Source organism: Dipodomys spectabilis, unplaced genomic scaffold, assembly GCF_019054845.1.
Source record: "Dipodomys spectabilis isolate Male_0828 unplaced genomic scaffold, ASM1905484v1 ptg000317l, whole genome shotgun sequence".
In the NCBI taxonomy this organism is placed as follows: Eukaryota; Metazoa; Chordata; class Mammalia; order Rodentia; family Heteromyidae; genus Dipodomys; species Dipodomys spectabilis.
In genome coordinates, this window is record NW_024870994.1 from 1,726,562 (window position 1) to 1,865,126 (window position 138,565).

The 138,565-nt window shown below is 52.4% G+C and overlaps 4 protein-coding genes across 6 annotated transcripts; 3 read left to right on the top strand and 1 right to left on the bottom strand.

Moving 5' to 3' along the window:
* The first annotated feature begins 22,237 nt into the window (after positions 1–22,237).
* Slc9a8 (solute carrier family 9 member A8) lies at positions 22,238–78,294 on the top strand. 2 transcript variants are annotated; one of them, XR_006151323.1, is made up of 17 exons: positions 22,238–22,324; positions 24,439–24,617; positions 31,458–31,538; positions 37,065–37,123; positions 44,830–44,913; positions 51,168–51,269; positions 52,469–52,503; positions 59,025–59,168; positions 62,909–63,047; positions 64,520–64,625; positions 67,633–67,749; positions 69,842–69,924; positions 72,109–72,220; positions 73,672–73,892; positions 75,522–75,668; positions 76,238–76,437; positions 76,575–78,294. XR_006151323.1 is itself a non-coding variant. In XM_042702193.1 (16 exons), the coding sequence occupies exons 1-16, from the start codon at positions 22,311–22,313 to the stop codon at positions 76,343–76,345; spliced, it is 1,731 nt and encodes a 576-aa protein (XP_042558127.1). In that variant the 5' UTR covers positions 22,238–22,310; the 3' UTR covers positions 76,346–78,294. The 2 variants fall into 2 exon arrangements, 1 of the variants encoding a protein (XP_042558127.1); XM_042702193.1 differs by having other exon boundaries at positions 76,238–78,294.
* Positions 78,295–82,883: 4,589 nt separating this feature from the next.
* On the bottom strand, positions 82,884–90,549 carry Spata2 (spermatogenesis associated 2). Of its 2 annotated transcripts, XM_042702196.1 has the most exons (3): positions 90,491–90,549; positions 85,730–86,158; positions 82,884–84,682 (listed from the first exon to the last, which is right to left on the bottom strand). In XM_042702196.1, the coding sequence occupies exons 2-3, from the start codon at positions 86,045–86,047 to the stop codon at positions 83,474–83,476; spliced, it is 1,527 nt and encodes a 508-aa protein (XP_042558130.1). In that variant the 5' UTR covers positions 86,048–86,158; positions 90,491–90,549; the 3' UTR covers positions 82,884–83,473. The 2 variants fall into 2 exon arrangements, with proteins under 2 accessions (XP_042558130.1, XP_042558129.1); XM_042702195.1 differs by lacking the exon at positions 90,491–90,549 and having other exon boundaries at positions 85,730–86,189.
* Positions 90,550–102,653: 12,104 nt separating this feature from the next.
* Positions 102,654–114,403, top strand: Rnf114 (ring finger protein 114). The gene is made up of 6 exons (XM_042702194.1): positions 102,654–102,824; positions 105,634–105,784; positions 109,327–109,433; positions 109,582–109,696; positions 112,614–112,721; positions 113,771–114,403. Exons 1-6 carry the CDS (start codon positions 102,685–102,687, stop codon positions 113,834–113,836), a joined length of 687 nt encoding a protein of 228 aa, XP_042558128.1. The 5' UTR covers positions 102,654–102,684; the 3' UTR covers positions 113,837–114,403.
* Positions 114,404–129,067: 14,664 nt separating this feature from the next.
* Positions 129,068–133,149, top strand: Snai1 (snail family transcriptional repressor 1). The gene is made up of 3 exons (XM_042702191.1): positions 129,068–129,192; positions 129,630–130,166; positions 132,407–133,149. Exons 1-3 carry the CDS (start codon positions 129,111–129,113, stop codon positions 132,589–132,591), a joined length of 804 nt encoding a protein of 267 aa, XP_042558125.1. The 5' UTR covers positions 129,068–129,110; the 3' UTR covers positions 132,592–133,149.
* Positions 133,150–138,565: the final 5,416 nt, after the last annotated feature.

Sequence of the window (138,565 nt, forward strand, 5' to 3'; positions counted from 1 at the left end):
ATACTGACCACTCACAGTGACCAGACTGATGCACACCATTCCAGGGCAGCCACCAGCACCTGGCTCTGGGAGTGGAGAAACCAATCCAGTCTCATCTACAGGGTTCCCCTACCCTTTCCTCCATGATTGGTTCAGGCATGGGCATGTGACTTGACCCTAACCAATGAGAACCTACCTGGGAGTTTAGCTAAAGCAAAGAGCAGTGGAAAGATGGCTTCTGCTTTTCAATTGCTCCAGCAGAGATTCCATGAACATCTCTTCCAGAATTTTGCAAGATCTCTAGGTAACAGGTGAACTCCCTACTCCAAGCTGGGCCACCACAAGTCTATTTTCACATGGAGAAAAATTCTTCCTAGAACTCCAGTAGCTCCCCTGACACTTCAGGGTCTCAGCCAAGGTCCTGGCTTACATCAATCAAAATATTTCCAGGAGCCAGGCACTGGCCTGTAATCCTAGCTACTCAGGAAACCGAGAGCTCAGGATCCTGGTTCGAAGCCAGCCCAGGCAAGAAAGTATGTGAGACTCATCTCCAGTAGTCATCAGAAAGCCAGAAATGGAACTGTGGCTTAACTGGTAGAGCATCAACCTTGAAAAGTTAAGGGACAACACCCAGGCCTTGAGTTCAAGCCCCAGTATCAATTTAAAAAAAAAAAGAGCCAGGCACCGGTGGCTCAAGCCTGTAATCCTAGCTACTCAAGAGGCTGAGATCTGAGGATCATGGTTCAAAGCCAGCCCAAGCAGGAACATCTGTGAGATCTTATCTCCAATAAACCACTAGAAAACCAGAAGTGGTGCTGTGGCTCAAGTGGTAGGGCGCTGGCCTTGAGCTGAAGAGCACAGGGACAGCGCCCAGGCCCAGAGTTCAAGCCCCACGACCGACCAAAAAAAAAAGAATTTGTTTCTTGGCATGATGCTTGTTGAAAGAGAGAGGGGAGGGGGAGGGGAAGGAAGGAAGGAAAGAAGGAAGGAAGGAAGGGAAAGACAGAGACAGAGGCTCAAGCAGAGAGGATTCCTCTTCAGGACTCCATCCTGCATTTTGGCACCATTTATTGAGAAACAGAAACAGAGAGACAGAGCCTCAAGCCCCGAGGACATTCCTCATGAGAACTCTGTCAAGAGTTTACTGGATCACAGGCTGAAAGGAAAAAAACAGGCAGCTTTAAACTCAAACAGCAAAGAAGGTTATCAGATTTGCGTGCTAACAAATGAATTTAAAGGTTATTACATTAAAAAGACTATACTTTTTTTGAGTTCAAAGGCTTTATAAGGGTTATTTCAAAATACAAATTTTAAAAATCAGTATGAAAAGGGAGTGAAAGGAAAAGGGATGTTTTGAGTTTTATAAGACAGAGCTTATAAAATGATAAAATTGGTATGCAATTGACTGTGATGTAAAAAACTGATCTAAAGTTTTTTCCTACCTGGGTGCTGGTGACTCACACCTGTAATCTACTTAGGAGGCTGAGAACTGAGGATCGTGGTTCAAAGCCAACCTGGGCAGGAAAGTCCATGAAACTCTTTTATTATTTTTTTATTTTTTTTTTTGGTCTGGTCGTGGGGCCTGAACTCTGGGCCTGGGCACTGTCCCTCAGCTCAAGGCTAGCACTCTATCACTTGAGCCACAGCGCCACTTCCAGCTTTTTCTTTTTGCTTATGTGGTGCTGAGAAATCGAACCCAGGGCCTCAGGCATGCAAAGCAAGCACTCTACCACTGAGCCACCTTCCCAGCCCCTGAAACTCTTATCTCCAATAAACCACTCAGAAAACCGGAAGTGGTGCTTTGGCTCAAGCGGTAGAGTGCCTGCCTTGAGCTGAAGAGCTGAGGGACACTGCTTGGGCCCAGAGGGCAAGCCTCCCGACCGACTAAAAACAAAGAAACAAAAAAATTATTTCTATTGATCTCCTTGTTGCTTAAATTGGAAATAAAAGGTTTTATTGGCAGAGACTCTTGACCTGTCAGTCACCCCCCTCCAATGTGGAATTCAACCAGTACACCTCATCCTAGCAATAAGCAAAAATGCCAACTGGCAGGCTGGGAATGTGGCTTAGTGGTAGAGTGCTTACCTAGCATGCATGAAGCCCTTGGTTCGATTCCTCAATATCACATAAACAGAAAAAACTGGAAGTGGCACTGTGGCTCAAGTGGAAGAGTACTAGCTTTGAGCAAAAGAAACTCAGGGACAGTGCCCAGGTCCTGAGTTTAAGCCCCACAACTGGCACACACATACAAGCGCACACACACACACACATACCTTCCTACTGGGAAATTATCCCAGCAAGGATCTACCAGAGCTACTGGGACAAAATTCATCTCATCCAGGTGACATGGGACCACCCAGAGGCAGTTGGAAAGAGGGCATGGGGTCAGATCCTGCATGGAGTCACTTGTACTTGCCCTTTCAAAAGTAACTAAAGCTAGGAGGTCAAGAGAAAATAGCTCATAAGCATGCCTTTCTAATGCCCATACCTGTCTACCTTGTAACTGGACAGGAACTTACACCCTTGCCTGTCACCTGCTATTTCTATTTACAGTGGGTCTAAAGAAGTGATAGGGCTGTCTAATGGAGGCTCAATCTTCTTGCAGCAGCCCACGGAGGCATATTTGTGCCTCTGCTGTTTCTTTAGCCTTAAAAATAAAACTCCACATTTCAAGGAGATGTGTTTGTACATCCTGTGGCTACTACATTCAACCTCCAGACAGCTTTGTACTTTCCTGAGTTGAGATGGCTCCCTGGCAAGCTGGTATTTTCATGCAAAAGTTAAAAAAAAATTCTGAAAGGCTTTTCCTAACATCTCTTTATCTCCTAACCCCTCCCCCCAGGGACTACCCAACTGCCCAACCAGGTAGAGATTCCTGAAGCACTCAGCCAAAGCCAGCCAGAAATCAATCAGGATCCTGGGAATCAGATCCAGTGGGTGGGTGGTGTGTTTGTGTGTGTGTGCAGGTCTTGCTAAGCCAGGTGGCATCTTAGAAACACACCTCCCTGACAGTGAAACAAGGCAAGATTTTCCGGAGAAGCCTCCTCTCTGCTCGTCCAGTTCATGCTGCCCCTCCACCATTTCTCCTCTCACCCCTGTAACTTCACAGCCTTCCCCCAGAAAAAAAAAAAAAGAACAAATTTGCTTGAAAAAAATATAATAAAAACAAAATATCAATCAACATGGGGATGGCTGGGAATAGCTATCCCCACCTGACTGTTACCCATACTCACCTCTATGGTCAGCCTCCTACTAATTCTATCATTTCTTCCACGTTTTGCTGATCTCCTTCAGAGATTGCTGGCTAATGGAATGCCTGCCATTTCTCATATGACATCCCAAGACCGGGTTAAGACAAATGTTCCTTCTACAGTCTTAGAGGAGAAGGGGCCTCTCACTGCCACTGGAAGTGACAAAGTTGTGCCCTCATCTTAGCAATATCTCCAAGTGGACATTTGGTGGAGCGAGAGCAGGAATCTGGAACATTCCCCTCCCACTGGCAACCTGAGAACCACCAAACCTCCTTCCCTTTTCTTTCTTCCCCCACCCCATAATGACTTCTGCAGAAAGTAGACAGAAAAGAACAGGATGCCCCTGAACCTTTTATATTCCTCCAGGGTCTCAAATGATGAGAATCTGCATTGTTCTCATATCCCAGTGTTGTGTTCATGGCCACTTGATACCCCCCCACCCCCATGGCCCACTCCCTGCCATGGAGTAATTCCTGGAATCCTCACCTGTCTAAAAGTTTTGCCTCAATTGCTTGCTTTGACTTCCTTATTTGACTGTACTTAAAACCTGGACTCCCACTTTCCACACTCTTTGTATCTCTGGTGGTCATGGGAGAGGGGAGAGGGCTCTCTAGTGATGATTAGATCTGGATCTGATCTGTGAGATCTCCTTTCCCTTTCTTCCCTTTTGTTCACTGGTCTTTCCTAACAATGTTCCTCACCCCAACAAAGTGAGTAGGGAAAAAGAGCTCCCAGGAAATTATTTCAGGGTGTCCTGAATGGGCACTTTGAGTTTTTCTTTTGTGATCTGGACCCAAGAGCAACTTAGGCTCTTAGGGGTGCCAGAAACCCAGTGCCTCCCCTGTGGGGAGACTTAAGATTTAGACCAGCCTCCCTGCAGTTCAGGTGGAGCTAGCCCTGGCCCTTGGCTGCCATCTGACCATCACCCTCCTGGGGGACAGTGTTTGCTTCATAGACCATGCCTGACTCATTCACCCCATCCCACCCCCGGGCTCAGATGGCCAGGGAGCTCTTGGGACTTGACCCTCTTTCCCAGTAAGGCCTGGCAGGGCGCAGCCTTGAACTTGAACTACAATGGCAGCCTGGCAGGTGGAGACTGTCAGCCATGGGAAGAGACGGACTGTGTGGGAAACCTACGGAACAGCCAGGGCTGGAGCCAGTCTTGCTCAGGGAAGGCAGTCAACCAGTGCCTCTTTGAATAAACAAATTTCCAGCCCTGTTTCCTATCATTTGCAAATAAAAGAATCCTTTCAACTTTGGAATGGCATTTGCAGGGCAAATTCTCAAGCCAGGTGTGAACCCCAGAGATCCTGGTACTCAAGAGGTGGAGGCAGGAGGTCCCCAGTTCCAAGCCAGCCAGGACTACCCAGGGAACACTTAAAGAGAAGAGGAGCTGGGCACTGGTGGTTCACATCTGTAAGTCTAGCTACTCGGGAGGCTAAGATCTGAGGATCCAGGTTTGAAGCTAGCCTGAGCAGAAAGTCCTTGAAACTCTCTTCTCCAACCAGAAAACTAGAAGTGGAGCTGTGGCTCAAAGTGGTAGAGTGCTAGCCTTGAACACAAAGGTTCAAGGACAGCCGGGTGCCGGTTGCTCACACCTGTAATCCTAGCTACTCAGGAGGCTGAGATCTGAGGATCGCAGTTCAAAACCAGCCTAGGCCAGAAAGTCTGTGAGACTTATCTCCAATTAACCACCAGAAAACTGGAAATGATACTTTGGCTTAAGTGGTAGAGCGCTCCCTTGAGCTGAAGAGTGCAGGGACAGCGCCCAGGCCCAGAGTTCAAGCTCCACGATGGACCAAAAAAAAAAAAAAAAAAAGTTCAAGGACAGCACCCAAGCTCTAAGTTCAAGCCCCACAACTGAGTGTGGGGGGCGGGGTGGGGAGTGGAGAGTAGAGGGGGAAACCTAAGAGAAGGAGGCAGAAGAGGAGAGGGAGGAGGGACAAATTCTGGTCCTCATCCCTTAAGTTTGTACCCCGATGTGGGCCTACCTAAGAGTCCTAGAAGCTCTCTGCCTTGGGCCTGGGGGAAGGTCGTATTTTAATTCTGCAAGGAGTAGAGGTAAGGGGTGTGAGAGAAACAGACCTTTTCTATCCTAAGCCTCTGGGGGCCCAGTAGAGGGAAATACTTCACATTCTTTCCTCATGACCAGGGATTGAGTAAGTTTGGGGCAGGTGATTTCTCCATCAGGCTACATTGGCCACTACACTTTCCAGAACTCTTTTGGCTGCTCAGGATTGCTAACGCAACTGGAAATAAGACAAGAACTGCTTCCCAACCAAACTCAAACCCTGTGGCTTGGGGGTGGGAGACCTGGGGGAACAGTCCCAGTTGTGGGGAGCCGGAGAGCTTGGGTCCCCACCTCAGAAAGGAAGGCGCACATTACTTATGCAGTGATGACACCCAAGGGCCTAGTGTATCTCGTGAGAGCTTGACCATCCTCTAATGTGGCTGCACCCTCAGGGACCTGGGGGTCCCCCCAAACCAACAGCAGGGAACCATCTTCTTCCTCAATTGTGCTAGGGGAAATCTCAGAAGAACTGTCATTAGCCAGCCAGGATGGTATAGCTGCACCTGCACCTTGGCTGGTGGGAGAAAGCTGGGGGATGGAGGGAGAAGCTGACTCTGGTGATGGATGAATTCTGGCTCTGGCCTGGTCAATGGTCCTGGGTGGGCTTCTGTCCCATTTGGGCCATAGAGACTGAGAATGGGCAACGTGACAGCCAGAGCCAATCCTTGGCTTGAGGTCCCTAGAAGCAGGCCCTGAAACAAGGACCTATTTGGGAGATAAACCCAAAAGGCAGGGCTGGGAGCCCATTAGGTAGCAAGACTCATCCTTTGTGACAAAGTCTCCAGACATTTCCACGTGTGCTCTGAATAACCCCATTGCCCTGGGACCACAAAGAAAGAACTGATTCTCTCTCTATTCTAGAACGTGTGGTAAGAAGCCGTTCTGGAAAACACAGTGGCTGCTGCTGGCCATCTGTGTGATACCTCAAGCTCCCTGGCCAAGTGTCCCGTGAAAAAGAAGGCCCTGCAGTCCTGCCAGCCAGCTGGCTTCTCCAAGTGTGTCCCAGAGAGACTGGCAGCATGCTCCCATCCCTCTGTCCCTGTGCCCACAACCAGGCGACCTCCTGCCTTCCAGGAGCAGGAGAGCGTAGCTCTATCCACCCCCCCCCCCCAACTCCCCTCCCCAGCCGGAGCAAAGCCTTTATGATCCAGGCAACTGTGTGCCAAGTCGGTAGAGAACGCTCCCTGGCCTTGGCAGGAGCTGAGCACAGGCAACTGACTTCTATAACCTAGGATCTGCCAAACCTGGCACTGCAAGCTCTGGAGCCATAAAACCCTTTGAAGCGGAGGCTGCCTTGCACACTTAGAGGTTAAGCAATACAGGGACTTCCACCCACTGGATGCCAGCAGCAACATCCCCTTGTGAAAGCCAGTGTCTCCAGGAGTTGCCAAATGTCCCCTAGGAGCAAACCAACCCCTCCCCCTAGCTACCATTCAGCTGATTTATCATTCATCTCCAAAGGCAGCCATCTTTTTTCTTCTTTTCTGGCTTTTTTTTTTTTTTTTTTTTGGTCCGGTTGTGGGGCCTGAACTCTGGGCCTGGGCACTGTCTCTCAGCTCTTCAGCTCAAGGCTAGCACTCTACCACTTGAGCCACAGCGCCACTTCCGGCTTTTTTCTTATGTGGTGCTGAGGAATCGAACCCAGGGCCTCTGGCATGCAAGGCAAGCGCTCTACCACTGAGCCACCTTCCCAGCCCCCTCTGGCTTTGTTTTTTAAAGTAGTTTATTGGAGTCTCACAGGCTTTTCTGCCTGGGCTGTCTTTGAACTATGATCCTGATACTTCATCCTCCTGAGCAGGTGTAAGCCACTGGTACCCGGCTTCAAAGCTAGCCATCTTAACCCCATTTTACCCAGAGAGAAACTGAGGCTTGGCTAGGCAGGTGGCTCAGTGGTAGAGTGCTGGCCTTGCATGCATAAGGCCCTGGGTTTGATTCCTCAGCACCACATAAGCAGAAAAAGCTGGAAGTGGTGCTGTGGCTCAAGTGGTAGAACCTTAAGCTGAAGAGCTGAAGAACAGTCCCCAGACCCAGAGTTCAAGCCCCACAGCCAACCAAAAAAAAAAAAGAGCAGGACAGTTCTTCCCTGGTAGTTCCCCAGCACCATGGGTGGGCCCCCAGTGGACTTCACAATAGGACACCCCAGCAAGTTCACTGGCAGGATTAGATCCTGAACCCATGCTTGGGGCCAGCAGCCTCTTCCCACCACCTGCTACAATTGAGGCTGGTGGCCTGCTTAGGGGCTGTTTCCCTGGGCACGCCTGGCCACACAGAGCCCCAGTCCTCAGGCAACCGCCACTGGAGTCCACTGAACATGGTCCCCAGAGCAGCAGGAGGGACATGGTCACTAGGGACTCTGCCCATGAGGAGCTGTGTGAGTCACCGTGCAAGGTTTGTGGGGAAAGGACTTCCAGATAAATGGCCCATCCCAGAGAGGAATAAAAGCTTGGCCCAAGGCCCAGGCTTTCAGGGAAACCAGCTGGCCTCCTGGAGGGAGGGGGTAACTTCAGCAAAGTCTCTCTGTACCAAACTGTTTTCTTATTCAGCCATTCATTCATCAACTATTTATAGGCATGACATTTACCCATTCACCTAACAAATATTTATTAGGGGACCAAGGTAACCCTCACTTTTAACTGCAGTTTTCTTCCTCATTTGAGGGTTTACTCTCTGTAGTTATAGTTGCCTGTGGTTAAATGTGGCCCCAAAATATTAAATAGAAAATTCCAGAAGTAAAGGATTTATAGGTTGCTGGTATCTTTTGTGGTGGTTGTTTGTTTGTTTTGTGTCCATGCTGGGGCTTAAATACAGGTTTCCTGATCTTGCTTGGCTTTCCTGCCAAGCTGGTGTTCTTGAGCCCCACCTCCAATCTAGCTTTTTTCTGGTTAATTGGAGATGGAATCTTACAAACTTTTCAGCTGTGATCCTCAGGATCTCAGTCTCTTGAGAAATCATAAAATAAGCCCACAGCTTCGAGCACAGCTGAATCCAGGACTCCATTAATGTCAAAAACAAAATCTCTCCATCTCATTTCTCCCTCTCCAAGTTTCAACTCAGTTTTCTTTTGTTTTGGATTTACTTTCAGACAAGCTTTTTTCCAATGATGAACATGGCCAAGCAGGAACTCAAGGCTGGCAACTTCAACTGAAAGAGAGTTCACCTTCCTCAACATTCCTGCAAAAGTGCCAGGAAAGTCAGCCCATAGGTCCAGCTGGGGTCCCACCCCCAGCCAGGAACCAATCATCAAGGCCAGGAAATAGACTCTTCTGAATGGCTCATACCTGAACTCCAAAGGAAGATTGAAATCCTATTCTTCATCCCCAAGGGCGTAAAGCCTCTTGGAAGAACTGACCTTTAAGTTGAAAGCTCAGAGGTGAGCTGAGCCCTGCCAGATGACAGAGGAAAAGGTCCACAAAGCATGCCTCTCACCCTGGGCTTGTCTTGTTCTGGAAAGCGGGAGAAGGATGGGGGGATCAGACTCCACCAGCCTCCCCCGCCCACAGCGGTACCCAAGACTCATTCATCGGGTCTCCACATTCTCCTGCTTTAAGCTAGGCACTGATTCTGGATGCCAGCCAACGTAGCCTACGTTTATCCACAGATTACATCACCCTTGGATCCACACTGTGGTCCCAAAGATTGATCCAGAATCCCCCAGATTTTCCCAAGGTGGAGGGCTCCTAACTTGAAAACCAAGGACCATTAATGACAGCCATCTGGCCAGGATTTTTTCATTTGTGTGGGGATGGGAATGGGGGTACGTGTGCATTTGTGGGTGCGCCAATACTGGGCTTGAACTCAGGGTCTCATGCTCTTGTTTGGCTTTGGTGCTCAAGGTTGGCACTCTACTACTTGAACCACAGCTCTATTTCTGGCTTTTTTGGCAGTTAATTGGAGATAAGAGTCTCAAGGAGTTTTGTGCCCAGGCCAACTTCAAACCATAATCTTCAGATCTTAGCTTCCTGAGTGGCTGGGATTACAGGTGTGAGCTATCAGTGTGTAGCTTGGCCAGGTGTTTAGTGCAAGAAGAGCCATGTTTTAATTGGTTCAACAGCCACCATCCAACCAAGTTCATTCTGTTTCTTTCAGCTGAGATTCATAAAGGGATGGGGGGAGGGGGAGCGGGTAATAGAGAATGGTCCCCTGGGACTCCCTGAGGCCAGGGCTGCCCACAGCGCCTGTGTTGTTCCAGCACAGGCCCCTCCAGCTCCTTTTTTCTTTTTGTGGTCGTGGGGCTTGAACTCCTGGGCCTGGGCTCTGACCCTCAGCTCTTCAGCTATAGCACCACTTCTGGTTTTCTGGTGGTTCATTGCAGATAAGAGTCTCATGGACTTTCCTGCCTGGGCTGGCTTTGAACCATGATCCTCAGATCTCAGCCTCCTGAGTAGCTAGGATGACAGACGTGAGCCACCAGTGCCCGGCTTCAAGATCCTTCTTTTAGTCAAGGTATCCCCATAGAAAGCCTAGCTGGAGCCGGGTGCTGGTGGCTCACGCCTGTAATCCTAGCTACTCAGGAGGCTGAGATCTGAGGATCGTGGTTCAAAGCCAGCCCGGGCAGGAGAGACCGTGAGACTCCTATCTCCAATAAACCACCAGAAAATCGGAAGTGGCGCTGTAGCTCAAGTGGTAGAGCGCTCGCCTTGAGCTGAAGAGCTGAGGGACAGTGCCCAGGCCCAAAGTTCAAGCCCCACGACCGACAAAAAAAAAAAAAAAGAAAGCCTAGCTGGGCCGAGGAAGCCCTGCTGGCTTGTGGGTAGTGACATTCATAGGTTTTAGAAAAGGCATACAAAACCATCCACACGGGATGGAAATGTAAGAATGTGTGTATTGCAAAGAAACATGATTGCGTTAAGTTTTCAGACACTTGGAAAGGAGAGGCGCTCCCTTCTGAGGTCACTTTCCACAATGTACCAGAAGTGAATGCTGAAACTCCCACCCCACCCTCCCCACGCCCCTGAACACTCAGTAACTCCCAGCTGCTCCGTGAGGGTCACTCACCTTTATGCTGTCTTGAGGTTCAATAAACAACTTCTAAGTATCGGTTATAGGGCGATTCCAATCTAAACCCAGTTTTGCTTCCCAGTAACCATTGGTACCCACACCCAAAGGCCACAGCCAAACGTTTTGTCTTGTTTTGTTCTTTAAACAATGGAGAAGGCTTCTTGAAATCTCCCCTCCTTCAAGTCCAAGATCCTGCCCAGCTGAGTTTTGTATCTGAGGGGAGGCCAAGTGTTAACACCCTGGGAATCTCCTGGTCTCCAGTCTCCACCTCCTCACACAAGGCACAGAATGACAGAAGTAAAAAAAAATCCTTTCAGGCCCTGCTCTGGTGGCACACGCCTAAAACCCTAGCTACTCAAAGTCCAAGAGACTCTTATCTCCAGTTAACCATCGAAACGCCAGAAGTAGAGCTGTGGGTCAAGTGGTAGAGAGCCAGCCTTGAGCACAAAAGCTCCAAGAAGCACCCAGGCCCTGAGTTTAAGCTTTAGGATTGGTGTACACGAGTGCACATGCACACATGTAAACACACACACAAGTAAAGAAATCCAGGCACTGGTGTGGCTCACACCTATAATCCTATTCAGAAAGCTGAGATCTGAAGATCATGGTTCAGTAGCCTGGGCAGGAAAGTCCCTGAAACTCTTATTCCCAATTAACCACTAGAAAACTGGAAGTGGAGCTGTGGCTCAAAGTGGTAGAGTGCTAGCCTCGAGCAAAGAGCTTAGGGACAGTACCCAGGCCCAGAGTTCAAGCCCCACTGGCAAACAAAAAAGAAGAAAAAGAGGGCTGGGAAGGTGGCTCAGTGGTAGAGTGCTTGCCTTGCATGCATGAGGCCCTGGGTTCAATTCCTCAGCACCACATAAGCAGAAAAAAAACGGAAGTTGAGCTGTGGCTCAAATGGTAGAGTGCTAGCCTTGAACTGAAGAGCTGAGGGGCAACACCTAGGCCTAGAGTTCAGGGCCCACGACCAACACACACACACACACACACACACACACACACACACACACACACACACACACACAAAGTAAAGATAAGAAGAAGCCTCTCTTCCTTTCTCCAGCTGTTCTCGGGTTCCTTACTCTACCTACTTCCCTTCGGTGACCACAACTACCAGTGAGTTCGGGTTATGAAACCATTTTGATTTTTAGAAATGTTGCAAGAATGAGTCAGAGAATTCTAGAGTACCCTTTCCCCAGAGGCCACTCATTTTGTATATTTTGTGTATTTCTTTTATTAGCCTCCCTTCCTTCCTTTTTCTCTGTGTGTGTGTGTGGTGTGTAAGCTGGTCCTCGGGTGTGAACTCAGGGCTAGGTGCTGGGCTTCTTTTGTTCAAGGCTAGTGCTAAACCACTTGAGCCATAGCTGCACTTCCAGCTTTCTTGGAAGTTTATTAAGCTGGCTTAAAAACATGGTCCTCAGATCTCAGTCTCCTGAAAAGCTAGGATGATAGGTGTGAGCCTCTGGCGCAAAGCTTTATGTGTAATCAATACTATTTGCAAAAATCACACCCAGTTATCCTTCTATTTCAGCACCATTTCCTTAGGACAGGATATTATTTTCTGTGAGCACAGCACCGTCACCAAATTTGGGAAAGTTATCTCCACAACACATGATCTCCCATGTCGCATGAGACTTCGGAATTAGGTTGTAACCCTGAGATATGTGTGCTAGATGGTTCCACACTCATAGTCTGTCCGGGGTGTGTGGCACACATACTTCAACCCACTCTCTGCCTTCTACTGCTGTGTGTGTGTCACGAGACCATCAGTTTTTCCATTTGGCACAGAATCCAGCTCAGGACCACACTTTGGGCTTCATTTTCGTGTCCCCTTTTCTAGTAGGATTCCTTGGCTTTTCTCTTTTGTTGCATTTGGGGAGTGATGGGTTTAAATGTCGCCAAGGCTGGCCTCAAACTCAGAATCTTCCTGCTTCTACCTTTCTCATGCTGGGATTACAAGCATGCACCACTGCACCTTGTCTACTTGGACTGTTATGACATTGGAATTTCTCAAGAATTCAGAGCAGTTATTTCATAGAATATTCCTCTTTGGGGACTGGCGTAACAAACGACACCAGATTCCAGTGGGGCAGTAATGCAAGAAGGGCTTGGTGTGGAAGCATTGTCTCTGTTCTGAGCTATCTGGGTAGCAGAGCTCAAAGGCAGGGGCCAGATTCACCTCAAGGCTCATGGCCCATGTATGTGGCAGCCCAAGCTAGCTGCTTGGGACTGAGCCAGGCATGGCCTGGAGTGAGCATGGGCCAAGGCCCTAGGTTCAATGCAGTGCATCTCTCCCTCTCTGTCTGTCTGTCTGTCTCTCACACACACACATATACACAGCCAGGTACGCATATGTGCCTGGTAAGTGTGGCCTAAGTAAGTGATTAAGAACAGAACTGTGCCAGCCATTTTGTGATTTCTGTCAGAGACTGGTCTGAGATTACTGCTCAAGGTCAATAACGGCTCAAGGTCACTTCTGTAATCCCCCTGAGCAAGCCCCTCCCATACTCCTGGACTGCCTCAGCCTGGACCCAGATGTGGCCCTCAGGCCACGTCACTGGAGTCATAGTGGGTGTGTGTGTGTGTGTGTGTGTGTGTGTGTGTGTGTGTGTGTGTGTGTGTGGCATGGTCACATGCAGAGCCTCAGGAGGGGCTGCTGAAGCCTGTGCTGAACGGGCACAGACACAGTGGCGTTTGGGGAAGTAGCATGCTCCACCCGTGCCCCTCGGCCTTGACCACTGCCAGCTTCTGACAGACCACAGACACTCAGGAAGGAAACTCTTATTGAAGTGCAATAACGTTAGTAAAGGTGCACACCGAAGCGCCGGATCCATGCACTTCCACAAAGGCAGTGTGAAGCCGCTGAGACCCCTCCCCAAGCTTCCTGCCCGTCTCTGCGCTCCTCCGGCCACAGCACCAGCATTTAGCCTGTTTTGGGCTTATCTAATAGCATCACAGAGTACTATTCTGTGCCAACTCTCGGCTACCAGCTTGCTGTTCTTGAAATAGCAGCCTCTGTCCCTGTCTCTTCCTTCATGAGGCTCAGGAGGGGAAGGAGCTGAATAACAACCCACCTTGTTCAACTCGGTCCAGCACATCAGTCATTGCTTCAAGTCCCCATGCCCAGTGGACTAAGCACAGAAAGGTTAAATTATCCACCCAGCCAGGAGGTGGAAAGGCTTGAACCCAGGTCTGATCTCCAAGTTCACCGTGTGTGTGTGTGTGTGTGTGTGTGTGTGTGTGTGTGTGTGTGTCCCTGTTAACTGTAATTTTTTATTTTAGTTCCAGTCCTGGGGCTTGAACTCAGTGGCTAGATACTGTCTCTGAGCTTTCGTGATCAAGGATGGCGCTCTACCATTGGAGTCACAGCTCCACTTCTGGCTTTTTTGCTAGTTAATTGGAGATGAGTCTTGCTTGCTTGCCCAGACTGTCTGTGACCCATGATCCTCAGATCTCAGCCTCCAGAGTAGCTAGGATTACAGGCGTGAGCCACCAGTCTCCTGGCTTCGCTGTATTTTTCCAACCTTCATTTCAGAGAAAGCAGGGCCTGTGCTGGGAAGGGTAACTCTGGGGCTCAGGGGACAGGGAGGCAGCTGGAAATCCGCCGGGACAGCCTGGCATTGCCCAGCCAGGCAGCTTCCTCTCTCTCACCAGCCGAGCCCTTCCCCTTTCTAGACTGTTCCTCGTGAAGCTCAAGGCTGGCCTCCCTCCACTCTTTCATCTGCCTCCTTTGGTCCGGCAGTGATAAGGAGACTCTGTGTCATTTTCCTGTCCCTGACCTTTACGAGAACCCATCCGCCCAGGCCTGTGATGCAGATTCAGACTGAAATGTGGCTTTTAGTGGATAAAAGCACTGGGGACAGAAAGGCTCCAAACAGGCCACCATTCATTCACTCACTCATTCATTCATTCCCCATCTGCCCTATCCTGTCCATCCCATGGGAAATCTGGGGACTCTGTTTAAGATGACCTAGACGTGTTAGCCAGCTCCTCACAGCCTCCTCTCCTGCACAGATGGGTCTCATCTGCACAATGGGGTTAATAAGACTGACTTCTGAGCCCAAGGCACTCAGTAGATGCCAACCCACAGCTGATGACCTCTACCAAGCACTGTCGGGGGGCCCCGTGTCTCCACAGCCTAATGGGAAAGACAGACTACGAAAGTTTTAAAAAGAAACAGTTTGTTATTCTAAGTGAAAGAAGCCAGATACAGCATGCTGTATTTTTAAAAATTCTATTTATGTGGAATTTCTAAATAAGTGAAATCCATGACATAGAAAATAGATGGATGGGGCCGGTGTGGAAATGTAGCAATGAAATCCTCTGCATAACTAATATAATAATTGCTCTTGTTTTGGCTCTACTAATAACCTTTCCTGGTTTGCGCCTGTGAACTTCACTACCCAGGAGGCTGAGATCCGAGGATCTTGGTTTGAAGCCGGCCTGGGCAGGAAAGTCTATGAGACTCATCTTCAATGAGCAAGCAAAAAGCCAGCAGTAGAGCTATGACTCAAATGATAAAGTGCTAGCCTTGAGCAAAAGAGCTCAAGGACAGCACCCAGGCCCTAAATTCAAACCCCAGGACCTACCCAAAACATTTTTTTTTTGCCAGTCGTAGGGCCTGAACTCTGGGCCTGGGCGCTGTCCCTCAACAATTCAGCTCAAGGCTAGCGCCCTATCACGTGAGCCACAGCACCACTTCCAGTTTTTGGTTGTTTTTTTTTTGCTTATGTGGTGCTGAGGAATCGAACCCAGGACCTCATGCATGCAAGGCAAACACTCTACCACTGAGCCACCTGCCCAGCCCCACATACACACACAAAAATTAAACATTAAAAAAATTAAAAACAAAACACTTTTCTGGCCTCTACTTTGACATGTCCTCTATTTGTTTTTGTTTGTTTTTTTTTGGTCCAGTCATGGGGCCTGAACTCTGGGCCTGGGCGCTGTCCCTCAGCTCTTCAGCTCAAGGCGAGCGCTCTACCACTTGAGCCACAGCGCCACTTTAGGCTTTTTTCTTTTTGCTTATGTGGTGCTGAGGAATCGAACCCAGGGCCTCAGGCATGCAAGGCAAGTGCTCTACCACTGAGCCACCTTCCCAGCCCCTGACACGTCCTCTATTAATAAACCTTCCTGGCCTATACATCCATGTATGCTTACTTTGTGAGAACATCATGACCTCAGAACCCAAGGCCTGGGCGCGCGCATGTGTACACACACACACACACACACACACACACACACACACGCACACACACACTCTCTCAGGGGTTCTCACAGAGTTGACCTTGTCCCCTGCCAGTCTCCTTGGTCACCTAGCAAGACGCAGCTGTCCTGTTTACTCAAGCATGGGCTGTCTTATTTGTTATACACCCCGCTCCCTGCCCCATGAGTCACTAAGCTTCCTCCTTCCTCCCCATGGGTCACTTTTATGTCCTTGGCAGCAGGATACACTGCCTCCCAGGCTGCCCTCCGCTCATCTCTCCTCCTCCCATTTAAAAATGCTTTTTCCTGCCTGGTACCAGTGGCTCATACCTGTAATCCTAGGTACTCAGGAGGCTGAGATCTGAGGATAGCACTTCAAAGCTAGTCTGGACAGGAAAGTCCGTGAGACTTTGATCTCCAAAGAACCACCAAAATGCTGGACGTGGAGCTGTGGCTCAAGTGGTAGAGTGCCTGCCTTGAGTGAAAAAGCCCAGGAACAGCGAGCGCCCAGGCCCTGAGTTCAAGCCCCAGGGCTGGCACAAAGAAACAAAACAAAAAGAACTGCTGGTCACTCATTACGTGACTCCTTCCCCTCAGAACTCCCCACACTCCTCCTTGAATTTTATTTTCAGAATATCTGGTGCCCAAACCCCGAGGCCTGGGGGGTGGTCCTCAGCAGTCAGGACAGCCTTGTTTTCCCAGGTTCTGCAAGTGTTGCCTTATTAACTCCACCTGCTTTCAATTCTCCAAAATGATCTCAGCAGATACCTTGAAAAACTCTGGTGCTTAGAGGCACAGGCAGCAAAGAAGCTTATGTGTGTCTTTCCCCAAAAATCTCACTGTCTATAGTCTTTCTCCATCATTGACATCCCTGTCTTCTTCAAAGGGAAAAATGAGACTCCTCTTTCATCCCCTGCTAACCAGGGGGTTGACCGTGGACAATAAGGCCAGCGAGAGGGCTGGCCACTGGGTAAACTTGAGATTTGTGAACATGATCAATCAAGATCTGGTGTGTTCCCAAGTGTGAATGCCCTGAGCAATCCTGGAGGGGAGCATGCGGGCTGGCACTGCCCCAAAGAATGCAGGAGCGGAGAGCTAAGACTGGCAGGGGAAGAGGTCAGCATGTGCACAGCCACTGGTCCCGGTGTCTAGAGTAGGGGTTCTTCACCCTCCAGCTTCTGCCCTGTTTTTTGAACTTTTTTTTTTTTTTTTGTCAGTCATGGGGCTTGAACTCTGGGCCTGGACGCTGTCCCTGAGCTCTTCAGCTCAAGGTGAGCACTCTACCACTTGAGCCACAGTGCCACTTCTGGTTTTCTGGTGGTTTATTGGAGATAAGAGTCTCACAGATTTTCCTGCCCGGGCTGGCTTTGAACCATGATCCTCAGATCTCAGCCTTAGGATGACAGGTGTGAGTCACTAGCGCCTGGTTTGGACTTTTTTTTTTTGGGGTCCGGTCATGGGGCCTGAACTCTGGGCCTGGGCGCTGTCCCTCAGCTCTTCAGCTCAAGGCTAGTGCTCTACCACTTGAGCCACAATGTCACTTTTTTCTTTTTTGCTTATGTGGTGCTGAGGAATCGAACCCAAGGCCTCAGGCATGCAAGGCAAGCGTTCTACCACTGAGCCACCTTCCCAGCCCCTGGACTTTTTAAAATTTAAGTAGTTGTACAAAGGGTTTTCAGTTCAACAAGTTGGATGATGAGCCCAGGGCGTTGATCCAGGGGGTCCCTCTGCCCTCCGTGTTGAGCTGGCTGTGCCACATTGGAAGAAAGCTTTCTTCTCAGCCCATTTCTGCATCTAGCACACCATGCCTGAGACTGGGCCTTTCATAAAGAAAGGCCACCCATTTCTCACTGTTCTGGAGGCTGGGAAGTCTGACACTTGAGCAGTTGTTTTGTCCCAAGACAGAAGGACAGAGGAGCCAATGAGAAAAATAGGCCAAACCTCTTTGTAACAACTACTTGTCTGGTGGCAACAGAGCCACTCCCAATAACGATGGATGAGGGCCTTAACCACCTAGTCCCACCATAGGGCTGGGATTAAGTTTTCGTATCCAAACTCTAGGAACTGAGTGGGGTGTGGCTCAGAGGTGCAATGCTTGCCTGGCCTGGTGTGCGAGGACCTGGGTTGCAGTCCCAGGACTGCAAAAGACTCAAAATAATTCTAGCGAGCTGGGCACTGGTGGCTCACGCCTGTAATCCCAGCTACTCAGGAGGCTAAGACCTGGGGATCCCAGTTCAAAGCCAGCCCAGGCAGGAAAGTCTGTGAGACTCATCTCCAATGACTACCAGAAAACCAGAAGTGGCACTGTGGCTCAAGTGGTAGAGCATTCGCCTTAAACTGAAGAGCTGAGAGACAGTGCCCAGGCCCCGAATTCAAATGACCAAAAAATAAAAAAATAAAACTTCTAGCTGGCCCTCTGTAGTGTCGCAGGTGCTTGTAAAGGGGCTGCACTAAGCAGTCAGCTCTGGGAGCCCTGTCGGGGGTTAATTCAGATCCCCAGGCCTGCAGTGAGCTCCAGCCGGGGCTGGGGACAGTGGAATCAATGCTAGTGTGGAAGGCCCATGATATTGGGGCTTCAACTCAGGGACTGGATACTGTCTCTGAGCTCTTTCACTCAAGGATGGTGCTCTAATCCTTGAGCCACACCTCCACTTCTGGCTTTCTGAGGGTTAATAGGAGATAAAAGTCTCATGAACTTTTCTACCCAGGCTGGCTTTGAACAGCCATCCTCAGATACCAGTCTCCTGAGTAGTTAGGATTACAGGCAGGAAGGAGCCACTACTCCCAGGTTTGTTTTTACTTTATTAAATGGTTAAAAAATCCAAAGGAAGAATAGCATTTCATGGCATATAAAAACAATATGAGGGGCTGGGAAGGTGGCTCAGTGGTAGAGTGCTTGCCTTGCATGCATGAGGCCCTGGGTTCAATTCCTCAGCACCACATAAGCAGAAAAAGCCAGAATTGGTGCTGTGGCTCAAGTGGTAGAGCACTAGCCTTGAGCTTAAGATGAGGGACAATGCCCAGGCCCAGAGTTCAGGCCCATGACTGACAAGAAAAAAAAAAATATATAATATATATGATGCTCAAACCTCAATATCCTTCAAATTGAGTCAATGCCACCTGGGCCTGCAAAGCTCATTACTCTTTTTTTTTTTTTATTGTGAAAATACTGTACAGAGGGGTTACAATTACATGGGCAAAATAATGAGTTCATTTCTTTTTTTTTTTTGTCAGTCGTGGGGCTTGAACTCTGGGCTTGGGCCCTGTCCCTGTGCTCTTCAGCTCAAGGCGAGCGCTCTACCACTTGAGCTACAGTGCCACTTCCGGTTTTCTAGTGGTTTATTGGAGATAAGAGTCTCACGGACTTTCCTGCCCAGGCTGGCTTCAAACCTGGATCCTCAGGTCTCAGCCTCCTGAGTAGCTAGGATTACAGACATGAGCCACTGGTGCCCGGCCTAATGAGTACATTTCTTTCTTTCTTTTTTTTTTTTTTGGGGGGGGTCCGGTCGTGGGGCCTGAACTCTGGGCCTGGGCGCTGTCCCTCAGCTCTTCAGCTCAAGGCTAGCACTCTACCACTTGAGCCACAGCGCCACTTCCGGCTTTTTTCTTTTTGCTTATGTAGTGCTGAGGAATTGAACCTAGGGCCTCAGGCATGCAAGGCAAGCGCTCTACCACTGAGCCACCTTCCCAGCCCTAATGAGTACATTTCTTATCAAGCATTGTAGCCTCCTCCTTTCTTTCCCCTTCCCATCCCCTCTCATCCTCCCCCTGCCCTCCCACCACAACCTCCTCCCTCTCTTCGCCCCCCCACCAAAGTTGTAAAGTTCGTTTTCGATGTAATGACTTGTACATCTCATTGTTACCATGGGTCCACCTGTATCCCTATTTAAACGATTTGTTTTTTCCCTTCCCCTCCACAAATTATAAGCTCATTACTCTTAACTCTTTTTTGTTGTTGTTGTTGGTCATGGGTATTGAACACTGTGCCTGGGCGCTGTCCCTCAGCAATTCAGCTCAAGGCTAGCGCTGTACCACTTGAGCCACAGCACTACTTCTGGCTTTTTCTGCTTATGTGGTGTTGAGGAATCAAACCCAGGGCCTCATGCATGCAAGGCAAGCGCTCTACCACTGAACCACCTTCCCAGCCCTAATTTTTTTTTTTTTTTTTTTTTTGTCGGTGGTGGGGCTTGAACTCGGCGTGGGCGCTGTCCCTCAGCTCTTCAGCTCAAGGCTAGCTCTCTACTGCTTGAGCCAGAGCACCACTTCCGGTTTTCTAGTGGGTTTTTATTGGAGAAAAGAGTCTCATGGACTTTCCTGCCCAGGCTGGCTTTGAACCATGATCCCTCAGATCTCAGCCTCCTGAGTAGCTAGAATGACGGGCGTGAGCCACCGGTGCCCAGCCCAGTCCTCTTATTTCATTTTTATGTTAAGATAACAAGAAGCTATATGTGGAGACTGGACCTAGAGTGGAGGAGCTGCCAGGTGGACTCTCTTAATTCCCTCACAGCCTTCTGAGGAGGGGTGCTGCCAGAGGACCCCGAAGGTTTAAGGTGACAGTGGCCTCCCTGGCTAGAGAGCAGGACCGCCTGGCGCCCTGCTTGCTGCACCTTGTGCTGGCGACTTCTCTGCCTGGCACGGCACAGGTGCCCAGGAACTGTGAACGGAATGGCTTTGTCTTCCCAGGGCAATGACCTGGATTGCTGATTTATTCCCAGGAGTTGGTGAGAAAGGCCTGGAACCGGCCCAGAGGCCTGAGGGCAGGTGCTCTGCAGGCGGAGTGGTGGCAGCAGGCCCAGAGGAGGCCCAGTCTGGGAGCCCAGGGCTATCACAACGCTGGCCTGGGCTTGACGGATGGTTCTATGGTGAGGGTTGGGAGTGAGCAGAGAGGGACAGCCTTGGGCCAATTCCAGCCTTAAGCCATCAGCTGACAGGTATGGCCACAGGGAGCCCAAATCTCCAACATAGCTGTCAGGTTCATTCTTACTAGGTTTGGGCAAAGGAGGGAGTAGCTGTTAGTTCTAGTCTAGGGCCCCAGAAACTAGTCTTGCTGAGCAACAGGGCTACTGGTTCAAGCCTTCTCTGTACCTGAGTCCCAGCCTCAACATTGGCTAGCTATGTGACTGCAGACAGATGGCTTGACTTCTCTGTGCTTCAGTTTATGATATTATCTATTGCAAAGATATGTAAGGAATCAAGCAAGCAGTGACCTCGTAACACACCTAGTAGCAAGGGTCCCATAAACACCAGCAGGTCCTAACCGCATTCTCTGTTAGGGTTTGGCTTGGTTTTGAAACAGGGTCTTTATGTGGAGGCCAGTTTAGCCTTGAATACGAGGTCCATTTAAACCTCCTGAGTGCTGGGGTTACAGGCATGTACTACTACCCCAAGCCCTGTTAAGTCCATCTAACCCCAACTGAAAATTCCAACAAGGAGAAAAGCTGTAGTAACTTCAAGCTGATCTGCCAGGGAGAGTAGAACAGGAGTGAAGATGGTAACATCATAGAGGAGGGGGTGGGGGAGGGCGGAACGGGAGGGTCAGAGTAGGACCACCAGCCTTCTGCACTCTGCTGTCAGGTGGGCAGCTTTCTCTTAGCTGTTTTTTGTGCTGGTCCTGGGGTTTGAACTCAGTACCTGGGCACTGAGTTCCCTGAGCTTTTTTGCTCCAGGCTGGGGCTCTACCACTGGAGCCACAGATCCACTTCTAGCTTTTTGGTGATTAATTGGGGAATAACAGTCTCACAGACTCTGCTGCCTAGTCTGGTGTCAAACCTCCAGCCTCAAAATCTCAGCCCTTTGAGTAGTTAGGTGTTCAGGCATAAGCCACTGACGTCTGGCTTATCTCTTAGTTTTGACCACAGTTCCAAGGGCAGAGATCACAGGGTCTCAGTCAGCTAGATCTCTTCCCAGCCTGGCCTCTCAGCAAAATATCCTGACTTCTTCCCTGATTCCTGCCTGCCTCCCTCCGTGAACAAACCCAGCTTTCCACCCGCAGCGTGCATGGGCTCTCTTCTAGATTCCCGCAAAAAGCTTCCTGGTGGTGTTGGTGGGAGGGGGAACCTTCAGGCTCTCCACCCGCCAGCTCTCCAGAACCGCAAAGGCCCTGTTGTTCTTCTGCTAACTACAGGAAGCCTTCAGCGGAGCACCTGTACCGACAATGATCTTAAGTGCGTGTCTACTGCGTGCGGGGCAGTGTGTCACTGCAGCTAAAAGAAAGGTCCAATTTCACCAAGGGAGAGAAATACCAGGAAAAATGATGGTTCAGACCTGTGGAACATGATTTGGGCAAGGTGTGATTTGGGCCTTAGGTGTTAAACAGGGTGGCAAGGGAGGCCCAGCATACAGGTAAAGGTGAAGCAAAAGCTTCAAAATGAGAAAAGTGGCCCCCGATTACCTAGGCCTCAGCAGGTGCAAAGGCCGAACTGCCCGAGGTGTTTCCAGCACTTAGCGCTGCTGACAGAGTGGAAACCCTGTGTGTGTGTGTATGTAGGGGGGTGAGTCGCTGTGACCTCCAAATCTTCTCTGTCCAGGGGACTGAAAAACCAAGCCCGAAACACCGGATCCCCCGCGGGAGGAAGCCACGCGCTCCAGCCTGACAGACAGGCCCCGGGACAGTCCTCCCACACGCTCCTCCCGCCCTCAGGCCACCGAGACGAGAGGCTAGAGAGTCGCCGCGCGACCAAAGCCCCACCCCTACCTGGCGGCCCGCCCAGTTGCGCCTCCGGCGGAAGCCGGAAGCAACGCGGGTCCCGCTAGCCTTACGGCTCCGAACTCGGTGGTCTTGGAGGCTCCGCCGGAAGGGGGACAAGATGGCGGAGGAGGAGTGAGTGGGCTTTTGCCGGGCGGCGGAGGCGGCAGGGCCGGGCCCCGGCGGGTGACAGCGAGCGGCGGCCCCGGAGGCGGAGCTCCCGGTGCCAGTGGGCAGGGCCGAGGGAGGGAGGGGCCCGGGCCCGCGGTCGAGCCTCCAGCCGGAGCCGGCGCGGCCGGAGGGCAGGGCCGGCAAACCGCCGCCCCGAGGTCCCTTTCCGGCCCTGGGCCCGCGAGGGGCTCGCCGCGGGCCCACACCTCCGGGGAGGAAGCGCCTGCCGCCCGCCCGCGTCCCCTCCACGCGGCGCCTCCGCCGGAGCCCGCGGCCGGCGTCCAGCCGGGCCGCCCGCCCTCGCCTCGGGGCCTCCCGTCCAGCGCCGAGCTCCTCGCGCTGCCGGAAGCGTGGCGCGGGGTGGGGCCCGCACGGGCCTGGGACCCTGAGCTGAAACTTGAATGAACAGAGGAGGGGCGGGAGGGCGACCTCCAGTGCCTGAGGCTGCCCTCGGTAGCGGCGTGGCCTCCCCGGACCCGAAGGGAAGGCTGCGGCTGGGTGTCGGGGGCACGGGCCCCACGGGGTCTCGCCCAGCCCGTCTCCCGTAGGCAGGGCGCCATCTACTTACTGCGAGTCCTAGGGGCCCTGTCTGTGTGGACCGAGCAGGTGAAGACAGGGGCCCCTGGGTCTGTCCTGGTAACACTTAAGATGTCTCTTGACCAAGTGGATGCCAAGTCATCTGCACACCGTATTTATTGGGCATCTCATCCGTTCCACAAAGCCACACAAGTGCCTGAAGCTTGGTTCTGCCATAGACAAACATTGGCCAAGCTATGGAACCTTGACTAGATGATGTGTTAACCTGTTTCTTGGAATGAAGCATTCTCCATAAATATGAACTCTAGAAACCAGTGGCACATGCCTGTAATCCTAGCTTCTCAGGAGGCTGAAATCTCAGGATCACAGTTCGAAGTCAGCCTGGGCAGGAAAGTCTATGAGGCTCTTTTATCTCCAACAATCTACCAAACAAACAAAAAAAAAAAACAGGTGGAAGTGGAACCAGGCACCGGTAGCTCACACCTGTAATCCAAGCTAATCGGAGGCTGAGATCTGAGGATGGTGGTTTGAATCCAGCCCAGCAGAAGAGTCTTAGCTCTGTGATCAACTACTTGAAAACTCTGGAAGTGGAGCTCAGTGGTAGAGCACTAACCTTGAGCAAAAAGAACCTCAGGGACAGTGCCCAGGTCCTTAATTCAAGCCCCAGGACTAGCACCCAAAAATTAAAAAAAAGTTTAAAAATGTGTGTATGATCACAGTTACAATTATTATTGTAACTTAAAATTACCACAGTGTAACAGCTATATACATACATACATATATGTGAATATCTATGAACAATTATTGTAATCAAAGGTACATTTTTTTTTTGTACCATTGCTAGGACTTGAATTCAGGGCCTGAACTCTGTCCCTTAGCTTTTTCACTTAAGTCTAGTGTTCTGCTACTGGAGCCACACAGCTTTTTGCTGGTCATTTAGGGATTAGAATCTCATGGACTTCACTGTCTTCCAACAGTGATCCTCAGATCTCAGCCTCTTGAGTAGCTGGGACTACAGGTGTGAGCCACCAGTTACTGGCTTAAGTTAACAATAATTATGAGTGATGTCAATATTGCACTAGTTCACAACCCACAACAACACACTGTAAGAAAAGAGACTGTAGTCATATCAGCTGTGGGGTGGGGTATTATAGAGTAGGCACCCCAAGCCTTTGGGAATCAGGATTTTGTACAGTAGGGCATTCTGATGGGATCAACTGGGAGATTCAGGTGGCAGAAATAATACAAAGAAAAGAAGGAACCAGAAACTAAAGGTGTTAAATAAATAGTGTGGTACCTGGGGGTATGATGAGACAAGTTTGTGCCTGTCCAGCTGTATTTCCTTTCTGCAGCAGCCCTGACTCTGGTCCTCTAGGTGGTTGTATTTCAAAGCACCAAAGCCACTCATCCCTGTGTTACCAACATCTCAGCCTGGCCTGGTTTTTGCTGGTGGTGAATCACATAAAGCTGTGCTAGGTGTGTGTACCAATATTTAGAGCCCCTTTCCTTTACCTAATTCTGCTTTTTATGTCCTCCAACAGGTTCTCCAATGCCACTCATGAGGGCTTCAATGTCACCCTCCACACCACCTTGGGTGTCACAACAAAACTGGTGCTGCCAACCCCTGCCAAGCCCATTCTTCCAGTGCAGACTGGGGAGCAGGCTCAGCAGGAGGAGCAGTCAAGTGGCATGACCATCTTCTTCAGCCTCCTTGTCCTGGGTGAGTCCAGGCCAGAATGTCCCCATGGTTAACCTAGACTGTTGCTGACTTTGTCAAGTCTTCTCCCATGTTAGCAGGACATTCCTGAGCTTTATGCAGCCATAGATCCTTTGGGGCCAAAGCTCAGCCTTTGAAAAAGAGAAAGAATTTTTTTGTCTAAGAAAGCTCTAGTATATCTGATTTAATGGGTCTTAAATTCTTCTAGGATTGGGTTGGGGTAGGGATTGACGGGACAGAAGGTAAGGAAATCAAACAGGAATGCTTTCAAACTCCAGACCCTGGCTTCAATTGGAGCAGAATTTTGTCTATTCTGTTTATTAGTCCGTTTTCCATTTAGTTTAGAGAAAAAAAAGACCTTCTGCTAAGTGCAAGATCAAAAGCCTTGTATTGCCCAGCATTCATCTCTGTCATACCCATTACCCCTTCATCCTATATCTATACTGCCTATACCCTTATTTTCTTTTCTTTTTTTTTTTTTTTGAGTCCGGTCATGGGGCCTGAACTCTGGGCTGGGTGCTGTCCCTCAGCTCTTCAGCTCAAGGCTAGCGCTCTACCACTTGAGCCACAGCGCCACTTCCGGCTTTTTTCTTTTGCTTATGTGGTGCTGAGGAATCGAACCCAGGGCCTCAGGCATGCAAGGCAAGCGTTCTACCACTGAGCCACCTTCCCAGCCCCTATACCCTTATTTTCATATGCAATATTTTTGTTTAAATGGAGTCACTGTCTCAGAGTTGGAACCTCATGTTGTCTGCCCTCTTCCTCGAATGAATGAAGAAATTTAGGGCCAGAGAAGTCAAGTGGCTGGCATGGCTGTTTTGTGGGAGACAAGAGGCTAACATTAGTTAAGGGCTTTAGATAAGAGGCAAAATCCTCTGCCTTTGCAGATAGAAGACAGGCAGGACACAACTGTTTTGAACAGAAGGAATAAAGTTGAAACTACATAACTGCTTTGGATTATCTGACCTAGAAAGTTAACAGTTTGACTGAAGTTCCAACTCTTGCTGGAAATGTTTTCTATTTTCAGTGCTTTTCTTTGTTTTTGTTGGCTGTAGGGCTTGAGTTCAGGGCCTGGGCATTGTCTCTGAGGCTCTATGCTCCAAGCTAGTGCTCTAGCACTTGAGCTATAGTACCACGTCTGGTTTTTGAGTTGTTAATTGGAGATAGGAGTCTCATGGGGACTTTTCTGCCTGGGCTGGCTTTGAACTACGATCTGTAGATCTCAACCTCCTGAGTAGCTAGAGTTACAGACATGAACCATTGGTGGCTGGTACAGTGCTTTTTTTGGTGATACCAAAATTATGTCTTTTCAGAAGAGTGAAAGATAGACTGGGTTTTGAGTATTTCTTTGTTGTCTATTAGGGCTGATTTTTAAGAAAAAGTTAAACTTCTTTCACATTTATATTTAGGCTGGTATTAAATGGTCAAAGAATTTTAATAATATTGTCATTTTATTGGAAATCTTTGTCTCATATAGTTTTTATTTTCTTTTCCTCATAGAATTCTCAAGAGTTAATTTTTAGTTAGTTAGTTGGTCATGGGGCTTGAACTCAGGGTCTAGGCACTGTCCCTGAGCTTTTTTTTTTTTTTGCGCAAGGACAGTGCTCTACCACTTTGAGCCACAGCACCACTTCCAGTTTTCTGGTGCTTAATTGGTGTCTCATAGACATTCCTGCCTGGACTGGCTTCAAACTGCGATCCTCAAATCTTAGCCTCCTGAATAGCTAAGATTACAGGTGTGAACCACCAACTCCCAGCAAGAGTGTATTTATTACTATTGTGTCAGTCTTGGGGCTTGAACTCAGGGCCTGTGCTCTGTCCCTTGGCTTCTTTTTGCTCAAGACTAGCACTCTACCATGTTAGACACAGCTATACTTTCAGCTTTTTTTTTTTCTTAATGTATAGTGGAGATAAGAGTCTCACAGACAGGGCTGGGAAGGTGGCTCAGTGGTAAGAATGCTTGCCTTGCATGCATGAGGCCCTGGGTTCAATTCCTCAGCACCACATAAACAGAAAAAGCCGGAAGTGGCACTGTGTCTCAAGTGGTAGAACGCTAACCTTGAGCTGAAGAGCTCAGGGATGGCACCCAGACCCAGAGTTCAGGCCCCACGACTGACAAAAACAAAACAAAACAAAAAAGAGTCTCACAGACTTTGCTGCCAGGGCTGGCTTCAAACCGTGGTCCTTAGATCAGAGCCTTCTGAGAAAAGATGACAAGTGTGAGCCACTGGTGCCTAGCAGAAGTTTATATTGTTTTATTGTGCCAGTTTTGGGTCTTGGACTTGAGACCTAGGCTCTGTCTCCAGTGGTGCTCTACCACTTGAGCCACAGTTCTCCTTCCAGCTTTTTTGGTGGTTAGTTGGAGATAAGAGTCTCATGGACTTTTCTGGCTAGTTTCAAACCATGAGATCTCAGCCTCCTGAGTGCTAGGATTACAGGCTATTTTTTTTTTTTGAGACAAGGTCTTGCTGTGCAGTTCAAACTCTCATTCCTTCTACTTGAGCTTCCAGATCTGAGGATTACAGATGTGTGTCACCATACCCAGCCTGTGTTTTTGAAACTGTTAAATTGAATACTGAGAAAATATACAAACCAGAAGTATACAATGTCCCAAGTATATTTAATAGATTGTGATGATTTTTTTCATGTAAATGTGGTTGGATTGTATTTCTAGTTAGATTATTTCAGCAGTCAAGGTCTGCTTTGTGTTTTGTTTTCTGCTTTCAAATACAAAGAAAGGCAATTCTTACCTTAGTTAAGAAATCTTCAGAACCTATAGTCCTCTTGCAAGATTGGGTATTTAATCTGTTTACACTGTAGTCAGCTTGTTAGGGGACTATAAAGGCATACCTGGAAGCTTTTGTAGTAACCCTGATTAGTAAGGGAGGGTGAAAAGAGTAAGACTTTCAGGGGATAGAGCCTAGAGAGTTGATATCATAATGTGCTTTTCCACTCTGGCAGAGACCTGCCAGTGGCAGTGCTTCACGTAGGCCAGGAAGGGATAAACAGAATTTAGCAGTGCTCTGTACCTCTCTTGGGTTGTCTTGTCTTCAGAGGGAGCATACACCTAGCCCAGAGTCACGATAACTTTAGATGGGGATTTTTTTGTGCATGTGTGCTGATACTAGGGCTTGAACTTGGCCTTCTGTTCTTGGTTGGCTTTTTTTGTTCAATCACTCTACCATTTGAGCTGTAGCTCCACTTCTGGCTTTTTGGTGGTTAATTGGAGGTAAGAGTCATATAGACTTCCCTGCCCAGGCTGTTTTATTTATTTACTTTTTTATTTTATTTTTGTTGGTTGTGGGGCTTGAACTCTGGGTCTGGCTGCTGTCCCTGAGCTCTTCAGCTCAAGGTAAGCGCTCTACCACTTGAGCCACAGGGGTAAAAGTAGAAGTAGGAAAAGAGAGAGAAACAGTTCTTCTTTCCCAAGCAGGAAACAGGACCTAAAGCCGCCAACCCCAGGAACTCCTGACCAGGAACACATTGGCCATCTTAGTTTTGTTAACTCAGCTGAGCTTGTCCTTTGTCAGGTCACAGAGAAGGCTCTCTACTCACTGTGGACTTTGAGGAGCTTGCAGTCTGCCAATTTGCATTTTACTCTTGATGATCTTTGACTCCACAAGAAACAGCTTTGAGTCATGGTTGCGGATTTCAATTGGAGTTAACAATTAACATCATTTTGGCATGTACAGTTCATGAGTCATTGAACTTAATGGAGTTATTAAAGTTGACATGTCTATGTTTGCAGTTGCAGGCAGAATAATTAAAGTTCATTATCTCACAGCATCTTTGCCCTCCCTTATCTCACAGGTGTGCTCATCTTTTTTTGTTCTATTTCTTCTCTGAAATACTTGTTAAGTAAATGTGGTTTGGAGCTTAACAAATGTGTCCTGTAAACTTGCTTTTTCATCTTTTTTTCTTTTTCTTTTGGTTGGTCATGGGACTTGAACTCTCTGTCCCAAGCTTTTTCAGCTCAAAGCTAGTGCTCTACCACTTTGAGCCACAGTGCCGCTTCCAGTTTTCTGGTGGTTAATTGGAGATAAGAGCCTTATGGGCTGGCTTTGAACCATGATCCTCAGATCCCAGCCTCCTGAGTAGCTAAGATTACAGGTGTGAGTCACTGGTGCCAGGCAAATTAATTATTTTTAGTCCAGTTGATACAAAGAGCAGAATGGGCCTCCTTCCTTAAGTCTGGTCTGCCTGTGTTGAGTGCTCATGTGTGCATGTGTGTGCATGCTTCTTTGCTGCTGCTGCAGCTGCCTTCATTCTCCCCACACAGTGGGTATGTGCGTTAGTCATGAGCTCTGGGTTTTCCAATGTTCTGGGACTTCATTCAGGCTCCTAGTGTTTAATGTGGGATTTTCTATCTAGGTTAAATATTTTTATCTATCCATCTATCTATCTATCTATCTATCTATCTATCTATCTATCTATCTATCTATCTATCTAGTCAGCCGTGGGGCTTGAACTCTGGGCCTGAGCGCTGTCCCTTAACTCTTCAGCTCAAAGCTAGCACTTTACCACTTGAGCTACAGCGCCACTTCCAGTTTTCTGGTGGTTTATTGGAGATAAGAGTTTCACGGACTTTCTTGTCCGGGCTGGCTTTGAACCGCGATCCTCAGATTTCAGCCTCCTGAGTAGCTAGGATTATAAGCATGAGCCACCGGCACCCAGCTAGGTTAAATATTTATTTTTTTAAAAAGTGTTTATATTAGAAGAACATGACAGATAAGTGATTTATAGCACATAACAAAATGGGACAAGTGTGGTTCCGCCACACCTGGTGCTGTCTGGTAGGACTGGAGAAAGCCAGTTAGTTGGTCAGTGTGGGCTCTGAAGGTGGCCCATTGACAGCTGTGCCGAGTGTTTACATGGTTCCTTAAAAACAGAACTATCTCCAGTACCCTTAAAGTAGTAGTACGATTAATGAGGTGTAATCAAGACACCCCCTCCCCCAGTGCCCAAGGAGAGAAGGAGGATTAAATATAATAACTTAGTGCCACAAGACTACCCTTGCAACTATTTAGGTGAAAGTACACTTTTGGTCCAGAAATACTTCTTTCTTTCAAATGCTTCTGTTTTTTTTTTTTTTTTTTTGGTCGGCCGTGGGGCTCAAATGCTTCTGTGATTGAACTCCTGGGTCTTATGGAGAGTCAGACATCATTCCTGCCTGGAAGCTGAGGAGATCAACCCCCACCAGGTGGGGATGTGCCCTGTGGGGGTTCAGTACTAGTGCAGGGCAGGGCACAGCTGACCTCTGCAGCTTCATCCTTAAGCCTTGCTGTTTTCGAGTCAAAGCCAAGAAGAGAATTCAGTGAGAGCCAAGGATGGCAGCAATGAGAAGGAGGGCATTCGGTGTTAGCTGTAGGCAGCCCAGAGACAGGAGTGGCGCATCTATAAATCTCTTCGGTATTCTTGTCAGCAATGTATTTACTTCTTCCAGTTTGTGAAACACTCTCACTTCCTTCTATGTTAAAAGAGAGTCAATCACCTGGTGGCAAAGTTATGTCTACATAATCTGTTGTAGTCATATTTATGTAAGTGATTTCACTTACTTCCTCTTCATTACTAGGCTTTCCATCCCATAATTACTGCTAAAAGGTAGGACCATATCTCAAGAGTAGGAAAACGTGAATAATTTTACATGATTGTACAAGGTTTTTCAGCTTCATAAAAACTTAATTATGGGGCTGGGAAGGTGGCTCAGTGGTAGAGCGCTTGCCTTGCATGCCTGAGGCCCTGGGTTCGATTCCTCAGCACCACATAAGCAAAAAGAAAAAAGCCAGAAGTGGCGCTGTGGCTCAAGTGGTAGAGTGCTAGCCTTGAGCTGAAGAACTGAGGGACAGAGCCCAGGCCCAGAGTTCAGGCCCCACGACTGGACCCCCCAAAAGACAACAACAACATAAAAACTTAATTACTGAAAAACAAAGTAGATGGGGTACATAGAAATATAGAGAAAGGGGCTGGGAAGGTGGCTCAGTGGTAGAGCGCTTGCCTTGCATGCCTGAGGCCCTGGGTTGGATTCCTCAGCACCACATAAGCAAAAAGAAAAAAGCCAGAAGTGCTGTGGCTCAAGTGGTAGAGCGCTAGCCTTGAGCTGAAGAGCTGAGGGACAGCACCCAGGCCCTGAGTTCCAGCCCCACGACCGGACCTCCCCCCCCAAAAAAAAAAAAAGAAAAAGAAATATAGAGAAAACGTAATAAACCCATTTTTGTTTAATTTCTTTGTTGTTGTTGTTGGTCATGGGGCTTGAACTCTGGGCCTGAGGCTCCCTCCGCTCTTCAGCTCAAGGTGAGTGCTCTATCACATGAGCCACAGCGCTACTTCCAGTTTTCTGGTGGAGATAAGAGTTTTACAGCTTTTCCTGCCCGAGCTGGCTTTGAACCATGATCCTCAGATCTCAGCTTCCTGAGTAGCTAGGATTACAGGCATGAGCCACTGGCGCCTGGCTGTTTTAAAATTCATTTGCCAGTCCTGGGGCTTCAACTTAGGGCATGGGCATGTCCCTGAACTTCTCTTTGTTCAAGGCTAGCACTCTAACACTTGAGCCACAGCGTCTCTTTTGTTTTTTTCTGTGTATGTGGTAACAGAGTAATTGAACCCAGGACTTCATACATGCTAGGCAAGCATTCTACCACTAAGCCACATTCCCAGGCCCATAAACCTATTTTTGCAGCTAGGTATGCATGTCTCCAGGTCAAGAAGTGAGACAGTAGAGAAAAGCTGACCTTCATTGTGTTGCTGGCACTGACCTCATCCCGATGACCTAGCTGCACAACACCACTGCCTCACTAGTTGTTGTTCAGAATCAGCATTGAAGCTGCATCTTATGTTTCCCCACAGCCATCTGCATCACCTTGGTGCACTTGCTGATCCGGTACAGGCTGCACTTCTTGCCTGAGAGCGTCGCTGTTGTTTCTCTGGGTAAGTGCTGTGCCAGCCCGTGGGTGAGTGCTGCTTTGACACAGGAACCACACACATATGGTACATATGGTCACCCTGATGCCATTCATCCCAGCTGCAGCTTACTGTGTGCAGATGCCGCCATGTGCAGAAGTTAGGACCCTGAGGTTTGGAGAAGGGCTCTGCTAGCTCTTGAGCCATGCCTCCAGCCTTTTTTTTTTTTGAAACAGGGCCTCACTCTGTATCCCAGGCTGGCCTGGAGCTGGAGATCCTCCTACTTCAGCCTCCTGAGGTGGGATTACAGCTGTGAGCCACTATTTAACTGAAAAAAAAAAGATTGATACTTTTTGGAGGGAGAAATTGGTGGTGGTAATGCTGAATATGGAACCCTGGGCATAGCACATGCTAGGCAAGTACTCTACCACTGAACTACATCCCTAGTACTCTACCACTGAACCTCATCCCTAGTTCAAAGCGGGGACTTTTTTTTTTTGTCACGGGCTTGAACTCAGGGCCTGAGCTCTGTCCGAGTTTTTCCCCCCAAGGCTAGCACTCTACCACTTTAAGCCATAGTGTCATTTCTGGTTTTCTGGTGGTTAATTGGAGATGTCTAATGGACTTTCCTGCCCAGGCTAGCTTCAAACCATAATCCTCAGATCCCAGCCTCCTGAGTAACTGGGATTACAGGTGTGAGCCACCAGTACCTAGCTAAAGCAGGGACTTTAAGGTATATTAAACTTAAAGTTAAAATGTAACACTGTTACTAAGGTCTTCCAAGGCTTCTGTCAATTTCTCATATCTTAGTTACTTGTACTAGATTCCACTGGCATTTAATTTTCAACACTGGCATTTAATTTTCAACACTGATGCTTTATCAGTTAGTTTGCTTCCCCTCATAGTCTTGGTTTATGGAGGAATTCTTTCAGAGTACAGCTGTGCTTTAGGTGGGTCTTGGAAGTGAACATTCATAATCTATTGACCAGGGCTGGGAAGATGGCTCACTGGTAGAGCGCTTGCCTTGCATGCATGAGGCCCTGGGTTTGATTCCCCAGCACCACATAAGAAAAAAAGCCGGAAGTGGCGCTATAGCTCAAGTGGTAGAGCACTAGCCTTGAGCTGAAGAGCTGAGGGACAGCGCCCAGGCCCAGAGTTCAGGCCCCACGACCGGACCCAAAAAAAAAAAAAAACTGCTTTAGGGGATTTACAGTTTTTATGGTCAGATTGTGTGTGTGTGTGTGTGTGTGTGTGTGTGTGTGTGTGTGTGTGTGTGTGTGTGTGTGTGTGTGTTGCTAGGGTTTAAACACATTCTCCCACTTGAGGCACACCTCTAGTCCTTTTGGCTTTAGTTATTTTTTTGAAGTAGGATTTTTATGCCCAGGCTGGCTTGAATCCTCCTATGTAAACTTCCTGCAAACTGAAATGACACATGCACCACCACACCCAGCTCTTTATTGGTGGAGATGGGGCCTCACAAACCATGAACCTCCTGATCTCTGCTTTGAGCAGCTCGGATTACAAGAATTAGCCACCACCCCTAGTACAGTTATAGCTGGTGTTTATTTAGCTATAGTGCACATGGAAATTAAAATGATAACACTTATAATCTGGTTAGGAATGTCCTACTCTGTCTGGAATGTTTAGGTATCTGTGACTCATGACACCACTGCTCATTTATACTGGGGCTGGCAGTAGATAACATTGGCTGCCAGAGTCATGGCCCCTTCTTCCTGGAGGTAGAGCCCCAGCTGGTCAAGTGTCGTAGCACAGAGCATCACAGAAGGGCCCCACTCAGCCAACTCTTGTCCCTGCCATTGGGGGAATTTCACTCCTTTTCTCGTGATTGATTTAGAGGGGTAGAGGCAGAAGAAAAAGCCATTTTAACTAGGGACACCAAGGGCAGGTGTCTCCTGGTGATGGGGAGCTGATAGAAACAAGAGGAAAATTCTCCTTCCTTCTATTGATGCTAGCCATTTGAGAATCTGGAGTACCAATAACCACCTTCGAATCAGTATGGCTCAAGGATGCATGCCAGATACTGCCATGGGCAAAGTTGGAGCCCAGATTCTTCTTTTTTTTTTTTTTTTTGTCGATGGTGAGGCCTGGACTCGGCCTGGGCACTGTCCTTCAGCTCTTCAGAAGTCTAGTGCTCTACCACTTGAGTCACAGCACCACTTCAGACTTTTCCTGCTTATATGTTGCTGAGGAATTGAACCCAGGACCTCATGCATGCAAGGCAAGCGTTTTACCAGTGAGCCACCTTCCCAGCCCCAGCTCAGATTCTTTTTTTTTTTTTTTTTTGTCGGTCATGAGGCTTGAACTCTGGGCCTAGGCGCTGTCCCTCAGCTCTTCAGCTCAAGGCGAGCGCTCTACCACTTGAGCTACAGCGCCACTTCCGGTTTTCTGGTGGTTTATTGGAGATAAGAGTCTCACCGTCTTTCCTGCTGGGCTGGCTTTGAACCGAGATCCTCAGATCTCAGCCCCCTGAGTAACTAGGATTACAGGCATGAGCCACCAGCGCCTGGCCCAGCTCAGATTCTTGATGTCATTGTTGAGCTTTAGGTTTACTTGAGCCAATAGGTATGCAGTACCATACCCACCTATTTGAGTCCATTAAAATTGTGTCTTGCTGAGCGCCAGTGGCTCACACCTGTAATCCTAGCTACTCAGGAGGCTGAGATCTGAGGATCATGGTTCAAAGCCAGCTGGGCAGGAAAGTCCATGAGAGTCCATTCCAATGAACCACCAGAAAAGTGGAAGTCGTGATGTGGCTCAAAGTGGTAGAGTGCTAGCCTTGAGCAGAAAAACTTAGAGACAGTACCCAGACCCTGAGTTCAAGCCCCAAGACTGACAAAAATAAATAAATTAATTAAATTTAAAAAAATATTGAGTCTTGTCCTTGGAATGGCAGCAGTTGTGTATTACAATGCTTTTTGGTGTGGGTAAAAGTAGCTGAAGAAAAAAAGAATAATGAAGTGGTGTAGCAGCAGGTGTTCCTAACAGCCTCATACCAGGCAGCATGGACCTGGTCAGCCAGCAAGGGAGGGAGAGACTGAGTGCTTAGACAGTGCTTTGGCTAAACTCAGTGGACGAGTGAGGTGTACATAATCAGGCAGTCCCGACAGAGTGTGGCCTGGTTGATCTCTAGCTCAGTTCTGGTTTTGCTGATGTTACGATCAGCTCTGTCATTCCTGGTGTCCAGGAACTGCAGAAGAGAGTGGCACAGAGGAAGGACACAGGTACAAGGCAGAGCTAGCAGTGTCAGGGTTTTCTCTTGCTTTTAGTTAACTTGTGGGCCAGTGAGAAATCAGAGCTTTTATTTGACTGGTCCCAAACTGCCAGGAGTTCTGATCTTGTGAGTTGGTCACAGGGTCCCAGAAACCAAGGGAAAGCATTACCTGGAGAATAATTGACAGTGGCCATATGTGACTGGCCCTGGCCTGACCCCCCAACATCTGGCCTCAGCTGCTGAGGCCAGTGAGTTCTTCTTCCCTGGTCTAGAGGGACCTGTGCTATTGTAGAGCTGCCTTGTGACCCACAGATCTATAGTAAGCAATGAATTTAAAGTAACAATAATTGAACAAAGACAAGCCCAGGACCAGATGGAGTCACTGTGAAATTCTATTAACCCTTTAAAGAAGAGATAACACAGATACTCCTCCAGCTCTTCCATGAAATAGAAATAGAAGGAACACTCCTAAACTCACTGTATAAAGCAAGTATTACATTTATCCCCAAACTAGAGATACAATAAAAAGAAAATTATAACCAGTCTCTTTGATGAACACAGGTACCAGCTTCAAGTGAAGAAGTCAAGCAAGGTTGTGAGATCCAGTTCAAACCCCAATGTTAGCACACACAAAACAAAAAAATCATATGCTATGATCAGATTGGTTTCATCCCAAAGATGTAAGGAGGGTTCAACCTACATAAACTAATAAATATAATGCACTACATAAACAGGACCAAGAACAGATATCACATGGTCATTACAATTGATATAGAAAAGCTTTTGACAAAATTCAATGTCTGTTTATGATAAATGCTCTTAAGAGACTAAGAATAGTGGGGCACTGGTGGCTCACACCTATAATCCTAGCTACTCAAGAGGCTGAGATCTGAGGATCATGATTCAAAGCCAGCTTGGTCAGGAAAGTCCATGAGACTCTCATCTCCAATTAACTACCAGAAAACTGGAAGTGGCAATGTGGCTCAAGTGGTAGAGTGCTTACCTTGAGCTGAAGACCTGAGGGATAGCACCTAGGCCCAGAGTTCAAGCCCCAGGACCAACAAGAAAGAAAAAGGTGGGGGGGGGAGGAAGCAAGGAAGAAAGGAAGGGCTGGGAAGTTGAGTCGGTGGTAGAGTGCTTGCTTCGCATGCATGTGGTGCTGAGGAATTGAACTCAGGGCCTCATGCATGTGAAGGCATGAGTTTGATTCCTCAGCACCACATAAGCAGAAAAAAAGCCGGAAGTAACACTGTGGCTCAAGTGGTAAGGTGCTAGGCTTGAGCTGAAGAGCTGAGGGACAGCGCCTATGCCCAGAGTTCAGCCCCCCCATGACGGACAAAAAAAAAGAGAGAGAGACTAGGAGTATAAGGAACATATCTAAACTATCTTCATTAAAGCTGGATATGACAAACTAATAGCCAAATTAGACTGGTCCAGAACTCTGTGAGCCCCTTGTCCTCATTTTCCCACATAGCGGGGATGACAGGCATACATCACTATGCCCAGCTATTGGTTGAGAAGTAGCCTTACAGTATGCTTGAGCTGGTCTGGAACCTTGATCCTCCTGGGTTTTATCTCTAACTAGAAATTCAACAAGCCGGGCGCTGGTGGCTCACGCCTGTAATCCTAGCTACTCAGGAGGCAGAGATCTGAGGATCGCGGTTCAAAGCCAGCCCCGGCAGGAAAGACGGTGAGACTCCTATCTCCAATAAACCACCAGAAAACTGGAAGTGGCACTGTAGCTCAAGTGGTAGAGCACTCGCCTTGAGCTGAAGAGCTAAGGGACAGCGCCCAGGCCCAGAGTTCAAGCCCCACGACCGACAAAAAAAATTCAACAAAGAACCTGAGAAAGTGATCATGGTTATTTTGGGAATTTTTTGTTTTGTTTTGTAAGCTAGACTGGGATTATAGCATGCGCTACCAAGCATTGGCCTTTTTTTTTTTTTTGTAACTAGCAATAAGCAGCAGAGGATAAATCTGACTTGTGAGTTTCTACTGTTTAACATTAAAAGTGGGTGGAGGTAGGAAGAATGGCAGAAGCTGGCACATCTTCCAATCTAGGCCAAATTTCCTTGTAGAACTTATTCCCCCTTCTCTCCCACCCCGCCCCCACCCTCACATATTTCTGTAGACTTTATCAGAGTGTGTTTGAGAGGCAGTTGAGAAACTCAGATGACTCCTAATACTTCACACCAATTCCCCTTCCTGTTTTAATCATAAAACTCAGAACTCCATGAAGACCATTGAGAGATACAAAATGTAGAATAAACTGGAGTAATCTTTGTTATATCTTATATTGGGCTTTCTGTTGTTCCTTCTAGGTATTCTCATGGGAGCAGTGATAAAAATTATAGAGTTTAAAAAACTGGCAAATTGGAAGGTAAGCTTGTTAACCTCTTTGTTTTGTAATGCAATCACAACTTGTGGTTGTAGTTAGTTTCTTTAACATCAGTGTTTTTGCTGGCTATCATTACTTGATTGTCAATGCCAAACCCCTTAGGGTATCTGGAGGATTTTGTTTGACTGATATCTGCATTTAAACTCAGAGCCTTGCACTTACTCTGCTTGTTTGCCTGCTTGCTTGGCTGGAGTTCTAACCCTTGAGCTATACCTTTAACTTTTTGTTGATTAATTGGAGACTTTTCTGCCTGGACTATCTTCAAATTGTGATCCTCTGAATCTTAGTTTCCCAAATTGATAGAATTACAGGTGTGAGCCACCAAGCACATGCTATTGGGTGTTTTTTTGTTTTGGTTTTTACTCTTGCCAGTCCTGAGGCTTGTACTCAGGACCTGGGCACTGTCCCTGAACTTTTTTTGCTCAAAGCTAGCACTCTACCATTTGAGTCGCAGCACCACTTGCAGCTTTTTCTGTTCATATGGTACTGAGGAATTGAACCCAGGACTAAGCATGCTAAGCAAACACTTCCACTAAGCTACATTCTCAGCCCAAGTGTTTTTTATATATAACCTAATATATGTATATATGGATGTGGTACTAGGGTTTAAAGTCAGGGCCTCTCACCTGCCAGGCAGGCAGGTGCTCTGCCTCTGGAGCCACACTTCTATCCTGTCCTGCTAGTTTTTAAACATTCTAGTGTATTTGGGTAGATATCTTAATACCTGGGTTTTTTGAAAAAGCACAACCCCCCACCCTGTTCCACGTGAACACAGAAACACCTAGTGTTATGTTTCATGTCATGGTGGTTGTTTTTCCAATCCTGGAGCTTGAACTCAGGGCCTGGGTGCTGTCCCTGAGCTCTTTTTGCTCAAGGCTAGCACTCTACCACTTTGAGCCCAACTCCATTTCCGGTTTTTGAATGGTTAATTGTTTGTAAGAGTCTCATGGACTTTCCTGCTGGAGCTAGCTCGTAGCTGCAATCCTTAGATCTCAGCCTCCTGAGTACCTAGGACTACAGGTGTGAGCCACTAACCTCTGACTGTTTCTTCCATTTTTATATCACTGGACTCACCTTGTGGAGAAAAAACTAACACTGGACATGAGAAACATTTATTGCTCTGGTTACATTCAGACTGGTGACAGTAATAGGAGGTGTTTGTCTAGCAGTGTGGAGCTTCAGCACTTTATAGATTCAACTACTATTGATATCTCGATGGCCTGGTCAGAAAGGTAAATCCTCACCTCACTACAGTGAAGGAAGAGGTTCCTGGAGCCTGGGACATGCACGTTGTCAGGGCTAGGTCAGAGCCAGGATATAGCTGAGCTGTCTTGTGTTCACACGCGCTGGCTTGGATAGTCAGTGTTTCCTCCACTACACTGCGCTGCCCTTGGTTTACTGGTGTGCATGTCCTTGTGTTTGCATGGTGGCCATTAGGGTATAAACAGCATCTGGAAATACAAAAACTGCTTGAAATCCAAATTTTAATTTCAGCCTGGTAATCTTCTCTTTTTGTTTGTTTGTTGTCAGTCTTGGGGCCTGAACTCTGGACCTGGGCGCTGTCCCTCAGCTCTTTAGCTCAAGGCTAGCTCTCTATCACTTGAGCCACAGCACCACTTCCGGCTTTTTCTGTTTATGTGGTGCTGAGGAATCGAACCCAGGGTCTCATAGTCTATTATAAAATAATACCAAGAAACAAATACTAGTACCCAGGAGATAATCCTTGTATCAGTGAATTCCAGAGTGTATGTGGGACTCCTAGTATTTCTAGACTTCTCTCTGGGCTGACGTTGAGGGAAGAACCAGAAGAGCACTTTGTCCCCAGTGTTTTCACTGGTCTGTTTTGTTAAAGGGGCTCATCCCGAGGGTTCTTTCTTTCTTTCTTTTTTTTTTTTGTCGGTCGTGGGGCTTGAACTCTGGGCCTGGGCGCTGTCCCTCAGCTCTTCAGCTCAAGGCGAGCGCTCTACCACTTGAGCTACAGCGCCACTTCCGGTTTTCTGGTGGTTTATTGGAGATAGGAGTCTCACGGTCTTTCTTGCCTGGGGTGGCTTTGAACCGCGATCCTCAGATCTCAGCCTCCTGAGTAGCTAGGATTACAGGCGTGAGCCACCAGCGCCCGGCTCCAAGGGTTCTTTCTAAAGGGGGCTGCAGGCTGCAAATTCGCAAGTCCTGGGCTCTTGTGTCTATGTCATCCACCTGCCCACTTTATTTTATTTAAAATAATTCATACCTGATTGATCATTCAAGTTCTGAACAACAATTTCCAACCCAATCTGGTGTACTCAGAAAAACTAATATTGACAACTGATTGCAAAACTAAAACACTTCACAGCAAAAACTAAAGGAATTCATGAATACTAAAAGTAAATGATCAAAATTTGAGGTAAAGTCTGGGGCATGGCTCAGAAGTAGAACACCTGCCTAGCAAGCCCAAGGACCTGAGTTCAAATTCAATATTGCCAAAGTAATTTTTTTTTGTTCTGGTACTGAGACTTGAACTTAGGACCTCAGTTCTGTTCCTTAGCTTTTTCATTCAAGGCCAGCACTCTACCACTTGATCCATAGTACCATTTTTTCCTTTTTGGTGTTTAATTGGAGTCAAGAGTATTATGAACTTTTCTGCCTGGTCTGGCTTCAAACTGTGATCCTCAGATCTCAGATTCCTGAGTAGCTAGGCTTACAGGTATGAGCCACCAGAACCTGGCCAAAAAAAATGTTATTGAATTGATTTAAAAGTTAAAATTGGCATTGTGGCTCATGTGGTAGAATGCCAGCTATGAATAAAAAAGCCAAGTGAGATAGTGAGACCCTGAGTTCAAGCCCCTGTACTGGTACATATACAAAAAGGCAAAAAGCATTAAAATTGTTATTTTGGAGCTGGACGCCAGTGGCTCACGCCTGTAATCCTAGCTACTCAGAAGGCTGAGATCTGAGGATAGCGGTTCAAAGCCAGCCCAGGCTGGAAGGTCCGTGTGACCTTATCTCCAATAAACCACTCAGAAAACCAGAAGTGAGTGGTAGAGCGCTCACCTTGAGCTGAAGAGCACAGGGACAGCGCCCAGGCCCAGAGTTCAAGCCTCATGACTGACCAAAGATTTTTTTTTTTCATGACTGACCAAAGATTTTTTTTTTTTTTTTTTTTTTGGTCAGTCGTGGGACTTGAACTCTGGGCTTGGGCGCTGTCCCTGCGCTCCTCAGCTCAAGGTGAGCGCTCTACCACTCGAGCCACAGCGCCACTTCTGGTTTTCTGGTGGTTTATTGGAGATAGGAGTCTCACGGTCTTTCCTGCCCAGGCTGGCTTTGAACCGTGATCCTCAGATCTCAGCCTCCTGAGTAGCTAGGATTACAGGCGTGATCCACTGGCGCCTGGTGCTATTTTGGTTTTAAGATACTATTAATTTCCATAAAATCCTAGGGGTTTCACGTAAGATCTGACTTTGGGCTGGGAAGGTGGCTCAATGGTAGAGCACTTGCCTTGCATGCTCGAGGCCCTGGGTTCGATTCCTCAGCACCACATAAGAAAAAAGCCGGAAGTGGCGCTGTGGCTCAAGTGGTAGAGTGCTAGCCTTGAGCTGAAGAGCTGAGGGACAGCACCCAGGCCCAGAGTTCAGGCCCCACGACCGGACCCAAAAAAAAAAAAAGATCTGACTTCTAGGTTCTCTTGGAAAAAACAGAAACTCTCAACAGCCCAGCAGTGGTCAGGTTAGGCGATGACAGTGCCATGGGAAACCTCGGCCTTTGTGCCTCTGCTCTAGGTGCTGAGAAGGGAGAGGAGGCAGTCTTTTCATTTCACCTGCTTCAGGGTGAGAAGATTTATTTCCCAGTGTGTGTTCCTTTCCAGGATAAAACAATAGATCATTTGTCAATGTAGACAGCTGAGTGGGCTGTGTGAAGGAGAGGGATTAAATACTTAAAGAGCCCTGGCAGCAGTCACTGACCTCAGGCCAGGCCAAGCCAGGCGAGCTTCCTAGGCCTGATGGGGGTGGTGTCCTGGGGAGCAGGCAGCTGTGGAGTTGAGCCAGAAGCAGGATACCAGTCCAGAAACTGCATGTTCAGGGTGTTTCCTGCAGGGAAACAGTAAAGTATTTCCTTCGGTGAAGATTGTCCTCTCTGGCCCACTTCCCACCTGTACTGTCATCTGCTTGTTAGGTAGGTGTTCTAAAACTTGAGCCATGCCCCCAGACCTTTTTTGCTTTAGTTATTTTTCACATAGGGTCTTGCATTTATATTTGGGATAGTTTAGACCACCATCTTCTGATTCATACTTCCTGCAGAAATGACAGGTGCATATCACCACACCCAGCTTTTACTGGTTGAGATAGATCTCATGAACTTTTTCCCAGGCTATTCATCTTGATCCTCCCAAGCAGCTAGGATTCCAGATATGAGCCCCTGTGCCTGGCTATTTTTAGCAGTTTTGTGGGCGGAGGGAGAGGGGATGTCCACCCTAGGGCTGGAACCCAGGGGCTGGGTGCTTTCCCTGAGTTTCTTTTGCTTAATGCAAGCCCTGTACCACTTGAGCCACACTTCTACTTCAGTTTTTTTTGTTGGTCATGGGGCTTGAACTCTGGGCTCGGGTGCTGTCCCTCAGCTCTTCAGTTCAATGCTAGCACTCTACCAATTTAAGCTACAACATCACTTCCAGTTTTCTGGTGATTCATTGGAATGGAATTTCATGGACTTTCCTGCCCAGCTGGCTTTGAACAGCAATCCTCAAATCTCAGCCTCTTGAGTAGCTAGGATTAAGGCATGAGCCACCAGTGCCCAGGTCTCCACTTCAGTTTTAAATAAATACTTTATAGCTGGGAGCTAGTGGCTCACATCTATAATCCTAGCTACTCAGGAAGCTGAGATCGGAGGATGGAGATTTGAAGCCAGCCCAGGCAGGAAAGTCTATGAAATTTTTATATCCAAACAACTGCCAAAAAACAAACAAAAAAATCCCACAAAACACCCTAGAATTGGAGCTATGTCTCAAATGGTAGAGCACTATCCTTAAGCACAAAAAGTCAGGGACAGTACCCAAGCCGTTCAAGCCCCAAGACTAGCACAAAAAAAAAATTGTGGGGACGCTGGGAAGTTGGCTCAGTGGTAGAGCGCTTGCCTTGCATGCCTGAGGCCCTGGGTTCAATTCCTCAGCACCACATAAGCAAAAAGAAAAAAACCGGAAGTGACGCTGTGGCTCAAGTGGTAGAGCGCTAGCCTTGAGCTGAAGAGCTGAGGGACAGGACCCAGGCCCAGAGTTCAGGTTCCACAACTGAAAAAAAAAAAAAATGTAGCCGGGTGCTGGTAGCTCACACCTGTCATCCTAGCTACTCAGGAGGCTGAGATCTGAGGATCTCAGTTCAAAGCCAGCCTGGGCAGGAAGACCGTGAGACTCCTATCTCCAATAAACCACTAGGAAACCTGAAGTGGCGCTGTAGCTCAAGTGGTTGAGCACTTGCCTTGAGCTGAAGAGCTGAGGAACAGCGCCCAGGCCCAGAGATCAAGCCCCACAACCGACAGAAAAAAAAAAATGTAGAAGGCACAGGTGGTTCATGTCAGTAATCCTAGCTACTCAGATCTGAGGATGGTTCAAAGCTGGCCCAGGCAAGAAAGTTCATGAGACCCTTATCTCCATTTAAGCACCAAAAAAAACCTGGAAATGAAGCTGTTATGGAAGTGGTAGAGCACTGTCCTTGAGCAAAAAAAAAACAGGAACGGCACCTGAGTTCAAGCCCCAGGACAGGCTCAAAAACAAAAAAAAACTTCTATGTAACTGTAACCCCGCTCTACATCACTGTGACAATAAAATTAAAAAAAAAAAAAAAGAAACACTATGCGGAAAATAAACTATACACCTTTTTGGGGGGAAGGAGGGAAGAGTTGGGGAGGTGAGGAAAGAAGGGATAGTAGAGGAAAACAAAGGAGGAAGTAACAATCCTTGATAGGATATGTACTCATTTCCTTACTCATGTAACTGTAACCCCTCTTTACAGTATTTTTAAAATAAAAAAACGTATTAAAAGGCAAAAAAACCCCAAAAAACTAGTTTTAAGGGCAAGGTTGGATATCCAAATGTCAGAAAGGCGCCATTCTCTGCTTCTTTTAGATTGTGGTAGTGGGCATGACCCCCTTCTTCTTCGTTTTTGTTTTGTTTTGTTTTTTTTGGTCGTTCGTGGGGCTTGAACTCTGGGCCTGGGCACTGTCCCTCAGCTCTTCAGCTCAAGGTGAGTGCTCTACCACTTGAGCTACAACGCCACTTCCTGTTTTCTAGTGGTTTATCAGAGATGAATTTCACAGACTTTCCTGCCTGGGCTGGCTTTGAACCGCTATCCTCAGATCTCAGCCTGAGTAGCTAGGATTACAGATGTGAGCCACCGGGACCTGACTTTGACACCTTTTTTTGAATACTATCTCAGTCTTTATGATAACAGATGAACATTAGTAAGAATATGTTATGGATAGGATTCTGATCAGAAATCTGGCTATCAGGATGTGACAGGAAATATAGGAAAGGGGGTTTGACTGCAGTATTATATAGCCTAGTATGACAGATTGCCTTCATGTAGGCTTGAGGACCTTAGGTGTAGAAAATGAAATTTTGACTGTTTCTTCCCCAATGACGACTGTATTCTAGATTGCCTAGCCTAATGTTACTTCACGGTCAAGTCTGAAAGCCTGGCCAGGGAGTCATGGCCACTTCCCCAGTCACAGCACAGTCTGACATAGGAGTGTGGCTGAGCTGCTTGTTTCTGGCTGAGCTACTTGGTAGGCAGGCTGGTTTCTGTTTTTAAAGAGTCTTGCTGTGTAGCTCAGGCTGGCCTCAAATTCAAAATCCTGTCTCTGCTTCCTGAGTGCTGGGAAGAACAAACCATTTTTCCTAGAAGGCTCCAGCTTGTAGATTTGGTTTTTCAACTGTGGTTCATGGATTGAAATTTTCTATGTTGAAATGAGTTGCTCACTACTAAGTACACTGACTTGGGGGTATATACACACAGGCCATGCCACCCTCATGCGGTCACCCTTTGGAATCACTTGGCCTGTATTTTAGATGCAGTTTAATTTGGGGGGCAGAAGGTGTGTCTGCTTGGTTTTATTATCAGTCATTTGTGCTGAGTCAGGCCTCAAGAGAAAAATTGTTTCAGCTCTTTACTGGTGAATTGATTTCTTAGTTGTAAAAATCCTATGCTTAATGCTGGGTACTATGAGCTAATCCCTGTTATCATACCTACTCTGGAGGCTGAGATCTAAGGATCGGGGTTTGCAGCAAGCCCTAGCAGGAAAGTCTGTGAGACTCTCTATCTCCAATTAACTACTCAGAAAAAGTCAGAAGTGATGCTGTGGCTCAAGTAGAAGAGCGCTAGCTTTGAATAAAAAAAAGTTCAGGGTGGGGCTGGGAAGGTGGCTCAGTGGTAGAGCGCTTGCCTTGCATGCATGAGGCCCTGGGTTCAATTCCTCAGCACCACATAAGCAGAAAAAAAAAGCCGGAAGTGGCACTGTGGCTCAAGTGGTAGAGCACTAGCCTTGAGCTGAAGAGCTGAGGGACAGCGCTCAGGCCCAGAGTTCAGGCCCACAACCGGATCCAAAAAAAAAAAAAAAAGTTCAGGGATAGTGTCCAAGCCTTGAGTTCAAGCCTCAGGACCAGCATGACAAGAACAACAACAACAAAATCCTTGCTTCTAAAAATATGCACCTTGTATTTATAGGAGGAAGAAATGTTCCGTCCAAACATGTTTTTTCTCCTTTTGCTTCCGCCTATCATCTTTGAGTCTGGGTACTCCTTACACAAGGTAAGATGCAGGTCTGAGTGGTTTCTCTTCTGTCTGCAAAGCATGAACCTTAAGAATTAGGCTGTTCATTTAGCACTGATAACTTTGTGCCTTCGAGCTTTCGGAGAGCACCGATACGCTGGATTGATTGTCTGCTCCCATGGTGTCAGGTGGTTTGACCTATTGAGCTTGCATGTCCATTGAAGGGCGCTGCACCAGGAAAGATGGCCAAAGTGGGCCAAACATATTAAGGAACAGATTGGGCTTGCAGCCAGAGGGACACATACATGTTCCTGAGGCACCGCCTCTCAGTTTACCCTGAGAGGCCTTCTGCCTTCCTGGACCCTTCCTCCCTTCCTTGTCTCTCTTCTCAGTGCCCTGTCCTGGGCACTGTCCTGATAGCCCCCATTATCCCTAGTCTCTCCCTCTCTCTGACACTGGCTTTACCAGGCTGGGGTCCCATCCTTCCCTAGGCTTCCAGCTCTTCTGGCCTGTACACCTCATTCCACAGTTGGTCTGCCCTGTTTCTGCGTCCTGGATGGAAGGCTGGCCAATAACATCATAGGCTCTGCTTAGGCTCTGCTTTGTCCTGGCCCTGCTGCTTGCTGTCTTCTGACCTCCAGTCCCCCATCACACTTCCTACCAGGCTAGAGCTGCTGCTTTTAAATTTGCTTATGTGCCTGGTTTACCTTTCTGCGTGAATTTTCTTTCTTTTTTTTCTTTTCCTTCCTTCCCTCCCTCCCTCCCTCCCTTCCTTTCCCTCCCTCCTTTCCTTTCCCTCCCTCCCTTCCTTTCCCTCCCTCCCTCCCTCTCTCCCTCCCTCTCTCCCTCCCTCCTTCCCTCCCTCCCTCCCCCCCTCCCTCCCTCCCTCCCTCCCTCCCTCCCTTCCTTCCTTCCTTCCTTCCATCCTTCCTTCCTTCCTTCCTTCCTTCCTTCCTTCCTTCCTTCCTTCCTTCCTTCCTTCCTTCCTTCCTTCTTTCTTCTGGGGCTTGAACTCAAGGCCTGGGCTTTGTCCCTGAACTTCTTTTGTTCAAGGCTAGCACTCTTACTACTTAAGTCATAGGGCCACTTCCAGCTTTTTCTGTTTATGTGGTACTGAGGAATTGAACCTAGGGCTTCATGTATGCTAGGCAAGCACTCCACCAAGCCACATTCCCAGCCTCTGTGTGAATTTTTTTTTTTTAATTTAATTTTATTTTATTTGAGAACATACTGTACAGAGGGGTTACAATTACATGGGCAGGATAATGCATACATTTCTTACCAAGCATTGCAGCCTCCTCCTTTGTTTACCCTTCACCTCCCTTCCCAGCCTCCCCCCTCCCCCCCCAACCGACATTGTAAAGCTGGTTTTGACATGACATTTTGTACTTCTCATTGTTGCAACAGGTCCACTTGAATCCTTAAACGACTTGTTTGTCCCCGTCTCCTCCACATGTTATACTGACATCAAATATAGTGAAAGCCGGGGTTACACTGTGGGGGAGGGACATACAAAGCAACAAAGAAATAATCTTATAAATGCGTTAGAAACACATGCATGAAAGAAACAAAAACATTAAAATACATATTTGAGGGTTCGTTTTCCTAACATCACATTCTCTGACTTTTTCCGCTTGACTCTGTGTGAATTTTCTTTTCTTTTCTTTTTTCGTTTTTGTTGGTCATGGGGCTTGAACTCTGGGCCTGGGCACTCTCCCTGCGCTCTTCAGCTCAAGGCAAGCACTCTACCACTTGAGCCACAGCGCCACTTCCAGTTTTCTAGTGGTTTATTGGAAATAAGAGTCTCACATACTTTCCTGCCTGGGCTAGCTTTGAACCGTGATCCTTAGATCTCAGCCTCCTGAGTAGCTAGGATTACAGGCGTGAGCCATGGGTGCCCAGCTTTGTGTGAATTTTCTTTAAAGGCACTTAAAGAGAATAATCATTTTTAAAATTAACTAATTTCAGCCAGGTGACATTTTCTCACTCCTGTATTCCTAGCTACTCAGATCCTAGCTACTCAGATCAGCTACTAAAGATCGTGGTTCAAAGCCAGCTCAGGCAGGAAAGTCCATGAGACACTTATCCCCAATTAATCACAGAAAAAGCCAGAATTGGTGTTGTGGCTCAAGTGGTATAGTGCTAGCCTTGAGCCAGAGGCGCTCAGGGACAGCACCTAGGCACAGATTCAAGCTCTAGGATCAGCAAATAAAATAAAACAAAGTAAAATAAATAGGTTCAGTTTACAGTAGTAATGGAGCAAGTATTTTGTGAATGTGATTTTTAATGTGATGTTGGAAGGACTAAAAAGAGCAACCATTGGAGAGGAAGAGCATGCACTTTTGGAGCCCAGGAAATGTGATTCTGATCAAGTGCTGCCCCCTGCAGGCTCCTTGTTAGTATACAAAATTAAAAAGAAAACCACAACCGGGTGCCAGAGGGTCACACCTGTAATCCTAGCTACTCAGAATCTGAGATCTGAGGATGGGGGGAGGGGGGAAGGGCGCGGCCGGGAGGGATGGGAGGTGGGGTGGTTGTTCTTTGTTTTTTATTTTTTGGTCAGTTGTAGGGCTTGAACTCTGGGCCTGGGTGCTGTCCCTCAGCTCTTCAGTTCAAGGTAAGTGCTCTACCACTTGAGCCATAGTGCCACTTCCAGTTTTCTGGTGGTTAATTGGAGATAAGAGTCTCAGACTTTTCTACGGGCTGACTTTGAATAGCGATCCTCAGATCTCAGCCTCCTGAGTAGATAGGATTATAGGCGTGAGCTACTGATGTCCACTAGAAGTGGAGCTGTGGCCCAAAGTGGTAGAGTCCTAGCCTTCAGCAAAAGAGCTGAGGGACACCACCCAGGCCTTTAGTTCAAGCCCCAGCACAAGCGCAAAAGAAGAAAATCCAAAACTCTTTTTTCCAGTGTTGCTTTTTTTTTTTTCTTTTTTTTCTTTTTGGGTCCGGTCGTGGGGCCTGAACTCTGGGCCTGGGCGCTGTCCCTCAGCTCTTCAGCTCAAGGCTAGCGCTCTACCACTTGAGCCACAGCGCCACTTCCGGCTTTTTTCTTTTTGCTTATGTGGTGCTGAGGAATCGAACCCAGGGCCTCATGCATGCAAGGCAAGAACTCTACCACTGAGCCACCTTTCCAGCTCTCAATCTAATTTTTATTACTTATTTTTGACAGTTCTGGAGCTTGAACTCAGGGCCTGGCTACTGTCGTTGAGTCTCTTGGTGCTACTTGAGCCATAGCGCCACTTTTGGCTTTTTCTGAGTAGTTAATTGAAGATAAGAGTCTCACAGACTTTTGTGCTTGAGCTGGCTTGGAACTGTGATCCTCAGATCTCAGTCCCCTGAGTAGGTAGGATACAGGCATCACAGGCACCTAGCTTTCCAATAAGTTGTATCCATCCAAAGAAAGGGTCAAAAGGTAGATTTTGTGTGTGTATGTACGTGTGTGTGTGTGTGTGTGTTGGGATTTGAATTCAGGGCCTCATGTTCTTGCTTACCTTTTTCCTCTCTACCACTAAGCCAGCTTCCCAGCCCCACTTCCAGCTTTTTGATGGTTAATTGGAAATAAGAGTCTCATGGTCTTTCCTGCCCAGGCTAGCTTTAAACTATGATCCTTAGATCTTGACTTCCTGAGTAGGTAGGATTACAGGTATGAGCCTTCAGTGTCTGGATAAAATGACAGTTTGTCAATGGGAACCTGCACTTGGAATACGCTTCAGTGAAATTACCTTCAGCAGATATACACTAAGCAGGCAGTTATCCATTCTCAAAAAATGTCCTGTAAGGAACTGGGTGCTAATCATGTCAGAGGGAAACACTTGGCTTTGTGGGACAATTTGTTAATGGGATGGCTAGAATTTGTGTAGATCTCTGCATCCAGATTAACTAACTCTACCACAGTTAGATCCCTATAAACAGATCAAAACTGAGTGATCAAGTCTATTTTTAAACTTAAAAAATAAGGCTGCTGGGACTGGGAAAGTGGCTCAGTGGTAGAGTGCTTGCCTTGTATGTATGAGGCCCTGGGTTCGATTCCTCAGCACCACATAAGCGGAAAAAGCTGGAAGTGGTGCTGTGGCTCAAAGTGGTAGAGCGCTAGCCTTGAGCTGAAGAGCTGAGGGACAGTGCCCAGGCCCAGAGTTCAGGCCCCACGACTGGCAAAAAAATAAAAATAAAAAAAAATAAGGCTGCTATCTGCCAAGAAAAACTCATAGATGAAAGTACTTTATGTAGAAAGAACTAAGACATGTCACTATGTTTGCCTTAAGAGGTTTTAAAATTCTCTGTGCCCTGGAGATTGATGTGCCAGCATAGGCATCAGCTGAAGACCCAAGGGCAGCTGGGTCAGTCTTGGCCAGCTGGCCCTAGTGCACGCAGTCTCCCACAGGCAGTGACTCAGCAGGCTGCCTGGGGGTGTCAGGACGCTCTCTCCTTGGAAGTGAGCTTGCACACAGGCTCCTGGGAAGTGAGCTTGCACACAGGCTCCTGGGAATTGAGCTTGCACACAGGCTCCTGGGAAGTGAGCTTGCACACAGGCTCTTGGTGGCCTGATAGTTTCTGAGCAAAAGACTCATTCTCTTCCACACCACCAACCCAGGGTCATCCAGGCCCTTTGATGGTGGTTCCTGAGTGGAGCCCATAGAGATTCTAATGAGCCTATGTCCTAATCCTGGGGAAGCTTGGGTGGTATCTCTGTGCTATTTGTATAGGATATTTTTGATGATGATAGTGATTAAAAAAGATAGGAGTACTTTAAAGACCTGGACAGCAGGAAGAAGAGAGTGTAATTGTACAATTTTTGGACCATGATCAGCTGTGAAGCACAGGTGGATTCCTGCAGTATCTGTGTATTGGGCATCTTCCATTGGACATTGTATCAGTGACTGCTGTACAAAGCTGAGCCTTTTCCTCATAGGAGAGACAGGGTTGGTTAACTATTCCAGAGGTAAATGGAGAAATGCAGCTGGGCATCGAGAGCAGAGCAGAACTTGGCTGCTCAGGGACCAGGATCAAGGAAGGCTTTTCTCAGGAGGAGTGATGGAAACTCTCCATGCCCGTGACACTCTCCATGCCTGTAAACTCTCCGTGCCTAAGTGGCTGGAACTCAGGGAAGCAGACAGCCAGCTGCCAGAGGAGCTCAGCGGCCTCCTGGGTACAGCCAGGATTCGGATTTTCTCTTTCTTTTCTTTTCTTTTTTCTTTTCTTTTCTTTTCTTTTCTCTTCTTTTCTTTCTTTCTTTCTTTCTTTCTTTCTTTCTTTCTTTCTTTCTTTCTTTCTTTCTTTCTCTTTCCTTCTTATTTTCTTTCTTCCTTTCTTATTTTCTTTCTTTCTTTCTGTTGTTAATGTTGTTGTGGGGCATGAACTCTGGGCCTGGGTGCTGTCCCTCAGCTCTTCAGCTCAAGGTGAATGCTCTACCACTTGAGCCACAGCGCCACTTCCGGTTTTCTGGTGGTTTATTGGAGATAAGAGTCTCATGGAGGGGCTGGGAAGGTGGCTCAGTGGTAGAGCGCTTGCCTTGCATGCATGAGGCCCTGGGTTCGATTCCTCAGCACCACATAAGCAAAAAGCCAGAAGTGGCGCTGTAGCTCAAGTGATAGAGCGCTAGCCTTGAGCTGAAGAGCTGAGGGACAGCGCCCAGGCCCAGAGTTTAGGCCCCACGACCGGACCCAAAAAAAAAATAAAAGTGTCTCATGGAGGGGGCTGGGAAGGTGGCTCGTGGTAGAGCGCTTGCCTTGCATGCCTGAGGCCCTGGGTTCGATTCCTCAGCACCACATAAGCAAAAAGAAAAAAGCCAGAAGTGGCCTGTGGCTCAAGTGGTAGAGCGCTAGCCTTGAGCTGAAGAGCTGAGGGACAGCGCCCAGGCCCAGAGTTCAGGCCCCACCACCGGACCTCCCAAAAAAAAAAAAAAAAAAGAGTCTCATGGAGGTTCCTGCCCAGGCTGGCTTTGAACTGTGATCCTCAGATCTCAGCCTCCTGAGTGGCTAGGATTACAGGTGTGAGCCACCACCACCTGACCAGGGCTAGGATTTATCTGCATTCTGAATATAAGTGGAAATATTGGAAGCATTAGAGAAAGGAGGGAAAGGGCTGGAAACACTTGGGAGGTGGTGTGGGAGACAAGGATGGGAGGGAAGCAGGGAGTGGAGTAACAGGCGCTGCCACACTACAGTGGGGGTGGGTAGAGGAGCACTCAGGTGTCCAGCCCACAGCACTGGGAGGTCAGGGTGCCTTTGCCCTTTTTGCTGACTAGGCTAGCTTCTCTAACTTGTTTCTATGCTGTCTGCTCTTTCAAACAGGGTAACTTCTTTCAAAATATTGGTTCCATCACCCTGTTTGCTGTTTTTGGTACGGCGATCTCTGCTTTTGTAGTAGGTGGAGGAATTTATTTTCTGGGTCAGGTAAGGAAAAACCTCTTTGAAAGTCACTGAAATTCTATAGTGCAAGCTGGTGGGTGGGGCTTGTGGTGGGAGTAGGCGCCCTCCTGGGAGGAAAGCTCTTCTCAGCCTTCACTACTACTGCTTGGCAGAAGCAACAGACGTTGTTCTAGGTGTCCCAAGAACTGTGCTATCTGGAATTGAGTTATTCTTTTTCCTCTTTATTTTCCCAAATACATGATTCTATCTGCAAACCAATACTTTCTTTTTTTTGGGGGTCTGGTCGTGGGACCTGAACTCTGGGCCTGGGCACTGTCCCTCAGCTCTTCAGCTCGAGGCTAGCACTCTACCACTTGAGCCACAGCGCCACTTCCCGGCTTTTTTTCTTTTTGCTTATGTGGTGCTGAGGAATCGAACCCAGGGCCTCATGCATGCAAGGCAAGCGCTCTACCACTGAGCCACCTTCCCAGCCCTACCAATACTTTCTTAAATTGGAACACCTAAAAACAAGTCAGTTTCCCACCTCTGATGTTGGGTAGACTGAATCAGGATTTGAAAGTTGCTCTTTAATAAAGTAAGTGTTTTCAGTGAACGACGATTCTGAATCTGATCACTCAATTCTCAGCCGTCCACTGTAGAATTCATAGCTCTGGATTTTCCACCTTTGGAAACGATTTGCAGTGGCACGTTGGGTGCTGTACATTCTACTGTGAGTTAATTTCCTTTAGATTGGGCTAAACACTAGGAAGGTATTGTCTAGATTCGCATTCTGCATGTCCCTGCACAGCCCACTTCTTTTCCTGTTAGTTCAGTGGTAGAAAGTTGAGGCTCATCACCCAGTGATGAGCAGATAGCTCTTAGTTTGGCAGCCATGTTGTTCTTTTGATGGCCAGAGCCATTCCAGCTGGCATTTGCCTCCCTGCTGCCTCCACGGCTCCAGGACAGATCTGTCGTGCAACTTTCTTCATTGCTCAGCTTCTAGCATCAAAGAGAATGTACTATAGAGAAGGAGGCTGCAGCTTCAGCCTTCTGTCCCATACCTGGGCCACATGGTGCCATGCACTTCTCACTAGAACATGTGGGTTTTCTTTAGTTTTCCAATTTGGGGAGTGAAGATGAATGTCCTTATTAGTTGTTAATAAAGCACTAATGCCATTTCAATCTTCTTGGCTGTTCTCCAAGGGGTTTTTTGTGTCTGTGTGTTTGTGTGTTTTATTTTACAGGCTGATGTAATCTCTAAACTCAACATGACAGACAGGTAAATCCTTCACACTGTAACCCTTGCAACTGCTGTTTAGACTGGGACGTTTTCCTTACATTGCTTCCAGGGTGTGGCCCTTCCTTTGTCCCTTTGCTTGCCACGTTCTGATGTACAGTCCATTCTTGAATTAATTTGGCACCGAAGTGAATCAAATTCGATGGGGAGTGTGGAAGCCCCTAGTCAGAGCATGTTGTTTAGCAACTCCTCCCCCATGTACACACACCACACATACTGCACCATAGTCCTCTGGTTAATGCTGAGAGTCAGCCTCAACTGACTCTGTAGCCTTCTCTATAACCACCATGGAAGGTGGGCTTCTTGTTGATGGAGTTGAAGGATGAGAGGGTATTCACTTGTGGGAGGAGGGCTGTTGTAGTACATGGCCTCTAGACCTTCAGGGCCCCTGTGAGTACGGGCAGGCAGCTGCTCTCTACAGGATTTAGTCCAGAAATTTTCTTAATTGGCTTAACAAGAAGCATCCTAGGAGCTGTGGGTCTAGATACCAGCTCTAGGTCTAAAAAAGCCCCAGACCAAGTGTGCCCTCCCTGAACACATACCACCTCGCTGTGTGTTCCTGTGTCTACCATCATTACCTGCTGTGATCTTGTGGTATGGCTGGGTATTCTTTCTCAGTCCTACATGTGGGGTAGCCAGAGCTTTAGTCTTTTTTGTTTCTCTTGTCTGGTACTGGGGTTCGAACTTAGGGAATCTTGCTTGCTCCGCTTGCTTGCTTGGCTGGTACTCTACCACCTGAATAGGCTTTTTGCTAGTAATTTTGGAGATTGAATCTCAGGGACATTTCTTTCCAGGTTGGCTTCAAACTACAATCTTCTGGATCTCAGCCTCCTGAATGGCTAAGATTACAGACATGAACCATAGGCATGACAAGGTCTCCCTGTGTAGCCCAGGGTGACCTTTAACTCTGTCCTCCTTCCTCTGAACTCTATCCCCCAGCACTTTGATTATAGCATGTACCACCATGCCTTGCCAAGAGCTTCAGTCTTTAGCTGCATCCTGGGAAATGTTCTTCTTCTTCTTTTTTTTTGGGGGGGTCCGGTCGTGGGGCCTGAACTCTGGACCTGGGTGCTGACCCTCAGCTCTTCAGCTCAAGGCTAGCGCTCTACCACTTGAGCCACAGCGCCACTTCCGGCTTTTTTCTTTTTGTTTATGTGGTGCTGAGGAATCGAACCCAGGGCCTCAGGCATGCAAAGCAAGCGCTATACCACTGAGCCATCTTCCCAGCCCTTCTTTTTTGTGAAAATAATATACAGAAGGGTTACAATTAGCCGGGCGCTGGTGGCTCACGCCTGTAATCCTAGCTACTCAGGAGGCTGAGATCTGAGGATCGCGGTTCAAAGCCAGCCCGGGCAGGAGAGACCGTGAGACTCCTATCTCCAATAAACCACCAGAAAACCGGAAGTGGCGCTGTAGCTCAAGTGGTAGAGCGCTCGCCTTGAGCTGAAGAGCTGAGGGACAGCGCCCAGGCCCAGAGTTCAAGCCCCACGACCGACAAAAAAAAAAAAAAAAAAAGGTTACAATTATATGGGCAAGATAATGAGTACATTTCTTATCAGGCATTGTTGCCTCCTCCTTTGTTTCCCCTTCCCATCCCCTCCCCCAGAAATGTTCTTCTGATAACAAGTCTGATCCCACTCAAACCACACTGGTCCACATCCTGTGCCTGAGACACACCCTCTGCCTGTTTTTATAAGAAAGTCCTGACATAAAAACAAGTAGCCCCCCCTCCCCCCAGCACGGGTGGCTCACACCTATAATCCTAGCTATTCAGGAGGCTGAGATCTGGGATTGGGGTTCAAAGCCAGCCTGGGCAGGAAAGTCCATGAGACTCTTATCTCCAATAAACCACTAGAAAACTGGAAGTGGCACTGTGACTCAAGCAGAGCTCTCGCCTTGAGCTAAAGAGCGCAGGGACAGCTCCCAAGCCCAGAGTTCAAGCCCCACGACCAACAAAAACAAAACAAAACAAAAAACCAAGTAGCCAAGCCAGGTGCCAGTGGCTCACGCCTGTAATCCTAGCTACTCAGGAGGCTGAGATCTGAGGATTGAGGTTCAAAGCCAGCCTGGGCAGGAAAGTCTGTGAGACTCTTATCTCCAATTAGCCACTAGTAAACCGGGAATGGTGCTGAGGCTCAAGCTGTAGAGCGCTCGCCTTGAGCTGAAGAGTGCAGGGATAGCACCGAAGCCCAGAGTTCAAGCCCCATGACCGACAAAAAAAAAAAAGTAGCCGGGCTGGGAAGGTGGCTCAGTGGTAGGGTGCTTGCCTCCCATGCATGAGGCCCTGGGTTCAATTCCTCAGCACCACATACACAGAAAAAGCCAGAAGTGGCGCTGTGGCTCAAGTGGTAGAGTGCTATCCTTGAGCTGAAGAGCTGAGGGACAGCACCCAGGCCCACAACTGACAAAAAAAAAAAACAAAAACAAGTAGCCAATGTGGCATTACTGTCCCCTGGAGCTAGAGCCAAAGCAGAATTGGTGCCTGGTATTTCTAGATATTCTGTAAATAGAAATGTCTGCAACCCATCAAAAGTACAGGAAAGTGTTACAGAATTCATACTGCAACTGTTTGGGGACAATGGGCAAGAGATGCAGATGGTGCTGGATATGTTTTTGTGAAGTTGTGCTTAGACAAGCAGGACAGAGCTAGGCAATGTTTTTCTGGCCTTGTGCAGACAGACTCTCCCTTTCCTTCTGAAAGGAGACTGTCCTATGGGCAGGGACCGCTCTAGACTACACATCCACATCCTCAGGATGGCAGAGTTGTCAATAGAGGAGGGAGGAGGACATGGCCACAGGCCTCTGCTGCTGCTGAAGGGTGACCATGCTCCTCTCCCTACTTGCCACATGGACTTGTGGCCTAGCATTACTAAGTGTTTAAAAAACTAAAAACATGGGCCAGATGCTGGTGGCTCACGCTTGTAATCCTAGCTACTCAGGAGGCTGAGATCTGAAGATCAAGGTTTGAAAACAGATTGGGCAAAAAATTCTACAAGATTCTTTATCTCCAATTAGCCACCAAAAAGCTAGAAGTGGAGATCTTGCTCAAGTGATAGAGCACCAGCCTTGAGCAAAAAAGGTAGGGGACAGAGTGCCTGGGCCCTGAGTTCAAGCCCCTTAGTATCAGCACAAAACAAAACAAAACGAAAAACCAGTTCAGGGTAGGAGAAAAACAAAGGAAAGGGGTAACAGTGCTCAATAGGAAATGTACTCATTACCTTACTCATGTAATTGTATCTTTACAATAAAAAATATTTAAAAAACAAAACAATTCAACTAGAAGCTGGACATCAGAGTCTTTCCTTGTGATACTTGCCACTTGGGAGGCTAGAATCAGGAAGACTGAAGTTCTAGGTCAGCTCAGGCAGAAGAGTTCTCAAGACTCCTTCTCAACCTGTAGCTGGACACAGTGGTGTGTCTCTGCCACCGTAAGCCATGTGGGAGGCTGAGACTAGGAGGAGTAGTTCCAGTCCAACCTGGGCAGAAAGATCTGAGAGAGAGAGACTCTGTCTCAACAGAAAGAAGCTAGATTTGGCAGCAGCATCTCAGCAGCCTAAAGTTAGGTGATCATAGACCAGGTACCAGGAAGCCTGACTATCTGGAAAAAAAGAGGGGGGGCAGGGAGGAAGAAAGAGAAAGGAGGAAGAAAGGAAAGAAAAAGAAAGAAAACAACATACAGCAAAAACAGGACTTAAGGTATGGGTCAGTGGTATGATACCAGCCGAGGAGGCTCAAAGCCCTGAATTCAGCCTTAGTACTGCTGAAGTAACAAAATAAAATCAGAAAAAAGAAAAAAATGAACCAAGCTCCTATGGCTCACATCTATAATCCTAGCTTCTCAGGAAGTTGAAATCAGAGGACTGAAATTTAGAGATAACTTGGGCAGATAAATGTTTGAGAACCAGCAAAAAGCCAGAAGTGTGGCTCAAATCCAAGCCCCAGTACTGACAATGGAAAAAAAAGGAGGAAAGGAAAAGGAAGATTTTTGATTTGAACCTATAGTTTCTGTGTGTGTGTGTGTGTGTGTGTGTGTGTGTGTGTGTGTGTGTGTGTGTGTGTGTGTGTATGTATGTTTCCGTGCATGCATGCATACATGCACCAGTACTGGGGCTTTAACTTGGCCTTGTATTCTTGCTTGGCTTTTCACTTAAGGCTGGTATTCTACCACTTGAGCCACACCTCCACTTTCAGTTTTTTGCTGATTTGTTGGAGTTAAACTTTTCTACCTGAGCTGGCTTTGAACCAAGATATTCAGATTCCAGTCTCCTGAGTAGTTAGGATAACAGGCTTGAGCCACTTGTGCCCAGAGACTTTTGGCTTTTTAAAATGAGGAAGGCGGGAATGGCACCACGGCTGGCCAAGCTGAGTGACCCTGAGACACAGGCCTGTTGAGGACTCGGGAAGCTGATTGGTCAGGTTCCTCCTGTCCAAAATCAGAAATACTCCCCCAATATAGATTCCTAGCGAGAGCTAATGTGATTTACACTGAGGGGACGTTTCAGGCAACAAGATGAGGTGAGCGGCTCCGTAGAGGGCCACGCCGCCCGCTGCCTCAGCTGTCCCGGTCCTGCTGTCTGCTCCCACACACACCTTCCCCTGCCCACCCCTCGCCCCAAGCGTCAGCTCCAGTGCTTGTGGTTCCTGATCTTGATTCCGGCCAAGGATACCACAGCCTCTGTGCCAAAGTACGTCACTGCTTTCTGTGCTCACACCTACACAAGCCAGTTTAAGTAGAAGATTGTTTCATAGTATGTAGGATGAAGTGTTCCCAGGGCGGGGGCTTGGCAGGGTGCCTTCAGGGCCCAGTGTTGAGCACTTTTCCCCTTCCGTGTGCTGGTCTCAGCCCAGCTCTCACCCCATGAAGCAGTTCTCCTCACCCCACCCAGCCTTCCCTGACTGAGGACCACCTGTCACTAATGACCTGGCCCAACATTGCTGATGGTCTTCACAGTCCAAGCTTGGGCCCCAGGCTCACAGCTGGAACCCAGTGTGACATCAGTGATACAAAGTGTGGGAGTATAGCCCCCCGAGGAGAATCAGCATGATGCTCCCAAGACCAGAGATGGGGTGCTGCCTGGGAGAGTAGAGGAGGGCTGGAGGCTCCTCACAGCTCCCTGCTGGCCTGTAGCACAACCGCCTCAGCCTTCACCCTACTGCCATGTCCTCCTCCCTCATAGTCCCTCGTGATGTTGTTCTGGGTGCTGTGGGTGAGGATAAAGGGAAGGAGAGGCCAGCTCTGGGTCTAGGTGGCAGTGCAGAAGGCCTAAGGACTGCAGCAGCCCAACAGGACCTCCCACTGCTGGGGGTGGGGGTGGGGGTGGGGATCTTCCCTCCCTTTTCTGCCAGACTTTTTCCCCCCCCCCACAAGTGTATTGGCCTGTGTTCTGCAGGTCCTGGGGAGACACCCATAGCAGAAAACCCCTTGGAGCTCAGATGCATGTGGTTACCTCAGGGTGGGCTTGAAAGTCCTCAGCCTGGCATTTGCAGGCTCATGTTAATCATTCCAAGGGAGCCTCTGTGGAAGCCTGAAGCCCATTACCGATCCATGAGAGCAGTGTGGCTGGCCAGGCAGTAGATGCTTCCTGCCAGCAGCTCTCCTCTCCTGAGCTGTTCAGTGTGGCAAGACTCACTTCCTGCCCCTGGCTGGTGACTCCAGTACAGTGCCTGGCCCTGAAGCTGTGTGTTTGCCCCATGTGATAGAAGGGCCATGCCTAACCTTTCTCTGAGATGGAGGCCTGATTGCCCACAGACCTCATGGGTGACAGAGGGATGGGGGTGACTTCTCCTGCATGGTGAACTTGCAGGCTTGTGCCAGCAGGGGGCTGAGGGCTTTGCATGCCTGGAGCTGCTGGAGCTGCTGTTGGCTTTGGTACTTATCTTAGAGGTTGAATGGAGGCTGGGGTTGTTCACAGGTGACACTGTGTAGCCTGTGGCAGGTGGCAGAGCAGAGGTCAAAACCAGCAGGTCGTGCCAAGTGCTGGTGACTCATGCCTGTAATCCTGGCTACTCAGGAGGCTGAGATCTGAAGATCATGGTTCAAAGCAGACCAAGTCCATGAGATTCTTATCTCCACTTAACCACCAGAAAACCGGAAGTGACACTGTGGCTCAAGCAGTAGAGCACTCGCCTTGAGCTGAAGAGCTGAGGGACAGCGCCCAGGCCCAGAGTTCAAGCCCCATAACCAACCAAAAAAACCTCCAAAAGACTAGCAGGTTGTAGGTCATTAGTCCGCTCTAAGAAGTCTGGGCAGTGTGTGATACTTAAGCCAAAGTCTTGTATCCATCGCTAGTCAAAGTAAAGTCTCAGTGCTGCTGGTGGAAAACCAGGCTGTTCTAGCAGCTCTTATAGTCAGCCTTTGCTGTTGGTGGGCGCATACCCCATCTTACTTTGGGGCTGGCTACAGTGCATACCTACGTGGTGGCAAGAGTTGTTGACTGCATGCTTTACCATGTGGACTGAGCAACACACCTTACAGACCCAGCCTGCCTTTTCTCTGCCTCCAGCTTTGCATTTGGCTCCCTGATATCTGCTGTGGACCCAGTGGCCACCATTGCGATTTTCAATGCACTGCACGTGGACCCTGTGCTCAACATGCTGGTGTTTGGAGAAAGCATTCTCAACGATGCAGTCTCCATTGTTCTAACCAAGTAAGTGTGGGAGCAGAGACTCAGGTTTCCCCCAGTGGCCTACGTAGTTGGTGGCTTAGCCTCTGTGAGACAGGCTCACTGCTGCCTTTCTCCATCTCTGCCCTGGCAAGCCATCTGTGCCATAAGACTATGTCAGGGTTCAGGGAAAGCGGGATGTGGTGGTGCACTCCTATGATCCTGGCAACATAGGCAGGGCAGGAAGCAAGACCTTAGCCTAAAAGTAACCAGTAAAGAACAGGGCAGGATTAGCTGGGCGCTGGTGGCTCACGCCTGTAATCCTAGCTACTCAGGAGGCTGAGATCTGAGGATCTCGGTTCAAAGCCAGCCTGGGCAAGAAAGACCGTGAGACTCCTATCTCCAATAAACCACCAGAAAACCGGAAGTGGCGCTGTAGCTCAAGTGGTAGAGCGCTCGCCTTGAGCTGAAGAGCTGAGGGACAGCGCCCAGGCCCAGAGTTCAAGCCCCACGACCGACAAAAAAAAAAAAAAAAAGAACAGGGCAGGAGGTGGCTCAGTGGTATTGCAGCAGCTTAGCAAGTACAAGGCCTTAAGTTCAAACTTCAGTACTGCCAAAAAAAAAAAAGCTTTTTCAAAAGCTAAAACAAATTCCTTTTGAGGGCTGGGAAGGTGGCTCAGTGGTAGAGCGCTTGCCTTTCATGCCTGAGGCCCTGGGTTTGATTCCTCAGCACCACATAAGCAAAAAAAAAGCCAAAAGTGGCGCTGTGGCTCAAGTGGTAGAGCGCTCTCCTTGAGCTGAAGAGCTGAGGGACAGCACCCAGGCCTAGAGTTCAGACCTCACAACCAGACCCCCCAAAAAAAATTCCTTTTGAAAGCTAATATGTTTTCCTTAGCTTTTTGTTTTTGGTGAGGGGGGTCTGGTCATGGGCCTTAACTCTGGGCCTGGGCACTGTCCCTCAGCTCTTCAGCTCAAGGCTAGCGCTCTACCACTTGAGCCACAGCCCCACTTCCGGCTTTTTTCTTTTTGCTTATGTGGTGCTGAGGAATCAAACCCAGGGCCTCATGCATGCAAGACAAGCGCTCTACCACTGAGCCACCTTCCCAGCCCCTGGTTTCCTAGCTTTAAACTACTTTTAGCTTTAATTTGTTACTATGACAATTTATTCTTGTGTTATTTTCTATAGATGCTATATGCACAAGCAGCATGGTGGTAAACTTTGAGGAATAAGAAGCCTGAGCAGGAGACGTAGCCTGCAGAATGTTGGAGGCCTGGCTCAAGTGGTAGATGCTTGCTTAACAAGTGCAAGGCTCTGAGTTCAAAAACAGAAACACATTTGAAAAATACTATGCTGAAAATTGCCAGGCCAGCAAGAGTCTGAAGTCAGCTTTTGTTTGTGTGGAGTTCAGAAGCGTAGGAAAGTCTCAGCCACCTCTGTGTGGCAAGAAAGCAGCAGCGTGAGCCTGCCTGTCGCTAGCAGTGGAGAGGGTTGGGAGGGACACTGCGTGTACATACATGGAGTTGGCAGTCTGTGCTGGGAACTAGGCAGCCATAACCTTCCACAGCCTTTCCCAAAGACAGCCATGGTGGGATACATATTCAGGAGAGTCTAAGGAAGTTGTATGAAGGCAGACATGTTTTTTGCAATATGTGAGCAAGCTATGTTGGAGACATTAATGTCTTTTTACACTAGAATGTATTAACAAATCCACAAGCTGTATACATGTCATTAGCATTAATTTGCCAAGTATTATTGAATTCATTCGAGAGCCAGGAGCCATGAACAGTACAGATTCTTCGTTTTTCTTTTCCTTTTGTGCTGGTCCTAGGATTTGAACTCAGGGTCCAGATGCTGCCCCTGAACTTTTTTGCTCAAGACTAGTGCTCTCCCATTTGAGCCATAGCTCCTTAGTTGCTAGTATTAACTGTCAGGTCTCACATTATAGTCACACAATAGCAACGTCTAGGTTACAGAATGGCTAAGGCATCTGCAGAGTTCAGAGCACTGTGTGCAAGTTATGGGTAGAGAGCCGGCCCAGAGGCAGGGAAAATCTGGCTCACAGGCGGAGAAACTGCTGGAGCAGAGTTTGGGGACTTTGCTTTGGCCAGTTAACCTGGACAAGTGATCTGATGACCTCCTCAGTGTGTCTGCCACCTCTCTGTCTTGAGCCTGAGGGAAGAGGTTTCATCTGGTTGACAGATAAGCAAGAGCTTATCTGATATGATCTGATATAGTTGTAGATGTAATTGTTTATTGCAAAAAGTAAGTTCTTATCAGTGTGTGCATCCTGGTGTGTCAGCACATGGTGGTTAAGTATATAAGGAAAATGTAGCCGTTCTGTTTCAGCCCTTGTACTTACATGGTAGTAGTTAGGGGCTGGGAGGTGAGTGGCTTGAGTAGTGGAGTGCCTGCCTGGTGGGTCAAGGACCTCAGGAGTTCAACCCTAGTGTTGCCCGAAGTCTACTGCATGCAGTAGACTAGGAGGAAACTGTCACTTCATAAAATGAGCAGTCAAGGTTAGGCACAGCCATTAATGTGCTGTTCTGTACATGGAGAACCAGAGCAGGCCAGGCCTGTCTGCTACACACTGCTCAGGACACTACAGCCCCACCATGGCTTCCTGCACATCGCCCCAGCTGCACTGACTCAGGGATCGTCCTCCACCAAGTGCCGATGACTGAGGTGGAATGGTGCTGTTGGCAGCCCTTGGTGTTAACAGAAAGTGTGTGGCTGCACTCTAGCCTCTGCACGTGGGGCAAGGAACAGGCTGGACAGAGGGTGGACAGAGATGGCCCTTGTGGGACTTAGCAGGGTTTTTCTATGAAGGAAGTTGGTCCTGTGAGATCCTACTAGTGGCCTGTCCTTGTGAATGGGCAGGGCAGGGGTCCCGAGCAAGCAGACAGTGTCTTGGGGGAACATAGCAGGATATTGGCTGGGGCCAGGAAGATGGAGGATGACCCACCAGGAAGTGCCAGGGACATGGTCATACTGAGACAGCTTCTTCTGGAAGCCTCAGGAAAGCTGTAAGGAAGGAGGTCATAATGGCTGTGGTCTGTAGGAAGACAGGCTGTGGTGGAGAGATCCGAAACGTGGGCCTGGGAGGAGGAGGGGGTCGGGCGGGAGAGGAATGGAGTGGGTAGGGGAGGGAGGACTGCCGTAGCGCAGATAGCTGCAGTTTATGCACCTGCTGGACCCTGTAAAACCAGCAGCTGCTTTGACGCCCCGCATGGCATCGCTCTGTTGCAGGGAAGGGGCGTTCTTCCTCCTCAGTCCTGCCTTAGCTTGAAACCTCCCGCGGCTCATCGCCCAGCCGCTCCATTCCAGCCTGCATTCTTGCCAAAGCCTTTGTTTCAGGTTTTATTGCAGATTTCAGCCCTACCACACTTCACATTGACACCCCTGGTCCTCTGGGTAGGCCTGCCCCTACCTGCTCTCGCTTGCCAGTGTCCCCCTCCTCTACCAGATCCCCCTCCTGCACCCAAACACTCCCCCACTGTGCTATACAGGCCCGGCTGGTTCCCTCCCTCCTTCCTCCCTCCGCCTCATACTGCCTGTCCTTCAACCTGTGAACTCTTCTTGACCCTAAGTAAAGCGGCATTGCCTCAAGATCCTTCTGACCCTTGCCTCCCTGTCCTGCCCCTCCAGGTCCTTGGCAGGGACTTTGCCCTCGCCTCTGAGCCACAGAAACTGTGGGACAAAGAAGGTGAACAAATAAATGTGTGACTGACTGACTGAATGAAGAGCAAGAGGTGTAAAACATTTTAACTTGTATTTTATTTCCTAGCACAGCTGAAGGCTTAACAAGGAAAAACACGTCAGACGTCAGTGGGTGGCAAACCTTTCTACAAGCCCTCGGCTACTTCCTCAAAATGTTCTTCGGCTCCGCAGCCCTAGGCACCCTCACTGGCCTAATCTCTGCATTAATATCCTTTTTGTCTGCGGGCCTGCGGGGCAGGGCAGCATGGGGTGGGATGAGTCATCTTCATACCCACTTCCCTTGCTATTTCCTCCATTCCTTAGGAACCAAGCTTAAAGGCAGATTTTCATGCTGAGTTTTAGCTGTAGAAACTGAACTCAGGAACTTTTTAATTTTAACATGGGACCACTCCCACATCGGGAATGACTTTGGGACTTGTCAGGGCTCCTTGCTTCCCAGAGGACACGGACTCACGACTGTCCTTCCTGCTGCCATAGTCACAAAACTGAAAGCTAGTTTTCTTTGGAAATCTGAAATTAAAACTATCTTGATCATGTGTTTATGTGGAAGGATTACAAAAGGACTTGGGGCGTAACCTCTGTGAAGTTATTTACACGGATTTTGTAGTTTTTCTGGCCAGAGAAGGAAAGAGGCCTGCTGAGCCCTGACACCTTGATTGCCGGGGAAAATTCACCATGATGGAATAGGAGCAGGCTCTAGATGGTGTGTGCAGGTGCCTGAGCTGCATTCCCAGGAGTGAGTGGCCCTGGTCTTCCTTCTAGAGCCGTCTGCTCTCAGAAGACCAGAAGACTCCCACTGGCTCCAGGCCTGTTTCTCTGCCATCCTGTTAACATTTTCCCATCTATCCTCTTGTTGTTTAAATCTGACTCAGTAGTCGGCTGACAGCTTCTCCTGTTGTACCAGTAAACAGCATGGCAAGGAGATGGCTTTTCCCACTTGAGTATTTCCGTCCTTTTTTTTTTGTCAGTTGTGGGGCTTGAAGTCTGGGCCTGGGCACTGTCCCTGAGCTCTTTAGCTCAAGGCTAGCACTCTACCACTTTGAACCTCAGCACTACTTCTAGTTTTCTGGTGGTTAATTGTAGATAAGAGTCTCATGGACTTTCCTGGCTGAGCTGGCTTTGAACCATGATCCTCAGATCACATCCTCCTAAGTAACTAGGATTATAGATAGGCGTGAGCCACCGTACTCGGCTTTCCCTCCATATTTAGTTTTTTCTTTAGAGCAGTCCAGTGTTTGGGGACTTGAAGCCTGGGTGTAGTCTGTGGATGGGGTCCCCGTGTGTGCAGACTCCTCTCAGGGGGGTGAACTTGCTGGAAAGATAGGTCTTCCACAGGGCCAGAGGCCCAGATTGCCCATGGGTAGGGGGCAGGCGGTGGCCAGGGCGCACCGTCCTCGGGCAATTGACACAGTGGCCCCATCTGCATTTTTCAAGAAATTCACTTGGCTGATTTTAATTCCCCCAGAATTTGTCTCCACCATTCTCAATTCTCAGTGTTTTAGCACATCCCGTTTTTGTGACAACCATGTGTTCACAGGGAAGAAAGTCTATAATGACAAGTTCATCACAGCCCTGGTCAGTTTGCGTCTTCTGTACTTGTTCACTGGAAGGCAGCTGCTGTGGTTGCCTGTGTGTCCCATCCAGCACCCCTTTGTCCCTTTTCCTTGACGGCCTTCACGTGCTGAAGCACATCGATCTGAGGAAAACGCCCTCCCTGGAGTTCGGCATGATGATCATCTTTGCCTACCTGCCCTACGGCCTGGCAGAGGGGACCTCGCTGTCAGGTAGGTGACTGGGGGCCGGGTGGCCTGGCTGTGGCCTGACCTGCCTGCTTAAAGAGGAGGCGGTTGTTTTAACGAGTCCCCAGAGGCAGAGGCACTAGGAGGGTCCCTCCTGTACTCATAAGAAGACCTCCGTTGCGCTAGATTACACTGCCCAAGGTCATCTGGAGTTTGCAGAGTAGTGGTCATCTCTACTCAAGATCTGGTGCTCATCACCTTCCCCTGAGACATTTCCCTCCAAACAGGCCATGCAGAACCACAGGCCAAGGCCAGTAGAGGGGCCAGCATGTGCCCCTCCCACCATGTTAGCAGGGTGGGGCGTATTGGACATAGTATGCCTGATTTTACTTTTTTTCTTCTGCTTTGTGTCATTCCTGAGGCTTGAAATTGGGGCCTGGGCACTATCCCTGAGCTCTTTCACTCAAGGTGCTCTGCCACGTTCAGCCACATCACCACCTCCAGTTTTCCGGTGGTTAATTGGAGATCAGAGTCTCATGGACTTTACTGCCTGGGCTGGCTTTGAACTGTGATCTTCAGATTTCGGCTTCCTGAGTAGCTAGGATTACAGGCGTGAGCCATCAGTACCTGGCCACATCTCTGTTCTTATTACCGGTATTTTACTCACAGGATCTCCTTTTGGGTCTCCTGTCATGTCTATGCTTTCTCTATATCCCTTACTGTGGGACTGTGCAGTACACTGGACTCATTTTGCCAAACTCCCCCTTTGCCACACTGCCCCTTGCTGACCAGCACCCAGGCTGAGTGAGGGCCTGTGGGCAGGGGCACTCCACCTCCGGCCCCTCCCAGGGGCTCGCAAGGCATGCAGCCTCCTCTATGGAAAGAGTGAGGGTTGGGCCCAAATTTCTTACATACATTTTGTGTTGTTCTTTTTTATCAGTCATGCGGTTTGAACTCAGGGCCTGGGCGCTGACCCTGAGCTTTTTCATTCAAGGCTAGTGCTCTACCTCTTTGAGCTACAGTTCCATTTCCAGGCACAGATTTCTTACAAGAACCACCTGGTTCTTCTTGGGCTGACTTTACAGCAGGGTAAGGAGCACAGAGTGCCTTGTAGCAGGCTGGTGAAGGCCAGGAAGCCAGGGCCCATGAGTGCTGGCTGACTCCCTGCCACAGGGTGGAGGTTGGCTTCTAGGCTAGCTGGGTGGGGTGTGTGTGTGTGTGTGTGTGTGTGTGTGTGTGTGTGTGTGTGTGTGTGTGTGTGTGTGTGTGTGTGTGTGTGTGTGTGTGTGTGTGTGTGTGTGTGTGTGTGTGTGTGTGTGTGTGTGTGTTTTTGCTTCACCAGTGCTGGGGTTCAGATCTAAGGCCTCACAGCTCCCATATGCTCAGGCTTTACCTGAGTTGTGTCCCTGCCCTGGTGTTGCCTTTTGGTGGCAGAGCCTTCATGGTGCTGCTCTCCTGGAGGTCACCTGTACCTACGGAGAGGAGCAGAGGAACTTGACAGTGCAGATCACTCTAGCAGGGGTTTCCACAAGGAACCTGTGCCCTCTGAAACCTGCTTGGTGCTCTAAGAGCAGGTGAACTGTCTCCTCCCTGTGTCCCTTTGCCCATCTGGTCATGTGCGTCTGGCAGAAAGCATTCCTAGTCTCTGGGGATGAACGAGCAAAGGAATTTGCTCTTTCCTGGGCCTGTGAGTCCTCTGGCACACAGGTGACAGACACCTGCAGCTCTCCTTGTTTCATAAGCCTTGGCATAAACAGACAGCTGACAGCCGGTGTCTGAGTCATTCTGTGATTTATGCCAAGTTAGCCAGTTAGACTATTTCCCTAAAATGAGAGAAGTGAGGTAAAACATGGCTTATACAATTTGACTTTTAGTTTGTATATTTGGATATCCTGTTTGATTTTTGAAAAAATATCTTGGTTTCCTGTATGACACAGAGACTCCTGTCCCAGTGCCGGGCATGGTTCTGTCCTCACAGACATCACAGACAGTACCCAGGACCTGACATCACACCCCAGGACCAGAAAAACAAAACACAGAAACAAACAAAAAAGCTCTTGCTCTTTTTTTGCCCAGTGCCAGTCTTGGACTGAGATCCTCCTATTTATGTGTCCCATATAATCTGGGATTACAGATGTATGCCCCCGTGACTGGCTTATTTGTTGACAAGAGATCTTTTTGCTTGGAGTGACCGTGAACCATGATTCTACCAGTCTCCTAATTTATATTTTTTATGGCCAATCTTTGGTCTTGAACTCAGGGCCTGGGTGTTTGCTGTCCCTGACCTTCTTTTGCTGAAAGCTGATACTCTACCACTTAACCCACAGCAGCATTTTCAGCTTTTTCTGAGTAGTTTATTGGAGATAAGAATCTCAGGGAAGGCTGGGCGCTGGTGGCTCATGCCTGTAATCCTAGCTACTCAGGATACTGAAATCTGAGGATCACAGTTCAAAGCCAGCCCAGGCAGGAAAGTCTGTGAGTCTTATCTCCAATAAACCACTACAAAACCAGTGTTGTGGTGTTGTGGCTCAAGCAGGTAGAGTGCTCGCCTTGAGCTGAAGAGCTGAGGGACAGCGCCCAAGCCCAGAGTTCAAGCCCCACGACTGACCAAAAAAAAAAAAGAATCTCAGGGAGGGCTGGGAAGGTGGCTCAGTGGTAGAGTGCTTGCCTTGCACGCATGAGGCCCTGGGATCGATTCCTCAGCACCACATAAGCAGAAAAAGCCACAAGTGGCGCTGTGGCTCAAGTGGTAGAGCGTACTAGCCTTGAGCTGAAGAGCTGAGGGACAGCGCCCAGGCCCAGAGTTCAGGCCCCGTGACTGACAAAAAAAAAAAAAAAGAATCTCAGGGACTTTTCCTGCGCAGGCTGGCTTCAAACTGCAATTCTCAGATCTCAGCCTCCTGATTACAGGCGAGAGCCAGCGCCTAGCTCCCTTTCTTCTTAAACACTATTACAGTTCCTCTCACTGGAGGAGGCCTCCTGTCCAACTAGGTGTCACATGGCGGTGTTGTGTCTGCTCATGCCTCTGTGCTTTGCCTCTCACCCCCTCCAGGCATCATGGCCATCCTGTTCTCGGGCATTGTGATGTCCCACTACACCCACCATAACCTCTCCCCGGTCACCCAGATCCTCATGCAGCAAACCCTCCGGACTGTGGCCTTCCTGTGCGGTGAGTCCTCTGTGCTGGGCATCAGTTGTGGCCCTGCCTGGCAGCAAGTACCACACTCCCTGCCCATGCTCGTCCTCCAACCAGTGGCCATTTTAAGACCTGCTCATCTAAGACATTTGAGACTAGCTTTTCCAAAACTGTCTCCTGGGAAAGTTTCTGATGCTGGGGATTGGGTGAGAAGACCACATGGTAAAGAGAACATGGGAAACCCTGGCTTGGCACGTGGAATGCAGTCCCTGCATTTCCACAGTGCCCATGAGCCCCTGCTGAGGGTCCCACGGGCAATGCTGCCCCATGGCTGGGAGCCAAAGACCTGCTCTTCCCAGCAGGCCTCCTGTGCCACTGCCGCCTCTCCACCTCCAGCTCTGACTCCTCCTCCTCCTCCTTCATCTCCTCCTCCACCTCCTCCTCCTCCTTCTCCTGTACCTCTTGTACTTGAGAGGAGCGCATCCTCTCAGCCGCTCCAACAGCAGCACCGCCTGGTGCTGCCAGGGACTTGTCTCTCTTTGACGAGCCAGGGGGGCAGAGCTGGCTGTGCAGAGGTAAACAGCTCAGGGGAGGAGAGGCCAGAGACTTCTTGCCATAAAGTGAGAGTAGCGGCCAGGCCTCTGCTTCTGGGTATTTAGTCCCAGACACCTGTCTCGGAACACCCTCACAGTCAAAGGATCCTAGGCAAAACATGTGTCAGCTCCTGTTTCGTTTTGTCCCCATCTGAGGCAGATTTCCCGTTGGGTGGTACTGCACTCTGGCCTGGGCATGAAGATACCAGCTGAGTTTACTGGGCCATCCCTTTCAGAGTCATTTGCAGCATCTGTCTGACTCAAGAGGCACATGCTCCTGGACCCAGCATCCAAGCGCAGAGATTTGGCTGTGTGTCAGGATGATGCTACAGCTTATAGATTAGAAAGCTGAAGGGAAGTGCCATGTGCCAGAGTGGTCAGCTCAGCCAGGCTCCAGTCATGTGAGAATGGGCTGATTCAGCCAGGGTCCAGTCATATGCTGCAGTTCACGCTGCCAGCCAGAGGCAGAGGTGGCCATGCCCACGCTGTAACTGCTTATTTGGAAAGGCCACAGAATTATTACCAGATAAGAAGGCCTACCAAGGAGAGAACAGAGAGCAATGTCCAGCTGTGGGCTTATTTTACAGGGTGTGTGACTGCTGAACAAACACAGCTGACATGTTGTAAAGTAGCCTTGCTTGTTTTATGATGTTTAATTTTCAAAATCTAGTCTCTCTCCCCAGCTATGAGGCTATTCTGAGCAACCAACGTCACAGTTTAAGCAGAGTGCCTAAAATTTATAAGGTGTTTTGTCTTAAAATACACAGTTCACTGAGAGTCCATGTTGGGCCCTCCTGGGGTTCAGGGGGAGCCAGGAGCTAGAGCTGAGTCTCTCCCTGCCAGTCCTGCTGGGCAGAAGCTGGGCTCTAAACACTGAGGCCTCAGTACCTTGAGGCCAGTTGAGGGCAGTCACTTGACTTCCTCTGCACAGGGAGGAAGTTGACAGTAGGCTCTCCTTGCTGTGAGCATCCATGCCCAAAACAGTGTTCAGACAATGGACAGTCATTTCTGGCTGGGACAGTGTGACCCATTGCATGGGGAATTCTGAGGTGCAGGGAAACAGTGCCTACATGACCAAAATATCAGTTGTCGAGCTGGGTGCTGGTGGCTCACGCCTGTAATCCTAGCTACTCAGGAGGCTGAGATCTGAGGGTCGCAGTTCAAAGCAGGCCAGGTAGGAAAGTCTGTGAGACTTTTATTTCCAATTAGCCACCAGAAAACTGGAAGTGGTGCTGTGGCTCAAAGCGGTAGAGCGCTAGCCTTGAGCAGAAGAGCTCAGGGACAGTGATCGGGCCCTGAGTTCAAGCCCCATAACTGGAAAGGAAAAAGAAAAAAAAAAAAAAAAAAATATATATATATATATATACACATATATACACACGTATATGCATATGTATAGAATATACATATACATATTAGTTGTAGGATTTTCTAGAAAATAAAGGAAAACATGTTGGGTTGTGCTACTGAACAGTGTCCTACTGCTGGAGAAAATGGTTGGGATGAATAACGCATTCTTTGATTTGTTTCAGAAACATGTGTGTTTGCATTTCTTGGCCTGTCCATTTTTAGTTTCCCTCACAAGTTTGAAATTTCCTTTGTCATCTGGTGCATAGTAAGTACATCCCTTGTTTTTATTTAAATGCTTATTTTTAGATCAATAGCCACATATTCTAGATTCATTTATGTAACTGTTAACAGTTCAACAGCTACATAGACTCTTCTGTTTAAGTCTCTTTTGATTAAAAAGTCACAAACATGGGGCTGGGAAGGTGGCTTAATGGTAGAGTGCTTGCCTTGCGTGCATGAGGCCCTGAATTCGATTCCTCAGCACCATATAAGCAAAAAGAAAAAAGCCGGAAGTGGCACTGTGGCTCTAGTGGTAGAGCGCTAGCCTTGAGCTGAATTGCTGAGGGACAGCGCCTAGGCCCAGAATTCAGGCCCCACGACCGGACCAAAAAAAAAAAATCACAAACATGCAGCTTAAGTGGCAGAGCACTGGTCTAAAGCTTGATCCTGATGTCAAACCACATGCCACAAAAACTGTCAGGCGTGCCAGAAGGGCAAGGAGTGGAATTAATGAGTAAGTCTCATTAATTACTCTTTAATTTTCAGTGGCCTTGAATACTATGTCTCCTTTAAAAATGGAAACAAAGCTGGGCTCATATCTGTAATTCTAGCTACTCAGGAGACAGATCTGAGGATTGCAGTTCTGAGCCAGTCCAGCAGGAAAATCCGTGAGATTCTTATCTCCAATTAACCTCTCAAAAACCAGAAGTGGAGTTCACTGGTAGAGTGCTAGCTTTGAGCAAAATAGCAAGGGACAGAGTTAGTTCAAGGCCCACAACTGAAGAAAATAAAAGACATCAGAACAAAAGAATGGGGAAAAGAGCAAAAAAGCTCAGGGGCAAGGCCTAGGCACTGAGTTCAAGCCCAGGACCAGCACAACAATCAGAGTGCAGATTTAGAGATTGGGAGCATTGGGGTTTGACACTAGTCCCAGCAAGAAGTTAGTGAGACCCCATTTTGATCAATAAGTGAGCGTCGTGTTGCACACCTGTGAGCTCACGCGAGAGGCAGGTCTGAGGCAAAACTTACAGACCCTGTCTGGAAAATCACTGAAGCCAGTGAGCTGGGTCTCTGTAGCCAGCTATAGCCGTGTCAGACAAAATCCTTAGTACATTATCTGACATAAAAGTGTTTTGACTGCCGGGCACTGGTGGCTCACGCCTGTAATCCTAGCTACTCAGGAGGCTGAGATCTGAGGATCACGGTTCAAAGCCAGCCCGGGCAAGAAAGTTCGTGAGACTCTTATCTCCAATAAACCACTACGAAACCGGAAGTGGTATTGTGACTTAAGCAGTAGAGCACTTGCCTTGAGCTGAAGAGCATAGGGACATCGCCCAGGCCCAGAGTTCAAGCCCCACAACCGACCCAAAAAAATAAATACATAAACTTAAAGCCTGAAAAATGTACATGTGTCCCAAATGCAAATGAATGAATAAATACTTGTGAGAGTCCAGTGCATAATAGAGCTTTATTTTGCTATTTCCTTTTATTTTTTGTGTGCTAGTACTGGGGCTTGAACTCAGGGCTTTGAACTCTCACTGGGCTTTTTTGCTCAAGGCTAGCACTCTACCACTTGAACCATAGCTCCACTTTGGATAAATGCTCGTTATTTGGAGTCTCAGACTTATCTGCTCAGGCTTGCTTCAAACCTCTATCCTCAGATCTCAGCCTCCCGAGTAGCTAGAATTACAGGCATAAGCTACCAACTCCTGGTTGCTTTTGTCTTTCCTTTCCCCAGTGCTGGGTGCCTAACCCAGAGGCCCTGTGCATGCTAGGAAGCCCCAGCCCAACCCCATAGACTGTGTGTCATTAGGCATAAGGCCTTTGGAGATGGTGGAAGCCAAAAGCTATGGCAGGTACTTGCAGGTTCCTTTTGTCCAGAGCTAATGTCCATTTCCAGGTCGACATCAGTCTGCCACCTTGCCGTGGGGAGTGGGGCCCCACAGGGAGGCAGAAACCCTTTGCCCTCCAGAGCTCACCCTGTGGGGAAGACAGCAGCAGCCTGTCTCATGGTGAGGTCTTCTCAGTCAGGTGCCCTTGACCTGATGGATGGCTTCTGCCTGGGCTCTGGCCATTGGCCCTGTTGCTCCCTGGCTGTCCTCCCACTGTGGAAACGTGAGACACAGAGCTTGTTCCCCACACATGGACTCTGGCGCGGGTGCACCCCCCTGTGGCGGCAGCCACGAGATCCAGCGAGAAGCAGCAGAGCTGACTCAATTTGTGTTTGCAGGTGCTCGTCCTGTTTGGCAGAGCGGTCAACATTTTCCCTCTTTCCTATCTGCTGAATTTCTTCCGTGACCATAAAATCACTCCGAAGATGATGTTCATCATGTGGTTTAGTGGTAAGAGAGTCAACAGAGGGGAGAGCGGTGATAAAGACCTGCCCAGATACCGGGTTACTGCCTGCCTCAGGGTGCCCCCTGTGCTCCATGGAGGGCCAGAGGACCGGCTCAGGACCCCTGACTGTCAGCACGCAGCCAGGACCAGCCTTGCCCTGTCCCCTTCTTAGGGCTCATGGGGCAGGTGGTATCTGCTGTTCCTTTGCTTTTGGCAGTACTGGGCAGGTGACCCAGGACTTCATGCTAGAAGGCAGATGCCCTACCTCAGCCCTCCTACCCCCGACATACGCAGGGTGGCTCTTCTTTCCTTCAGCCAGAGTTCTAGCAGTTTCTTGGGATATTTCAGCTGCCGTTCAGTCATTTCTCCACATTTTCAAGCATGAAAATGATTTTATGAAGCTTTGACTCCTAAAAAAACGCATCCTTACGCATCTTTCCATTTTGGGGGAATACATAGAGTTCTTTGTGCTTCCTTGTTTAAGTGTTACGATTGAAGCATTTCCATATGAGTTAGAATATAGCAACATACTTCATAATGTTCTTGAATTTATAGCAAGCTTTAAATTTGTCTTAACATTGCTCTCAAGGCCAGGCGCCAGTGGCTCACGTCTGTCATCCTACCTACTCAGGAGGCTGAGATCTGAGGATTGTGGTTCAAAGCCAGCCTGGGCAGAAAGTGTGTGAGACTATTATCTCCAATAAACCACTCAGAAGGGGCTGGGAAGGTGGCTCAGTGGTAGAGCGCTTGCCTTGCATGCCTGAGGCCCTGGGTTCGATTCCTCAGCACCACATAAGCAAAAAGAAAAAAGCCGGAAGTGGCGCTGTGGCTCAAGTGGTAGAGCGCTAGCCTTGAACTGAAGAGCTGAGGGACAGCGCCCAGGCCCAGAGTTCAGCCCCCACGACCAGACCCAAAAAAAAAAAACCACTCAGAAAACCAGAAGTGGCGCTGTGGCTCAAGTGGTAGAGTGCTAGCCTTGAGCTGAAGAGCTGAGAGATAGTGCCCAGGCCCAGAGTTCAAGACCCATGACTGACCAATTAAAAAAAAAAATTACTTTCAAAAGATCTGGTTGCTCAGGCTTATAATAACAGCTGCTTAGGAGACTGAGATCTGATGATTGAGATTCAAAGCCAGAAAAATCCCTAAGGTTCTTTATCTCCAATTAGCACCCAGGGCCAGAGTTCTAGCCCCATGACCAACAAAACAAAACAAAAAGAGAGAGAGAGAGAGACAGCCTGAGTTCAAATCCCAATAGCACCAAAAATACCACAATGTGTGTGTCAACTGGCTGTACTGATGCACAACTGTAATCCCAGCACTCCTGTGCCTGAAGCAAGATTGCCAGCCAGTGCAAGGGCAGCCTGGCTCTGTACAGCCGCTCATACCAGGAAGCACTGCGGGGGTCTGTGACAGCATCCTCGCCTCCTGGGCTCCTGACCCGCTGCTGTCCCCTCAGGCCTACGGGGGGCCATCCCCTACGCCTTGAGTCTGCACCTGGACCTGGAGCCCATGGAGAAGCGGCAGCTCATTGGCACCACTACGATCATCATTGTGCTCTTCACCATCCTGCTGCTGGGTGGCAGCACCATGCCCCTCATCCGCCTCATGGACATTGAGGATGCCAGGGCTCGCCGCAGGAGCAAGAAGGACGTCAACCTCAGCAAGACCGAGAAGATGGTCAGTGCCGTGCCTGCTGGGGGCCTTGCCTGTGGGAAGGGCAGGCGTGGGATCCTGGGATGCCTGGTGTGTGCAGCATAGAGTCAAAAGCATAGGTCTGTGTGGTAGCATGTCCACCAGCCCCATGGTCCATCTGCAGCAAAAGGTGCTGGGTAGAACCAGGCAGCCCCGCCCCTGCCAGAGACCTGGCCTGGAAAGGTCCAGATCAGTGTCCCCAGTGCTCACTCAAACTCCTGTTGGGACCCACAGAGGGCAGGGCAGCTTGCAGTGAGTGGCTGCTTGGGCCGTCAAGGAGGTGGCCTCCCTCAGGACGTGGAGGGCACAGGCTAGGGCTGGAGGGGTCCAGTGTGGCTTCAGTGGAAACTACCTTTCCTATACCCATTGCCCACCTCTGGTGCTGCCCTGCCCCTTTCTAGTGCTCCTTTGCAGGTAGCAGGAATCCTCACAGCCTGCCTGTGATTGGAGACTGTCTGGAAGACTGGGCCTCCCGGCCCCGCAGCCCCTTAGTTGGCACCAGCACAGGGCTACTGTGGGGCTGAAGGTGGAGGCCTTTAGGTGACATTGGGCCGAACTCTGTGGGCTCCCATGTGCAGGCCCTTCTCCTTGCCCTGTCCACCACCTTTCTTGCTGGGTTTTGTTGTTAGGGACCAGTCCTGGGCCTTGAACTCAGGGTCTGGGTGCTGTCCCTGAGCTTTTGTGCTCAAGGCTAATGCTCTAGCCCTTTGAGCCACAGCTCCATTTCCTGCTTTTTGGTAATTAATTGAGGTCTCAAGAACTTTCCTGCCTGGATTGGCTTTGAACCCCAATCTTTAGATCTCAGCCTCCTGAGTAGTTAGGATGACAGGCATACTTGCTGGTTTTTAAGAGTGGGCGTAGGCTGCAGCAGAAGGGGCCTTTGTAGCAAGCACTGTAGGGACTGGAGCCCCTCTTGTGGAGGTGAGAGGCCGGGCTCCTTCAGCATGCACATGCGCTGTGGTCAGGCACCGCAACACTGCCTGCAGAAGGTGCTTGTATGGCACTGGCCTGCAGGTGAGCACACCGAGGCCTGGTCAGAGCCCAGGCCTCACTGCACACTGCAGGGCGGCCGCAGGTCGACTGCCAGTGGCAGCCCCGGAACTTGATAGATTCAGCTTCTTGGCCTGACCTACTGAGGCGGAGACTGCAGGTGGGAGGGTGCCCCGAATGTCCTGTTGCTTCTGTGGGAGCAGAGCTTTAGCATCTCCGTAGCACAGATCAGAATGCCCACCCCCACCCCCCACCCCCGTCTGCCTCACAGGCCCGGCCTGGAATGGGAGGGCTGTCATTAGTGGCGGTGTCTGGTGATGATGGTGGCGACAGTGGTGGTGGTGGCTTCATCAGGTTTCTGCTGGCTTGGGGCCTCTGCTGGGGTGGAGCAGAAGAGCCTCGGTCCTCATCTCCAGGCTTGTCTTCCCCCTCCCTCTCCCTGCCCTCCCCTCCCCTGCCTGCCCACCCAGCTCCCAGAGCTTCTGACTCAGCTGTGCCAGCCGAGGGCCAGGGGGCTGCTGTGCCCGTGGTTGCCCTGCACTGAGGGTGCAGTGAGTAGTTAGGGCTGGGTGGTAGGAGGTCCCGGGGAGCAGTGGCTGACAGCTGGGGCTCCCTGTCACCCAGGGCAACACAGTGGAGTCGGAGCACCTGTCGGAGCTCACGGAGGAGGAGTACGAAGCGCACTACATCAGGCGGCAGGACCTCAAGGGCTTCATGTGGCTGGACGCCAAGTACCTCAACCCCTTCTTCACACGGCGGCTGACCCAGGAGGTGGGACAGGCCCAGGGCTTCCTTAGTGGCCCTGGGCCGGGGGGCAGGCTGCGGGAGGCCTGTGGGAGCCACCAGTGTACCCCGCTCCCTGTGGGCTGGGGGAGCAGAGCTCAGCTGCCCCTGCTTTTCCTTCCCAATGTCCTCCCCAAGCCGGGCTGAGGGGTTCAGGCACTCTGTGGCCTTGGGCAGTACCCAGGAGTGCATGGGTGCTGCTGGGCCCCTCGGGAGGTGATGAGGTGAGAGGTGAGGCCAGGGCTGTCCCTGCAGCCGTCCCCATCCCTCTGGGCCCGTCTCGGCTGCCTGGCCGGCACGCGCTTGTCGGGGGTGTCTCGGGGTCTGGGCACTGCACCACGTGCTCTCTGGCCATGCAGGAGACCCAGCGCTAGCTCACTTGACAGCAGGGGGGAAACTGAGGTTTTTGGGGAGAATTGAGCCCACACGTCTATACCTGAGGCTGTGGGCTGTCTAGCTCCCCTGCCCCTCCCATGTGCCCAGTGGTGCTTTCTGTTTGCTCCCTGTGCCTTGCCCCGCCCCTCCTCCCGCTGACCGGCTCCTGTGTCTGTGCCCAGGACCTGCACCGCGGGCGCATCCAGATGAAGAGCCTCACCAACAAGTGGTACGAGGAGGTGCGCCAGGGCCCGTCAGGCTCCGAGGATGACGAGCAGGAGCTGTTCTGACGGCGCGAGGGCGAAGCTTCTGGGGCCCGGGACTCAGAGGCGCCAGCTTGCTTTCGGCAGCTTCTCCAGGATGTAAGACCAGCAAGTATAAGGTGGCTGCTCCCCTTGAAGTTTCTAGGCCTTTGGAGCTAGCTGGTTCAGAAATGCCTGTCAGCCCCAAACTCCCTGCTGAGCCAGCCCGAGTGGCTGACCACAGTCCCAGGTAAATGCTCCCCTCCTCTGCCAGCAGGGGCTGCCCAGAGCCTGCTGGGAGCCAGCCAGGGACTGCCAGCCCATTCCATCCTCCACCCCTGGAACAGCCTGCAGGCTGGGTGGCATCTGTGCTTCTGTGAGGAACAGCAGCCATTCTGACCCAGTGGCAAGACCTAGAGATCGCAGTGTCCCTCACTCCCTGAGAAACACTGAAGGACCATTCTCCAGCCTCTAGCTTGCCTGCCCTGATGTCAGCAGGGTCCACCTCTCCTGAGCTCCAAGGGATGCTGCCAGCCTGAGCCCTTCCCGGGCCTTCCTGTGGCATCACAGCGCCCTCTAGTGAGAGGAGTGGGAAGTATGGGGTCCTGTGGACAGCGCAGTGACAAAGCGCGAGCATCGTAACCACCCCACCCTCTGCTCCCTGTCCCCGGCCCGTCCTCCCAGGCTGCTGTTTACCTGCCACCACCCTCACTGCTGCTCAGGGCTCTGTCCCTTCTCTCTCCCATTCCCCGCCATCTTGGGTTCCATCTGAGCCAGGCTTCCAGAGCAGGGATTCTACAATCACACCTGGGACACAAGTGGCCTCAAGTCACACCCCCGTGGGTCCGGTGCCTGGGTGCTGGCTCACCTGCCCTTTCTGTAACTGCTGTACTCTGCCCAGTCCCCACGCATGGCTCTGGGGGGGGTCTATGCCCTCGGGTGAGTGAAGTTGCTGTGTGCATGCCATCCCGGGCTGCTGAGCGAGGGTAGCTTGGTGCCATCTCGGGTACTCAGACCCTCAGTGCAGGGCAGAGAAGCCACCAGTGCATCTTGCAGGGCAGTGCTGGCTGGGCCAATGTCCCCGGCTGTGGAAGTGCCCACCCGAGTCCCCAGACCCCAGTGACCCACAGATCCCTGTGTATGGGGAAGGGTTTAACTGTGTTTCCAGGCCAGCAGACGGATGTGGCCTTCTGAGCGCATGGGTCCCTGATCCCATGGGCTGCACCCTGGCAGAAGGAGCCCCAGGCATGGTGGCTGGGCTGCCTGGGCCCGGAGCTGCCCTCGGTGCCATGCAGATCTTTATCTGCCCCGATGAAGAGCCTGAGGTGGAGAGCGGAAGCCACCCGCAGTCCGGCCTGCTGGCTGCTACCCCTCCTCTGCCGGAGCCTGCAGTGGGCATGGCTCCGTGCTGGACAGAGCCAGAGCCCGGCCTTGGAGCTGACAGCTGCTCTGTGACACACAAGGCTCCCTCCTTCTGGGCTCTTGCCAGTTCCCAAGTGCGGGGCATACCTCGGTGCTAGGGAAGGACCAGAGCGTTTCTCCCCCGGCTCCTCGCTGCTCTGCTGCCCCTTCCCGGCCCCAGGGGGCAAAAGTGCCGTTGTGTACCCTGGCCTCAGTGAGGGCTCATCCCCACTGTGCAGCCAGACTGGGCTGGATAGAGATTGCGGGGAGGGGCTGTGTGCCCTGGAGGCCACCGCAGGTGTGCATGAGGGAGGCATGGTGCGCCCAGCCTCCACCGGAGCTCAGACCCCCCTGCACGGCCAGGGCCCTGCATTCTCAAGCTCCTCCCGGGCAGCTTTCCCTGGGGTTTCTGGAGCTCTGAGGCTGGGCCTGTGCCCCTGCAGGCCTCTTGCTGCTCCTCTGGGAGGGGGAGGGGAGGCCGAGGGGGGCCGGGCCTCCTTTTTGCCCCTGCTTGTCTTGTCTTACACATTTAGAAGTGGTTGGAGAAGTCACATCACTGGATATTTATTTAGAAATAAAGATGCTGCTCAATCAGAGCTGGTCTCCGCCATGTCCAGTGGCTTGGCAGACACGGGGTTTCTCCCTCCTAGATGCCACTTGAGTCCTCGGGCCTGCCTGCAGCCTTCCTTGGCCAGCAGCGGCAGGCTCTGGCACAGTGCCTAGGAGTTGGGCCTGGGACTGCTCAGAGGCCAGTTGGGCTGGCCCCAGCCTGGCCAGTGCCTTTTCCTTGGCACTCTGAGCCCACTGTCCAACAGGGGCCGTTTCTGTGTCCACAGCTGTCTTCAGGTAGGAGGGAGGGAGACGGGGCCAGGAGTTTGTTTGCACCCTCGTGGACCTGCTAGGCATCGGGCCGTGTATAAGGCCCCAGGCAAAGGAACCCAGGAGGCAAGTGCTGGGTCTCCTGCTGCCCACCCCACCACAGCCCAGGCAGGAGGGGCAGAACTTGCCAACTGGACCTGGATGTCCCCAGCCTGCTGGCCAGAGGCAGCCACCACCCCACCATAACGGAACCTGCAGGTGTGGGACACGTGGGGGCTGACCAGACCACAGCACTGGGGAGACGTAAGCCACAGGCCCTGGCACCTAGCAGAGCTGGCCCTGAGGGCTGGGAAGGGACTCAGGTCAGATGGGGCTGGTCTGCTGGCCCAGGGCACCGCCCCGTGGGACATCCATTCACGTTCGACTGCCCGGCCCTCTGGGGAATGAGAGGAGCAGGCATGAGAAGAAATCACTTTCGAGGCCAAAAGCTGACGGAAGGCCAGACGGGCCACAGAGTCCAGGAGCCTATACCCACTTAACTGCACAGGCTCGAGGTTTTGGATTTTGTCCCTAAAGTAGGAATGTGCTCTCTCTCTCTCTCTCTCTTGAAAAGCATCTGCGTATCTTTTTTTTTTTTGGGGGGGGGGTCCAGTTGTGGGGCCTGAACGCCAGGCCTGGGTGCTGTCCCTCAGCTCTTCAGCTCAAGGCTAGCGCTCTGCCACTTGAGCCACAGTGCCACTTCGGCTTTTTTCTTTTTGTTTATGTGGTGCTGAGGAATCGAACCCAGGGCCTTATACATGCAAGGCCAAGTGCTCTACCACTGAGCCACCTTCCCAGCCCAGCATCTGCGTATCCTTGATGAGTTGCAAAGCTTAAAATATTTGCTGCTGACCATCTACGAAAGTTTGTCCATCCTCCCCTCAAGGCGTTCCTGTGCTCTACCCATGGCATGTCCAGGGGACGCAGGGGATGCTGGCCTGGCCCAGCAGGGCAGCCGAGAACAGATCTGGTACAGACAGGCAGCTGAATGAGCAAGCAAGCATGAGTAAAAGGGGCGGGTACTGGTGACTCACGCCAGTAATCCTAGTTACTTAGGAGGATGAGGTCTAAGGATAACCACCAAAAAGCCAGAAGTGGCACTGTGGCTCAAGTGGTAGAGTGCTAGCCTTGAGCCAAAAAGAATCTCAGGGATAGTGCCTAGGCCCTTAGTTCAAACCCCAGGACTGGCAAAACAAAACAAAAACAGAGTTACAGTTTTCAAAATAGTGTGGTATTGATAGACAGCTCAGTGGAATAGAATAGCCAGAAATACACCCTTGTGATCATGGCCAAATAATCATCAAAAAAGCCACCTAGACTGTTTAATGGGGAGAAGGCAGGCAGTCCCTCCAGCAAACAGGGCTGGGAAAACTGAACATCTACATACAAAATTTAAGATGTAGCTGGGCACCGGTGGCTCACTTCTGTAATCCTAGCTACTCAGAAGGCTGAGATCTGAGGATCACAGTTCAAAGCCAGCCTGGGCAGAGAAGTCTCTGGGAGACTAATCTCCAACTAATCACTCAAAAACCAGAAGTGGTGCTGTGGCTCAAAAGTAGTAGAGCATTAACCTTGAGCACATAGAGGCTCAGGGACAGCACCCAGGGTCTGAGTTAGACTCAGGACTGGCAAAAAAACAAAAAACAGGATTCCATTACCCGGGGGAAAAGGCAACTGGAGACGGGTACAATTCAGTGTGCCACAGCTTCCATCCCTCCACGGCAGGCAATCAGTGTGGTACCACAGCCTGGCACTTGGAGCTGGCATCAAAGCTAATCCTGTACAGCTGGTGAACTTGGTGATGGTTAAGTGTTTGTCGTTTACATATACAAAGGAAGAGATCTGCTCTGTCACCGCCTGCTCTAGATGGCTGGGCTGGCATCTTCCAATTTTCCAGGCTGAGGAACCTCTAGGCACCCACTTCCTGTCAGCTCATGGCAGCTGACAGCAATGCCAGCATGGAGGCCTGGGTTCTTGGTTGGGCCAGTGTGTGATGCAGAAACACCATCTCCTCCCTGTGGCTGCATGGCCTGCCTCAGGGCCTGTCCAGCAATGTTTGGTGGGGCTAGTGCAGAAAGCCAGGTCTGCTAGAACCCCAGCACTTTCCTCACTCTCAACACCTGCCTTGGGTTTTGCTTTCTCTTGTGTGATACTGGGGCTTGAACTCAGGACTTAGGAGCTGTCCCTGAGCAGCTTTTGCTCAAGGCTAGCACTCTACCACTTGGGCCACAGGGCCACTTCTGTTTTTGAGACTTTACTGCCCAGACTGGCTCTAAACCATACTCATAAGAGCTCATCCTCCTGAGTAGCTAGAATTATAGGTGCCCGACTTTGAATAGATTTTTATGGCTTTTTTGTTGTGTTTTTATTTTTGGTGGATTGTGGGGCTTGAACTCAGGGCCTGGGCACTGTACCTGAGGTTTTTTTTTTACTCACGGCTAGTGCTCTATAATTTTGAGGCCACAGCGCCATTTCTGGTTTTCAGGTGGTTCACTAGAAGTAAGTCCAGGGACCTTTCAACCTGGGCTGACTCTGAACTGTGATCCTCAGATCTGAGCCTCCCGAGTAGCTAGGATTACAGGAATGAGCCACCAGCGCCCAGCTAGTTTTTATCATTTTTAAAATAGGGATTAAAAAATAATAAAAGCCAGGCACTGGGGGCTCACATCTCCCATAAACCACCAGAAAACTAGAAGTGGTGCTGTGGCTCAAGTGGTCGAGCACTCGCCTTGAGCTAAAGAGCTGAGGGACAGCGCCAGGCCCTGAGTTCAGGCCCCACAACTGACAAAAAAAAAGTAATAAAATAGGGATCGAACCCATGATAGCTGGTTTAAAGGTAATCTCACAGCTGCGCATGGAAACGTGGTGTGGCCTGCCTTAGAAGCTAAGCGCACTCCTAGGCGCCTACAGCAGCAGGGCTAGGGCTGGGTGGGGCTGAGCGGGGCTCCATCCCGGGGCCAGTAACGCGTCCTCCTGGAGGGAGTTGCGGAACTAAAGTTCTGAGGTCAGGCCTCTGGGCTACCATCCAGCGGGGCTGCAGCCCTGCCGTGACATCCTGGAGACCAGTGGTCACACCTGTGTGGCCTCTGCTGAGAGCCCGCGGGGACTGCTGTTGCTTGTCATCTCAGAGCACAAGAGTCATGTCATGAACTAAAGATGACTTCCAAACCAGAGCAGCCCCACTTCTAAGAGAAATGCGGAGGGAAAGGGGACACGAAACCCCAACACTTCATTTAACAATGGAAGACACTTTATTATCTTTTAAAATCATCTCTCAACATTTCAATACTTAGTAGAAATCAAATGCAAAACATGTGAATGTGTCACTAGCATTTACTCAATTGTCCCATCACCGTCTATAAAGAGCCACAGCAAGGAGTGGCCGTGGCCCCGGAAGCTCTCAGGACTCAGCAGGGCCACAGCTCCGCCTGCCAGGAGCCACTGCGATGCTGGAGCTATCTGGAAATGGAAAACTAGAAAACCAGAGCGCTCTGGAGTGGGCTGGACCTTGCCGGTTGTGAAATGGGAAAAGGAACCACGAACGCCCCACAGGCTGGTGGCTGCAATTCAACTTTATATACATCGACACAGGATCTACCAGACGGATATAAAAAGAGCCGTGGAAGAGCTGGAAAACCTTAAAACCACTCGGCTGAGCTGGAAGAGCGGCAGCAAATTCACAGTGGTCTCAAGATGCAGCCGGGTTGAAGCTGGCAGAGCCGGCGCCTCTGCGGGCACTGACTCCCGTGTGCATGGCACACGCACGCCCTCAGTTCAGGAGTGATCCATTTCCAACTTCTTGCCCCACTCTTGCACCCCCAAAAGGAAAACCCAGAGATCGTTCACATGAGGAGCTTCGGGTGTACAAGTGGGAGGCTCAGTGCAGGGCGGGTGTGTCTGTCTGACACACATGCTGCTCTGCCCACTCCTAGTGCAAAATGACGGCAAGTGTCGGTGCCCATGAGTCTCTAGTGTCTGGAAGCAGGAGGCCCGGGACAGGCGGGCGCCCCACCTCATCTTCCTTCTGCGGGAGCCTGGAGAAAAGTTTGGAGAGCCGGCTTCACTCTCGGCAGGCGCCAGAGCCCAGGGAAAGGGGCCAGGGCTCGCGAGCCCCCACTGAGGGGTCAGTCTGCAAGACGCTGCACCCCGGAGGTAGGTGTAGCGCGGAAGACAGAGCTCCACCGGAGGGAGAGGGGTGCGGCCAGCTTCTCCCTGCCCCGGCCCCCTCTCACCTGGCCAGCAGAGGCGGCAGCAGAGGGCAGAGGCCGCCCTTGGAAGACGGAAGAACCCAGTGTGTTTATAAACAGCTACATCATTCACGTTTAACCACTTTGAACACAGCAAGTTCAATATTTATTTAAAAATAAATCTCAAAAAATATCTATTTACAGAACAGGAAGAGGGGCGTGTGCAAACAGAATGGGGTCGGTGCTGGGGGTCCCCTCTGCAGTGTCAGAGCCTGGCTCACCTTTGACCCCTGGAGAGGCGGGGTCTGCATGGGGACCCCTGCACCTGGAAGAGGATGGCCAGAGAGGAGCCATGGGCCCGTGTGGCCGGAGGGCTCATTTCGCAAGCCGACAGGGCTCTAGCTCACCACTGTGTATGTGTGTGCGTGGGGGGGGGGGGGACTCCAGGGGAGAGGGCGGTGTCCCGCAGATAGAGACCCCCTCCAGGAGACAAACCAAACCAGCGCAACAGGAAGTGGAGAGATTAGCAAAACTCAACTGAACAGAAGTGCCACCCACTCTCTTGCCAAACGACAAAGCAGCCACTGGGCGAGATGAGTGGCCGTGAAGTGGCAGGTGGGCGGCCGGTGGCCGTGGCGCCCGCGTGGCTGTGGCCGGGCGTGGTCTGCGGTGGTGATGCTGCCGCGGGTGGCGTAGCCCTTGGGGAGGCGCGGCGTGGCGCGGCGCGGGTCTACCTGTAGACCAGGTGTGAGAACGGGGCGGTCTTGTAGCTCAGCTGGCTGTTGGGCAGGAACTTGTGCAGCTCCCCCTTCTTGCAGCAGGGGTCGTAGTGGTAGGCGCTGAGGCAGCCCTCGCAGGCCACTTTGGAGCACTGGGTGCAGGTGTTGGCAGCGCCGGGGCGGTTGCAGAACCCACAGCGCGAGGTGGCGGCGGCGGCAGGCTTGGGCTTGGCGTGTGGGGCCTGGGTCTGGCCGGCGTACTTCTCCCGCAGCGGGGCCCCAAGGGCCAGGCCGTCATGGGCAGAGGCCTTCCCGGGGAAGGCGCCGGGCTTGGCAGCCGGGGGGCAGGCGAGCAGGCTGTCGCAGCGCTGGCAGAGGGAGGAGCTGCAGGGCAGGCCGCAGTTCTGGCACTTGGACAGGACGGACTCTTTGGTGGGGGGCGAGCGCTTGTGGTAGAGGGCCGGGCCGTCACTCCTGACCAGCCATACATCGGGCCGCAGAGCATCCTGCCTCCGGTAGGTGGCCCTGGGCTCCGAGTCTGTGTACAGATCGACATCCTCCTGGGTGGAGAAGTAGGTGCCGCGCAGCAGGCCGAGGCCGTTGCTGGGCGAGGCGGGGGGCATGGCACCCGGGCTGCCGTGGGGGGAGCTGGACATGGCCAGGGGTGAGGGGGATGGGCGGGTGGACCCGTCCTTTGGGTCGCCCCCCACGTCTGTGGCCACGGGCTCCTTGCGCAGGCTCAGCGAGGCCTTGAGGGGCGGCCTCCTGCTCTCCCAGCAGCTGTCATAGGCGTCCACCGACCGGGAGGCCTTGGTCACGCGGGGCTTGTAGTAGTCCTTGGCCGCGCGCTCGCTGGCTGACTTCTGGAGCGCCACCCGCGCCATGGAGGCGGTCAGCTGCTCCCTGCCCTCCGCCCGCCGCCGCAGGGCCTCCGAGCAGCTGCGCGCGTCTTCCCCGCTGCTTTTGCGCTCGCCCACCACGTCCAGCTCAGAGTAGCCCTTGTCCTTTACCTGCGAGTGGATCTCCAGCATCTGCTCGCACTCAACCTTGGCCAGAAAGAGCTCGAAGGAGACCATCTTCACCTGCAGGCTCTCCACGAGCTCCCGGAGCTTGTACGCGCTCCCCAGCTCGGGCACGTAGCCCATGTAACTCAGGATGGTCCGCACGTCCTCATCCAGCAGAGCAGACTTGACATAGTAAACAAAAGGGCCCGTGTACGTCTAGGAGAAGAGGGGTCAGAAAAGAGGTTGAGGGCTCGGAACGTGGCTCAGCGGTAGAGTACTTGCCAAGCATGCATGAAGCCCTGGGTTTGATTCCTCAGCACCACATACACAGAAAAAGCCAGAAGTGGCGCTGTGGCACAAGTGGTAGAGTGCTAGCCTTGAGCAAAAGCAGCTCAGAGACAGCGCCCAGGCCCCAAGTTCAAATCCCAGGACTGGTTAAAAAAAAAAAAAAAGGAGCTGGGCGCTGGTGGCTCACGCCTGTAATCCTAGCTACTCAGGAGGCTGAGATCTGAGGATCTCGGTTCAAAGCCAGCCCGGGCAGGAGAGACCGTGAGACTCCTATCTCCAATAAACCACCAGAAAACCAGAAGTGGCGCTGTAGCTCAAGTGGTAGAGCGCTCGCCTTGAGCTGAAGAGCTGAGGGACAGCGCCCAGGCCCAGAGTTCAAGCCCCACGACCGACAAAAAAAAAAAAAAAAAAGGAGAGAGATTGCTGGGCACAGTGGCTCCCACATAAAATCCCAGCCACTCACAAGGCTGAGACCTGAGGACTGAGGCTTGAAAGCTGGGCAGGAAAGTCTGTGACACTCTTACCTTTAAATAACCACCAAAGAGCCAGAAATGACACTGCAGCTCCAGGTGGTAGAGTGCCAGCCTTGAGCCCAAAAGCTCAGGGTCACTGCCCAAGGCCCTAAGTTCAAACCACAAAACTGGCACACAGAAAAGAAAATGAATAAAAAACAGGTTAGCATGGCCTCAGCCAAACCCAGGAGGCGCGGGGCAGGGAAAGGCCAAGGCTGGCTAGCTGAAGAAGGCGGAGGCTAGGGAGTGCACAGCCCCAGCCCTGGGGCTCTTTAGACTCTGGGATGGAGGGAGCACACCACGGTGCACCCCGGCCCCCCCAAACTCCCTTCCTCCTGCTACCACGACTGACGTGGGGCTCAGCCAATAGAAGGTGACCCACAGGCTCGCCACCGTGCATCCTAGGGCCGGGAAGGGACAAGAAGGGAGAAGGGAGAGCCGTGGACATGGCAGCCCGCCTCACCTTGATGCTTCGGAACTCCTTCTTCCAGGGGTACAGGAAGAGGTTGACGCCCACTGTCTCCAGCACACTGAAGGCGCAGTGCAGAGCCCGCAGGCTGGAGCCGCTCAGAGAGCGCAGCGCGCTCTCCACCACCTCATAGAACTGGATCAGCCGGAATCGATAAAAGGGATCCACCTTGTAGAGGCTGAGCAGGGTAGAGGCCGCCACGCGCAGGAACTCATCGCTGCCCGGCCGCTGCTGGCTGGGCCCGGCGTCCACATGGCCCTCGTGGAACTGCACGTACTTCCGAAACAATTCATCCTTGTACTTCGTCTCCATGGAGCTGGGCTCCCCAGACGGGGCTACCTCACCTCCTCCATGGCTGCTGGGCTGCAGGCAGGGCCCGGGCTAAACTCAGCGGCATGGCGCCGGCCGGGACCCTCGGAGGCCCTGCAAGGGGAGGCACAGAGGCGCGTTACCGCTGAAGGCTACCCTGGCTTGGCCTGCGGAGGCAAAGCCCAGCCCAGCACAGGCCTGGGCTCCATAGGCAGGGCCCCAGAGTCCCTAAGTCCATGCCCTTCCTGCCACACCCTGCTTCCCGGGGGCAGGGAGGAGCAGCGGTGGGCACCGCTGTGAACACGGAGGGACTGGCAGGACACACAGCTGTAGCACAGCGGGGTCTGACCCCAGGGCCTCTAAGGGTATAACCAGAAAGTTCTAGTGGGGACAGTGGGCATGGTCAGAAATACAGGTCCTGGGTTCCACCTCCACAATCTCTGCCATTTACTTTTTTGGGGGGAGAGGGGAAGGGAGGGAGTCCAGCCCTGGCGTTTGAACTCAGGGCCTGGGCGCTGTCCCTGAGCTCGGTGTGCTCAAGGCTGGCGCTCCACCACTTGAGCCACAGCTCTACTTCCAGCTTCTTATGGTTAATTGGTGATGAGAATCTCAGGAACTTTTCTGCCTGGGCTGACTTTGAACTTTGAGTCTCAGAGCTCATCCTCCCGGGTAGCTAGGATAACAGGCGTGAATAGCATCTGGCTACAATTTCGTATTTTATTTAGCCAAAGAACCAGAAGGTGCCACTGTAGAGTTAAAGCAAGGGAGAGGGATGCAACCAGTGTCCCTGTGGGTGCGTTCTGCAGCTGGCCAGGGACAGAGCCTCCAGAGCAGGGCCCAGGCTCTGTGCCCCTCATCTGCTGAGCCACCGAGCGTGACCCGGGGGCTTCTCAGGTCACCTGAGCCAACCTCAACCTCTTGGGGCAGTGACCTTTACTAAGGTGAGTTTGCGAGGGTTCCCTGTGGGTGAGGGCCCTCTGAGGGCCGCGCCCTCCACAGGCCCCTCCAGCCGCGGGGCTGCCCAGCCCACACTGCCGTCCTTGCGTTGGGTGGGGCCGCCCTGCTCAGGACTAAGGCCACCTCTGCAGTGCCCTGTAACTGCCTGAGCAGGGAGGGCAAGGGACTGGGTGCGGCTTGTCCGGTCCAAGTGCAGATCTTTGCTCAGCTCAAAGGCAATAAAATCATCTTTGCCCCAAAGAGCCAGTGGCCTGGCTGGCCTCGGTTTGGGGGAGATTCCTGGGGGCTCCAGAGGGCACAGCACCACTTGGGTGGACATTTCACCCCCTGCTGGAGGTGGAGGCACCTTGGCTGGGCTCCTGCCCAGCCAACAGCAATGCCTCATTCTCTGGGCTGCACCGGCGGGCAGCTCAGGCGCGCCTCTGCCTCAGGCCCTTTGCACGTGTCCCCCTGCATGTTCTCATTTACCCCCATTTAGGCCTTGGCTCCAGGGCCAGCCCTTAGGGGCCACCTGTCAATTTTTACCTTGGGTAGTCCTAGCTTCCCAGTCCCTCACTGTCACCCTATTTAGGGAAACCACAATCACCAATTCCATGCTGTTCCGACTTCCCTCTGTCTCCCTGCTACCTGGCACTGGTGAACTCACAAAGGCAAGGAGCGTGTCTGTTCTGTCTCCCACGGTGCCTAACACTGGCTGGCACAGGAGATGTGGGCCCCCCTTCAGCTGCTCTGGGTGCCCCCAGAACCCCGGGAGATAGCTAAAGAGGGAGAAGTGGCTGGGGAGCCTGGTGGGCTACGCTCCCAGTAGCTAAGGTCAGCTGAAGGTGGGTCAAGATTCCTAGCTGGTCTCCGACCCTGGTGCAACAGGGTACCACCTGGGCCCAGGCCTGGATAGCACCAGGGTGGGCCAAGGTAAAGCAGAGGAGAGCAGAGAAGATTGGGACAACACTGAAGAGCTAATAAGCATCTGCCATCAAAGCACGCCGTCCACTCCCACAACAGTCAAATGCACCAGTCATGCATTGGCTCTACGGCTGTTCTTTATCTACCAGAAGCTTCTATCCTGCATCTGGTTCCAGGGACTACTTTTTGGTTCATCTGAAAACCATTTCAAAAGGACATCCAGGGGCTGGGATGCAGCTCTGGGGTAAAGAACTTTCTTAGCATACAAAAGCCCTGAGCTCCACCCAACACTGCAAAAATACATTAAAAAAAAAAAAAAAAAAAAAAAGACACCATCGCCTCCTAAACACTGCTGTGACTTGTCTCTGGGAGTCAGCCATGAGCCCAGGAAGGCTGCCTTGTCCTCAGCTCCGCTCTTTGCTCAGGGGCCACTGCTCTGCGATGCGCCAGCAGGCCACCTGGGTCCAGCGGGTGCTCACAGCCAACCGCCAAGGCTGCAGAGCCCACTGAGGAGGAACCTTGAACTGACCTTGGAGAGAGGGAAAAGGCAAAAAAAGGCAAATGCTAAAAGATAGTCAAGCAAAGGAAAGAGAAGGAGACCAACAATGAGCCCTACTGAGCACCAAGCAATTCTCAGGCTTCCCAGGCAACTACACTTCTCATGGAAGAGGAAATCAAGGCCAGGCCACTAAGAGTCACCCTGCAGGGCCAGGATGGCTCAGCTGTGAACTCAGGCACACAGGTCTGGCCTCATCCAAGAATTGTGACATGAGAGCCACTCACAGTAAAAGTCCTCTTCAAAAACCAAGGAAGTCCACATGACACCCCAACATCAAGGAGGAGACTCAGTTCACAGAACCAGCTTGCCCCACGTCACAGGGCCACAGGGGGTGAGGCTGGCGCAAGACCTGAGCCTGACACCAAGATGCTGCCTTTTAGCGGGGCCCAGACGCTTTGCCTGTGAGCACTGCTACCTGAAAGGCTCATCAGCTACAGCACATGAGGCGGCCGGGTGGCGGGGCTGACTTCTGAAACTTCTTGTCGTGGCAAAATTCTCATCTTCCCACACAGAGCAGGCCCCCTATGATGTAAGCTCCAGGGCCATGGGGAAGAGGCTGGTCAGAGCCTGGCCAGTGGGGAGGCAGTTACATCATCCTTACTGCATACATTTTCTGAGAATACAGGCTGCCTTGTGGCTGGCCGGAGCTGGTGTCTTTCCCAAGCACAGAGCCAGCATTTTATTCCCAGTACTCTGCATGCACAAGAAAACACGCTCGCCACACCACACAACCTGGTTACAGGGGAGCAAGACAGCCCTGCCACAGAAGCTGTTAATTTCTCTAAGCAACCCAAAGATTGGAGTGACAAGCCGTGCCAGGCTGGCAGGGGGGAGGGGGGGGAGGGAGGAACAACAACACCACCGCTCTGTGAATATCCTGAGCGCTAAAAACAGGCAAATGCCCAGGGCCACGGGCTCTCGAGTGGCACCCTCAATTGGGCCCCTCGGCAAAGCACATCCCTGGAGATGGAGATTCTGCACGGGCGGAGGGGAGATGCTAGGGTTTCTTGGGGTCCGGTTTTTGAACATCTGAAGGAACCGGGGTGGGCCCGGGGCGGCAAGGCCCGGCGTGGCTTCCCTGGGCTGCTCCGCGGCGCACTGCAAGGCGCCCCCGCCCCGCTCAGGCAGAAGCTATTTTGGTGCCAGAGCCTCAATCCACAGGTCTCAACATCCTGGGTCCAGCTTCAGCCTCCGAACGGGGATGGGTGAGGGGCAGTCCCGGCTCACCCCCCCTCCGCCCCCCGCAAGCAGGAGGCTCCCGCCCCTGGCGCGGCATCTTGGGGTGCCACAGGCCCCACGCCCCTAACCAGCCTCCAGAGACGCCCACAGACCCTCCCCACCTCCCCCCACAGCGCGGCCGGGACCCAAAGGCGACGCTCCCCGGGGCAGCGGCCGCTCGAGGGCCCCGGGGGAAGCGGGGTCTCCCTCCCCGCGGGGACCAGGGCCAGCGGCGGCGACTTCCGGCTCGGTAACGCCTGCCGCCGGGAGGGGGGAGTCCCATCCGCTGGGGAAAGCGCCCCCCGCCCCAGGTGGGGCCGTTCCCACGGGCTGGCGCTCAGGCTCGCCGGTCTCCGGGCCTCACGCCGGGGCGGCGCGGGATCACCGGGCCCCGCCCAGCCCCCCGCGGCCGGCGGGCCCGGCGACGCCCGCTGCGGGTCAGGTGCGGGGCACGCCCGCACGGCCCCTTCTCCCCGCACCGGCCTGGCCCGCGGGCGGCGTCCCCGGCGCGCGGCCGCACCCGCAGGGCCCGCGCAAGGTCGCGGCGCGCGCACCAGCCCGGCCCCGCGGGCCCTCCCCGCGCGCCGCCCCCGAGGGTCGCGGCGTCCCCCGACCCGCCCGGCCGGAGACGGGGCGCCCTCCAGAGCGGCCCGAGCCGCCGTCGGCCGGCCCCGGGAGCCTGCGAGGCGGCCCCCGGCGGGATGGAGCGGCCCCGCTCCCGACGGCCCCGCCGAGCCCGCCGCGCCGGGAGGCCCCCGCCCCGCGCAGCTGAGGGCGGCCCCGCCCCGCCGCGCCGCGGCCCCACTCACCCCTGGTGCCGGCGCCCGGCCGAGGGAAGCGAGCAGGAGGCGCGGCCGCCGCCGGAGCCCGGCCGGCTGCAGGGCACGGAGACCAGTACCCGGGGTCGGCAGCGCCCCGGAAGCACTCGCTCCGGAAGTGACGCATACCAGGGGCGGGTCCATGGAGAGCCGGGGCGGTGGCTGCGCGCCGGGCCTGGGAAAGGGGCGACGCCCGCCTCGCGCCGAGGTCTCGCTGGCGGCCGACGGGGAGGCGGGAGTCGGAGGCGCGCGCTCGGGATTCTCGGAGGCCGCCTCGGACCCAAGGATGCGCTGTTGTAGTCTGTTGTAGTTTGGACAGGGACCCGGAAATAAACGAGCCGGAAGTGGCGCACCCACCCGCCGCGGGACGCTGGTTAGCCGGGTTGTCATGGAAACCGGTCGGGAGCGGTGAAGCGGGGTTCCTCACCCGCGGGACTGCCGCGCTCCGGGGAGGGCCGCGCCGACGGGAAGCGGTGGTCGAGCGCTCCCTCCACCCCGCCTCGCAGACGGACAGGCCGCGGCCCAGAGCCGGGCCTGGAGCGCGGTGGCGATCCGGCCCAGAGCCGGGCCTGGAGCGCGGCGGGGAGCGCGGTGGGGATCCGGCCCCGAGCCGGGCCTGGAGCGCGGCGGGGAGCGCGGTGGGGATCCGGCCCAGAGCCGGGCCTGGAGCGCGGTGGTGATCCGGCCCAGAGCCGGGCCTGGAGCGCGGCGGGGACTGCGGGGGGGATCCGGCCCAGAGCCGGGCCTGGAGCGCGGCGGGGAGCGCGGTGGGGATCCGGCCCACAGCCGGGCCTGGAGCGCGGCGGGGAGCGCGGGGGGATCCGGCCCCGAGCCGGGCCTGGAGCGCGGCGGGGAGCGCGGGGGGGGGGATCCGGCCCCGAGTCGGGCCTGGAGCGCGGCGGGGAGCGCGGGGTGATCCGGCCCCGAGCCGGGCCTGGAGCGCGGCGGGGAGCGCGGGGGGGATCCGGCCCCGAGCCCGGCCTGGAGCGCGGCGGGGAGCGCGGGGGGGGGGGGGGATCCGGCCCCGAGCCGGGCCTGGAGCGCGGCGGGGAGCGCGGGGTGATCCGGCCCCGAGCCGGGCCTGGAGCGCGGCGGGGAGCGCGGGGGGGTGATCCGGCCCCGATCCGGGCCTGGAGCGCGGCGGGGAGCGCGGGGGGGGGGGATCCGGCCCCCAGCCCGGCCTGGAGCGCGGTGGGGATCCGGCCCCCAGCCGGGCCTGGAGCGCGGCGGGGAGCGCGGGGGGGGGGGGATCCGGCCCCCAGCCCGGCCTGGAGCGCGGCGGGGAGCGCGGGTGATCCGGCCCCGAGCCGGGCCTGGAGCGCGGCGGGGAGCGCGGGGGGGGGATCCGGCCCCCAGCCCGGCCTGGAGCGCGGCGGGGAGCGCGGTGGGCTGGGCGGGGGGGGGGGGGGGCGAGGGGGGAAGGATCCGGCCCAGAGCCCGGCCTGGCGCTCCATCCCTCTGAGCCTCTTCTACACCGCCGTAAAATGGAGTCATTAGGCTAAGACGAGGCTCAGGTGGTAGAGCACCTGAGTTCAAACCCTGGTACCGCTAATAATAAAAATAATAGTAACGCCTCAAGAGATGTCACAGTTAATAGACAGAACCTCGTAGTACAGTAATTTACAAACTAAAGATCTAAATAGATTTTGATTTTCATTCTGGGCAAATCAAAGAAAATGACTCCTTGTCCTCAGTTTCCCTAAATGTGGAAGCCATAGGTGCGGAGAAGCGAGCCCCTCCCCCACGCGTTGCTCTGGGTAGCAGCACCCCCAGTGCCCGCATGCTGTATGCGGACACCACCGCCCTCTGCGGGTGAGTACCCCGTCCCTGCCCTGCCCCTCTGTCTGCCGCACTCCCGCCCACCAGGCCGCCGTGGAGGTGAGCGCCCTGGCGCTGGACTCCAGCCGGATCTCCCCCGAATCCCTGGGCTTGAAGCGTGCCTGGCATCCACTCCCCGCCTGGAGCATCATTTCCATTGGTTGCACCGTAGTGTGTTCTATCTCTGGCGTTAGCACGTGCAGTTACAGGAGACTCCCGCCCACTCCCCACCCAGCTTCGCCTTCTCCCTGGAGCTCCTGGCTCCCTGCCCCTACCTGGCTCCTTTGCCCTCGGGTGTGGATGTCTGTTTCTGCACCTCTTTCCTTCCCTTGCTGTGCTGGCTTCCTGCCCAGCTCAACCCTCGCTTCTTTTCCGAAGACTTGATTTCTCCACAGTGCCCACAGCTCTGGCATTTTATCATGCACAGCAGATTGCACACACGTATTAACCTAACAACCCTACATCAGCTCCCGCATTCCTCCCTCATTTCTAGATCCTGATTTCTGTGCATGTTGATCAGGGGGTGCCCAGGTGTCCACCACTGTGGGCAGTGGGTTGATTCTAAGGGACCTTTTGGAGAAGAGGCCATTAGTGTTCAGACACTCGCAGTTCCACTCTGTGCCTGTGCCTCAGCACTCCCGAAGGTCTATGTTCTTAACAGCTTTTGTTTAAGCACCTCTTCACCTGCAAAGATTTTCCAGCTGAGAAAAACTCCCTCTCTTGGGCTGGGAAGGAGGCTCAGTGGTAGAGTGCTTGCCTTGCATGCATGAGGCCCTGAGTTCGATTCCTCAGCACTTACATAAGCAGAAAAAGCCGGAAGTGGTGCTGTGGCTCAAGTGGTAGAGCCCTAGCCTTGAGCTGAATTGCTGAGGGACAGCGCCCAGGCCCAGAGATCAAGACCCACAACCAACCAAAAAAAGAAAAAAAAAAGGTGAATTGGAATTTCAGGAAATGTTTAAAATGAAAAACTCCCTCTCAGAGCCAGGTGCCAGTGGCTCATGCCTGTAATCTGAGCTGCTACTCAGTAGGCTAAGATCTGAGGATCACAGTTGTTTTTTTTTTTTTTTGTCGGTCGTGGGGCTTGAACTCTGGGCCTGGGCGCTGTCCTTCAGCTCAAGGCCAGCGCTCTACCACTTGGGCTACAGCACCACTTCCGGTTTTCTGGTGGTTTATTGGAGATAGGAGTCTCACGGTCTCTCCTGCCCAGGCTGGCTTTGAACTGCGATCCTCAGATCTCAGCCTCCTGAGTAGCTAGGATCACAGTTTGAAGCCAGCCCAGACAGGAAGGTCTGTAAGAGTCATTTATTTATTTATGTATTTTTGGTCAGTCATGGGGCCTGAACTCTGGGCCTGGGCACTGACCCTCAGCTCTTCAGTTCAGGGCTAGCATCCTACCAGTTGAGCCACAACTCCACTTCAGGCTTTTTCTGCTTATGTGGTGCTGAGGAATCGAACCCAGGGCCTCATGCATGCAAGGCAAGCACTCTACCACTGAGCCATCTTCCCAGCCCCTGTGAGAGTCTTTGTCTCCAATTAACCACCAAAAAGCCAGAAATGGAGCTGTGGCTTAAGTGATAGAGTGAGCAAAAGAAGTTTAGGGACGGTGCCCAGGCCCTGAGTTCAAGCCCCAGGACCTGGACATTGAATTTTGTCCTTACAAGGTCACACACTCGCCCTTTGGCAGGCCTTGCAAGCATGTGTTTCCACATGAGACTGCTGGAAAAGTCCCTTCCAGCTCTGCAGTTCTTGGTCAGCCCAGAGGGAAGTAGGCCTTAATTTAAGAAGGGCTTTCCCAGTAGGTAACCCTGGTCCTGGGAACTCAGTGACATTTCCTATTAAAGTGACAGGCCCTGTCTGGACACAGCCCCATTCCCATCTTTTAAACCCAGCTGCTGGCTGGTGCATGAACACGGTGGAAATATCTTTTTCGGGTCTCCTTACATAAGGACCAGCAGCTTATGTAACCAGCAGTGACTGATCAGGCACCTCTCCTCAGGAGCCAACAGGACAACCTACCTACCTCTTTCTGTTTTTTAGGATTTTTTTTTTAAATCATGAAAGTAGCACATGAGTCCAGTAGAGAAGTGTGTTAAACAAAAAGTGAACAAGAAAAGCTACCCCATGACTTAGCCATTGGATTTCCTGGCAGCTGCCAGAGAAACAAACACGTGCACAAAGACAGCCACCTGTTCCACTTTGTAAGGCAAAAACAAAGACTAGGAGCATTCGTTTTTCCTGTACCAGTCCTTGGGCTTGAATTAAGGGCCTGGGCACTGTTCCTAAGCTTCTGTTGCTCAAAGTTAGCTAGTACTATACCACTTAAGCCACAGCTCAACTTTTTTTTTGTCTTGTTTTGTTTTGTTTTTTAGTAGTTAGTTGGAGATCAGAATATCACAGACTTTCCTTCCCAGGTTGGTTTTGAGCCATAATCCTCAGATCTCAGCCTCCTAAGTCGCTAGGATTACAGGTGTGAGCCACCGGTACCTGGCTTAGAAGCATTCTTTTGTTGTTGTTGTTGGTTGTGGGGCCTGAACTCTGGGTCTGAGCGCTATCCCTCAGCTCTTCAGCTCAAGGCTAGCGCTCTAGTACTTGAGCCACAGCACTACTTCCAGCTTTTTCTGCTTATGTGGTGCTGAGGAATCAAACCCAGGGCCTCATGCATGCAAGGCAAGCACTCTACCACTGAGCTACCTTCCCAGCCCAAAAGAAGCACTCTTAATGAGAGCTTGATTAAACACAGTCGGAGATGGTGTGTCCATGCCCGGGCTAATGGATACATATCACTTGTTCTACAAAACTATGCAAGATCTCCTGGGCACTAAGCAGCAGAAAAACAAGCCAGGCATTGGTGGCTCATGTCTATAATCCAAGCTACTCATGAGACTAAGGCCTGGAAGATGGAAGGTTGAACAAGTCGGCAAGACTCGAGTTAACCAGTGAAATGATGGACTGCGTACATGTTAGATGCCGGTTGTGAGTGGTTAAAAAAAAAAAGAAAAGAAAAGAAGCCAGGTGCTGGTGGCTCACGCCTATAATCCTAGCTACTCAGGAGGCTGAGATCTGAGGATCTCGGTTCAAAGCCAGCCCGGGCAGGAAAGTCCGTGAAACTCTTACCTCCAGTAAACCACCAGAAAACCGAAAGTGGTGTTGTAGCTCAAGTGGTAGAGCACTCACCTTGAACTGAAGAGCTGAGGGATGGTGCCCAAGCCCAGAGTTCAAGCCCACGACAGACCAAAAAACAAACAAAAACAAGCAAAAGTCCAGGGCTCTGCATTCATATCCTAACGTCAACATTAAAAAAGAGAGAGCTGGGCACTGATGGCTCACACCTGTAATCTTAGCTACTCAGGAGACTGAGATCTGAGGATTGCAGATCAAAGCCAGCCCAGGCAGGAAAATCCGTAGGTCTCTTATCTCCAATTAACCTCCAGAAAACTGGAAAAGGTGCTGGTGCTATGGCTCCAGTGGTAGAGTGCTTGCTTTGACCTAAAGAGCACAGGGACAGTGCCCAGACCCAGTGTTCAAGCCCCATGACAGAGAGAGAGAGAGAGAGAGATTTGAGCTGGGAGTTAAAGGCGCACATCTGTAATCATAGCTATTCAGGAGGATGAGATCTGAGGATCAAGGTTTGAAGCCAGCCCAGGCAGGGAAGCCCATGAGACTCTTATCTCCAATTAACCACCAAAAAAGGAAGTAGAGCTGTGGCTCCAAGCGGTAGAGTCTAGCCTTGAGCAAAAGAGCTCATGGACAGCACCCATGAAAAAAAGAGAGAAAGAAAGAAACATCAACCAATGCTATCTAGTTTCCAGGGATACATGTAAATATCTAAAGTCAACCGAGGACAGGACTACAGTGCAATTATTCCAAAAATATGTCTTTGTGTGATTTTTCCAGAAACTGCTGTCTCCCTCCACCGAACAGAACCGTGTCTGTTTCACACAACCGTGTCACTGTTCCAGGCACACACTCAGCATGCAACGGTGCTCTCTGCAGTTTTACTCAACAGATTTTCCCCAATGCCTGCAGTGTGCTGGTGAGCAGGAGGCCGAACTCCTGGGCCTCAAGAGCACTGGCCTCTCAAGCTGTGGCCCTCAGTTCAAACCCCACACCACAAAGCCAGAACTGGGAGCAAGACAGATGCAGCCTTGGCTCCCAAAGATGTCCAGTCTCCTTGTAAAGACATTCACCAGGCACTGGGGACTCACGCCTATAATCCTAGCTGCTCAGGGGGCTGAGAGCTGAGGGTCATGGTTCAGAGTCTGACTCCAAAATATTACCTAAAATAGCTAGACGTGGAGCTCAAGTGGTAGAGTGCTAGCCTTAAGCACAAAAGCTCAGGGACAGTGCCTATGTCCTGAGTTCAACCCCCAGAACAGCACAAAACATTTTAGAATAGAGAGGGTGGAGCTTAGAGCAGGGACTTAATCTCTTACTGAGCAGGCTGAGGATCCTGGAGGAGGTGGCCTATGACCCCAGCTTTGAGTGATTTGAGCCTGAGCAGGCCCCGCTCTTCTTCAGAGGTAGGAAGGAAGCAATTGAAGGCAAGAACCAGAAATTGGAAACCCAACTGCCTGCAAGCATATACCGTGGGTACTAGATACTAAGTACCAGCTAGAGCCTGGTACTGTGTGGTACTAGGACATCAGCAGGAATGCAGTCTCACATTAAACATCTAATAAACGCTACAATGAAAAAATATTGAAACTTCTCCGTACTTCAGTTTCCCCTTCTGTGAGATGGGACACCAGTAGCCGCTGAATATAGCTCCCATGAGCTGGCCAGTGAGCACCTGGCTGAGCATTCAGCTTTTTTACATTCCCACTGTCATCTTTTTTGTTTTATTTTTTTGTTGGTCATGGGGCCTGAACTCTGGGCCTGGGCTCTGTCCCTCGGCTTAGTACTCTACCACTTGAGCCACAGTGCCACTTCTGGCTTTTTCTGCTTATGTTGAGCTGAGGAATTAAACTCAGGGCCTCATGCATGCAAGGCAAGCACTCTACCACTGAGCCACCTTCCCAGTCCTCCCCCCCCCCCCCCCCCCCCCCGGCATCTTTAGGTACATTTCTCTTGATTTCTTCTTGAGTGAAGTGGAGGGATAGTAGCAATTTCTTCCAGGATGCTTGTTCCCTCTAGTCTGTGAGCATAACTTTTGTGTGTGTGTGTGTGTGTGTGTGTATAATAGTACTGAGGCTTGAACTCAGGGCCTGGGCAATGTTCCCTAGCTTTTGTGCTCCAGGCTGACACTCTATAGCCTACTATTTGAGCCTTAGTTCTGCTTCCTGCTTATTAGTGGTTAATTGGCAATCAGTCTTTTGGACTTTCCCCACCAATCTTTTGAACTCTCCCCAAATAGTCTTGCTCTGATCCATTGTAATCCTCAGATCTCAGCCTCCTGAATAGCTAGGAATTGAGGCATGAGCCAATGGCTCCTTACTGCAACTTGAACTTGCTGGAGGCTAAAGCCTCCTTGTGGCTTTCCATAGGGAGGGATGGGTCGGGGGAGCCCTGGAATCCCAAGAAGACTTCATCGCATGTTCATAAGAAAAGCTTTCTGACTGTGAAGTGGTGGCTCACGCCCGTAATCCTAGCTACTCAGGAGGCTGAGATCTGAGGATTGCGGTTCAAAGCCAGCCCGAGCAGGAAAATATGTGAGATTCTTATCTCCAGTTAACCACCAGAAAACTGGAAGTGGCGTTGTGGCTTAAGTGGTAGAGCATTAGCCTTGAGCAAAAGCGTGCAGGGAAAGTGCCCAGGCCCTGAGTTCAAGCCCCACAATCAACAACAACAGCAAAGCTTTCTGTCCCTAAATGTAAACTCAACTGCCAATGGCTTCAAAATCTTCAAACCACTTTGAGTCTAAAGGTAACTCTTCTAGCTGAGATTCAGCTCATAGGGTTGGACTGATTGTTCCACTTGGCACTGGGAATAGTAGTAGAGAGATGGGCAAGGCATAGTCTCAGCTAGGGAGTTGGGAAAGACTAGAATTTTTATTTATTTTATTTTTTTGTCAGTGTGGGGCTTGAACTCTGGCCTGGGTGCTGTCCCTGAGCTCTTCAGTTCAAGGCAAGAGCTTTACCACTTTGAGCCACAGCACCACTTCTGGTTTCTGGTAGTTAATTGGAGGTGAGTCTCACAGACTTTCCTGCCCAGGCTGGCTTTGAATCACAATCCTTAGATCTCAGCCTCCTGAGTAGCTAGGATGACAGGCTCAGCCACTGGAGCCCAGCCACCTTGGATTTAGGAAAGCCACACCCAAGGTGTCTCTTAGCAACATGTTCTCTAAGTGGGAGGGAGCTGGAGACTCCTAGCCAAAGGGCCAGAGTTCAGTTCCCGGACACGCTGTCTTGAATGTGAAGTAGGGTGAACTGCCTTGTCTGTTGAGCCTCTTTCTTCTTACCAGTAAAATGAGTGGAGTGCTGGCCCTCCCTGGTGGGAAATTCAGTGATGTGCAACATGGCACCCCGAAGAAAGTGAGCATTCAACACAAGCTGGCCTTGATTCCTTTTATTCGTTTTTTCAGTGCTGGGCTCAAGCCCAGGGCTTTACATGTGCCGAGCCACAGCCTAGAGAGCATTTTAGTTCGAGACAGGGCCTCTCTAGGTAGCCAGGCTGGCCTCTAACGCATGATCCTCCTGCCTGTGTCTCCTGAGTGTTGTGATTACAGGCATGTACTACCATGCCCAGTCTTCGTGGTTGTGTTGCCAGTGCATCGTAGAGCCACCTAGCCAGTGTCTTCAAAGTTGTAACAAGCTGAGATGATGTTTGATTTTATTTGCTGGCTGAGCACAGTGAGCCATCAGCCGGGCCGTGGACACTTCTGGGAGAACTAGAAATGAGGGAAGGAAGCCACACTCACTCTGCGGGCCAAGGGAGCCTAAGGCACTTGTGTGCCACCTAGTGGTGTAAGTGGAAATTTCTTCTACCTGGCTCCCACGGTTTTGTCCCTGCTTGAAGAGTCTGCTGAAATCAAGATGAACTGATCTGCTCCTAAGGTTGACGATGTAGTCATTCATAATGAGGTGGATTCTGCCTAACTCACATAAGTCTTTACATGCGTCCTGAGGTTGAAAAACCCCTGAGGTTTGAGGGTTTCATGATCTGGGGATTGAGTTCATTTCTACTTAATCTCAACTATCCCTAATGCACCATTTACTTATGTGATGCATGAGTCGAGGTGTGGTAGTGTACACCTGTAAGACCACAACTCAGGAGACAGAGGCTGGAGGATCATGAATTTGAGGCCACACAGGGAGAGCCTATCTCAATATATAAACGAAACCAAGACGAAACCAAAAGGTGATATGAGAAGTTGGTGGAGAGCTGAGGGACATAAGAGGATGCAGAACAAGTTGCCTTTCAGGTTAGAACCCAGGTCCCTGTGTCCCTTCCCAATGGGAATCCATCCCGCAGGTGGTCAGTCCATCCTGGTTTGTCTGGGGACCTTCTCAGTTTGAGCAGTTTGAGCCTTGAAAGTCTCACATGCTGGGAGACAATAGTGCAGTGCAAATCTGAGTTTGATCGTCCTGCCTTTCAAAAGGCACACACCATGTCAGTCAGTATCCATTTACTCAGTATCCAAATGAAACTTTCATTAAAATAGGTTTTGCAGCCCAGGCGCCAGTGGCTCACGTCTGTAATCCTAGCTACTCAGGAGATCGGAGGATAGTAGCTTGAAGCCAAGCCTTGGCAATAAAGTCTGAGATTCTTTATCTCCAACAAACCACAAAAAGCCAGAAGTGGCTCGAGTAGTGGACCTTAAGCCTTAAATACAAAGGCTCAGGCATAGTGCCCAGGCCCTGATTTCAATCAAGCCCCTGAACCGGCACAAAAAGAAAACAGCCAGGCCCCCGTGTCTCACACCTGTAATCCTAGCTACTCAAGAGGCTGTGGAGTGTGGTTCAAAGCCAGCCCAGGCAGAAAAGTCCCTGTGGGACTCATCTCCCATTAACTACTCAAAACAGAAGTTGGATTGAGAATGTGGCTTAGTGGTAGAGTGCTTGCCTAGCAATGCATGAAACCCTGGGTTCAATTCCTCAGCACCACATACACAGAAAAAGCCAGAAGTGGCGCTGTGGCTCAAGTGGTGTAGTACTAGCCTTGAGCAAAAGAAGCTCAGGTACAGTGCCCAGCCCTGAGTTCAAGCCCCATGGCTGACCAAAAAAACCCAACATCAACAAATGAGAGGTTTTGCAAATCATTCTACAATAGCTCTGTATTGAGTTAGCAAATATTTAAGAATAAGAATTTACTTCTGTTTTAGAAGCTGAAGATACAGTAGTAAACAAACAGGCACAATGAACACCCTGTGTTCCTGGAGTGGACATACAATGACCATATCTATATGTCTATTTACATATAGCATTCTGCTGGCCATCATTTAGGTTGCCTCAGGTCATTTCCCACTATTCCCTGTGTTGACCTGGACTTCTGGGGGGCAGGGGAAGGGTGCACGTATATCTCCTGCTTATAGGAAGAAGGCTATAGTAGCACCTTCCAAGAATTTCCTGTGAAAATGAATGTTGTCGATCTGCCCTGTCTCGTATGTACATGTGACTATTCAGTAGAATTATGACTAGCGAGGCTGAATAATTGAACTGTTTTGTGTGTATGTGTTGGTCCTGGGGCTTGAACTCAGGGCCTGAGTGCTGTACCTGAACTGCTTTTGCTCTATCATCACTTGAGCCATAGCTCCACTTTCATTGTTTTTTGGTGTGGTGTGTTTTTTTTTTTAATTTTTGGTACTTTTTTTTGGTTGGTTGTGGGGCTTGAACTCTGGACCTGGGCGCTGTCACTCAGCTCTTCAGCTCAAGGTGAGTGCTCTACTGCTTGAGCCACAGCACCATTTCTGATTTTCTTTTTTTTTTTTTTTTTTGTCGGTCATGGGGCTTGAACTCTGGTCCTGGGCGCTGTCCCTCAGCTCTTCAGCTCAAGGAGAGTGCTCTACCACTTGAGCTACAGCGCCACTTCCCGCTTTCTGGTGGTTTATTGGAGAAAGGAGTCTCACGATCTCTCCTGCCCGGGCTGGCTTTGAACTGCGATCCTCAGATCTCAGCCTCCTGAGTAGCTAGGATTACAGGCGTGAGCCACCAGCACCCGGCTACCATTTCTGATTTTCTAGTGGTTTTATTGGCAATAACAGTCTCACAGACTTTCCTGCCCAGGCTGGCTTTGAACCTCGATCCTCAGATCTCAGCCTCCTGAGTAAGGATGGGCGTGAGCCACCAGGGCCTGGCTTAATTCTTGGTACTTTTTATTTATTTATTTTCTATTTTTGGGTCCGGTCGTGGGGCCTGAACTCTGGGCCTGGGTGCTGTCCCTCAGCTTTCAGCTCAAGGCTAGCACTCTACCACTTGAGCCACAGCGCCACTTCTGGCTTTTTTTCTTTTTGCTTATGTGGTGCTGGGGAATCGAACCCAGGGCCTCATGCATGCAAGGCAAGCGCTCTACCACTGAGCCACCTTCCCAGCCCCAATTCTTAGTACTTTTGTGGAGATAGGAGTCTCATAGATTTTCCTGCTTGGGCTGTCTTCAAAACACAAACCTCAGATCTCAGCCTCCTGAGTAGCTAGGATCACGCGCTTGAGCCACCAGTGCTCGTTTAATTGAACTTTTAATTTGCCAGCTTAAATCTATTTCAGCTTAGGCGTAAGGAGTGTAGCTCAGTGGTAGAGCACTTGTTAATGTGTACAAGGACTTGGGTCTGCCAAAAAAATTAATAAATGGGACTTACACAGCTACAAGTATTGGACATCACAGCTCTACAGAATAAAATCTTGGAAACAGAAAAGGTAGGTCAGGGCGGCGCCCACATAGTTCAGAAGGACAGAACGAGTCTTCAAGACTCCAGCTCCAAAATAGCAGAAAAACACTGGGCTAGTGGCAGGCTCACCCAGCTGTGTGAGGAGGTGAGCAGATGGGAAAGCCTTGAGTTCACACCCCAGAACCAAAAATAGGAAAAGTAAAAACCAGAACAAAAGACTGCAGAACACTTAATACCCAATAAGAAAGTCCTATTAGTCTGTTCCTGGGTAACAAATTGCCCCCAAACTTAACGGTGTAAACGGTACACGTCCATTTAATCGCGCTTTTTGTGGGTGAGGAGTGTGGGGTGTGCACCCTGCACGGTGCACGTACGCGTGCACCAGGTACTGGGTTCTTTTTTTAGGTCTTACCAGCTGGGGTCACGCAACATCCTGCGGCTGGGCCGGGAAAGCCCCACCCCCGGCTCGGCCCCGCCCACACGGCCCCGCCCATCCTATCACATAGCCCCGCGCCCGCCCCAGCCCTCGCGCGCATGCGTAGGCCCCGCCCCCTGGCCCGCCCCCTCGGCTCCTTCTCCGCGTCGCGGGGCGCTCAGCGGCGGCAAGATGGCGGCGCAACAGCAGTGTCGGGAGGGCGTTACGCCGTTGGCGCGGCCGGCGGCGGAGGCGGACCCCCTGGGCCGCTTCACGTGTCCCGTGTGCCTGGAGGTGTACGACAAGCCGGTGCAGGTGCCCTGCGGACACGTGTGAGCGGCGAGCGCGGCCGGGCGGGGAGCGGGGCGGTGCGAGGGCGGCGGCGGCGGGGTCCCCGGCGGCCCAGCGGGGGTCTCGCGGCCCCCCGGCGGCCCCGGGGCGGCCCGCCGGGGCTGCACCGCGCCCTGGAGTTGCGGGAACGGCGGGCCGGGGGCCCCCAGGGGCAGGGAGGCCGTCCCGAGCGCGCGGCGGCGGCGGGGGCCGCGGCTCTGCCGGCCGTTCCAACGGGAAACGGGCGGCGGGCGGCGGGGCCGCCCCGGGGCGGAGACCCTCGGGGCTGGGGCTCCCGGGGCCTGCCGCCCGCGGGCGGGCGGGCGGGCGGGCGGGCGCGGGGCGGAGACCCTCGGGGCTGGGGCTCCCGGGGCCTGCCGCCCGCGGGCGGGCGGGCGGGCGGGCGGGCGGGCGGGCGCGGGGCGGAGACCCTCGGGGCTGGGGCTCCGGGGGCCTGCCGCCCGCGGGCGGGCGGGCGGGCGGGCGGGCGGGCGCGGGGCGGAGGCGCGGCCGGGCTCCCCGCCCGCCGCCCACCGGGCGCTGTCCAGCGGGAGGCGCCCTCTTGCCAGTTCCGCTGCCCGCGGCCCCTCCAGCCTCCGTGCGCTTCCGCCACCACCGCTTCCCCTCGCCCGTTCCTCGCGGGGCGCGCCCCTTCGCGTCCTGCCCCGACCCCCCCACTGCGCGGCCGCTGGGGTCCGAGGCCCGTGGCTCTGCCCCGGGGCAGATGCAGTGCGCCCCGGGGCGGGTGGGCATTCACCTTTAGGAAACTCTTGACCCAATCAAAAAGCACTCTTCCAGATTTCTTTGAGCCGGCTGAACCTGCCCCGGGGCGGGAGGCAAAGGGCAGGATGAGATTCCAGCCTGCCCGCTCCCAGCACCGGTTACCGGCCTCACCTCCGGCAGCCCTGTGCTGCTTGAAGACAATGACCACACCGAAGGCCCTCCCTGAGATCTACCCCCGAGCTTTCTGCTCTCCCCGCTCCCCCCACTGGAGTCGGGAGTTGGGTGGCCCTGCGTCTGTGGCAGCGTGTAGCAGCCCCAAACGCCTCCATCCTCCTCCGTCTGGAGTAGGGAAGGTGGCGAGGTGCCCAAGAAAAGGGAATTTCGAAATAGCCCCGTGGCAGAAAGGGTAGGGCATCTAGAAGGCTGAACTGGAAAGGGTGTTAATAGGAAGTAGAAACTGAAAGCTGGCCCAAGACACACAGTCTAGAAACAGGCTTGTGTGGGTATCGTTTGGTCATAAAGGGGCTTGTGACCATTTGGTGAGCTGTGCCATGCTATGCGTAGGGTACACTGGGCTGCCCTCAGTAGCTGGGGTTGGCTTTCCAGCTCCCTCTTGGTTATCCTTGTCTGCCTTTCCTACCTGCCCATTGCTTATGCTTTTGTCTTTTCTCCAAGTACTCACACATCACAGCCCCACAGACCTTGCTCTCTGCCCTCCACACACAGCTTGGCGTGTGGTGTCAGCTGTCTGGCACTCTGCATCCACGTCCACATCTGCCTTCACTGTCAGGTCTCTGTGACGTGCTGCGGTCCAGGTCCCCCCCCCCCCCCCCCAGCTCTGCCTTGATTTACTTCCTTCCTGTGTGTAGTCAATGAAATGAACGTGAGCACCTTCCTCCACTTAGAACTTAGCAGCGGCTTGGGTCTCGCCTCCACCCTGTCCGGAGGGGTGAATGAACAGATCCTTTTACACCCCACCCACCCACCCAGCCTGGCCTGGAGTTTTGCCTGGCAGCATGGATGTATAGCTTAATGATAGAGGAAGGTTGTTGAGAGGAAAGAAAATGAGAAAGTAAAACATCACGTTGCAGATTACCTGTTTTTTCCCTTTGCTGGTAGCAAGAATTGAGCTTGAAGCCTCCCACTCCCTCATCTTAGCCCTCCTGGCAGATTTGCTAAAGCTGCTTTAAAAGTCTATTAGCTTGGGCAGCTTGCCCGGTGCAGCTTCATGCTTTGCTGTCCATTCCTTCTAACCGATCTCAGTGTCACCACCTGCCTGGCTTCAGGGCGGAAGGTCTGTCATCTTTGACTTCTTTAACAAATTCAGTAAGCCACAGGTCACGCTGCCTCCCTGCCTGAATCATTTCCTGGCTCCTTCTTGGTGTTGCGGTCAGGCCTTCACAGCCCTGCGTTAGTCATCCTGCTGGGTTTGCACTTGGTCTCCTCTCATCTTTCCTCGCCTTAAAACACACTAAAAGCTCTCTTCACAAAGCACCAGTTATTTTTCTGAAGCGTGGATAGTTGGCTTTTGAGGAAAAATCATTTCCTCAAGTGCCTGTGTGTCTTAAGCCTTCGGGCCTGGGATTGTTTTCTTGTTCCACCAACTGCAGCCTCTGAAGGCTGGTCATGGGGGCCGCCTCTGGAGGGCTGCCAGCCCCAGCCTGGGTTACAACTAGCTGCCGTTAGCTGCCACTGCCCTTGTGTTCCCATGCTGCTTTGCTCTCACCTCTCTGATACCATTTCCCATCGACTGTGTGTTCCATGTGTGCTCACCGCACGTCCCTGCAGCAGCCCTGGTGGTAGGAACTGCGCCTTGTTCCACAGGAGAGAACCCTTAGTCTTCTCTTCTGGTGTAGGTGTTGAGGTTTTAAACCTCGGCCACACCTCTGGCCAGGTAGCATGGCACTTGGTTTGTGTTGGTAGACCCCACTGCAGCATGTCTGTCCTAGAAGGACTTGGTGTTGAGTTGGGCACAGGGAACAAGTTGGTTTTAGTCCATTTTTCATTGGTGTCTGTTAAGAGTTGAGCCACATTTGTCTTTTTGTCTCCACAATGCATGACAGAGGTTCTCTGTATGTCTTGTTCTAGCTTTTGCTCTGCATGCCTGCAGGAATGTCTGAAGCCGAAGAAACCTCTCTGTGGTGTGTGTCGCAGCGCTCTGGCACCTGGCGTCCGAGCTGTGGAGCTCGAGCGGCAGATCGAGAGCACAGAGACTTCTTGCCATGGCTGCCGTAAGAATGTATGTGGGAGAACATGGAAGAGTCGATGTCTTTCCGTGCTGAGATGGGGTACCCTGAGCTCTGCCCATGTCCCTTCTCCAGACTGTGCCTAGGTGACAGCGCGCCCTCCTGACGGTGATGGCTGTGCTGTTTGAGTTGTAACCTTACTGCATTTTCTTTTTCCATCAGTTGGTTTAGTTTTGAAAGCCATAGAAATCAATTGTCCCAGTTTTTGGCCCATAAGACTCATTTTCCAAAACATGCACAATTTTAATTAGACTGTGACATTTCATGATATTTAAAAAAACATATAGTGAAATTAGTCAAAAAAGTTAACTACTATAGCGAATTTGAAGGAGAGACCCTTTTTCTGTAGCACTAGAGATAAACTAATGGTTCAGCTACTCAGCTGTTTACCAAAGGAAGTGGGATGCAAAGGTCAGTGTGCAGTCACGTGATTTCAGTGCAAAATCTGACACTAAGACTGTGTCCAAGCTCACTTTAACTGCTGTGGAGAGAGAGAGAGCTCTGATTGTCTTCTTCTCCAGTGATGACGTTGGTTTTAAAGTCATGACTGTTTGGAGGGGAGAAGGGGTGTGGTTGTGGTTCTGAACTCAGCACATAGGTGCTGTCCCAGAGCTCTTTTTGCTCAAGGTTAGCTAGCACTGTACCACTTTTGAGCCACAGCTCTACTTCCAGTTTTTGAGTAACTAATTGGAGATAAAGAGTCCCAAGGCCTTTCCTTCCTGGGCTGGCTTTGAACCATGATCCTCAGATCTTAGCCTCCTGAGTAGCTAGAATTACAGATGTGAGCCACCATGAGCCTGGCTCATGACGATTTATTTTTTCCAGTCCTGAGGCTTGGACTCAGGGCCTGAGCGCTGTCCCTGAGCTCCTTTTGCTCAAGGCGAGCCCTGTATCACGTCAGTCACAGCATCACTTCCGGCTTTTTCTGATTATATGGTGCTGAGGAATCGAACCCAGGGTTTCATGCCTGCCAGGCAAGCACTCTACCACTAAGCCACATTCCTAGCCTTTTGTTGTTGTTGTTGTTGGTTATGGGGCTGGAACTCTGGGCGTGGGCACTGTCCCACCACTTCCGGCTGGTTTTCTGGCGGTTAATTGTAGATAAGAGTCATGGACTTTCCTGACCAGGTTGGCATTGAACCTCAATTCTCAGATCTCAGCCTCCTGAGTAGCTAGGATTACAGGTGTGAGTTACCAGCGCCCGGCCATATTCCTAGCCTTATGACATTTTTTTTTTTTTTTTGGTTGTGGCACTTGAACTCTGGGCTTGGGCACTGTCCCTCAGCTCTTCAGCTCAAGGCTAGCACTCTACCACTTGAGCCATAACACCACTTCCAGCTTTTTGTGTTTATGTGGTGCTGGGTTCAATACCCAGGGCCTCATGCATGAGAGGCAAGTGCTCTACCACTGAGCCACCTTCCCAGCCCCATTATGACAATTTTTTTTTTTTTTTGGGTCGGTCTTGGGACCTGAACTCTGGGCCTGCACGGTGACCCTCAGCTCTTCAGCTCAAGGTTAGCACTCTACCACTTGAGTCACAGTGGCACTTCCGGCTTTTTTTTTCCTCTGCTTATGTGGTGCTGAGGAATCGAACCCAGGGCCTCAAGCATGCAAGTGCTCTACAACTGAGCCACCTTCCCAGCCCCCATTATGAGAATTTTTTTATTGACAAATGTAGATATAAAGATTTACAAACACCGAGTAGATTGGTTTTGTTTTTTGAAACTGTGAACTATTTATAATTATTTGTTGGACAGCTTATGTGGCAGTTTTTTTCTTGGGCTGGGGATGTAGCTCAAGGCCTTCACATAACTAAGATCTCTACCATGAGCCAGCAACACAGTGAGTGGCCTAACTGTGGGTGTAGCTTAGCATTCCTTTCTGTGGGGTGACTGTGTGGCTTATGGGCCACTATTCCAAGCTGTGTGTCTCTGGCTCCATCTCTCTAATTGGGACTCCTTGGTTGGCAGCTTGAAGTCAGCAAGTGTTTGAGCTGGTAAACCAGAATGGAGATTTTTTTTTTTATGGTTTCCTTTAATTTAGAAACTCAAGATTGTAAAATAAAAATGTCCTAAGAACTTACCCTTCCTTCACGTGTCCTCACCCTTCCCCATATGCTTTTGACTTTCTCCATTTTATTTTGTTTTAATTATTTTTTTGTGCTGGTCCTGGGGCTTGAACTCAGGACCTGAGTGAGGTCCCTGAGCTTTTTTTTTTTTTTTTTTTTTGCTCAAGGCTAGCGCTCTACCACTTTACCCACAGCTCTACTTCCAGTTTTCTGGTGGTTAGCTGTACACAAAAGTCTCACGGACTTTCCTGCCCCAGCTGGCTTCAGACTTTGATCATTAAGTCTCAGTCTCCTAAGTAGCTAGGATTACAGGTATCTGCTTCAAAAATTTCTTCTCCATAGGCTTCTTCATTCCTTAAAGTTTTTCTTTAGTAACATGCAAGGTTGCCAGAAACCAGTCACTCACATCTGTAATCCTAGCTATTTGGGATGCTGGGTTCAGAGAATGGAGGTTTCATAGCCAGCCTGGGCAGAAAACTTTCTGAATTCCATCTACAAAATGCCAGCAAAAAGCAAGGCTGGAGGTATGGCTCCTTTGGTAGAGTGCCAGCCAAGTAAGCAAAGGTGTACAAAGGTGAACACCCCTTCCCCTCAAAAAAAAAAAAAAAAGGCCAGATGTGGTAGTATGAACCTATCACTGGATTGCCCAGTATAGAGGCTTGAGGGTGGCAAGGTGGCTTAGTGGTAGAGAGCATGAAGCTCTGGGTTAAGTTCCTCAGTACCACATAAGCAATAATAAAATTATTAAAAGAATTTTTTTTTAAAGTTTGCGGCATAATAGCAAGAACTCATCTCAGAGGTGAAAAGAACAAAACATCTGGAGGTGAAGCTGAGTGGTAGAGCCGCTCAGGTGAGCACATGGCCCTGAGTTCCTTCCTCAGTACTCCCAGTACTGCACACGTGCACACATACACAGGGTAGCGGCAGAGCACATGGTTTGCATGTATGAGGCCCCAAACCCAGAAACATTCCTGGAGTTTTCTGTTTTATTTTCTTATTTTTCATCTTACTATTACACAGCTTCAATTTTTTTTTTAAGATTATTGATCACAATCTGATTGATACTTTCAAGGTTACTAGCCTTTATCTCTTATGCTTCAGTGCGCACTTTTCTGTGCTGTAAGAAGCGTGGAATATGGCTCTTGGCTGCTAGAAGAGGATCGATTTTAGTGCAGGGTAGAAAATATTTAACACATACCTGGGTTTGGAGCCCAACTGTAAGCAGAAAGCATGTTTGTAAGCAAAGCAAACTTGCCGTAGAATTACTTCAGAATGGAAATTGTGATTTGGTGAAACCTGAGCCTGGACAGGAGTAGAAAACCTACACTTGACAGGGCTTCTGTCCACTAGCATAGGAGGGTGCTGGGATTGTACACTGGGGGGTGTAGGTCTAGTTTTTATCAACCTCCTTTGGGACTATGCCTGGTATAAGGTCCTCACTAACTGTGGGCTCTGATTCTCATCAAGTTCTTCCTGTCTAAAATCCGGGCCCATGTGGCTACCTGTTCCAAATACCAGAATTACATCATGGAAGGTGTGAAGGCCACCACTAAGGATGCATCCCTTCAGCCCAGGTGAGTGACTGAGTCTCCTTCAACAGGTGATGTTCGGCAAGTGTGTGGATTTGGGAAATGTAGGGAAGTATAATCAAGAATGCAAGTATTGGGGGCAGCGGGCACTCATGTTCAGTTCAGACATGAGGTTGCGTTTTTCATCTTTCAGGAGCATCCCAAACCGATACACCTTTCCCTGTCCTTACTGCCCCGAGAAGAACTTTGACCAGGAAGGGCTGGTGGAGCACTGCAGGCTGTCCCATAGCACGGACACCAAACCTGTGGTAAGGGAACCTTTTTTTTTTTTCTTTTTAATAGAAAGGGAAAAACCTCAAACTTACAAAAAAATTGGCATAATTAGCACAATGAACTCTGATGGTTCTTCAGCTAGAAAATAACATTTTACTTTGGGGCATTGGTGGCTCGCTCTTGTCATCCTAGCTACTCAGGAGGCTGAGATCTGAGGATCGTAGATCGAAGCCAGCCCAGGCAAGACATTCCATGAGACTTACCTCCAGTTAACCAGCAAAAAGCCAGAAGTGGAGCTGTGGTTCGAGTGATAGAGCACCAGCCTTGAGCAAAAAAGCTCAAGTACAGCTCTCAGGCCCTGAGTTCAAGCCCCAGGATTGACACACACCTTTTACCATATTTGCTTGGCCATACTTTATATATGCATATTTTCTGAACTATTTGGAATTAAGCTAAGTACCATGACCCTTTGCCCACTAAATACTTTAGAGTACCCTAAAAACATTTTTTTGCGGGTTCTGGAGCCTGGGCCTCTTTGTGCTCAAAAAGAAAAAGAATTTCTGGGAAGGCGGCTCAGTGGTAGAGCGCTTGCCTTGCATGCATGAGGCTCTGGGTTCGATTCCTCAGCACCACATCAGCAGAAAAAGCCAGAAGTGGCGCTGTGGCTCAAGTGGTAGAGCGTTAGCCTTGAGCTGAAGAGCTGAGGGACAGCGCCCAGGCCCAGAGTTCAACCCTTACGACCGACCAAAAAAAGAAAAAGAAAAAAATGAGTTGGAGGGAAGAAGGGAGAGATAGCAGATGGTGGAGAGCGTTCTGCCCTCCAGCTCTGGTTTTTGCCTATTTTCCCTTCTGTATCTGCTGAAATGTGATGCTAGTCTTGGGGTCCTTGTTTTCCATTATATCTAGGACTTTGTAAGCATTTTCCTTTTTTTTTGAAACAGCCTTTGCTATGTTTCCCAAGCTGGTCTCTAACTCTTGGACTCAATCTTTCTGCTTTAGATTTTCTTTCTTTTCTTACTGTTGGTCATGGGGCCTGAACTCTGGGCCTGGGCGCTGTCCCTCAGCTCTTCAGCTCAAGGCTAGCGCTCTACCACTTGAGCCACAGCACCACTTCCGGCTTTTTTCTTTTTTCTTACGTGGTGCTGAGGAATCGAACCCAGGGTCTCAGGCATGCAAGGCAAGCACTCTACCACTGAGCCACCTTCCCAGCCCCTGCTATTTTTCCTGGGTAAAATTTACTTGTTTTGTGTGTAGCTAGGTCCTTGTGTAAGAAGTAGGCTATCAGAAGCTGGAGGCTCATGCCAGCCAGCCTAGCCACTCTGGAAGCTGAAGTCTGAGGATCATGGTTCAAAGCTGGCCTAGACAGAAGAGTCAATGAGACTCTTATCTCTAGTTAACCACAGAACCTAGAAGTAGCACTGTGGCTCAAAGTGGTAGAGTGCTAGCCTTGAGCAAAAGAGCTCAGCAACAGTGCCCAGGCCCTGGGTTCAAGCCCTTTGACCAATCCAAAAAAGAAGATGGGAGATCATTGGAAGGGGTCTTGTTCCTCCTCCTGCAAGTGGGAGGGGTGACCTGGCAGGCCTGGGTGATGGGCCCCCCTGAGTTTAGGAAGGCAAAGATTCTGTGGACTTGAAAACTGGAATCAAGTGACTTGCCCTGGGTTTGGGGAGGCAGTTGATGAGTCAAGGAACACTGAGCATTTGTGTCCCGGGCCGGCGTCCACTGTTCTAGCACAGATAAGCAATCCGAACTTAGGCTCCAAGTGCTCCCTGAAGTCAGGAGTTGGGAGCAGAGCCTGGGGTTCAGGAAGTAGGAGGGGCCAGTGCCCAGCCATGACGCCAGTCCTGTCAGCTAGCTGCCTAGATCTCTGCCATGGCCTCAGAGAAGTCTGCACCAGACCTGGGGGGCGGGGCGGGGGGGGGGGGAGAAATGGGGGGTGCGCTGCCTGGCATGAGAGAAAGTGCCCTTGCTGCCTATGCTCAGGGCACAGAGCGCTGCACCACGCCGGCCACGGGGCTGCCGTGCAGGGGGTGCAGGGGAAGCAGGCTCGGGGCAGCCCGAAGAACGAGCAGCCTGCTTACCCATGTGCGCACTTGTGCATCGGACACATGGCAAGCAGGCTGCTTTCACTTCCCTGGCCTCGCTCATCTGTTCCTTGGTTTCGGGTGCCTTTAGCCCTTCTTTGTGCTAGGTTAGAAGACTGCGTTTTTGGCCTTCCGCAGGGCTGGCCTCTGACTACAGCAGGGCTTCAGCAAGGGCGGGGTCACGCCTTCTTACTCACACCCATTACCTAGAGCTGGAGCCTCACAATGCGGTTGTTTTTGTTTTTTTGCCAGCCCTGGGGTTTGATCTCTGGGCCTGGGCCCTTTTGCTCAAAGCTAAGCGCTCTATGACTCGAGCTACAGGGCCACTTGTGGCTTTCTCTGTGATGGATTCTAGAGAAGAGTTTCATGGACTTTTCCCGCCAGGCTGGCTAGGAACCACCATCCTTGGATCCTGGCCTCCTGAGAAGCTAGGATTATAGGCGTGAGCCACTGTCGTCCAGCTGTGCAGCGGTTTGGAATGCTCACCACATGAGTGACCAGACCCTGGACTGCGGGGTCAGGAAGTGTGTCCTGGGAGGCGGGGCCAGGCGCTGGCCCTGGACTGCGGTGTCAGGAAGTGTGTCCTGGGAGGCGGGGCCAGGCGCTGGCCCTGGACTGCGGTGTCAGGAAGTGTGTCCTGGGAGGCGGGGCAGGCGCTGGCCCTGGACTGCGGGGTCAGGAAGTGTGTCCTGGGAGGCGGGGCAGGCGCTGGCCCTGGACTGCGGGGTCAGGAAGTGTGTCCTGGGAGGCGGGGCAGGCGCTGGCCTTGGACTGCGGGGTCAGGAAGTGTGTCCTGGGAGGCGGGGCAGGCGCTGGCCCTGGAGGCCGAGGTCAGGGCATTGTCTCCGATGCCTCTTCTTCACGGCAGGTCTGCCCCATCTGTGCCTCCATGCCCTGGGGGGACCCCAGCTACCGCAGCGCCAACTTCATTCAGCACATCCAGCGCCGGCACCAGTTTTCTTACGACACGTTTGTGGTGAGTCTGGCCCTCCCCAGCGTGGTGACACGCCACTCCGGTTGTGGCTAGGGGAGGGGCTCGGCAGTGCTGTGGGCGACGTGCTGAGGCGTCGGGTGGGATGTGTAGTCATGTAGGCAGACACGGTGAGGTGTGCTCCTTGGTCTCCGTGTGTGTGTGTGTGTGTGTGTGTGTGTGTGTGTGTGTGTGTGTGTGTGTGCACGTGCGTGCGTGCATGCGTGCGTGTGTGCGCCTGCATGCCTGCTCATGCTGGTCCCAGGACTTGAGCTCCCTCATCGTCCCTCTTCCTTCACTCTTAGGAAAATGAGGTATTTACGAAGCCGCACTTTGGCTTTCACTCCCAGTATTTGTTTTCTTTGTTTTTTTGTTTTTTCTGTTGGTCCTGAGGCTTGAACTTGGCCTGAGCACTGTTTTTTGCTCACTCTGCAAGTTGAGGCACAGCTCCACTTCTGGCCTTTTGGTGGTTAATGGAGATAAGAGTCTCACAAACTTTCCTGCTTGAGCTGGCTTTGAACTGTGATCCTTAGCTCTCGGAGTAGTTAAGATGACAGGCGTGAGCTGCCGGTGTCTGGCTTAAACGTTTGTTCTTGACAGCGGTGTTTCAGAATGTGGGAAGAAAGTTCTTTCCCACATTGTCTTAAAGCATATTCGTCATGAGTCTGATGCTGTCTGAAGCGCAGATGCGGGATAACTGCACTTTCCGTCCATGCTGCAGACAGGCGTGCTGACTGTCTTGCACCTGTAATTCGGTGTGGTTAGTTGGTTTTGGTACAGCGTCTGCTGTACAGTGTGGCCCTGTTCTCTACTGGACACCGAGGCCAGCACTTGGGAGCAGCACCAGAACTGGGTGTGTCTGGCTCCCACAAGCTAGGTGAGGCGTGTGGCGTGCTTGGTGTGCACCAGCACTTGCCGTCCCTGCCTCCGTCATCTTGCTAAGAATGAAGTGATTGGCCAGTTCTCTGCTGTACTGCAGGTGTGGTCGGGCCTGGTGGCCCCAAGGTCCTACTCAGTGAGACTCTTCTCAGAGGCCCCATGTCTGTTTTCCCCAGGATTATGATGTGGATGAAGAGGACATGATAAACCAGGTCTTGCAGCGCTCCCTCGTGGATCAGTAGCAGGTCCTTGCCATCTGTCTCGTGTTGTAGAGCTTCCACTGCGTGCTGAGTGTAGACCTCTGAATCCTACCCCTTCCCTACGACACACCTGGGACAAGCCGGGCCGTGGGACAGGGCGTTGCTGGCGGGAAGGGGGTCCCCAGGCTGGAGCCCCTGTCCTCGGGGGCTCTTGCCAGGCTGTCTTCCCACAGTGAGCCCCCTTGTCACATGGCCTCATCTTACTGGTCCTCAGCTGCTTCCTGGAACTTGTGCCTCCTGTTCTGTAGAATAATCCAGCTTTTACCTCCACATGTTCTTGTTTCCCGTGTGTTCACCCGATGTTCATCTCTTAGGTCCTCTGAGCCAGCCAGGACCTTCTCTTGGTCGTGAATAGCACAACAAAACAAGTGTCCCCTGTCTCATCCCTGGGTGTGTGAACCCGGCCGTGGCACAGCACGGCAGACGGGCGGAACTTCCCAGGGGGGTCTTTGGGAGCAGCCAGAAAGCTTGTGAACAGCCCTCCGGGATGAGCATTTCTGGGTTTCTTGCAGTCTGATGCTGGAAGCTTTGATTAATTGGCCTGTGCTGCTGCTTTTTTTGCTGGTCCTGGGGCTTGAACTCTGGGCTTGGACGCTGGTCCTGAGTTTCTTTTTGCTCAAGGCTGGTGCTCTACCATTTGAGCCACAGCCCCACTGCGGGATTTTCCTGAGTAGTTTATTGGAGATAAGTCTCATGGACTTTCCTGCCTGGGCTGGCTTCAAACTGTGATCCTCAGACCTCAGTCTCCAGAATAGCTAGGATTACAGGTGTGAGCCACCAGTGCCCAGCTTTCCTGTGCTTTTTGCACACCCTTAGAATGTGCAGGTTCCATCTTAAATGTCTGCATGGCGCCTTTTTAGGTTAGGCTAGCAGAAGCATGTATGTGAGGGCCGGGTGCCAGGTCCGGCAGGTTGGAGTGCGCCGTCTCTGAGTGGGGAGGTGGTCAGGTGCCAGGTGAGGGAAGGGCACTCACATTCTTGTCCCCAAGCCTGCAGGGGGCCCTCTGATGGGGGACCGCTGTCTGCGCTGCCGGGCAGCACAGGGAAGAGCAGCTTTCCCCGGGAGCATGCTTCATTGCACTCCAGACGCCTGTACCGGCTTTAGTAAGTGCTGGTGTCGATCTTCAGGCAGGCGTAGATCCTGCACTGGACAGGGGGCAGCGGGTTGGGTTTGTTCTTGCATGTCTCACATCTCTAGGCTGAATATGGAAGGTGTGGCCCGTGGCTGGGGTTGGGAGTAGGAGCTGGCTGGGGCCAGGGCGGGGGGGGGGGGGGGCTGCTCTCCCTCTCACTAGGGGAGAGCCTGCTGCTCCTACACTTAGTACCAGAAAGATGGTGTCACTGTAATCTCTGGCGGGGCCTCCATCCGAGGGCCCAGAAGAGCACAGCTGCCTCCCCAGTGGTCCAGAAACTTCCTCCTTGTATAAGTGCACTTCATGTATTTCTAATAAGATGATTTTCCAGAAAGTGAAATTTGTTCTGGCCTTTAAAAGGTGAAGTATAAATAAATTTCATAATTTATCCAACTGGGAAGCTATAACGCGTGTTTTCATTAAATACCATTTGCTCAAGTTGGGGTCTGGCAGCCGGCTCCAGAGGTAGTTACTGAGTGGGAGTTCCCGTCTGTCCCACAGCCCAGCTTCTGGCCACCCCTCCCCCACCTCGGAGCCAGGCTGATGGCTGGGTCCGCCTCTCAAGGGTGGTGGCAGAGGACAGTGCTGCCGAGCTGCCTCCGCCGCCTGGCTGGGGCCAAATGGGCCAGGACTGAGCCTGGCACCTCCAGTCTCTGCCACACCCCTCCCTGGGGGCTTGAACTCAGGGCCTGGGTGCTGACCCGTAGCTCTTCAGCTCAAGGCCAGCCTCTGCCACTTGAGCCATAGCACCACGTCCGGTTTTCTGGTGGTTTATTGGAGATAAGAATCTCAGGGACAAGCCGGGCACTGGTGGCTCACTGGTGGCTCACGCCTGTAATCCTAGCTACTCAGGAGGCTGAGATCTGAGGATCGCGGTTCAAAGCCAGCCCAGGCAGGAGAGACCGTGAGACTCCTATCTCCAATAAACCACCAGAAAACCGGAAGTGGCGCTGTAGCTCAAGTGGTAGAGTGCTCGCCTTGAGCTGAAGAGCTGAGGGACAGCGCCCAGGCCCAGAGTTCAAGCCCCACGACTGACAAAAAAAAAAAAGAATCTCAGGGACTGGGTTGGGAAGGTGGCTCAGTGGTAGAGCGCTTGCCTTGCATGCATGAGGCCCTGGGTTCGATTCTTCAGCACCACATAAGCAAAAAGAAAAAAGCCAGAAGTGGTGCTGTGGCTCAAGTGGTAGAGCGTTAGCCTTGAGCTGAAGAGCTGAGGGACAGCGCCCAGGCCCAGAGTTCAGGCCCCACGACCGGACGCCAAAAAAAAAAAAAGAATCTCATGGACTTTCCTGCCAGGGCTGGCTTTGAACCACGATCCTCAGATCTCAGCCTCCTGAGTAGCTAGGATGACAGGCGTGAGCCAGCAGCGCCAGCCCCTCCTTCTTTGTATTCCAAACCTCAGTTAACTGTACCTCGCCAGTGTCTGTCACTGGGGTCCTGGACTCTGGTTACGAGTCCAAATGTTGCAATTTGTGCCTCTTGTACACATTAAGCGAAGCCCTCGCCGTGCGGAAGCATTCTAGGTCAGGAAGGGAAGAGCTGGGCTCAGGCTGGAGCCCGCAGCTCACACTGGAGGGCTCTCACCGAGGCGGCCATGGGGGTCTCCCAGAGCCAGGCGGGAGGCCGGGCGGAGGGGGTGCCTGGCAGAGGGGGTCCCCGCCTAGCCTCAGTGCCGTGTGCAGTGGGGTGTTAGCCGGCCAGTTGGGCCAGGTTTCCCCGGGAACACTGAAGCCAGCGCTAGTAAGAACAAGCCACCGAGCACGTTACCTGCAGTGGCAGAATTACCTGCCTTCACTGTGGCCAAACCTACACATTCCTTATTGGGAAAAGTGGCTGTTTTAGCGGGAGCCGTTCCCAGCACCCACCTATCTCTCTCCTTTGTCAGCCTAGCTGCTCAGAATTCTCAGATCCGAGGATCCTGGTTCAAAGCCAGCTGGGGCAGGAAAGTCCATGGGCCTCCTATCTCCAATTAATGAGCGAAAAGCCAGAAGTTCATGTGGTATAGAGACTTGAGTCAAAAAGCCAAGCAGGAGGGAGACAGGCCTTGAGTTCAACCCCCAGTGCCTGCAGCCCCCACTCCCCAAAGGAAAAATAACCTACGAGGAGAGGACTAAGAAGAAAGGAAAGCCTGGGCCTGGGAAGGTGGCTCTGTGGTAGAGCGCTCACCTAGCATGCATGAAGCCTGGGTTCAATTCCTCAGTACCACAGACAGAGAAAAAGCCAGAAGTGGTGCTGTGGCTCAAGTGGTAGAGTGCTAGCCTTGAGCACAAGCAGCTCAGGGACAGTGTGCAAGCCCTGAGTTCAAGTCCCAGAACTGGCAAAAAAATAGAAATGAAAGTGAAGCCCAGCCCCCAGCCTCAGAGATCGACCATCGCCATAAACCATTAAACCATACAATTCTTCTGGGTCACCATGTTTTTGGTTGAAACCTAACATTTCAAGCTGCTCTTCCAGTCTACTCCTTGCACCAGAAAACTCCTCAGCACCCACCAGCCTCTTGGCGAGTTAACATGCTCTCAGGCTCTGCGTGGTGCTTCCGGTAAGGACAGAGCAACTTTTGTTTCCAGTGAGTTTCCACAGCGCAGGGGTGAACGTTTTTATAAACACATCGCCAGTGCCTGACGGCTGCATCAGAGAAAGGTGAAGGAGAGCAAACCCCACAGATAGAGAGATGGGGGAGGGAGGGCGGGGAGGGGGCGGAACTTGGGGGGGGGGAATCCCTGGTCATGGGAATGGAGGCGTGAACTTGACTGTCCACTTTCAGGAACTCACAGGCCTGGCTGTAGGTGGGATGCCCTTCCTACAAGGGTCGTCATAGGAAGGAAGAGCTTTCTGGAAGGTTCTGGTTACTGCCTGTAGGTAACAGGTGACTGACTGGCTGGAGATTGTGCTGATAGCAGGTCAGAACTAGTTTCTGGGTAGGGGCCAGTGAAATCCCAATTTCAGGTAAAGTAATGTTCTATGCAACTTTATGCTAAAATCCTAGTGCTGCTCCTGGGAAATTCACATTTAACTGACCTCTTTATCTGGCACCCTATCTCCAAGATAAGTGAGAGGAAGCTGGTGAAGCTGGACCGCGTGACCGCAGGTGTGGCCTGCGCGCTCTGCTTCCCCCGTGGGAATGGATGACAGCAGCACCAAATGACATGGACCCCCAGTAGGCGAGACTCTACCTCAGCCTCTCTGCTGCGTCTCCTTACCCATGCTGAACGTGTTCATGCGTTCAATAAGAATAGGAAGGAGCCGGGCGCTGGTGGCTCACGCCTGTAATCCTAGCTACTCAGGAGGCTGAGATCTGAGGATCGCGGTTCAAAGCCAGCCCGGGCAGGAGAGACCGTGAGACTCCTATCTCCAATAAACCACCAGAAAACCGGAAGTGGCGCTGTAGCTCAAGTGGTAGAGCGCTCGCCTAGAGCTGAAGAGCTGAGGGACAGCGCCCAGGCCCAGAGTTCAAGCCCCACAACCGACAAAAAAAAAAAAAAAAAAGAATAGGAAGGAAGTGGTGCTGTGGCTCAGTGGTAGAGCACTAGCCTTGAGCTGAAGAGCTGAGGGACAGCGCCCAGGCCCAGGGCCCCATGACTGACCAAAAAAATAAAATCAAGAATAGGAAGAACAAGCTGGGAATGTGGCTTAGTGGTAGAGTGCCTGTTCAGCATGCATGAAGCCTGGCTTAGAGTCCTGAGTACCACATAAGCAGAAAGGAAGTGGCACTGTGGCTCAAGTGGTAAAGTGCTAGCCTTGAGCACAGAGAGGCTCAGAGACTGAGTTCAAGGCCCAGGACCGGCAAAAAAAAAAAAAAAAAAAAAGCAGCTCTAAAATAGGATAGCTTAGAGTTGTCTAAATCCCATTTCCATGAATCACTTGGCTTTCTCACAGCTGTTTGGTTCTCTACTATTTGAGCCATGCCTCGTCTCCCATTTGAATTTTTTGGTCAGTTTTAGGGCTTGAACTCAGGGCCTGGGGACTGTCTCAGGACTCTTTTTACTCAAGGCTAGTGCTCTACCATTTTGAGCCACAGCGGGCACTGACGGCTCACACCTGTAATCCTAGCTATTCAGGAGGCTGAGGTCTGAGGATCATGGTTTGAAGCCAGCCTGGGCAGGAAAGTCTGCGAGACTCTTACCTCCATTTAGCCAGAAACCAGAAGTGGCGCTGTGGCTCAAGTGATAGAGCACTCACCTTGAGCTGAAGAGCTCAGGGACAGCGCCCAGGCCCAGAGTTCAAGCCCTACAACTGACAGACACACAAAATGCTGTCAGGGTTAGGAAGAATGTGACTTAGTGGTAGAGTGCTTGCCTAGCATGCAGGAAGCCCTGGGTTTGATTCCAAGGTACCACATAAACAAAAAATAAAATGAATTTTAAAAAGAATAGACTTTAAAAAAATATCCTATCTCCAATAAACCACCAGAAAACCGGAAGTGGCGCTGTAGCTCAAGTGGTAGAGCGCTCGCCTTGAGCTGAAGAGCTGAGGGACAGCGCCCAGGCCCAGAGTTCAAGCCCCACGACCGACAAAAAAAAAAAAAATCCTATCTGGGCACTGATGGCTCACACCTGTAATCCTAGTTACTCAGGAGGCTGACGTCTGAGGATTAATCCTAGTTACTCAGGAGGCTGACGTCTGAGGATTGTAGTTTGAAGTTAGACTCAGCAGAAAAGTCCCTGTTGAGACTCTTATCTCCAATAAACCACTCAAAAACTGGAAGTGTCACTGTGGCTCAAGTGGTAGAGTGCTAGCCCTGAGCACAAAGAGGCTCAGGGACAGCACCCAGGCCCTGAGTTCAAGCGCCACAACCAACTAAAAAAAAAATCTGTCAGCTGGGTACAAGCCGAACTGAACTAACTCCGGTGGACCCGGCTTGAACTAGCCCCGGAAGCAAAGTTCCAGAGACTCTTATCTGCAGTTAATCACAGAAAAGGCGGAAGTGCAGCTGGAGCTCTTTTGGTAGAGGGCTACCCCGAGGCAAAAAGTTGCTCAGGGACAGCACTCAGCCCAGAGTTCAAGCCCCTCCTGTCGGCAAGCCGGGTGTGGAGGTGTACACCTAGAACCTAGCCCTCCGGAGGCCAGTGGATCTCAAGCTTCAGGCTAGCGGAGCTGCTTAGCCAGACCTGTCTCAAAGAACACTGGCTGGAACTCAGAGGCTTGGGGCTCGCGGCCCTGTCACCTTTGCTTCCTCAGACCCTCTCCCTGCCCCCGGGCACCTGCCCCCAGCATCTGAGTGTCTACTTATACCTCCTCGCTTATGGGCTTCTTGGGCACCAGGGCCTGGTGTGTGCCTGGCTGATTTATTTCAGGGCCTTTTTTGGATCCAAAATGTGTGTGGGGTGTAGGGAGAGTAGTGGGGTTTGAACTCAGGACCTAGACACTATTTCTTAGCTTTTTTGCTCAAGGCTAGCACTCTACCACTGGAGCCACAGCTCCACCATAGGCTTCTTGGAGGTTAATTGGCAATAAGAGTATTAGGGGGCTGAGGATACTGCTTAGCGGTACAGTGCTTGCCTAGCATGTATGAAGCTCTGGGTTCAATTCCTCAGTACCACATACACAGAAAAAACCAGAAGTGGTACTGTGGCTCAAGTGGTAGAGTGCTAGCCTTGAGCAAAAGAAGCTCAGGGACAGTGCCCAGGCCCTGGATTCAAGCTCCAGGACTGACAGAAATAAAAGGTTAGGGACTTTCCTGCCAAGGCTGGCTTTGAACTGTGATCTTCAGATTTCGGTCTTCTGAGTAGTTTAGGATTGCAGACATGAGCCACCAGCACCTGGCTAAGAGCCAGATTTGACCCATTGGCTCCTAAGTTCAAGGCCAGCCTGACTACATAGTCTCAAAAGAAGAAATAAAATTAGGACTGATGATGTGGCTCAAATGAGAGCATTTGATTAGCAAGTGTCCCTGGTTTCAAACCCTATTCCACACCCCCAACATTCTATTAAAGTAAATATGTTAAATAGGAAAATAGCCAGGCACTAGTGGCTCACACCTGTAATACCAACTACTCAGGTGACTGAGATCTGAGAATCATGGTTCAAAACCAGCCAAGGAAGGAAAGCGTGGGACTCTCCCAATTAATCACACACACACACAAAACCTGAAGTGGAGCTGTGGCTCAAAGTAGCTGACCATCTTTCACAATATGAAAAGGAGCTAGGCACTGGTGGCTCACACCTGTAATCCTAGCTACTCAGAAAGCTGAGATCTGAAGATTGTGGTACAAAGCCAGCCCAGGCAGGAAAGCCCTCGAGACTCATCTCAAATTAACTACCAAAAAAAACAGTGGAGCTGTGGCTCAGTGGTAGAGCTAGCCTTGAGCCTTGAGTGGAAACAGGTCAGGGGCTGTGCCCAGGCCCTGCATTTAAGACTCACAAGCCAGGGCTGGGAAGGTGGCTCAGTGGTAGAGTGCTTGCCTTGCATGCCTGAGGCCCTGGGTTCGATTCCTCAGCACCACATAAGCAAAAAGAAAAAAAAGCCGGAAGTGGCACTGTAGCTCAAGTGGTAGAGTGCTAGCCTTGAGCTGAAGAGCTGAGGGACAGCGGCCAGGCCCAGCGTTCAGGCCCCATGACCAGACCCAAAAAAAAAAAAAGACTCACAAGCCAGGCATTGGTGGCTTATACCTGTAATCCTAGCACTCAGGAGACTGAGATCTGAGGATCACAGTTCAAAGCCAGCTTGGGTAGGAAAGTCCATGAGATTCTTATCTCCAATAAACCACTCAGAAAACGGAAAATGGCGCTGTGGCTCAAGTGGTAGAGCACTCGCCTTGAGCTGAAGAGCTATAACCAAAAATAAATTTAAAATTATATATGGGGGGGGAGTCAGTTCTGTTGGGAGGCAGAGGCAAGGGAGGACTCCCTCATACTCCCAAGAACGTGGGTCTAGACTTCAAGATGCCCAAAGAGACCACTTGGACCCCTATGTTGACAAGAAACACCCCTCCGCAGGGATGCTGCGTGTGAGGGCCGGTGCTGCGCGGCGTGGTAGCCGTGGTGAGGATGCAGGGACGTGTCTGTGCCTGCCCCCGGCTGCAGGTCCGTCAGTGCGCAACGCCGATGCGCCATCTTGGATGAACCTTACAGTTGAGCGCTGGCCGTGTTGCTCACAGCCTCCAGGGCTCATGGCACCAAGAAGCAATTCCAGACGTTCTGAGACAGCCGCACCCTCCCTGGGCCACAGGTCACCTGCCACTCAAAAGAGAAAAGGAAAAGAAAAAAAAGATTGGCTCTTCCCCCCCCCCCCTTTAAATTGATGTCAGCAATTACCCAGGATTCTAGATGTGCACACAGATCAAAAGAGGATATTCAGAATCACACAGGCACGGCGTCTACACCCCTCTTCGTGTTTACATGATACAATATGCATCGAAGTGAACCCCAAGACAGGAAAAGAAGAAATCTTTTTGGTCAGTCGTGGGGCCTGAACTCTGGGCCTGGGCGCTGTCCCTCAGCTCTTCAGCTCAAGCGAGCCACAGCGCCACTTCCGGCTTTTTCTGCTTAGGTGGTGCTGAGGAATCGAACCCAGAGCCTCATGCATGCAAGGCAAGCGCTCTACCACTGAGCCACCTTCCCGGTCCCGAAACTTTTCTTTTTTGATGATCCTACCTTATGTGTGGTGCGCTCATGTGTATCTTTGGGAGGAGGTGGGGAAGGCACAGGGCACGAGGGGAAAGTGTGAAAAAGTGCAGCAGCGCAGCGCGTGCACTGCACGTGGGGGAAAGTGAACAACTCGTGTGGAGCTGGGAGGGGCGGAAGACGCCGCAGGGGAGGGATGGAGGGAGGGACAGAGACGCGGCAGGGAGGCCGCCCTCCCACGGCTCGGGCCTTGTCAGCCTCCATCACCTCACAATGACAATCCACGGACTGAAGCGAACTGGCTCGGGCCTTGGGCGCCCTGGCCCGGAGACCAGCGAGTATTTGGAGGTGGGGAGCGGGCCGCGCCGGCGAACGGGCGGCCCGAAGGCCCCTTGGCCCACCCACCGCCCCAGCGAGGTGAGCCGAGAGAGGCCGCGGGCCCAGGGCCCCTCCGGGCCTACAACTCCAGGCCACGCCTCCTGGGCGTGGCGGCGCTCGGCGGGCCCGCCCTGCAGGTAGGGCCCCGCCCACCGCCCGGCCCCGCCCGCTCCTGCACATCCAGCCCCAGGTCTCAGACAACTTCCTCCTCTGCTTGGGGACTGAGCCCTCCACCCTAGCTGACCCAGGTCTCCGGCACTTCCAGCTTTCTTTTCCTTCTTTTAGTTTTTACCTCGTTTCTTGTATTGCGAGCAGGAAATGTTTCCTCCCTTGTCCATTTCTCCCTGCTTTTTTCCTGTTATACTAGAATCCTGCTGGGTGCCGGCGGCTCACACCTGTCAACCTAGCTCCTTAGGCGGCTGAGGTCGGAGTGAGGCTCAGGGTCTGAAGCGAGCCTGGGCACGAGTCTTACCTCCAAGTAACCACCAAAAAGCCAGCATTGGAGCTTTGGCTCAAGTAATAGTCTTGAGCAGAATAAGCTCAGAAGGACAGTGCCCAGACCCCGAGTTCAAGCCCTAGTACCAACATTAAAAAAAAAAAAGCCAGGTGCCAGTGGCTCAGGCCTGTCATCCTAGCTGCTCAAGAGGCTGAGATCTGAGTATCGAGGTTCAAAGCCAGCCCAAGCAGGAAAGTCCATGAGACTCTTACCTCCAATGAACCACTAGAAAACCGGAAGTGGCGCTGTGGCTCAAGAGGCAGAGCACTCACCTTGAGCTGAAGAGCTGAGGGACAGTCCCCAGGCCAAGTTCAAGCCCCATGACCGAGAGAAAAAAAAAAAGTGATCACAGGCCCAAAAAAGAGAGACCCAGCTGGACAGGGAAGAGAAGGATCTGGAGAGGGGAAAGTTAGGAGGGCAGAGCCAGGGGGCTGGGCTATTTGTAGTGCAGTCCATGATGGCTGCCAGGGGCCTCTGCCGGGCTTCAGGGCCCAGATCCCACAGGGCCCCCTGTGTGCCAGGGAAGACGGTGGCTTTTCTTGGAGAGTGGGAGGCAGGAGAAATACTTGCAGATGCTAAAGAAGGAAAGGAAATTGCCATGTGAGAAGGGCATGGAGCAAGAGCCCGTCCTGCTGCCGCGCATGGCCTGCACGACCAGTCCCCCGTCTCTTCAGGGCGACTCCCAGGTGGCTCCAGTCTGTTGTATGCAGAGCTTTCTCCCTGGCTAGGCAGGATGGTGAGGCCCTGCATTGACAGGCCCTGGGGGAGCTTCAGAGCCATGGGTGGAATCGCCGGGACCTGGTGGACCGGCGGTGCTCAGGGAAAGAGGAAGGCCGGCTCATCTTCGCTCCGGGCTACCTGCTCTGGGCCCCGCCCAGCTCACTTGGACCCTGATTCAGAAGCTGGCCGGCAAACAGCTTACATCTGGGGCACAAGGCTATATCACTGCCTGTTTTCAGGCAAGGGCGAGACGTTGGGACAGGTTTTCTAGATTAAGAAGGAAAGCAGAGGTAGGGCCTCCATTCTCCGTGGAACCTCCCTGGACAAAATCTCCTTTCCTCGAAGTCAAGATAAACTCTGAGCCAGGGTGGGCTCAGGTGATGCCTGAGTCATGATCTAATCAACCTGTTAACCTGAGAAAGCCGGTGCTTAGAAATCCAAAGTTGCTCAACCTGAGCCCAAAGGACTAGAAAACTAGTTTGGAACATGGAGAAATGGAAATGGCTCTGGGGTATGGAAAAAATTGCTCAAGATGAGTTGGGGGGGGTGGTGGAGAAGGCAACAAAAACCTGAACTCGGGAACCTAGATTGCCAAGCAGGAGATGCGGATTTCTCTTATCAGTCAGGCAAAGATAAAAAGTTAGACAATAGCCTCTATTAGCCAACTCTGGAGAAGGAGCCCTCAACTCCTTGCTGGTGAGGCTATAATTTAACCTTTTCTGAGGACATTTAGACAAGCCTATCAACATTTTTGTTGTTGGTGGTGGTGGTCGTGGGGCTTGAACTCTGGGCCTGGGCGCTGTCCCTCAGCTCTTCAGCTCAAGTCTAGTGCTCTACCACTTGAGCCACAGCGCTACTTCTAGTTTTCTGGTGGTTAATTGGAGATAAGAATCTCACGGGGGGGGGGGGGGGGGGGGGTGCTGGGAAGGTGGCTCAGTGGTAGAGCGCTTGCCTTGCATGCATGAGGCCCTGGGTTCAATTCCTCAGCACCACATAAGCAAAAAGAAAAAACCCGGATGTGGCACTGTGGCTCAAGTGGTAGAGCTCTAGCCTTGAGCTGAAGAGCTGAGGGACAGCACCCAGGCCCAGAGTTCAGGTCCCATGACTGGACCAAAAAAAAAAAAAAAAAATCTCATGGACTTTACTGCCACGGCTGGCTTTGAATTATGATCCTCAGATCTCAGCCTCCTGAGTAGCTAGGATGACAGGCGTGAGGCACTGGCTCATTATTTTCTGTATAACATATCTTCTGACCTGGGGTGCAAAGATGGTTTGATGAGACCAGACGAGTGGTTCTAGTGGTAGAGCCTAGCGAGCACCAGGTCTGGGTTCTACCCCAGTATTGCTAAAGACAAAAATAAAAACTATGACCGTGTGCAGGCCATTTATTGACATTGCCTTGAAACTTATGGTAATCGAACCTCAGTGGCCATCCTCAGGCCCCCTTGCTGGGTAGATGATAGGATTATGACAAAATTCAATTAAGGGGCTGGGAAGGTGGCTCAGTGGTAGAGCGCTTGCCTTGCGTGCATGAGGCCCTGGGTTTGATTCCTCAGCACACATAAAGCAGAAAAAGCCGGAAGTGGCGCTGTGGCTCAAGTGGCTGAAGAGCTCAGGGACAGTGCTAGGCCCAGAGATCAGGCCCCATGACTGGCAAAAGAAAAAAGTCTTCAATGACCAGGCCCTGATTTCAAGGCCCGGGACAGGCAAAAAAGAGGAAGGTGTGTGAGGGGGAATAGGTCACAGGCTTTATGAAAACAACAGTGAACCCTGAGACCGCCTTTTCAGGGCAGGGAGAGTGGGCAAAGGGCTGTTTGATTGGGTTACATTGTATGCAGCATGGAAATGTCACAATGAAACGGTCCTGTACACCTAATGTATGCTAACAACAACAAATCTCCAACAGAAAGTCTTCGGTCCTGCAAAATATTGGAGACTTGCAGGTGCAGCTCAGCATGTGGCCTGTTAATAGCAAGGTCTTAAAAACAAAAACAGAACCAGCTGGGTGCAAAATGATCTAAGTGTGGTGGCTCACACCTCCAGAGGGAGTTTGAGGCCAGCTGGAATGCACAGACTCTTCCTCAAAAACAAAGCAGGCTAAGCAGGGGAAGGTGGCTCAATAATCCTAGCTACTCCCGACGCTGAGATCTGAGATGACCTTTCAAAGCCAGCCAAGCCTGTGAGATGCTTATCTCCAATTAAGCACCAGAAAACCAGAAGTGGCACAATGGGTCAAAGTGGTAGAGCTCTTGCCTTGAGCAAAAGAGCTCAGGGACAGCGCCTAGGCCCTGAGTTCAAGCCCCATGACTGACAAACAAACCAAAATGGCCCAGACTGTTAAGGGAAGTTGGTGTACATGATGGAAATGATTCTCAAATCACTATAACTCTAGCTGTGTTGGTGAGTGTGGTGGTCTCTGCGTGGTATTAGAGGGACACACTCACCAGCCTTCCGAGCTGTATCTGTGGGTACTAACGGCCATCTGCAGGGCGGTACAAGACACTGAGGGAAGTATCGACTTTAGGGAAAGGCGCTGGAGGCCTGGGACGGGTACTTTCTTTGTCTGATTGTCACCTTTTTTGCTCGTAGCGAGGGACAGGCACCCACAGAAAATGCAGGCATGCATGAGGTTTTGGCCATGTCAGATGAGCTCAGAAGGCCAGAAGCCCCTGTGCCAGTTTCACCCAGACCCCAGACATCGAGGGGGAAGCAGCGGCCAGAAGAGGGCGCCGGAGGACCACGCCTGGGGCCTGTGCACCCAGGGCAGGAGGCCTCGGGCTAGGAAGGCTCAGGGCCAGGAGGCCCCATGGTGGGAGGCCGTGACACCGCAGCCTCCACAGGGCCACCACCCGCAGTCTCAGAGGCACTTTTGAGTTTGAGGCCAGCCTTGCTAAGGAGTGAGATTTCCTGTGAGGTTCCTGGCTAGAGGACCGATGACGCCTTCCATGGCCATACCTTGGGAAGGCTCGGTCGCCACCCAGGCCTCCCGGCGGGAGGGCCGCAGCCGGATAAGTTAATCAGATCTAAACGGGGCTGGGAGGAAGGCAGCCTCCCCTCCCCTCCCCTCCCCTCCCCCTTGCAGGTGCTTGCAAGCCTTTGAAGGAAGCTGGCTAGTAAGGCCCCCACAGTAGGTGTTCCTTTTCCTTGTCTTTACTTCTCCAGGAGACAGAAGCCACCTGTTCCTTACACCTAGGGAAACTGAGGTCAGAGAGGTTTGCAAACTCCAGCTGGCAGCCCCCCAACAAGCAATGGATTTAGTTCCTACTACCTGCTTTGACCAGACAGTAGTTACTGACAGCTGAGTCTGGTGGCACCACCTGTAATCCAGGCCTGAAGCGAGAGGATCGAGTTCCAGGCCTACCTGGGCTACAGCAGCAGCAGCGCTGTGGGTGGGGTCGGGTCCGGCTTCAGTGAACCAGGTGACTTTGGTTTGACTTTGGTGGCTGAGGTCCTGCTTGAGAAAGTGACTTCATTTCAAAAAGAAAGCCTTTTCTTTTGGTGTGTGGTGCTGGAGATTGGCCCAGAACCTTCTGTATGTTAACTATCAACGCACGTGCTCGAAATATATCATTCATATCCGACTTACACCACATCACCTTTGTAATAACAGATCATTTTTTTCAAACAGAACAAAAATATCCTTCATATGAAAAGGGCTTGAAGCCGGGCACTGGTGGCTCACGCCTGTAATCCTTGCTACTCAGAGGCTGAGATCTGAGGATCACGGTTCAAAGCCAGCCCAGGCAGGAGAGTCGGTGAGACACTCATCTCCAATAAACCACTCAGAAAACCAGAAGTGGTGCTGTGGCTCAAGTGGTAGAGCTGAGGGACGGCGCCCAGGCCCCGAGTTCAAGGCCCAACCAAAAAATGAAAAGGGCTCCAGTTTAAAGCTGTCCCCTCCTTAAGAGGCGCGCTGGGGTGCAGCCCCGGCCGGCCCAGCCCAGCCCTCCCGTCGAGCATGCCGCCTTCCCTGCTCCTCTTCCTGGCTGCCGCCTCCGTTCCTTAACCTTTGTCTTTGACCTTTGGAGATTCATCCATTCATTCGTCCGTCCGTTCGTTCGTTCAGGAGACAGGATCTTGGCAAGCGGGCCAGGCTGGCCTGGGACCCCGCGCCCATCTCCCCCACGCCAGCGCGCGTCGCGGGGCCGGCCGCCCGGGGTGAGCGTCCCGCCCGCGGGGAGCCGTCAGACCGGGGTGCGCCGGCGGGCGGGGTGCGCCCTGCGGGGAGAGGACCGGGCCCCGCGGCGGCGGCCTTGGGGAGGGGGCGCGCGAGGTGGCCTGCACCGCGTCTCAGCACCGGCGAGGCCGAGCCGGGAGAGGCTGGCGGCCGGCAGGTGCCAGGGTCCTGGGGTGGGCAAGGCCCGGCTGGGAGAGGAGAGCGCAGGCGTGTGGGCTCCGGCCGCGGCGGCCAGCCCGGTGCCCGGTGAGCCAGACGCACGGGCCGGGCCCCGGAGCCGCGTGGACCCCCGCGCCCCGCCCCGGGACGCCGCTCCGCGCCCGCGCCGCCGCCCAGCCATTTCCGCAGGTGTGGGCGTCCGCGCCGCCGCCAGGGGGCGCCAGGGGCGCCGGGACGCGGGCCCGGGGCCGGGGGGCGCCGTCCAGCCGGCCACTGCGGTCCCTCCCCGCGGAGACCCGCTGCGCCCGCGTCCCGGCCGACCGGCCGGCCCGCCCGCCCGCCGCGGGGAGACCGGCGCCGCCCGCGCAGCCGGCGGCAGAGGAACCCCGAGCCGGCTCCCAGCGCCACGCGGCGCGAGCCCCACCCGCCCAGGCGCACCTGCTTGGGGCGTGGCCTCCCGCGAGGCGCGCCTTTGATTGGCGCGCTGTTGACAAAGGGGCGTGGCCGCGCCCCGCCCGCCCCGCCCGCCCGCAGTGGAGTACTTAAGGGGGTTGGCCGCGCGTCCGCGCGCACCGCGCCGCAGCCGGCCCAGCGAGAGCAGCTCTGCGGACCCCCGGCGCCCTCGGCCACGATGCCGCGCTCCTTCCTGGTCAGGAAGCCTTCCGACCCCCGCCGGAAGCCCAACTACAGCGAGCTGCAGGACTCGGCCCCGGGTGAGCGGACGCGGGGGGCGCGCGCCGGCGCCGCGGGGGCCCCCGGGGGGGCCGGGTCGCGGCGGGGCGTCCCGGGGAGGCCGGGCCGGGCCCGCGGGCGCGGGCAGGTGGACGGGGTCGACGGGAGGGGGAGGCCGGCGTCGCGGCGGCGGCGGCGGCGGTGGCCCGGCCCGGCCCGGCCCGGCCCGGCCCGGGCGAGGGGAGGCCGGGAAGTCCGGAGTCCGGGTGGGGGCGGGGTGGAGGCCGGGCCGGTGGGGGCGGGCGGGGGCCCGGCGGGGGCCCGGGCCCGGGGGTGCCGCCCTGCGCCCTCGCCCCTGCGCCCTCGCCCCTGCGCCCTCGCCCCTGCGCCCCTCGCCCCGGGCCGGGGCGGGGGGGGGGGGGGGGGGAGGTCGGAGGTGGAGTGCGAGCTGACCCTGCCCTGTCTGCTCCCCCCGCAGAGCTCACCTTCCAGCAGCCCTACGACCAGGCTCACCTGCTGGCCGCCATCCCGCCGCCCGAGGTCCTCAACCCCACGGCCTCCCTGCCCACGCTCATCTGGGACTCCTTGCTGGTACCCCAGGCCCGGACCCTGGGCTGGGGCACCCCAGAGCCCCAAGAGAGCCCCAAGGCCGGGGAGCTGACCTCCCTGTCGGATGAGGACAGCGGGAAGAGCTCTCAGCCACCCAGCCCGCCCTCGCCGGCCGCGTCCACCTTCTCCTCCACCTCCGCCTCTTCCCTGGAGGCCGAGGCCTACGCCGCCTTCCCTGCCTTAGGCCAACTGCCCAAGCAGCTGGCCCTCCACCCCAGGCTCTCCGGGGCCAGGGACCCCCAGGCCCGGAAGGCCTTCAACTGCAAATACTGCAACAAGGAATACCTCAGCCTGGGCGCCCTCAAGATGCACATTCGCAGCCACACGCTGCCCTGCGTGTGCGGGACCTGTGGGAAGGCCTTTTCCAGGCCCTGGTTGCTGCAGGGCCACGTCCGCACCCACACCGGTGAGTGTCCCTGTGCCCCCCCCCACCTCCCCCCCCTCGCCCCTGCCTGGCGGTGCTTGGGGCTCCAGCTCCCTTCCGGCCCACGGAGGGGGGTTGGGCAGAAGCGGGTCTGGCGGGGCAGGGGCAGGGTGTGGGCAGGGCGTAGGGTCGGGGCCTTTCCACCCTGCCCTGCAGATCTGGGAAGGAGCCCAGTGACACCTTGTTGTTTACTGCCGCACAGGATGTGCCCACCTTCTCCACCTGTGCCCGGCTCCTGCCTGGCCAACACCCTGGGGCTCGGGGTGGGGAGGGGGCATAGGGCAGGCGCCCAGGAAGAGTGCATGCCCAGAACCCAGGCACAGGGCTTCCAGAAAGTGCCGGTAGCCCTGGGTGAGCCTGTTCAGGCCTGAGGGATGGCGGTGGCTGAAGGTGGGGAATCCCCGCACAGCCCCTGCTCACAGGGCCCCTTCCCACCCGGCCCAGGCCCATGCCCATGCCACATGGAGCGGTTCAAAAACAATGCGGAACTTTGTGCTGAGGCCTGGCAGCTGCCCCTTCAGAACCTGAATGGTGGAGAATGTTGTGGGGGGGGGCGTTTAGAGAGAGGCTGTGAAGGAAGAAGGCCCAGGGCCACAGCTCCGTCCTGAGACAGGCGCCCAAGAGCCACGGTTGGCCCAGGTGGCTGACCTGAGCAGTCCGCGGGCCAGGCACCCTGTGGACGAAGCTCCCCCCCCCTCCCCCCCCCCCCCCCCCCCCCGTGCATTCTACTGAATGCACACATAGCACAACCTGTAAAGGTCCAACAAAGGGGACGCCATTTCGAGAGGGAGTCAAGCCTTGGGGTGCTCTGGGGGCCCCAGTCCTGCCCTCCCACACAGACATTGTTTGAATGCAAAGGCTCCCTCAGCCCCCATTGACATGCGCCCATCCTCCTGGACCCTATTGTGTGCTTAATGGTTAGGCACAGTGGGGGGTGAGGAGCAGGTGCACCGGGCAGTGGTGCCCGCACCTGTTCCCGCCGCAGCTGCTACCCATGGTGTGACAGGCCCTTTTAATCCGGGGGTATCGCATGTACGGTGCCCCCCTTTGTCCCCGCCGGCCTGGTGCCGATTTCACACTTGCCAGGAGCACCAGAAAGGCGGCTGAGGGGTGGAGGGAATGGGGGGGGTCGCGACAGGGTGCCATGTGCTCCACAAGCCTTTAGTTGACCCTCAACTACTGACAGAGCTTCAGCGGGGACTGGGTGGGAGGCCTGCAGCCCGCTCAGGCCCCCCCCCCCAGCAGGGCTCCCACCCTAAGGTGGCAGCCTCCCACCCTGCCGTCCCCTGGGCCGCCCTGTGGTCCCCTGGGCCGGTCCCGCCTGGCCACACCCACTAGGCCTTGGCGATTCTTTGCCAGCTGGTCCTGCATTCCAGCACTGGCCTGGAAGGATGTTGAATGTTAGAGCAGTGCTTGTCCCCGTAGGAGCTCAGTAGATGTTTCTCTGATGAGTTTTGATTATACCCTTAGGGGGAAAAGAAACCCAACGCAGTCAGCTCCTGGCTGGGGCAGGGGCTGGGCTCCAAGGTCCTTGGCAGTCTTTTGGGCTGTTCTGTGTGGTGCCGTGCTAAGGCTTGAACTCAAAGCCGCGGCCTGTGTTCTTAGTGCTCAGTAGCTGGCTGGAACTCCACCACGTGAGCCACACTTCCAGTTCTGGTTTTGTGCTGGCTCATGGGGATGTCTTGCGAGCGCTTACAGAGCACTTTCTGCATGGTTCGCACCTGGGAGACTTCACACACCTTGTCCAGGGCCACAGACTTTGGGGTCCCAGGCTGAGGCTCAGGCCTGTTCCTGGGGCTCCTGCCAGACGGGTTTGTCTGAGGCGTGGCCCAGCCAGTGCTGAGGTGGGGAGGGGGGACCCCGGAAGTCTGCCCCTCTAACTTGGGCCCCAAAGACAATAAAGTAATGGCCACAAGGGCCTTGCCTTGGTCAAGGCCTGGGACCTGCTGGGGGGTCCTGGAGATGCCACTGGGCTTCCGTGCCTCAGTTTCCCCCTCCCTATTGCGAGGTGTGCAGGAGGATCGCGTGCCTGTGGAGTGAGTCAGTAGTCTGTTTGTGGGGCCCCTCTGCACCTGCGGGGTGTGAGGATCCTCGGCCTGCACTTAGTCACGGACCTGACTCCCCAAGGCGAGAAGAGAGGCCCCGGGACACGGCCGCTTCCCTGGGCCATGGGACTCTGCCGGCGCCTCACCCCCCACCCCTGCGCTCTGCCCTCTCCCCAGGCGAGAAGCCCTTCTCCTGCTCACACTGCAGCCGGGCCTTCGCCGACCGCTCCAACCTGCGCGCGCACCTGCAGACACACTCAGATGTGAAGAAGTACCAGTGCCCCGCCTGCGGCCGCGCCTTCTCCCGCATGTCGCTGCTCCACAAGCACCAGGCGGCTGGCTGCACCGCGGGCCCCCGCTGACTCTCCCTGCCTGGGCCAGAGGCTCCCGAGGCTCTGGAGTTGCTGTGTGGCCCACAGGACTCTGGCTCCGACCTCTGCCCTGGCCTTGGAGGCCTTCAGTGGGAACGGGTGGCCGCCCACCCGCCACTGTGGAGCCAGGCCCAGGCCCGCTGGGTTTGTGCACCCTGAGCTGTTAGCTGCAGCCAGAAGCCATCAGACCGGACCAGGACACTCCCACTCCACTCAGGGGACCCCACTCTCCCCTTCCCTCCCCCCAGGAACCCTCAAGCCACCTTCCTGGGGGCAACTATGCAGCGATCGTGGGACAGGAGTGGGCAGGAGGCCGCCTAGCCTGGAGGTGGCCCCTGTGTGTCACGGTGACACCTGGTTTACTCTCAGGAACTGAGTGACAGCCCTCAGCCAGCCTGTCCTGTCCAGGGGCCACAGCCTGGCCCCAAGGCCCCAGACCCGCTCTGGGACCGACAGGTGTGGGAGGAAGATGTTTACATTTTTAAAGGTACACTGGTATTTATATTACAAGCAGCATTTTTTGTGTTAAGGAAACATTTTGTATAGTTATATATACAGTTTATTGATGTTCAATAAAGTGGTTAATTTATATAGCAGCGTTCCCTGGCCCCGCGGGGTGGTTACGGGGTGGGCACTAACGGAAGGGAAGAGGGCCGTGGAGGTGGGCCCTGCCTGGCGGGGAGTGGCAGCCCCTGGCCAACGCGGCCTGGAAGAGACACTGGATCCAAACAGGCCACAGGGCCACAGCTGCCGTGGCTGTGCGCCCCTGGGCGGGCTTCCGGCCGTCCTTCCTGCCCCCTGGGCCTCTGTCAGGCAGGCCCACACCTCGTCTGGCTGCTGGGTACCAAATGGCCTTTGATGCCAGGAAATTGGCCGGCTGGAGCCAGGAGGGTGAGAAGCCCGGCCAGAGGGTAGGGGTCACCGGACTTCCTGCTCGGAGGGGGGACAGCCGCTTGCCCGGCTTAGGGCAATCACGGCTGGCCACTGCTGCTGCTGCTGTCACCTCGGGGGGCCTCCTGGGGCCAGCAGAAAATGAGTGTCCTTGCTGAGGACAAAAGGTGCCAAAGGTGCCAGTTTCCTGCAGGGCGTCCCGGGCAGGCTGCGGCCCCAGCTCAGCCCAGTCAGGCTGGGATGGGGCGGGACCGGCGGCGGGGGTGGGGGCGGCGGGGGAGAGGGGAGGGCTCCAGGCTCCAAAGGAGAGATGAGTCTTTCTTCTAAACAGGAAATGGTGACCCGCAGGCCGGAGCAGCCCTTAATGGCTTGCAGCTTTCCTCTCCAAAGGGGGGAGAAAAATGTTCTCTGACAATCACCAAATTGTGGTTGGCGTCCCAGAAGGAAGTTGGGGGGGCTGAGGGCCGACTGTGTCCCAGGCCCTGTGGGCCCCTGTGGGTCAGAAGGTCCCCCAGTGGGTGCTGAGGCTATGGAGTGAATGACCTCATACAGGCCCCGAGGGACCGGCCTCTGGGAGGCTGGCCTGAGGTCACCCCAGCCTGAGCTACCTGAGCCCAGTCACGCTGGACTTCAGGTAGGGCTGTCCCAGTATAGGAGCACGCAGCCCCCCCTCAGACCCCACCCCAGCTTCTGCCTCTGGAATGGGGAAGAGCCTGCTTCCTGCCCAGACTGAGACGAGGCGTCATTTGCTCATTCACTCGCTCGGCCTCACACTGTGGCACCGGGCATCTTGGCCCAGGTCTCAGCCCTGGGGGACAGCTGCTGCCGGTCCCTGTGCTGGGGGAGGGGTTAAGTCAGCTGGGAGGTTGGAGAGCAGCCCCCGGCTTCCAGAGTCCTGGGAGGACTGGCGGTCCACCACGGCCTGGACGGGGACCAAGACGCCAGGCCGAGGAGAGCTGGGGGAGGCTGCGAGGAGCAAAGCAGGGGCCGGGCGGGGCCCAGGAGGACCCGGCTCGGCTCTGACATCTGGGCTGGGAGGTGGCGTTTGTGCCAGCTTGGAGGCCAGCCCCAGGCCTTGCATGCTGAGGCCATTCACCTGGGGGGAGGGGGGCAGGGTTTAGGGTCAGGGAGGAGGAAGTGTGTGGGGATGGGTGACAGTGCCCTGGCCCAGGGCTGTGTCTGGGTTTGTGCCCCAGCCGTGGAGCTCCTGGCTGGGAGACCAGTGCATGCCACTGCCCGGCCCGAAGCACCGACACAGCTCAGCCAGACAGCCAGTGAAAGTGGGTCCCTGGGGGGGAATGGGAGGGGGAGATGGGTGAATCCCTGGGGAGGAATGGGGGGGGAATGGGTGAATCCCTGGGGGGGAATGGGGGGGGAATGGGTGAATCCCTGGGGGGGAATGGGGGGGGAATGGGTGAATGGGGGCAGGGGGAAAGTGAGGTGTGTGTGTGTGTATATGTGTATGTGTGTGCATGCACACACGTGCTGGTACTTGGGCTTGAACTCAGGGCCTGAGTGCTTCCTGAGTTTGTTGGGGGTTTTTTTTTGCCGGTCATTGGGCCTAAACTCTGGGCCTGGGCGCTGTCCCTTTGCTCTTCAGCTCAAGGCAAGTGCTCTACCACTTCCAGCTTTTTCTGCTTATGTGGTGTTGAGGAATCGAAGCCAGGGCCTCATGCATGCAAGGCAAGCGCTCTACCACTGAGCCACCTTCCCAGCCCTCCCTGAGCTATTTTTTACTCAAGGCTGAGGCTCTACTACTTGAGCCACAGCTCTACTTCTGGCTTTTTGATGGTTCATTGGAGGTAAGAGTCTGTGATTCTTAGATCTCAGCTTCCTGAATAGGTAAGGCTAGGATGATGGGTGTGAGCCCCTGGTACTTGATAAGGTTTTTAAATTTAATTTGTTATTGTTATTATAAAGGTGATATACAAGGGGTTAGTTACATAAGTCAGGTAGAGTGCATCTTGCTGGGGACTGGTGGCTCACGCCTGTCATCCTAGCTACTCAGGAGCTGAGATCTGAGGATCGTGGTTCACAGCCAGCCCGGGCAGGAAAGTCAATGAGACTCTTTTTTTTTTTTTTTTTGGGTCTAGTCGTGGGGCCTGAACTCTGGGCCTGGGCACTGTCCCTCAGCTCTTCAGCTCAAGGCTAGCGCTCTACCACTTGAGCCACAGCGCCACATCCGGCTTTTTTCTTTTTGCTTATGTGGTGCTGGGGAATCGAACCCAGGGCCTCAGGCATGCAAGGCAAGCACTCTACCACTGAGCCACCTTCCCAGCCCCTCAATGAGACTCTTATCTCCAACTAACCACCAGAAAACTAGAAGTGACTAAAGTGGTAGAGCACTGGCCTTGAGCTGAAGAGCTCAGAGACAGTGCCCAGGTCCAGAGTTCAAGCCCCATGACCAACAACAACAACAAAAAGAGTGTATTTCTTTTTGGACAATGTCACTCCTTCCCTCATTCCACCTGACAATGTCTTAATTTCTTTTTTTTTTTTTTTTTTGGGGGTGGGGGGGCCCTGAGCACTGTCCCTCAGCTCTTCAGCTCAAGGCTAGTTGTCTACCACTTGAGCCATAGCAGCACTTCTGGCTTTTTCTGCTTACATGGTGCTGAGGAATGGAACCCAGGGCCTCATGCATGCAAGGCAAGCACTCTACCACTGAGCCGCCTTCCCAGCCCCCACCAGACAAGTTTTTGAGACAGGGTCACTACATAGCTCAGGCTGGCCTCAAATTCTCAGTCTTCTGACATCAGCCTCCTGAATGCTAGGATCACAGGTTTCTGCACCCTGGGATTGAACTCGGGGCCTCACGGGTGCATTTTCACCCACCCTGGGCTCAGTCATCCGTGGTGACTGACCCGGCACGGCGGCAGCATTTTGGGAGGGCTGTGTGAGAGCTGGAGGCTCTGACCCGGGATGGGCCCCCACGTCCTGTGTTGTTCCGTTTGCCCGCTGTTCTGAGGGCTGCCTCGGGTCCGAGTTGCCGGGTTCCTCACCAGGCCGGTGCTGCGCCTACGTCCCCCGGTGCTGCTGTGCTGAGACACAGCTGTGGGGTCGGAGTGTGGCGCCAGCTCTCCTTGTCCAAACAGCTCCTGCATCCCCCCAAACCCTCACCCTGGCTGGGGCATCAGCTTACATTGATTGCCACCACACGGGCTGTCACCTGGGTGGCCTTGACCCTGGAGAGCTTCGAACCCTCCATCCCTGTCCACTTTGGCCATTGGCTTCCTCCCCAAGAGCTGGCCCCTGTGTTGGGCAGCAGGGCGCTGAGGCCCAGTGGGGGACCAGCCGGCGGGACACGGGGTCTGGCCTGGACATTAAACCCCCCCCCCCATTTGCTCTAAAATGACTCCAGGAAATCAAGGGCTGTAAAGGGTCTGTGTGAGCATCCAGGCGGGCTGTCCCGCGCCTGTCCACCTCTGGGCACATCTGGGGCCTATTAGTGGCCCGGGCAGCTCTCGGGGGTTCCCTGGGCGGGGTGGGGGTGGCTTGGCTGGGAGCAGGCAGGCCTTGCTCTCCTGGACTTCTGATGGTCAATGTTAGACATGTTATGGGAACCTGTTTTTTGTTCATTAAAAACAAAAAAAAAAAGAAAAATGAGACTATGAAGCTTGAGGAGCCTGTAATCCCTGCCCGCCCCCCCCCCCCCCACGCTGCCCAGCCTGGGTGGGACACATGGGACCTTGGCTCCGGACTTAACAAAAGGCAGGGCTGGGGCTCAAGAAAGCCGGGCTCGGTGGCTCACGCCTGGAGTCCTAGCTACTCAGGAGGCTGAGACCCAAGGATTGGGGTTCAAAGCCAGCCTGGGCAGTAGAATCCATGAGACTCTAATTATTAAACTCTCTAGTTAACCACCAAAACACTTTGGAAAGCAACCTGTCTCAGAGAGGCTGGGTGCCCGCCAGCGCCACACAGCGCCACGCACCTTAGGTCCTTCTGAGTCTGTTGTCCCTGCTGCTGGCCGCTGCTTGTGCTGCTCTGATTCCGCAGCCCTGGGCCTGGGCAGCGCTAAGGATAAAGGCTGTGAGCCGAGTGGTGGGAAAAGGGGGCTCAGCCTGGTATGGGGGTTCTGTGCAGCCCTGGCAGACCACTACCTGTGTGTGTGTGTGTGTGTGTGTGTGCGCACATGTGTGTGTACCCCACAGTGCCAGCCCTGCCCCCGCCTGGGGCACTGGGGGACACAGGGATGCTCACCGCGTGGGGGTTTGGGGGAGACACGCTGTCTCCCCCCGCCCCCCCCCCCAGCCTGCGCTGATGACAGGCAAGCAGTGCCCGGGCTGCAGGATGGCTTTACCCTACAGCCAGAGGAAGGAGCTATGGGAAGGGCTGCACTGCTCCGGCTCTGTCCCCAGCCTCCCCCCAGCCTCCCCAGCCTCCCCCCACCTCCTCCCCGGCCTCCCCCCCAACTCCCTTCTGACCTCCCCATGGCCCCCTCCCTCCAGCCTCCCCCCTGGCCTCCCCAGCCTCCCTGGCCTCCCCCCTGCCTCCCCCCCGCCTCCCCCCCCCCGCCTTCCCCCCCATCCCCCTGGCCTCCCCCCCCAGCCTTCCCTGGCCTCCTTTGCCCCTGGCCAGCCCTGGGCCACCAAGATGCCTTCACACCCTGCCAATCAGCCATGAAGATTTCATCTCCAAACCAAACCACTCCACAACTTCCCAGATGGAGCTTGAGGTCCTTCCCTCCCCTCCCTTCCCCTCCCTTCCCCTCCCTCAAGGTGCACTCAAGGTGAGCACTCTACCTCTAGAGCCACAGCGCCACTTCCGGTTTTCTGGTGGTTCATTGGAGCTAAGATTCTCAGACTTTCCTACCCGGACTGGCTTTGAACCTCGATCCTCAGATCTCAGCCTCCTGAGTAGTGCCGGCCCACACATCTTTTTGAGGAGCTGGATCTGGTTGACTGCCGGTGGCCGCAGCGGTTTACCGGGACCGTGGCCTGAGCCCGGGGGAGGCCTGGGGAGCCCGCCTGGAGGAGCTTCAAGGTGAGTCAGACCTGGCTTGTGTTTCTTCTGGGTGCAGCCGGGTGCAAGTCCTGGGGTCAGGGGTGAGCAGGTGCCAGGCACCCATGATCAAGGT

What these genes read in the sequence shown, in the direction of transcription:
- Spata2 (XM_042702196.1), bottom strand. Translation starts at nt 86,047, where the DNA reads ATGGAGACGAAGTACAAGGATGAATTGTTTCGGAAGTACGTGCAGTTC. An exon ending in AGGAGTTCCGAAGCATCAAG is followed by an intron (nt 84,683 to 85,729) that starts GTGAGGCGGGCT and finishes CTCTTCTCCTAG; the next exon opens with ACGTACACGGGCCCTTTTGT.
- Snai1 (XM_042702191.1), top strand. Translation starts at nt 129,111, where the DNA reads ATGCCGCGCTCCTTCCTGGTCAGGAAGCCTTCCGACCCCCGCCGGAAG. An exon ending in GCTGCAGGACTCGGCCCCGG is followed by an intron (nt 129,193 to 129,629) that starts GTGAGCGGACGC and finishes CTCCCCCCGCAG; the next exon opens with AGCTCACCTTCCAGCAGCCC. An exon ending in CCACGTCCGCACCCACACCG is followed by an intron (nt 130,167 to 132,406) that starts GTGAGTGTCCCT and finishes CCCTCTCCCCAG; the next exon opens with GCGAGAAGCCCTTCTCCTGC.
- Rnf114 (XM_042702194.1), top strand. Translation starts at nt 102,685, where the DNA reads ATGGCGGCGCAACAGCAGTGTCGGGAGGGCGTTACGCCGTTGGCGCGG. An exon ending in CAGGTGCCCTGCGGACACGT is followed by an intron (nt 102,825 to 105,633) that starts GTGAGCGGCGAG and finishes GTCTTGTTCTAG; the next exon opens with CTTTTGCTCTGCATGCCTGC. An exon ending in GCACGGACACCAAACCTGTG is followed by an intron (nt 109,697 to 112,613) that starts GTAAGGGAACCT and finishes TCTTCACGGCAG; the next exon opens with GTCTGCCCCATCTGTGCCTC.
- Slc9a8 (XM_042702193.1), top strand. An exon ending in CGTCGCTGTTGTTTCTCTGG is followed by an intron (nt 31,539 to 37,064) that starts GTAAGTGCTGTG and finishes TGTTCCTTCTAG; the next exon opens with GTATTCTCATGGGAGCAGTG. An exon ending in AAACTCAACATGACAGACAG is followed by an intron (nt 52,504 to 59,024) that starts GTAAATCCTTCA and finishes CTCTGCCTCCAG; the next exon opens with CTTTGCATTTGGCTCCCTGA.